This window comes from Macrotis lagotis, chromosome X, assembly GCF_037893015.1.
Source record: "Macrotis lagotis isolate mMagLag1 chromosome X, bilby.v1.9.chrom.fasta, whole genome shotgun sequence".
NCBI lineage: Eukaryota > Metazoa > Chordata > Mammalia > Peramelemorphia > Peramelidae > Macrotis > Macrotis lagotis.
Window position 1 is genome coordinate 312,719,371 of NC_133666.1, and position 144,179 is coordinate 312,863,549.

Here is a 144,179-nt window from a genome sequence, read left to right on the forward strand (position 1 = left end):
CTGTCCCCTCTGTAGCTTCCTTGGGGCTGGAACCAGTCAGTTGGAATCTTAGCAAGTTATTTTATATTTTACATGGTCTTGTGGCACCTAGAGTCTCTGAGACCCTTTGATTACACAGAAGGAGTGTCCAGGTACACCCTTACTAGGTCAGTTTTTCTGGAACACTTTCAAAAGGGCTCATAAAGGCAAGAGCCAAACCCTTTCAGTAGAAATTAAATCACAGCATTTTATTTTTATCAGATACCCACTATCATTTCCCCCCCTCCCTTCACTGCCATGAAAATTGAGAAACTGGGAATCCAATTACAAAGGCAAGATAAAAAGGAATGATAGTAAAACATTTTAATTGGATGGAAGAGACACTGAATTGTGCTCACCCTCTCTCTGCTTCAAACACTCCACCCGTCACAGCTACACAGACAGAGGTCACTGGAAATGGGAATGTTAAGGTGATGGAGATAGAAAGGGAGAAAGAGGAAGGGAATGCCATCTTGTTATTTCAATCAATAAGGCAGTCCAATGTCCCTGCCTCCCCACACTCTACCCTACTGTGGAATTGACTTTCAAGCCTCAGGAGTAGCTGAGCTGGCATTTAGGATGGAGCCACAACCAAAATCACCCATCTCCTTTGTGGGATATCTTTAATGTATGAATTTCAGAGCTGCAGGTGTTTGGGTTATGGGACTATTTTTTTAGACTTACTCTGAAGGAGGAAGCATGACAGGGTAAAGGAAAGGCTGACCTGGAAGTCAGTTTTTGTTATTTGTATTCTAGTTATAATTTTAGCTATGGGACTTTGAAAAAGTCACTCCATTCTTTTTCTTCTGAGTCCCAGTTTTTTTTCTATCTGTAAAATGGGGGAGGGAATGGCTTAATGATCTTTAAGGTGCATTACAATCAATGCATTGCTCTGGGAAATAGCCTTCAAGAGCTTTCCAATGCAGTTAGTTATTTATGAAGCAAAGCAGAAGAATAAGAGAAACTCTGATTTTGATTTTGGTTTCTGAAACTGCCTGGGTCAGAGGATTATCTGGGAGAACCTGGGTGGCAAATATTATTGTCAGGAGTCTGGAATCAGCAGGTCAGAAAAGACATGACACCTTAGGTAAAAGGTTCTAAGATGACCAATGATGATGACTAAAATTTAGAAAATAAGCTCTAGTCTAGGGAAGGGTTAATAGAAATGTTATCATTAATGAAGTCAAGAAGGCTTAGGGCAAACTAAAAATTCTTCAGAAATAGACAAGGGGTTTAGCAAGTCATTTGCTGTGCAACTAAGTACAAAGCAAAAGAAGGACAAAAGAAGTCATTAAACCCTGTTGGCCTCAGTTTCCTATCGAAAATATAAGCTGTGCTGGAGAAGAAAATGGTAAACCACTCCAGTATCTTTGCCAAGAAAACCTCAAATTGGGTCATGATGAGTCAGGCACAACTGAATAACAACAAATGACTAAGAATAATAATTGATCAAGGTAGAAAGAGAGTAGCATTAGATTTGGGGAGACCTTGAATGCCAGAAAAAGGAGTTTGAAAATTAATTCAGGAGAGAAAGAGGGAGTTATTGAGTTATTGATGATATTTTTAATAGACATGAACAGATTTATGAATAAGAAAGTTTAGTTTGAAGGATGAATTGGAGAGGGGAGAAGAGAGAGGGTAGAGGCAGGATGATTTGGTTGGGATATAGTTGAAAGAAATAATCAAGGTAGGTCTTAATGAAAGTGTAGACCAGGGGTAGGGAACCTTTTTTCTGCCAAGGACTATTTTGACATATAAGTAACATCATTTGTGGTCCATACAAAAGTATCAATTTAAAAATTAGCCTGAAATATTTGGTCAAACATTTAATTAATTCACCCCTAAAAATCTCCTAGATTATTGAATTTCTGAGACCCACTTAAATTATCATACCCTCTTCCAGTCTCTGGCCTAGACTGTTGTGATTTCAATAGGATTATAGGAGGGGATTCAATATGAGAGATATAAATGAGGTAGAAATGACAGGACTTGGTAACTGAATAGATATAAGAGGAGAGAAGAGAGGGAAGAGACTTCTAACATCACCAACACCATCACCAACACCTCATTTAATTCTTTACCTTGGTTGTGGATATAGAGGAGTAAGGGACCTTCAACAACATTTACTCCTAATGTTTAATTTTGCAGAAAAGTAACTGAGGCCCAGATAGATTAAATGATTTACCCATGGTCACACAGGTAAGTAATAGATCCAAGATTCCAATTCCAATTCTCTGATTCCAAATTCTTTATTCTTTTCACTATAAAACATTGCAGCCTATATCTCTTCCTGAGGTTAAAGCCCCCAATAAATGATGTAACTAAGTTAAAATCCTTTTTTCAAGGTAGAATCTTGTCCTGCATTAGATTAAGAACTAAGCAAAGAATGCTAATTAGCCCCATGGGAATGGGAGAGGAGCTGAATTATGGAAATCCTAGCTTTGCTAAACTGACTCAAAATCTGTTACTATCTCTCATCACTTTGGTCATCTGCTTCTCACCAGTCTAGAGATTAGTAGTTGTCAGTGTGGTTAAAACTTACAAAGCATTTTAAGATTCACAGAGTGTTTCACAGACGTTATCTTACTTGGTATCCTCTGCAGAATGAAGAGGCAGGTGCTAATATTCTATGTTTGTAGATGAGGACATTTGGACTTAGAGATCAGAGGAATAGACAGCTAGTGTGACGTGGAATTCAAACTCAAGTTCTTCCTTTTTCCAAGTCCATCATTCTATCCAAGATAGTTCAGTGGTGCAGTGGACAGAATACTGGCCTTGGAATTGGGAGGACAGGAGTTTGAATCCAGCCTCAGATGCTTGACACTTATTAGTTGTGTGACCTTAGGTAAGTTACTAATTCTGATTGCCACACATTCAGGGAAATCTCCAGTCATCCTGATTCATATCTGGTCACTAGACCCAGATAGATGGCTCTGAAGGAAATAATGAGGCTGGTGGCTTAGTACAGCACCCCCTCACTCAAATCTAGTTCATATGTTTGTCATGGTATTACCTCCCTGATGTTGTGGTCTTTTTCAAGAACAAAGGACAAACATCCTCATCCTCATCAGGTAGTACAGTTTCAGTTCTGGAGTCAGGAAGACCTGATTCCAATCCATACTAGCTGTATGACCCTGGCCAAATCACTTCATTCTGTCTGTCTCAGTTATTATCTATAACATGGGGTTAATAGTAACACCAATCTTCCAGGGTTGTTGTAGGGATCAAATAAAATAATGATTCTAAAACAGTCAGTATGGGACCTGGTTCATGACATTACATAAATATTTATTATTATAATTATGATGATGATGTTGATGATGTTCTGCTACCCCTTAGACTTTCAGATCTTAAGAAGTATTCTAGTTCGTACCTTCATTTTAATAGTGAAGCAGACTGAGGCCAAAGTTCTCATTTGATTATGACAGATGAATATGATGAACATCATCATCATAATCATCATCCTCACTAGGACCCTACTTGAATTGCATTACAATATTAATTAGAACCACTGATTTTTCACAACACTTCCCATTTCATTTGATTAACAACTCACAATTACATAACACTCTCAATTTCAAAGAATTGATTCTTCACAATGACTTTGTGAACATGGAATTATAAGTATTATTATTATGTCCATTTTATAGATGATAAAGCCCAAGTTGAGAATATGACCCATGGTCACACAACTAGTAAACGTCTAAACCAGGATTCAATCTCTTTTGAGTCCAAGTTCATTTCTCTTTCACTGAGCTACATTTCTTCATGAGGCTTTATGGATTAAGAGAATTGATAGAAGGAGAGACAAAAGGTCTGTAAAAGGTGAGTAAATTGTCCAAATTCCCTCAAACAATTAGTGGGAGATAGAGATTGGAACACAGGTCATCTAACTGTACCTCCACATTTCTGGATACTTCTCTAAAAAGAATACTATGTATCTGCACTGGAGAATACCATATTTATCCAGAGAAAGAACTGTGGAGTTAAAACAAAGACCAAAGACTACTACCTTCATTTTTTTAAAAGTTGTCTTATGTACTACATAATTTTGTATCTCTAATATTTTATTTTTTCCTCAAGGATTTGTTTTATTCTCTCAAAAACATTTCATTTTGATCAATATAAAGATTACCAAACTGCCTTCTGTTGGGGGGGGTGGGAGAGGAAAGGGAGAGTTGGGGGAAATTGTAAAATTCAAAACTTTACCAAAAAAAATGATAGGGAGAAACTACTATAATTAGAAAACAAATAAAATATTTTTAAAATAGGATACCATGAGCTGCTGTCTTAATCTACATCCACTCTCCATCATTTCTCAAGAAACTCACTATTATACTCATAGTCTTTCCATCTCTTCTAATCCCTTCCTTCAGATTTGGTAACTCCAATATACCCTTATAGTTCAAGCTTCCTTCCACTTCCATACTAAATGATGCTATAGGAGGTCCAACAACTCTGCTAAGTGAGTTCACTGCAAAGATCAACAATCCAATCTCAACTACAACTCATTACTACATAGAAAGTATTTTATTATTTACTGATTATCGTATCCTCCACAGTAAATGTTTGAAATCCTTCTTCCTTCAATTCCCTATACTCAAAAGTATAAGTTAGCTACATCTCTCTCAGGAAATGATCTCAAATGCTACTTCAGTGAAAAGCATGTGGAAACTATCCTTTGAAAAACTCCCTATCAAGAGAATGTAAGTTTTCTTAGGCCACCTTCAAAGATTGTATTACTTTTGTCTGTGTATTCCCAGGACCTAGTACACTGTCCAGCTCTTGGGAGGAGCTTAATACATACCTATTTGGTTAACACTTGGTTGACCAAAACTGTTTCAGACATGCTATTTTCCTATGCCCTGAGTTTTGGTCATATTATCTTTCCCTGAGATGGTCTACATAGACCTTTCCCATTTTTGTCCTTCCATCAAAATCAGGATCAAATCCCATATCCTCTGAGAAACTTTCCATTAATTAATAAGAATTTATTAAACACCTTCTCTGTGCCAATCACTGGGCTAAATGTGAGAGTACAAAGACAAAAATGAAACCAATTCTGCCTTAAGGAACTTATGATCTCATCAGAGGATATAACACGTACAGATACAAAATAGGTGCCAGTTATTTTGGGGGGGAAGGCATCAGCAACTGAGATCTGAAAGGATTTTACATACAAGGAAGCACCTGAGGTAGAATTTGAAGGAAATTAGTGATTCTAAGAGGCTGAGGAGAGGAGGGAGTATATTCCAGGGAAGTATAGTTTACCAGTACTACAATCGCCACTGCTACTGCTATTAGTGTTACTGCCACTGCCACTACTACTACTATTGACTAAATAACAATAACAACCAGGACACCAATATCAATCCTTTAAATAGTGTTTTAAGGTTTGTAAAGTACTTTGCAAAGATCTCATTTATTCTAATAACAATTGTGGAAAGCTATAAGTATTTTTATATTTTTTATATTTTTACTGAGGTTGAGAAAGGTTAAGTGATTTGCTCAATCAGGTAATCATTAGAGACTGGATTTGAACTCAAGTTTTTGAACCTCCAGGTCCAGAACTCTGTTCACTGGGTCACCTAACTACTGGGAAAGGCAAAGTAACCAGAAGCATAGAGCAACTCTGTGGATAGAAAGATGACCAGTTTGGCTGAATTGAAGTGTACGTGGAGGGGAATAATAAAAAGTACAAAGGCATTTTGGGATCAGGTTTTACAAGATTTTTTAAAATAGTCCAATGACCTCTCCCTTCTCTTAGCTATTGAAATATTTTCCTCACAGTCAAGCATTCTTCATCATGTCTTTTTCTAATCATATCTGATTACCACCTTCCATCTTGTAGGCCCCTTTTTCTTTCTTAAAGGGAAGAAAAATGACTTAGACATTCTGCAGGATGTTGCTTGTTTAGGAAGTGACCTAACTTCTCCATATCCTGCTTAAGCTTCCCCAACTCAGCTATTATTTTTGACTCTGCCTCTCTCCTGCTTCTTGAACTTCCCTACTTGTTTATTCAAAGCTCACATCTAGCTCCACCACACTTGATATTACCATTCTTCCAGAACCTTAAATTTGATGTATTTCTATGACTTTTGGGTTTTGACTTTGAATAAAAGATTCATTATATTAGAGTTTAAAAAGGGCTACCTAGTCTAATCCTTTCATTCTATGGATGAGGAAGCTGAAGTTTAAAGAAGGGAAGGTTCTGATACAGGCTAACACAGCTAGAAAACTGTCCTGACTAAGATCAGGAGTTTTTCCTAGATTCCTTCATGTCCCAGTTTAAATTTAACCTTCTAAAAGAAGCCTTTTCTGATTCCCTCTTAGAATAGTTTCCTTCTATTAATTATCTCCAATTTGTACTTTATATATTTAGTTTATAATAGTTATTTACATATTGTCTCTCCCATTAGACAAGATAACAGAGATTTTTTTTTTCTGCCTTCTTTTGTATGCCAGGGCATAGCACCTAATCTAGCCCACATGAAGTGCTTAATAAGTATTTGGTGACTGACTGCTGCTACCCTAGCTTCATATTAGGGTTTCTGATTCTTCTCTAATTCATCTCAGATTCCCATTTCTGATACTGTTTGCTCCTATCTTTTGAAAATAACTATCAGATTTCTAATATAGCCAACTTATCATCACTTTTTCTATCTCTTTTCTCCCTCCCCATCCCCCACCCCAAACAATTCTTAAGGGCAGGTTATTCTGATTGGTCATTGGCCTTCCTGCTGTCTTAGGGAATTATGAGACAATTTTCCATTCACGTCATGGCTGTTTGTCTTGAAAGAATAAGCTACATCCAGGAAGGAAAAACAAAACAAAATGTGTACTCCTTTTCTTGGGAATCCCTCTATAGTGCCTAGCCCAAATATAAGCATATAATAGATATTGAGGAAATTATTTATTGACTAAATACATGAATAGGAAGCAAACAGTATCCTACACTTAATTTCCAAGTTACCACTGGTAATGGTTCACACTAGAAAGTAGCTTGGTTAGCTAATATGGAACCAATTGACAGAGCCTAAAATTTCAGCTAATGGAATATGTATTTTGATGGCATATGCAATGGGGAACCATTATAGCTCCTCAATACTACAATTCCTTATGAAATCTAGAGCTGATGTAAGAATCCCAAAACATCTGTCTAGGACAGGAAGCCAACTTGAATCCTCTAGATGTTACTTAGAAACCTAGAAATCAGGTTCAGGGACTTGTGAGAGCACTTGTATTGCTGTGGGAAAGATGGGGTAATAGAGGAAAGGAGGCAAGATTCACAGAGAAAACAGAGGATTTTTTTAATGGAAGCCTGGGGAATACCTTCTGAGAGGAGTTGATTTAGAAGTTCTAAGCATTACACTCTTAAGTATTAGGATCATACAATCTTAGCAGTGAAAGGGAATTCAAAGGCCATTTTGTCCACGCTCCCTCCTGGCTCAGAATTATTAGTGATGGTATGGCAATGCTACTTAGGATGTCACCGCTTCTAGTGGAATATCCTGTTTTGCAAGGGTCATCGTATCACCTTCTCTAAGGCAGTCACACTCCTTGCCCTAAAGACATTTTCTTAGCACAAATACACTTCTTCTTTTCATTTCTTTTCCCTTAAATTACTATTTTTCTTAGACATAAAACAATACAAGCATACAATCAGGTGGAACCTTTCTGCTGTGCTCCTTCTCTAACTATACTTATCTAATTAATTGGTTTATTTTCAAAGCCAGGACTGGCAGGCACTTGTTTCTTTAGGGTCCTGCTATTCCTGCCAAAATCAGCCATGTTAAAAGCCCATTTTATGGCCAGGATTACTACTACCTCCCTGGTTCTGAACAGCTTGGTGAGAAGGAGGCCAAGTCACAGATTAGACCATTTTCTCCTCATTATCACCTCATTATGTTTGAAAATGACCTTTGGAGCTAACCATTCCTCCTACCTGCTCTGGTGGTGACATCACCACATAAACCTGTGAGTATCATCAGTACCAGAGCCAAAATCCATATTCCCTTTGTAAATTTTCTGATCACTGACTAATTGATTCATTCCACTGAATCAAAGAGTTAACTTCAGGCTTTAAGTATAAACTCCAAAGGTAAGCTAGAGCTTTCCAGACAACTAAGTGTTAAACTTTTTGACCATCATTTAAAAATAATTATTATTCATCTTAAATATCGGGGATGAAGCTCTTTCTAAAATGGAGCATACACTGTCTCTTTTGATTTAACCTTTATCTCAATGACCCAAGCTTATCATTATAAACATCTTTTATACTCTGTAATAATGTAATTTTGCCTGAAGGGATTACAAATTCTGAGTTCTAGTCATAGAAACAGCCTCACAGTGCTATTATTTTGCTGTTCTTATGCCTGCTTTTTATAGTTTGTTTCTCTATTTCTTTCTGTCAACTGGCATTGATCACTTCCCCATGACTCTCTCTCTTTAAGAAGCTATAGTCTTGAAAAATTAATGATATTGAAAAAATAAAATTTAGATAGCCACTTCTGGATTTTGCCTCACAAAAGCCATCTGAAGTAAGTAGGTAACAAAAACTTCAGAACGGTGTGTAAAGAATGGATAGACTGAATGAGGGCTCTTCTATGAGTAGAATGCATGAGGAATGTATGTGGACCATACAACATATAAAATATTTCAGCTGCTCAGAGACCTTTATGCCTGGGTCTCAGTTGTGTTCCAAAGAGGAGAGGTTTTAAAAAACAGGTTTTAGATAAGAACTATGTCATATAATCAACAAGTCAACTACTTATTAATATAATTCTTGGCTTTTCAGCTTCAGAAAGGTATAAAAACATGGGAAAGGGGTCATAATCAGGACACAAAGATAATTAAATCCCTGAAAATGAAGATCAGGATACTGAGGTTGAGGTAAATCATATTAATAAGTCCTTCTAATCCCTTGAGTCCATATGATTTGTGTATAAGTGAAACCAGGTTAAAATATACATGAGATGTAGTCTTTCTGGGAAAAACAGAGTGAGTTTCTAAGAGACAGAGATGTGAGAGAGAGAGAGAGAGAGAGCGAGAGAGGGAGCGAGAGAAAGAGAGAGAGAGAGAGAGAGACTCAGAGACACAGAAAGAGACACAGAGAGATATACACACAGCTAGAAAGAGATAGAAGACAGGGAGATAGAAAGAGCACATTTTGCCTATGAAAGGAAGAAAAGAAAATTCTAGCTGTCCTGGTTTTACAATGGAATGGATATTTATGGGTTGCTTCTACATATTCAGAAAGGTGTATAGACCTATTAATATTAGATGTAAATGTATATATATATGTATATGTTTGTAAAATGTAACCAATTTATTCTAACACTATCTTGTTGGCATGTTTTCCTTGTCCTTCACTAATTGATTCTCAATGTCACTGTTCAGCATCAGTGAGAGTGATGTAAATTACTTTAAAACACTATATTCTAGGTGCAAGAGTGTGTGATAAATGTTTAACAACCATCTCTCAGGGTTGGAAGCTTTTATATTTAAGACACCTTTTAAGTTTAAATTGCATTATTAACACTTTCTTAAGTCTAGACAATTACAAAACAATAAATCAAGCCTTTAATTGTAGTCAGTGCCAATTTCCTAGGTGTAAATGCTCATGTCTGAGAGACCTCAGTTTGTTCTTCTTTAAAGTGAGAGAATTAGACTAGATGATCTCTAAGGTCCCTTTCAGGGCTAAAAATCTATGATTCCAAAGATTCAAGACATTGCTTCCTATGATGCATAATTAGTGAAACTAATGAATTTGGAAAGGAGAAGGCTCAAGTTGAGGAGAGGCAAAATAATGTAACAGTCTAATTCAGTAATGAGAGAAAAGAATAAGGGTTATGTGTTGGGGGGGAGACTAGATATGTCTAAAAGGGCATTGTAGGGATGTAGGTCAAACTATCAAGATTTCACAGAACCATAGGTGACAGATTTAGAATTAGAAGAGACTTTCTATATCAACTAGGCCACTCCCCTCATTTTACAGTAGAGGGTACTGAAGCACAATTATCCAGGGTCACACTACATTCAGTTAATGCATAATGGATGACTAAGAGTGATTGGAGTCTCAGAGAATATCTTTAAGCCTAGGATGGGTTAGGGATGGGGAGGGATTATTGGAATTGCTTTGTATTAATCTATGTATTTATTCTATTATTCCATAATATAATCATTGTAGGTTCTTATTCTAAGACTTCCTTCACAGCAATTGTTGCTTCTCCCACTGGAAGACACTCCTATTCATCTACCAAGATCCTGTCCTTCAAGGACTGTCTCAAATTCTACTTCTTCCATAAAGCCTTTACTGACCACCTCATCCAAACCTGGCTTCTCTGAACAATTACTGTATAGCTAGTTGGTGCCTTAAATCCAGGCTCTGAGACTGAAGTCAGGAATACTTGGGTTCAAATCTGGCCTCTGACACATACTAGCTGTGTGACTCTGAATGAATCATTTGATCTCCATCTGTCTCAGTTTCTTCAACTGTAAAATGAACATAATAATAGCACTTATCTCCCAAAGTTGTCAGGAGGATTGGATGAAAAATCCTTATAAAGGATTAGCATGGCCAAGCATATAGCAGTATATAATAAATATTTTCTTTTTTCCTTCCTTGAACCCTCCTTCTTTCCTTCTTTCCTTCTTTCCTTCCTTTCTTTCTGCTTCCCTCCCTCCCTCCTTCCTTCCTTCCTTCCTTCCTTCCTTCCTTCCTTCCTTCCTTCCTTCCTTCCTTCCTTCCTTCTTTCCTTCCTTCCTTCCTTCCTTCCTTCCTTCCTTCCTTCCTTCCTTCCTTCCTTCCTTCCTTCCTTCCTTCCTTCCCTCGTTCCTTCATTCTTAAAAAGCAGTAGGCATAGTGGAAAAATCTTTGGTCCTGGAGAATGCCTGTGTTCCTTCAAGATTCAACTCAAAAGTTACCTTTCTCAGTTGGGTAGTGTCTTCCCCTCAAAAGATACTTTCCATCTACTCAATCTTGTATGTCCAAAAATAGATATGTATATATATGTATATAGCTATATCTACCAAGATAGAGATATCCATATAAGATATAGTGATATATGTGAATAAATATATAGATATTAATAAATTAATTAATATAGATAAATTAAATAAGATAATAAATATAGATATAGATGTTAATATTAATACATAGATTTCTAAGTCAATATATGGTAGGTCGTATATTGACTTAGAAATTTATATTAACATTAACATTAATATATTCTATTCTATGTATATTTACTTTGTAAAATATTTCCCATTTGAATTTTAATCTGATTCTGGTTTGCATTCTGAGTGTGGCTGGCTATCCTTTGATCTACTCCAACTGTTTCATTTTACCAATGGGGAAACTGAGGTTCAGAGAGGTCAAGCTACTTATCCATAGTCTTACAAACAATTAGTCACAGAGGCTAGATTGTCACTCTAGACCCTGTGCTCCTTACATCACAGTCTTCTATATGTCATGATAGAAAATCATGGTTCGGAAATTTTAAATAACTCTAAGAGAGGTAGGCACAAATAATTCATTTCCTACTATATTTTGCTTCCACACACTTATCCTTTTCTTCCCCTTTTCAGGAAGGATCTATGAACTGTATCTGTACAAAGGGAGCGATGAAATTCAGAAACAAGGTACACTTGAAGTCAACAACTATCTGGACATATGGGTTAGATCAGATCTGATATGTGAGAAGAGACAAGTTGGCATCTGGCATGGTATGATTTCAGGAGAACCAAAAGGTTTCTATTCTCTTCTGCTTTACTCAAAGATGAGGAAAATTGCTCCATCATGGGTATTCATCAACAATATTAGTAATATGTTTATCCAGTATGACAAAGGATGCTTTTATCATCCATTACACTTTATTTACACTCCCTATAATCAGCACTTCATACAAAGTGGATGGATATATGGAAGGCTCAATGGATTAATGAATGAAATGTAATTTAACTACATGAACAATTCTTCAGAATAATTTTTAATATGAAAAAGAAGCAGAAACCAAGAAGACAAAAAACACCTATTTGTTCATGTGAGAAGGCATCTTAAAACAATCAAAATGATGCAAAACTGGGAGTTGGAGAGTAATCAGCAGGTGGAATTGGAAAAAGATACAATAGAGATAATCTTCTTTCTGGCTCTGTGGTTTTGCTAAGAGATGTCAAAGGAAGAATCCTGTCATTTCCTTAAATGTTATAGAATATAGATAACTATACTAACACTATATCACTGGTGAAGGAAATGGCAAAGCATCTCCATATCTTTGCCAGGAAAGCCCCATGGTCAATTTTAAAATGCTAAATGATTTTAGCCTCTCAAGTTGGAAGGTGTCCAACACATTAATGGAGGACAGAAGGACCTGGCATGCCATGATCCATGAAATCACAAAGAGTTGGACATGAGTGAACAAGAATATACTAATAGTGCTAAAATAGAATTCAACTAGGAGAATGGAATTCCAGGAAAAAAGAGCTAGACGATGTCAATTCTTCTTCACTTCAATACCAGTTTATAAATAATATAGCAATTACTTCTTTGATTCTGGATTCTGATAGATGAAATCTTATAAACAAATATCATAGATGTCTTTTAGTCTCCAGGTCTATTCTACCATGTGGAATAGTAATGATGTTTGTCCTTTGTTCTTGAAGAAGACCATGACATCAGGGAAGCGATGCCATCATATGTATGTAAATTGGATTTGAGTGAAGGGGTGTTGTGATAAATCACCAATCTCACTTCTTCCTCTAGAGACAGCTGGGTCCAAGGGCCAAATATTGATCAGGAAGACTGGAGGCCCTGGATGTGAGGCAAACAAGGTTAAGAGATTTGCCCAAGGTCTCACAGGGAGTGTCGAATGTCTGAGGCTAGATTTGAACTCGGGTGCTTTATTTATTATTTATTCATCACCTAACATGATTACAAATATCTTATATGATATGCTATGCTATATATATATATTATATATATTATATGATATGATATGCTGCTAAAATATTTATAAACATTTTACAAGTTATTTCACTTGCATAATCTCATTGGATTTGCCTGTGAAGTCATCCCCTGAAATTCTTCTCCAATCATGACATCAATCAATCATGATGTGATGAAGGTAAAGCAGAATTTATCTCCATTTTAAACATGAAGAAACAGGCTCCCAAAGGTGAAGGTTACACAACTAGTGAGTAGCTGATGTGGGACTACTCATTCACTGTTCTTTCCATCCCACTACATAGTCTCTCTATTATGAATCAAGATCCTTTCTGGCCCTTCTTCTATCTAACTATTTCAATCTCTCAACTCCCTACCATTGTACTGATCCTTTGAGAAGGCAAATAATTTCTTTTGCCTGTCAGTGGCTATGATTCCCAGAAGATATTTATGCACTGGGGAGTATAATTTGGCTGAGGAAGCAGATAAACCTGAAACCACAAACCACCCTAAATGCTCCATTATTAACAAAGAGAAAAAAAGCTGAATTGAGTTGAAGAAAAAGTCTTGCTGAATGATGAATGACCCAGTCCTGTATAGCTCAGGACGTTTCAGCCCATTCATTGCAGCTGCATTTATGAACTCCCCTGAAGAGGAGTTTTCAAATTGTAAGCCGAGCAGAGCTTTTACACTCAGAGTTTGAATTGGCTGAATTTGACCTGAAAGTTGGCCTGCCTCCTGAAATCACAGGTGGGGAATCTAATTTGCATATCTCCACTTTATATCACTTCTCCCCAAATCCAAACTATTAGCATTCAAAATAGGCTATGTTTAAGACATGGATTATGGTTTATAGGAGTGGAGGTGGGGGGTGGGGGTGGTGGGGGAGTTAGGACTTGGGATTTCACTGGTATAGAGAAATATCAAGGAGTAATCTCTTTACAATTATATAGACTTATAACTATTCCGAAAAGTAGAATCTTAAAGAATTCTCTGGGGCAGGGAGGGTAAGTGACTTGCTTCTGAGATCACAGACTCATTAAATGTCAGAGGAGGGAATTAAACGCTGATCTTGTTGACTTCCTCTCTTCTCCCCACTGGGAACCCAACCCCCACCAGACCCTCTCTCTATTCATGATGCGAATTATGAACTATGAAGTCTTCAAAAACTACAAATAAAAAATCCCAAGTGCTAAATTAATAAGAAATCTAAATGACTGATAGATTTTGGTGGGCTGAGAGTCAAGGAGTCTAGGTTCCAGTTTTAACTCTTCCCTTTAATAGTCAGAGGATGAGTGGATTTTTTGAGCTGGAAGAGACCTTAGAGATGAAAGTATTTAACTTTTTCTGGATTCAGTGTCTTCATCTGTAAAATGGTAACAACTGGGGCAACTAGGTGGCCCAGTGGCTAGAGCACTGGTCCTGAGCACTGGTCCTGGAGTCAGAAGTATCTGAGTTCAAATCCAGCCTTAGACACTTAATTACCTAGCTGTGTGGCCTTGGGCAAGCCACTTAACCCCATTGCCTTGCAACCCCCCCCCAACCCTAAAAAAATGGTAACAACAATGCCATACCCTTACATGCCTAACAGGATCAATCCATAGGAATCAATAATAGTATCCCTTCTATCTCATTCATGTATCCATTTATTCATTCAACATTTTTTCATAACCTGATCAAATTGCTATACTAATAAGTAGTAGAAAAGAGGAGAATAAATATGGCTTCTCTAATGGAGCATATGATCTGGTGAGGGTTGTTGTGAGGATAAAATAAAATAGAAAATGTGAACTCATTTCAAAGCTTTAATGCATTATATAAATGTAAACTATTACAATCACCCTTTAAGTTGATATAGTATTCTATTATCTAATCCTTGACCTTCTAACCTGGGTTCTCATTTCATCATCAGATTCATTAGTAAGTATAGATTCACTGAATGCCTCTTTGGACATTCATAGAATAAGTCAGGGCTGTTCAAAATACAGCAGGCACCACATGCCTGCAGTGCAATTTTATGCAGCCCACCTGTGAGTTTTAATTTTCACCAAAGAAAAATATAATGATTTACATGGAATACATATTAGATTTTTAATTCCACCACTACTAAATAATCACATTGATGTTTATTTTCTTTGACTTTTTTAAACAGAATTATGGACAGAATATAGTGTATGGAATTTTCAGTTGATCTGTGGGATGTGTTCTGTCTGTGCAATGCAGACTAGTCAACCTTTATGCTGTTGTGTTGTCTTTTTGTGTTTGCTTTTGCACTTCATCCCTTCGTGTGTCATACTGATGATGCACATTCCCCCCCCCCACTTTCTAAGAAGTTTAAAGTACCATGACTAATTTTTTGGCACAGGCTAAACTTAACTAAGGTAAGATTATAAATTAATTAACATATTAGTGTACTGTATTTTTTATTCTGGGTATGGCCTTGAGATAATTACTTTATTTTAATGCAGCCTGAAGATATCCAAAGGCTGGACAATCCAGGAGTAAGTCAACTGACTGTTCTCTTCTCATAGAACCATAGAATATGCATCTTAAAAGAACATGGAGATGATCTCATCTAATCTTCTCGTTTTCCAGGAAACAAAATTCCTAAACATAAAGGGACATTCACTTTCACATAGGGAAAGAGTGGCAGAACTGTGATTTAAGACCAGGTCATTGGATTCTAAATTCAGGACCCTTACTATATAATTATATAAGGTCAAGCTTATAAACCCTTATACTCATATTTAGTATCACAGCTGTTGCGACAGTTGGAGAATGGGAAAGTATAACAATGGGAATAGGGTGCCACTTTCAACTAATCACTTGTAAAATCATTTACAATTTCTACCTGAGAGGATGGTAGGTGAGGTAGGGCTTATATATGCATGTATATTTATATGTATTTCTAAGTATGTAGTACATATGCACATACATCTGTACACATATTATATGTATGTATATATACATTATATATATATATATATATACTCATATGTTTATGTTAATGTGTGTATGTTCTCCCCTTGACTAACAGATTCTGAGCCCCATGGTCTCTGGTTGAATGCTACCTTAGATCAATTGAAATAGTCATTCAAACCAGAAATTTATTAAAAGACTTGCCAAATATATAACTTCATGATATCGTTCCAGGGATTCCCAGAGTCACAGAAGCTGACTGTCAGAGGTTATCTCTGAGGGTTTCCAGGAAAATGAATGCCAGTATAGAAATTCCTAGTTGCCACCCAGCAGGTTAAAGATACTACTTTGTTCTATATAATAGTTATCTTTTTTAGTGCAACTAGTTAATCAGCAATACTTGTTATTAGTAACAAAAAGTCCTGTTAGTAACAAAAAGTGCCATTAGTAATAAAAATTGATTCATGTTAATCTCTCTCATTCCTTTGGTATATCATTCTCAGTTCATCTAGTTTCATCCATACTTGTGCCCTCCTGAAGGTATAAGTGGGAGGTATAAATAAAGGGGCTATAGTAGTACCCAGGAAGAAAGGAAAGGAGACAAGATAAGTGCTAACATAGAGGTAAAGAGACAGCCATGGCATTTGCAGAATTCTCTGAAGTTATATTCTATGAGGAATTTTTTTTGTTGTTTTTTTAGGTTTTTGCAAGGCAAATGGGGTTAAGTGGCTTGCCCAAGGCCACACAGCTAGATAATTATTAAGTGTCTGAGACTGGATTTGAACCCAGGTATTCCTGACTCCAAGGCCAGTGCTTTATCCACTACACCACCTAGCTGCCACACCACCTAGCAGCCTATGAGGAAGTTTTGAAAAAAATTAACTAGGAGTGAAATAATTTAATCCTAAACAATTGATGAGACAAAGAACAAAATATGGAGAAAGAATAGAGAGTAAGAAATTCTAGCTAAAGAATAAAGACTGAAAGGAAGAACTAAAAGAGAAAGTTAATTAATCAAATTTACTGAATTATTATTATTCTTAACTATATGCTAGATATAGTAATCCTGGAGCAATATGAGGCACATTTTCAAATCCCAAACAGAGTTTAGAGTCTATTTCTAAGATAATGAGGTCAAGGTCATTGGTTTTGTTCACCATGTAAAACAAGGACTTTTAAAGTAAGAAAGTTCTCTCATGAAGGTCACATTAACCTGAAAGACAACAATAGAAGGGTATGAAACCAATGTTTATGTTATAATGTTTTATATAAGTTTACATATGCATTAGAGAAGGATTCTAAATTTCATTGAATCATTCATTCATTCAAGAGTATTTATTGAACACATTTAATGCAAGACATTGTTGATAGTCTTTGGAGAAATAGTTCTTGCCTTCAGGGAGTTTATAATCCAATAGAACATATAACATACATCAACTTATTCTGCCAGGTATCACTAATTGCTTCTGAATAAAACAAAAATGATGTTAACCAAAACACTATTAACAGGGATATTGAGAATCATAAACAGTGATGTCAAACTCAAGAACCAGACATTAAGCTGTACATCAGGATTTCTGTTGGAATCATATTGATATGTATGTATAGAAAGGAGGAAAAGTACATTTCTTTTTTCAAAGGATATGGGAAGGCTTTAGTGAAGTGATTGCCTTGGAATTGGACCTCATAGGATGAGGAGATTTTACACAATCAGAATTTTACACAATCAGAAACAGAGAGAGTAGGGAGCAGGAATAGAATGAACTAAAATTGTTAGATGGAAATGTGTAATGTATGTTTGGGAAAGGGAAGAATAGTTTAGCTCAGTTAAAGCATAAGGGAGGTAAATTTGAAAAAGTAGAATAGGGCCAGATTATGCTAAGGTAAAGGATTTGGACTTTCTTTGGTAAGTAACAGGGGAGATACTGTTAAGTTTCTGAGAACTGTAGCAAAATTATAAAAAAGTTGATAATCAATTAAAGCTCAATCATTTCAATTAATAAGACTATCCCATTTCAGGGAAAGGAAGGGACTGGAGAGGGAAGAAACTGAATATAAACTATTTTGAGGACTACTATAGTAATTTAGAAAAGGGTGAAAGAGGGGGATAGTAAAGGAAGTATGAATGGGAAGTATGGCTTATATGAAATGCATTTTGAAAATATAGTAATATAAGAGAATTGAAAATGAAGAGAGAAAAAGCTTTGGCAAATAAGAGAATGGAAATATGTTAACAAAAACAGGGATGACCAACGGTGATTAGGGATTAAGGGGTGAAGGGAGAAGATTGGTTCCATTTTGGATACATTGAGGTCAAGCTGTTGGCTGAACAAGCAGGTGGAAACAATCAGTGGTTAGTTACAAATGTGGAAGTTTGGAAAAGAATTTGCAACAGAGATTGGAATTAGGAGCCATTTACCCAAAGATGAGAGTTGAATAAATGAGATTGCTAAAGGAGAGAGCTTAGAGAGAAAACAGAAGAGAAACAGGGGAGACAGTTAAGGAAGCAAAAACAACATTAAAAGAGCTGAACAAGACGGGAGGGGGAAGAATAAGAATCAGTCTTATTCAATATCAAGGAAACTAAGGAAAGAATGAATGAATGAATTTGAAAGGTTTTGTTTCCCTACCAAATGAGACTGAAAAAAAATACATCCTCCTTTGCACATTTAACTGTTGGGTGAACTTTGCTGACCTTCAAGAGAACAATTTTAATTTAGTCCTAAGAAGCCAGGGTCAGAATACAAAGAGTTAAAGAGGATTTTTTGGTTTAATATTCTCCAATTCAACCAACTCATGATTTATACCAGGTAGGCAGGAACACTTCAATATACACTCAACATAACTGAACATATCAATAGCAAAACCAAAAGAAACCACATGATTATCTACTATCTCAATAGATGCTAAAAAAGCCTTTGATAAAACACAATATCAGGGGCAGCTAGGTGGCGCAGTGGATAAAGCACCAGCCCTGGAGTCAGGAGTACCTGAGTTCAGATCTGGTCTCAGACACTTAATAATTACCTAGCTGTGTGGCCTTGGGCAAGCCATTTAACCCCATTTGCCTTGCAAAAACAAAAAAAAAACTGTTAAGATAAAACACAATATCCATTAAAAGCACTAGAAAGTTTAGAAATAAATGAAGTTTTCCTTAAAAATAATAAGTAGTCCCTAAGACCACCAACAAATATTATATGTATGGGGATAAACTTGGAGCATTTCCAATAAGATCAGGGATGCAACAAGGATGCTCTTTATCACCGTTATTATTCAATATAGTTTTAGCAAAAACTAGCTCTAGCAATAAGAGAAGAAAAAAGAAATTGAAGGAATCAGAATTGACAATGAGGAAGCAATGCTTTCATTCTTTGCCAATGATACAACCCAAGTAAATCATCTTTAAAAACTTCTTAAAACAATTAACATATTCAGCAAAGTAACAGGATTTAAAAATAAACCCACATAAATCATCAGCATTTATATATATATGAACAACAAAGCCTGAGAGCAAGAGATAGAAAGAGAAATTCCATTCAAAGTAATTGTAGACAACATTGAATACTTGGGAATCTACCTCCCAAGACAAACCCAGAAATTGTATGAACTCAGTTATAAAGCACTTCTCACCCAAATAAAATCAGTTCAAAATAATTGGAAAAATGTCAATTGCTCATGGTTAGGTCAAGCTAATATAATAAAAATGGCAATTCTACCCAAATTAAATTACTCATTTAGTGCCATACCAATCAAACTACCAAATCATTATTTTATTGAGCTAGAAAAAATTGTAACAAAATTCATCTGGAGCAACAAAAGGTCAAAAATAGCAAGGGAGCTGATGGAAAAAAATGTAAAGGAAGGTGGCCTAGCTCTACTAGATCTAAAACCATACCATAAAGTGGCAGTCATCAAAATTGCCTGGTACTAATTGAGAAATAGATTAATGGATCAGTGAATTAGGACAGGTTCAAAAGAAACAGTGGTAAATGACTACAGTAATCTACTGTTTGACAAACACAAAGGCATTAGTTTCTGGGATAAGAACTCACTATTTGACAAAAAATTGTTGAGAAAACTGGAAAATAGTAGAGCAAAAACTAGGCATAGATCCACATCTCACACCCTATACCAAAATAAGGTCAAAATGGGTGCAGAATTTAGACATAAAGAATGACACTATAAATAAATTAATAGACCAAGAAATTATCTATCTGATCTATGGAAAGGGGACACATTTATGACCAACCAAGTATTAGAGTACATTATAAACTGATTTTGACTATATTAAATTAAAAAAGCTTTTGCACTGATAAATCAATACTGCCAAAATTAGAAGGAAAATGGAAACCTGGAAAATAATCTTCACAACTGGGAGTTCTGATAAAGGTCACATTTCTAAAATATATAGAGATCTGCATCAAATTTATAAGGTTTCAAGTCATTCCCCAAATGATAAATGGTAAAAAGGATATGAATAGATAGTTTTCAAATGAAGAAATTAAAGCTGCATATAATTATATGAAAAATGCTCCAAATTATTATATATATGAAAAATACTCCAAATTATTATTGATTAGATAAATGCAAATTAAATCAACTCCAAGATATCACCTCACATTATCATATTGTCTAAGATGAGAAAAAGGGAAAATGATCAATGTTGGAGAGGTTTGTGAGAGGATTGGGACATTAATGCATTGCTGGTGGAGTTGTGAAGTGATTCAACCATTCTGGAGAGCAATATGGAATTATGCCCAAAGATCAATAAAACTGTTCATACCCTTTGCCTCAGCAATTCCAATTCTAGGCCTATATCCAAAAAAAATCATAAAAAAATGGGAAAAGTTCCACATGTTCCAAATTATTCATAGCAGCTCTTTCTGTAGTTGCAAAGAATTGGAAATTGAGGGGATGTCCATCAACTGGGAATTGGTTGAACAAGTTATGGTACATGAATATGGCATATGGCTGAATGTTAGAAACAAAAAACTTTCATAACATGTATTTGGAAAAGTAAAACATTAATAAAAACAAAAGAATCTCCCCCTTCTCAAATTTTCCTAAAAATGTTGTCCTCTACTCTCCTTTGCTTTTTTCACATTCCCACTTATAGTATACTTATTTAAATACATGGATAATATCTCATAATTAGCCTGGGTACCCTGAGGACAGGAACTGGTATTGATTTTTGTATTTACAGATTTTAGCATAATGCCTTACACACAGGACAAAAACAAGATCTATAATTTTTTAAGTAAGTTTTTTTTTTAAGTCTGGTTGAGAAACTTATACTACCAGTGTACCTTCTCTAAAACTTGTAGTACTAGTGGGTTTCCTAGAGCACCGAGAGGTGAATTGATTTGCCCAGGGTCACATAGCCAGTATGTGCTCTTGTCAGGACTTGAACTTAGGTCTTCATGATTCAAGGCTGGTTCTCTATTCATAATAGCACATTGCCCTATACATAACACAATGTCTTTCTTATACATAGTAGTTAAGTGTATGCTGAATTGAATTGTCTTCTAAATCTTTCAGCAGTAGATCATATTTCATCGATTGCTTTTTTCTAATTCTCTTTTTACTTACTTTTTAACAACAATCATCAACAAACATATCAATATGCAATAAGAATTAAAATGAGGCTTATATAAGATAATGTAATATAATATATGTGTTTGTACATATATATAATATCTCAATTGTTTTACTTTATAATCTTGATATATGTATATATATATATATATATATATATATATAATATATGAGGTATCAAAAAGCCTTAGTGAGGTTTAACATTTACTTATGCTATACATGTAGATATGTTAATATATTATGTTTATATTTTTTGATGTGTTTATAGCATATGTATATATGTATGTTTTTTCATTAGACTTACAACATATATAGAAGGTCTCAAAAAGGCTTGGTATGATTTAATCTGTCTATTTAAGGATGTTATATATGTAAAGATGCTATATATGTATGTGGAAGGATATACCATTATATAAAGGATATATATATATGTAAGGATGCTAACATATTAAATATATATTAAGTATATAATGGCTACAAATAAATATGTTAATATTATGTATTTATACAAATGTACATAAATACACACATGTCTTTTTTGTCTTCCTGAAATTGAAGGAATTGTATGATATGACCTTTGAAGTCCCTTCCAGCTCTTGATGACCTTAAGACTAGACGGTCTCTAGGAGACTAAGTGACATCTACAATCTCTTCTAATTCTAGTAAGATTCTTTAATTTTAACTCCAAGAAATGGTTTAGATTAGATGATCTCCAAGGTCCCTTCTGATTTACTTAACCCAATGCTTCTATGAAAATATCAATGTGTTCAGTTCACTTCTATTTAGCTCAGTTAAAATTCAATGAAGCATTATCTACTGAGCATGAAGTACTGTGAGATATATCAAGAAGAAGGCATGTCCCTTCTTGTAATCTCATTGAGATAAAATGCAGGTGCATTAAAGTATCAGCTAGAGATATAAACCAGCTTATGAAGCATGGAGTGTACAGGACAGTGGAATGAAGAGACATGGATTTACCTCTAATCTTTGGAAAGTCACTTAATTCTCTTGAAACTGAATGGAGACCCCAGCATGAAGTACTGGAACTTGGAATGATGAACTTGGAATTAGGAATGCTAGGGTCAAATCTCAACTAGGACAATTACTAGTAGAATAAACATGTACAAACCTATTAAGATCTCTAATCCTCAGTTGCCTCATCTTGATAACTGGACTAAAGAGACTTAACTTATCTAACTTCATAAAGTTGTGAGGAAATTACATTGCAAATTGAAAAGCACTATAAAAATGTGAAAAGATTCTGTATTCCTATTTGTAGATAAGGACCAAGATCTGGAAGAAACCTCAGAGACCATTTAGGTCAAACTCTTCATTTTTATAAATGAAGAAAAGGAGGCCTCAGAAGGTTAAGTGACTCAAGGTCTCAAGTGGCAGAGCCAAGATTTGGAATCATAACCTTTTACTCCAGATTCAACAGCTCTTTTCAGTGAACAGTTCAGACAGGAAATACTATTAAAATATAGAAAAGGGAAAGATCATTGGGGTTTGGGGTCATCAGAAAGAGTTTTCCTTTCCCAAAAGGCTCTGCCTGGTAGATTTTCCCCAAAGAAATTCACCGCATCTGTTGGTGGACCTGCCATAGCCGGAGCAGTTCAAGTCCTTTTCTAAATAGGAGGCTCATGGGGGCATTGGTTTTTCTCTTTTGGAAGCAAGTAAAAACCTGAATGCTGGAGACTAAATGGGGATCTGTCACCCAGGAGAGAGAGGGACTGCTGAGATTCAGCCAGCACCAGCATACAAAATATAACTACATATTCACACACAAATGCACCCATAATAGTTCTATATCTCAACTTCTTTGAAGAGCCTTGCACACCGTCTCACAAGAAATGTATAATTTTATGGCCTATTTCTCAATCATAATTGGCTCCAGAATACACCAGAAACTGCCCAGTACCTTGCCAAAGGAAATAATGCAGTGGCCAATGACACATCTCCTCAGACCTTCACAAGGAGCCATAACCATAACACTATAAACAAATATATCATCAAAATATTTCTTTTCCCTTTCCCCCCTCTTGTCTTTTTTTTTGAATGCTCCATTAAAGTGCAGAAGATTTCACAGCTTTCTCCAGCTCTGGAAAAATCGTTATTCCCTTCTGCTGGTCGACTTTGGAAACATTTGGAACAAATTATCTCTACATTTGGAATCTGAATAAAGGAATGTGAGCCTTGCTGGAGAAATGTGAAATCCAGGGCGGGATTCACAAAATGGCTCAAGGTTTGCTTTTGCACACACACACTTTTCAGAGTGTGTTGTTTTGGTTTGGAATGTATTCTGAGAAAAATAACAGGACTAGCGATGTGAGGCTCATTATTGCTTTGCTTTCCCTTAGCATCCCACACCCATGCTCTTCTCAGCCAACTTCCTTCCACCTTTAGTTTTCACTCCATATTTTTTTCACAAGGTGAAATCCAAAGGTTAGGACAGAAAGAGACAAGGGAGATCTCTAGGGCTTAAGTTTGGGGAAGGGAGAAGAAAGGAAAAAGATGAGATAAGAAAACTGTAATCTTCTCCCTGATGATGATCCTTCATGGTCAGTTTTGAAATGTAGGTATTAAAATTGTTGCATTGGGGCTAAAGGTCCCTATGTGTAGTAGACCTGGAGCAGGTTTCAGGGAGAGCCACAGGATACATGCATGAGTAGTATTCACTATTTTGCCTCTTGGTGGTTCCTTTAGCTTTTGTGGGAATAAGGAGAGTCAGAAAGGGCTGTGTTTCTCATATTAACTAGTATTAGTATCCCCTCCTCTCCAGAATAACAAAATCCAACTCAGTCAAATAACATAAGACTGCAAGCCTTTTCCATTCGTGAAATGTTGCATGATTTTCTATGTGCTCTAATCACTTGCTGTTAATATGTAAGTGACTTGGAAAGAAGAGGACTTTTCTTCCCCTTGAAGGTGCTAGGATGTATGTATAGTAAGTCTGAAGAGCCAATCAAAAAATTCTCATGTTGTGTGCTGTCATTTTGATGAGAACTATCTCACAACAACTCATATTCACATGTTTATACTTTATCTTCTCAAATAGATGAAAGCCTCTTAAAGGTTGGGAATATGGATAATTCATATTTGTGCCAAAAGCACATTGTCTTGTACAAGTTTGAAACATAGAAGACTGGTGCTAGAGAAATATTTATGCATTAATGTATTGATACAGAAACTCCCAGAACATCAAATAAGGCCCAATGGAGCTGCTGGCTCACTTGAAATATAGAAATGAATACTAGATCAAAGAGAGGAAAAGAAGCATTGGGCAGATTAAATACTTTACTGAGAAAAACAACAACAAAGACAACAACATAGAGCTTGCATTCAAATTCAGGGGTTTAGGAGATAGAGGTAGAGAATCAATAGCAGATCATCATTGCCCAAGGGAGACCCATGAGACCACCTGGTGCCTTAAAAGGAAATGTGGTACAAAAGGGACACTGATGTTAGAGGAACTATAACTCTTGGAATTATGGGACCTCAGAGAAAAGGAAATGTATTTGATTTACCTCTTTGTCTTCAGGAAAGGCTAAACTATTCATTGCATTTAGTCTTTTCATTCACCACTCTTCCATTTCCCATATCAATCTTGCATTTTGTTCCTCAGCAATATCTTCACTAGAGTTTATGACCAAACAAGAGATAGGGAGGATCATGGGAAGTAAAATGGATAATTTAATTACATAATAAAAGGTTTTATACAAACAAAATGAATACAACCAAAAGTAGAAGAAAAATAGGAAATTGGGGGAGGGTATTACAGCAAATTCCTTTGATAAAAGTCTCATTTTTTAAAAATCTAGAGAATGAACTAAATTTATAAAAATAAGCTATTCATCCCCCCCAATGCATAAATGGTGAAAGGATATGAACAAGTTAGAATTCAAATCTAACAATAGTCAGATAAAAAAATAGCTCTAAACCATTATTGATTAGATGAATAAAAAAACAATTTGTGATACCATGTCACATCTATTAGATTAACAAACATAACAGAAAAGGAAAATGACAAATGTTGGAAGGATGTAGAAAAAATGGAGCACAAATGCACAGTTGTTGAAATTGTGAACAAGTATAACCACTCTGGAGAACAATTTAGAATTTTATCCAAAGGACTATAAAAATATGCATACTCTATCAAATAGTGATCAGGTCAATATATACCAGAGATTTAAGAAAAAAAGGGAAAAGGCCTTATTTGTACCAGAATATTTATATTAACTTTTTTTTGGCAAGGGATTGAAAATCTAAGTAATGTCCATTAATGGTGGAATGGATGAGCAAGTTATGGTATATGATTGTTATGGATTGTGCTATAAGAAATATTGAGGGGTGGCTAGGTGGCGTAGTGGGGGTGGCTAGGTGGCACAGCGGATAGAGCACCGGCCCTGGAGTCAGGAGTCCCTGAATTCAAATCTGACCTCAGACACATAATAATTACTTAGCTGTGTGGCCTTGGGCAAGCCCCTTAACCCCATTTGCCTTGCAAAAAAAAAAAAAGAAATATTGAGCAGATCATTTTGGAAAAACTTGGGAAAACATGTGAACTCATGTAAAGTAGAACCAGAAGAACATCATATACAGTACCTATGGTAAGGATGATTAGCTGGAAAAACTTACTCTTACCAAGACAATTCCAAAGGACCCATGATGAAAAATGCTATCCATTTCAAGAGTGAGAAATAATAAACTCTGAATATAAATTGAATCATACTTTTTAAAAAAAAATTAAAAATTTTAATTTAAATTTTGAGTTCCAAATTCTACCCCTCCCCCACTCCTTCCTCTCCCTACTCCCTGAGTTAGTAAGCAATTAGATATAGGTTATTCATGTGCAATTATATTAAAACAATCCTGTATTAGTTATTTTGTAAAAGAAGATGAATTCTATAAAGGAAAGTAAAAATAGCCTGCTTCAGCCTGTATTTAATCAATATCAGTTCCTTCTCTGAAGGAAGATAGTATGCTTCATTATTAGTCCTTTGGGATAGTATTGGATCATTGTATTGCTAGGATTAGCTAAATTATTCTCAGCTCTTCACTGAACAACATTGCTATTACTACGTACAACATTCTCCTGGTTCTGTTCACTTCACTATTAATCAGTAAATGTAAGTCTTTCTAGGTTTTTTTTAAATCATCCTGCTTGTCAAATCTTACAGCACAATAATATTCCATTACAATCAAATACCACAGGTTGTTTGGCCATTTCCAATGGGTATTCCTTTGGTTTCTAATTTTTAGCCACCACCAACGAACTTCTATAAATATTTTTGTACACGTGGGTTCTCTTGCTTTTGTATTATCTGTTTGGGATACAAACCTAGCAATAATATTGCCAGATCAAAAGGGCACACACAGTTTGACAACCTGTTTGGCATAGTTCCTAATTACACTCCAAAATAGTTGGATCAGTTCACAATCCACCAACATTGTATTAGTATCTCAGCTTTCCCACATCCCCTCCAACATCTAACATTTTTCTTTTCTGTCATATCAGCCATTCTGATAGGTATGAATTGGTACCTCAGAGTGGTTTTAATTTGCATTTTCTGATCAAAAGTAATTTAGAGCATTTTTTTCACATGAATATAGATAGCTTTGATCTCTTCAGCTGAAAATTGCCTGTTCATATCCCTTGACCATTTACCAAATGGTAACTGACTTTATTTTCCTAAATTTGACTTCAGTATTCTATATTTGAGAAATTAGACCTTTATTAGAGATACTTGTTGCAAAAAATTTTTCCCAATTTTCTTTCTTTATAATTTTGATTGTATTATTTTTGTCTGTGTCAAAACTTTTTAATTTTTCACTATCAAAATTATCAGTCTTATATTTTGTATCACTTACTTTATCTTCTTTTGTCCTTAATTTTTCCCTTATCCACTAATGTGACATATAAATTATTCCATGCTCTCTTAATTTGTTTTTGGTGTCATCCTTTATGTGTAAATCTTGTACCCATTTTGACCTTATCTTGGAATATGTTGTGAGATAATGGTCTATACAAAGTTTCTGCCAGTTTTGCAGTTTTCCCAGCAGTTTTTGTTTTTTTTTTTACAAATAATGACCCCAAACTTAACTCTTTGGCTCTTTTTTTTTTTATTTTTATTTTTTGCAAGGCAATGGGGTTAAAGTGGCTTGTCCAAGGCCACACAGCTAGGTAATTATTAAGTGTCTGAGGCCGGATTTGAACTCAGGTACTCCGGACTCCAGGGCTGATGCTCTATCCACTGCACCACCTAGCTGCCCCTGGCTTTATCTTAAAATAGATTCCTATGGTTTTTTGCTATGATGCAACTTGTACCTAATCTATTTTACTTCTTTGTTTTTTAATCAGTACTAAATTGTTTTGATTAATTACTGCATTATAATGCAATATGAGATCTTAGCATTTTTTATTGATTTCCTAGATATTCTTGAGGTTTTATTTTTCCAGAAGAATTTTGTTATTATTTTTCTAGTTCTATAAATTAATTTTTGATAACTTGATTGGTATGGTGCTTAATTGGGGAGAATTGTAATTTTTATTATTTTGGCTTAGCCCACCTATGAGCCTAGCCATATTTTTCCAATTGTTTAGATGTGACTTTATTTGAGTAAAAAGTGTTCGATGGTTGTGTTCATGTAATTTCTGGGTTTGTCTTGGTAAGTAGACTCTGAAATAGTTAATATTGTATAAAATTATTGTTTTAATCTCTTGCTGCTGGACTTTGTAGTAGTATATAGAAATGCTAATGATTTATGTTGATCAATTTTATATCTTGCTACCTTGATAAGGTTGATAATAATTTTAAATGCTTTTTTTTTTGCAAGGCAGTGGGGTTAAAGTGGCTTGCCCAAGGCCACACAGCTAGGTAATTATTAAGTGTCTGAAGCTGTATTTGAACTCAGGTACTCATGACTCCAGGGCCGGTGCTCTATTCACTGCATCACCTAGCTGCCCCTCAAATACTTTTTAAGATTTCCTAAGTATATCCAAAAAGAAAGATAATTTTGTTTCCTCTGTGCTTATTCTAATTACTTTAATTTCTTTTTCTTTTCTTATTGCTTTAATCAACATTTTAGGAATGATAATAAATAATAGAGATGAAATTGGGCATCCTTTGAAGCATATTTTAAAAGCTATTTCATTTTCCTGTCTTTTTCAACTACTTTCTTTTGCAACATGGCCAATGTAGAAATATGCTTTGCATGACTTCACATGTTTAATCACTATCAAATTACCCCTACCTTTTTAAGGAGGAAGAATGGTTAGGAGGGAAGAAGAGAGATAATTTGGAACTCAAATTTATTTTTTTTAAATATTAAAAACATTTTACACACAATTGGGAAATATTTAACAAAATAAATAAGTGTTTTTTAAAAATGTCTTTATTCCTATTATATATCTATGATCTGTCTGCATACAGTAGGCTCTCCCTAGTTAGCAGATGGAGGAGGTAAGAAAGAGAAGGTGGATAGCAGAATCAATGTTTTTGAAAACCAGGAGAACTGTCTTTGAAAGAGAATTTGTACTTCTTGAAGAAGGTGAATGCAACAAAATAACAGTTATTTTAGGACTGAGAGTTGGAAGGATTTTTAGAGATTATCTAGTTCACCCTTCCTACTGCAGATGAGTAAATAGAGGTTTAGGGAGCTGAAGGGAGTTCCCCAAGATCACACAGAGACTAAGAAGCAGGACCAGCACTCAACTTAGTTCCTCCTAATTCATTGTTATTAAACTACTCTCCCATAGAGTTGATTTTGGCCTCTTTTCAATTCATTCAATTTTCTAGTGTAATTTTCTCCTGATCTGTCTTAGCAGCTAGGGTCATTTAAAATAAATATCTCAAACATTTCAAAATCACAGATCTGATTTCTTACCCTGGACCCTCATTGATTAGGCTCCAACCTACATTTACAGTCTATTTCCAACTTTTCCTCTTAAACTAGACTTTAGTACCCAAATACACTCTTGGTTTGTCTGCTTTGGCTTATAGTTCAATCCCCTCACCAGCCCCACCTACCCTGTTCCTAACCATCTTTTAAGGCACAAGTCAAATGTTTACTCCTCAATGAACCTTCCCTATTCCTGAAACCATTTCAGCTAGTTGGAGAACTCAGCAAATGTTAGCCTTAATATCCTACTCTACTCTCTTGTGGCTCTTTTCTTTCCCAGTTAGCATGAAAAGGTATAAATTTGAGTCAACAATTGATGGATCCTTGTTAACTTACTACCATTGATTATGATCTCAAAGGTAAAATAGGGCATGAAGAGGCAAACAATGTATGTCTAAATAACTTCAAACACATATTCTTTTTTTCACATATTCTTTTTAACTAAAAGTTCATTTCAAAATATTTCTGCCATGCTGTCAACTAACAATTCTATTTTTTCTATTTGTATCCCCAATGCTTAGCACAGAGTAGATGATTAATAAATTCTTTTTGATTGATTAGTGAGCTGGTACAAATAAATCTCAGGAGTCTGCTTCAAGCCTAAACTGTGCTGATACCTGGTGCAATGAACTTTTGAAGTTTAGTTCACTTTTACAATTTGTTTAGGTATCCTCCTGCCTTCTTATTTGCTTTGGACTATGATAACAAAAAAAAAGCTTCTAGGAATTGTGTATAAAACTAAGAGTAAGCAATTTCTGACTAAGAGCTTCAAAAGTTCTCCTGTGCTTAATTATACAATCTTCAGTGCATCAATGTTGTGATATCTATTTGAACTGCTTACAGACTTTGCCTTCATATTAGATTCTATCTATAATCCAAGTTAAACATACTAGAAGTTTTTATAATCACCATCTATGTTACCAAAATAAGATAGGCCCCAAACAATGATAATTGTCCAGGTGAGGTTCTGAAAGTACTTGGAAATATTTTGGTTTTTTATATTTTATTAGTCAGAGTATAGACAAAAGTCAAATTTGGTTTGTGCAAATGTGTGGCTTAATATTGACATATTGTAATAGTCTATTTTTAACTTCTTCCCCAAAAGAACTCTTTAGGGTCTTGTGCAGATGTAAGATATAGCTAAACTTGCCCTTCAGGTACTCACACCCCCAATATTTCCTAAAGTGCTCCAAAGAGACTCTAGAACATTCTCCTAAAGAAGAAAGGAACATTTCATTACTCTGGGTCTGGAAACTGCCTTTGATGAAATGTCTTTTAGGAATCAAAGTCACCAGTCATGACTGTTCTTTTTCCAGGAAGGTATAATTGTACACTTGCAAGTGATTGAACACATTGACCTTGTCTACCCCAGGCATCCATATCCAGCTTAGCTCTGTGGCTACATAAGAGGTAGCCAGAGAGGTGAGGTCACAGGTTTAAGATATCTAAAGCTTGAAGGGAGTTTGGCATCATTTCAAGGACTTTAATTTTACAATGGAAGAAAATGAAGCTAAGGAAAGTAAGGGTATCTGCCAATATTTATACAAGTAATAAGTGAAAGAATCATAATTTGAACCCAGGTCTTTTGAGTCCAAATCCAGTGGTCTGTTACCATATCTGATTATCTATTAGATATAGCCAAAGCAATTCCATTCCATTCCATTCAGTAAATTTTCATCAAGGTCATACTATGCAAAATTAACTAGTGGTCAGGGGATCAATAGATCAGATTTAGAGCTAGAAGACCTTTCTTAGAGGACATCTTGTTCAACAGCTTCATTTGCTTGATAAGGAAATAGAGGATATGTGACTAATTTAGGTCACATAGGTAGCAAATGACAGAATTTAGGTTTGCACTACAAAGATGAAAAATCATATAGTCCCCATTTCAAGCTATTGATAGCACATTGGGAGGTATAGATTAGAGACAAATATAAATTAAATATAATACAGCATAGAATGTGAAAGGTAAAAAAGTGCTTTGAGAAATTAAGGGAAGAATTTAGGGAATTAGGGAAATTTTGAGATGATAGGGGAAGAGGAAAAGGATAGAAAACCAAGTCGAGTTTCATGGAAGAACTGATATCTAGTTCAGTATTGAAAATGAATTCAAATAGATGTTGATGAGATGGGGAGATTTATTCATATCACAAGTAATGATATAGTTATGAAAAATAGTAAGATGAAGGTTATCTTAATTCATAGGAATATCAAATACATCAAGTGGTTTGGTTTGAAAAAAAAAATTGTACAGATAGAGTCAGGTTCTGAAAGACCTTCAATGCCAGAATCAATAATTTAGATTTTATGCAGTGGACAACATGAAGTCATTGAAGGTTTCATAGAATTATATAATTAATTATATTTGTTGGTCTATGGAGTTGCTATTCGTGTAAGCAGAAAAGAAGTTTGATTTTTTTTAAAAGTGGTTTGAAGGGCACAAGGTTACAAAAGAAAACTGCTGTGTTCAGACAATTATCAAAATTGTGAGCTTTGGAGACACATTATCTCATAATTTTCCTGAGCAAATTCCAGGGAGGAATAAAAACATTTCAAATGAAAAGAATCCATACTTGGAAGCAACTGCAACAATCCTCAAGGAGAACAGTTCAGAAAAACTTAGGGAAGGAATCCAGTGATTTAGGCTCTTGACTCAGTTCTGCTGATGACTAGTTGGACTCTGGACTGACCTCTCAGGATCACAGATTTGGAGCTGGAGGGGACCCTTAAGATCCTTTTGTCCAGTACTACCATCTTATCCCCTATCACCACTTTCCCTATGTCTGTGGAGGGCAACCCCATCCTTCCAGACCTTCAGGCTCAAAACTTAGGAGTCAACCTGGATTCCTCACTATCTCTCAATCTCCCCACTGCTCCATCTTTTCTGAGCTGCTACTAAGGTCTGTCAACTCACCTTTGTAGCATCTCTTGAATATACCCCATTTTCTCCTCTGACACTCTAGTACAGGTCCACAATACCTCATACCTAGAATATTGCAATAGCTAGACAGGTCTGCCTGCCTCAAATTTCTCCTCATACTAATCCATTCCCTATTCAGGTACTAAAATAATTTTTCTACAGCACAACTCCCCCCGCCCAAATAATTCTCATGGCTTCCTATTACCTTCAAAACAAATGTAAAATCCTGTTTCACACTCAAAACTCTTCATAATGTACCCCTCCCCCTTCTACCCCATCACCTTTCAAGTTTTCCTACACTTTACTCTCCAACACATACTCTCTGATACCATGACATTGGTCAATTGACTGTTCCATCTCTCAACTCTGAGCATTTTCCCTGTCTATACTCCTGCCTGGAATGTCTCTCTCTCTTTTTTTCTAACTACTGACCTCCCTGGCTTTCTTAAAGTCCCAAATAAAAATCTAACTTCTCTAGGAAACCTTCTTAGATCCTGGACATAAAGTGCTTGGTATATGTTTATTTGTATATGTCTTCACTTCCCCATTAGAATATAAATGTCTTGAGGACAGAGACTTTTTTGCCTCTTTCTGTATCTCTATCACTTAGCACAGTGACTAATACTTAGTAGGAACTTAATAAGTGTTGATTGATATGGATTGCAAGATTGGAAGCAGAGCAGAGGTGATCAAGTCAAGTTTTATGTGTCTAAGACAATGTTCTTCTGCACCACAGAAAGAGGCAGGTAGAACATCAAAGAAGATATTACAATAATCCAGGAAAAAGGTCAAAAGTAGACCTAGGATTTGAATTCAGGCATTATAACTAATGATGATACAGATAATAATATCTCTATTTATAGAACACTTAAATATCTCCTAAGGTACTTTACATGTTATCTCATTAGGTCCACATACAATTCCTGTGAGGTAGTCTTTATCATTTTCCCTGTTTTACAGATAGGAAAATTGAGGCAGTCAGTAATTAAGTGACTTGCCCAGGGACTCCCAGCTAGTTAATGTCAGAGGCAGAATATGAGCTCAAATGTCCTCGAATCCTGGTCTAACACTATATCACTACAATACTTGTTCTCTCTTTACAGAAAAATTTTTGTGATCTCATAAGAGTAAAAGTGCTTTGAGGAACAAAAGCCTCATTTCAAATGTACAGGACTATTTATTTTATATATATCACATCTTTCTATTGTCCCAATGATTTGTTTAAATAATAAATCATCATCATCATCATCATCATCATCAATGTCAAATTAGGAAAAATTGAGAAAATTTATTCCCTCCCTTCTTTGCAGAGATGAAAGACTGTGGATATGGAAAATTTATATAATGTCAGGAAGCATCCTTGACTGTTTTTTTACTCCCTTTTTCTTCCGAAATCTTGTTTATAAGTAAAGGCTTTGGATAAGAAGGATATATATATATATATATATATATATATATATATATATTCAGAAATTAATTATCTAGTAAAAAAGACAATAATTATTTTAAAAAACTTGATACTTCCCTGGGCCTCAATTTTCTTATTTATAAAATAAGTGGTTTAGACTAAACGATCTCTAAATTTTTTTTCTAGCTCTGAATCTATGATCCTCACATCTCTTGGTTGAGAAAGGCTTTAATTATCCATGTACCAAATAGAATCCTCAATCCTGCTTGGCATTGCTGTTTAAGTTTCTATGGGAATAGGAAGCTTCCCAACCTTATGGCCTGGGTGTATGTGTCCTCAGTTTTCTGATGCTGAAAGACAAAAAGAGACCAATTGTGGAAAATGATCAATTTAGCAGCAGAGATGAGTTGTCAAACTACTGTCTATATCTAAAATCTATATGTCTCCCCTACTCAGAAGCTATTCACCCTGAAAGTTGTTGACCTCTAGAAGTGAAATTTAGCCAATGTAGTCTAGGAGATTTTCCCAAAAGTCTATATTGTTTAGCCCCACCCCCATCCTCCTTTGAATGCCTAGACTATAGCTTGCCAGAGAGTTTTTGGATGGTACAAAGAAAGGAAATCTTTACCTAGAAACCTTCATTTCCATTGAACTAATGAGAGTGCTGTCACCTAAATTTCCATTGTTTTAAGAGTAAGTGGCTTCTGACAGTTTTCTTTCAAGCTTGACTGATGAAAAGAAAACATCTTCCAGCCTCATCTGGCTAACTTGCTGAGAGCTAATAAAGCCTGAGCAGCACCCAGCTTTTCTAAACTCCTAGAACCTTAAGTCTAGAAATGCAGAAAGGAGGAGTGGACAAAGTACTGTTGCCTCCAACAATCCCCTTGGGCCTTCCCAAAGATGCCAAAACAATTTAGTAAATAGATATCAGGTTACCAAGTTGAAATACATCCCAAAAATTGTAATAGAAAATGTCTCCATCTAAAAGTCATACTTTATTTTTCACAACTCAACATTGGTAGGACCCAAGGGTGGAGGAAGAGTTGGAAGATAAAATATTAAAACATCATTTTGTTTTGTTCTGCAGTCTTATTTCCCTAATTGTTTTCTTCTCTCACTCCAAGCAGGAAATTTTATTTGCTGCTCCTTGTTCCAAGGCTTAGCTGGGGCTTCTGGGGATAGGGTAACAGCACAAATTAAAAAACAAAAAACACCACCCTCACAAACACACACATATACACATAGGCACAAAAACACACCTAGTGAGCATCCCACAGAGGCAGGAATAGTGTGAAATTATAGCAGGAGCCCAGACTTCAGTTCAGAACCTTCTAACTTTTCCAGCTGCTTTGCTTTCATTTGCTCCCAGAGCCCTGAGGGAGGAATTACTAAGAAGGAATGAATACAGAGAAGAAATCTTGCTCACTGCTCAAGTCAGTTGTGTGTGTGTGTGTGTGTGTGTGTGTGTGTGTGTGTGTGTGTGTGTAAAGTCAGTGAAGATTTGAAAGAGGAAGATGACTAAGGCTATCCTTTTGGGTTGTCTACCGGATATTGCAAAGAGGGGTACTGGGTGGGACCTGAAATCTCCACTTTTAGAGATTCATTTCTTTGGGATCTAGAGGGTTTTTATTCTTCAAGATTCTATTATTAAAATGCAAATAGCCTCAGGAGGAGTAACACCTTAAGGTTTTTATTAGCTAACACCTTAGGGAGGATTTTGATAGACAGTTGAGAACAAGACCCAGAAGGCAAGAAAGGAAAAGCGGATGGGGAAGAGAAGGAAAGGATATTCAGGGTTAGGGAACTGGAAAGGGGCATAAAAAGAAGAGGTGGGGAGGTGCCAAATTTCTAAGACTTCACACTTTGTTGGGTTCTGCCTGCAGGTTATTCAAAAATCCTCAAAATTAATTCTCTCGAATTCCTAGAAAACCACTGGTGAAATTGTCAGAAATAATAACAGCTCTAGTCAGAGCCTACTGCTGCCACATGTATCACTTAGCCCCGATGATAATGTCCTGGGTCCCCATCTTGTATTTAACAAGTAACAAAGAGCCCTCTGAGCAGAACTTATCCACCCCAGCAGCCTCCTATCTCAACACCTTCTAGAGGCCTTCAAAAATAATAGAATTTGCCCTAGAAGAAATGAAACTAACGCTGTCAATCCCTTATCTTTTTTTCCTGACAGCTTGAAGATAATTCACAATACAAAGTACCTGCTTTGTATTGGTTGAAAATAGCTACGTGTGTTCTACCAGACTATTAACCAATAGGTAAGCAAATGGAAAGGAGAGGAGAGAAGAGCAGTCTTTAGATGATTAGACACATAGTAATTTGGGGATGGTTTGGGGTGGGGAACACTGATGGGGACAGTGATATTTCTTCTAGTTTAAAGTTCTGGGAATTTCTCCAAAAAGGTTCAAATATAGAAAATATCTTAATCAGAACAATCTGATTCTAATTCTATTTCATGAGAGTGTTTCCTCCAGAAATTTTCATATATTAAAGAAATAATACATGAGCCTCTATAGTAACAATAGCAGCTACAAAAAGGAATACTAACAATGAAAAGCACCTTGATTCAATGTCTAGACAACCAACTTCCTCTGAGTCAGGACTACCTAGATCCACCTGTTTCTGAAAAAAAGCTGCTTAAGTGACCCTGGGCAACTCACTTGGGTGCTATACTATAAATTAGTTGTAGAGTAGAAAGAAAAACTTTAAATGGGAAAACAGGTTCTGATCTCTGTCTGTAAAAAGAGTGTCCTTATTAGGAAAAACTACACTAAAGAAATCACTGGTCCAAAGCCACCTGTCAAATTTCTAGATCTCATGGGTATATTACTGAAATATTTAGAAGTTCATCACAAGCATTATCTTGTGTGATCCTTCCAGAAATCCAGTGGGGTATTATCCCTATTTTGCAGAAAAGGACACTGATACTCTGGAAATTTGCTTGTGGCTTGCCCAGGGTCACGTAAGGTAGTATCTGAGTCGACTAAGATTCAGGTCATACTGATTCCAAGTCTATAATTCCCCAACTTCAAACTCTGGCTGGAAATGGGATTTCCAAGTCTCAAAAGGAAAAGTAGTCATTGAATAGTAGGGCTAGGTTACACTGAAGCAGCTATGTTTTCTAACAGCTGCCCATAACCTTGGTTTCAGAATATTTTCTTTCCCATCCTCATTTCTTTCCACCCCCCTATCAGGGAACTGCACTAATCAATCAAGGTATTCAGTATTTATCAATGTGCTTCATAAGATTCTTAGTGTGAGGAAACCAAGAAAGAGATAATTCAAGCTAACTACAGTTATAGGAATAAAATATTCTCTGTTAATTTATACCTCAGGCTATTCGGTAGCTAGGAAGTACAGTAGAAAGAGCGCTGGGCTTGAAATCAGGAGGACTTATATTCCTGAGTTCAAATTTGGCCTCTGAAACTTTACTAGGTAAGTAACCCTTGGGAAGTCACTTAACCCTATTTGCCTCAGTTTCCTCATCAGTAAAATGAGGTGAAGAAGGAAATGCCAAACCATTCTAGTACCCTTGCCCAAGAACACCTCAAATGGGGTCATGAAAAATTGGATATGCCTGAAATGACTGAACAATAATTCCAGAACCAGGCTTGGAAAAAAGCCCTTATTATTTCCCTTTCTGAAATCAGTCAAACTTTTAAAGATGGATTTGATCATCAAGAACACTTATGAGTTGGAACATCCCACAAAGGTTAAGTTAACCCAATTTAAAGAGCAGCTGCAGAGATCTTTCCAAAAATCTAACCATCTTCCTGCTGGCCTGATACTCTGGGAGTCTCCCCAAATGTTCTTCTGCTACTTCTCCAGTGGTTCTAAAAATAGCAAAATGACTGATACAGTTGCTGTTTGCAAAAAAGTGTTCACTTTGCATTGAGCCTGCCTGCCAGCCTGCCTGCCTCAATTACTATTGCTCTGCAGTCACTCGGCATCCCCTCTATTTCTTGCTGCATCAGCTTTTTATAATAGTCCTGGTGCTGGAGGATAATTCTGGGACTGCTGTTTATAGGAACTTGTGCTCTCGCTCTCTCATTCTCTCTCTCTCTCTCTCTCTCTCTCTCTCTCTCTCTCTCTCTCTCTCTCTCTCTCTCTCTCTCTCACTATTAGGGAGTTCATACTCAGAAATAGCCCAGAGGGGAATTCTATGTGAACCTAAGAAGTATATATCCTGGAAATGAATAACATTACCTTTCATTGAGGCTTTTTACATTTCTGTAAAGAACTGGGACAACTGGGTGAGAAAGAAAAAAAGTAAGATGATAAATAGCTCAGTTCTCTTGCAACCTGAAGTATTCCTTTGCTCAAAATTATAGACTATTCAAGTTGGAAAGAATTTAGAGATAATCAAGTCCAATCTGCTTATTTTACAATTTTAGATAAAAACTGAGGTCACAGAAAGGAGAACTGTTGATGACGATAATGAAGATAATGTTTTCCTTTGTGTTTTTTTTTCCCTGAAGAAGACCATGACATGAGACGAGAACCCAGGTGTCCTCATTTTCAGAGTAATGCTTTTCACTTATTTTGTCTCACCTTCACCTTAAAACTCAGGATCTCTCCTTGCATCGCTTTAAACAATAGCAATATCATTGACTTTCTCTGTGACCTTGAGCAATTTCCCTTCCTCTATAGACCCTGATCCTTCCTTTGAGATGAATTAGAATAATCCTCAACTACCTATCCCTGATCTCACCTGTATAATAGAGGGAAGGTGAAATAATCCTTAGGAAGGTGCTTTCAGGATTTTAGAAGAAAAGAGTTAAGGTCAAGATACATGTGCAATTATCAAAAACACCCTTCATTTGTAAAATGAGGGGATTGAACAAGACAGCTTCTGATGACTATTTCTATCTATGAGTCTATAACTGAGGAATTAGTGGGATTTAAATAGAGATTCCCAAATTTCCTAGCCTTCTCATGCTATATGCATTGACCTCTGTGACATTCTAGTAAAAAACATAGATCTCATCTTGAAAAAATGTCTTTAAATAGTGAAAGGAAAGGCCAAATTTCAGTTAAAGGTTAGTGGAAAACAAATTATATGCATTTTTCCCCCATCCAAATTTACTTGAAATCCATCCACAGACCTAGGTAAAGAACCTCTGATCTAAAAGGATTAAAGAACCAATTTATGCACAGGCAAAGGAGCAATTGCCTAAGGCTGTGATTTGAAATGTGGTTCTTTTCTTCCCTCCCTGCTCATTCCTTTTCAACTGTGGGTATGCTGGAAATACCTGAGACAGTTAGGTGGCACAGTGGATATGTGCCAGATAATGACAATCAGGGAGACTTGAGTTGTAATCCTGCCTCAGTCATTTTTTTATCTGTGTGTGTGTGAGACCTTAGGAAAGTCATTTAACCTCTTTGACTCAGTTTTCCCATCTAGAATAAAGGCACCTACCTTACAAGATTGTTATGAGGATTAAATGATTTAATATATAAAATGTGACATATTATTTCTCACATTCTCACTTTATAGATTGAAATTTTAGCATTGGAAATTTATGCTAGAAATGTAAATTACTTGTGAATAGTGATTATTATACTTGCTATATATACATCCATAGCACCAACATAATGTTGTGTACACAACAGATGCTTACTAAATATTTGATGATTATTGACTGTCCTTTCTTTCCTTGCTCCTTTTTTTGTGGAAGAGAGAAAGAGAAAGGAGGGGAGTGGATAGAACATCAATGCTGGAGTTAGGAAGACCTGAGTTCCAATGTGACCCTAGACACTTAACTAGCTGTGTGACCCTGGGCAAGTCATTTAATTCCAATTGTCTCGCCAAAAAAGGTCTCTTTTCATCCTTTTTAAAAAAAATATAAATCTTGAATGGGGAAGCAAGTTGATTAATGCATAATCCAATACTTTCTTTTATGCCTTGTTAAAAACAGACAAGCTAAAGGCAAGTTATATAGAGATAGAGATAGAGATAGAGATAGATGATATATACTTTTGTTCCCTTCCTACATAGGTATTTGCATTTTTATAAGACTCCTGAAGAAACTAACTTTGTAGCCAAAGGATTAACTCAATGTAAGTTAAATTTTAGTTCATAAAGTATGGAGGGAAAATCATTGTTGGGCAAAGGGCTATTTTCTACTCATTTGTATGCTATGTTAAGGTTTAGGATCATAGAATCACAGAATTAAATGTGGAAGGGATCTTATAGGCCATACAATTCAACATTTTGATTTTTAAAGATAAGGCAACTGAAACCAAAAGCAATTATGCAATTTGCTCAAGGTCTCACTGGTGACCAGTGGCAGAGCAACGATTCAAATTGACATCTGTGGATGCCAAATCCAGTGTTCTTCCCATGATGCCATTCATTTTCTGATTGAGGTTTTTAATGGATTGACATTTTATATCTTCCTTATTTGGCTAAAAAAAAGTAGACTCAGAAGTGGATAGGGTCTTGACAGGGGTCATCTTTTCCTTCCCTTTATTTTCATATAGCCTTTCATGAACCACCAACTAAAAGCCTAAATATCATAGTGGTGCTCTCTGGAAAAATGAGGGGGTGCATCCTAGAGTACCTGAGTAGAATACAGGAAACACTAAATATGGTGAATTGTTTTCAGCTGACCATTTCAGAGGGGTTCTCCCCTAGTTTTACCAACCATCAACATCACTGCTTGTATGTCTGCTCTGAGCTCCTTGTTATAACAAAATGTCCTTTTCCTACAGCTACTTCTCAGTCCTGGAAATCTGCCAGCATCTCCTTTCAAATCTTTTTTACAACTGGCATTTCAATCAAGTTATTTATTCACCTAATCAAAAAGTAAATAATGTATACAATTTTGAGCCTTCAAAGATCCCATCTCCTGTGGGGACAGGAGAGAAGGAGAAGGATATAAATGAGCCCACAGATTTACTGATGGGGAGAATCTCTGATGGCCCAGCAGTCTGCTGTTCATTAAATTAACAACAACAAAAACCCTCATGAGTCATGCAGGAATGTTGTCTCTTGGAAACAAACACCATTTTTAAAAGGTCAAATGGCATGGACAAGGCAAGACATATGGCCCAAATGGCTAAGGTGCTGTCACAGCCTTACATAATGTCATAAGGAAAACAGAAGGTTCTGAGGCATAAGGAGAGCCATCTGCTGCTCTGAGGGTGACTGGAGAGGTCGGAGACCAGCATCTCCAGGATCAAGTCCACAGGAGCCTTATGCTATGTGTACAAAGTATCCCATACTCAACAAAGATGTATTCACACATGTGTACAGTAGTTTGTGTTGTAGTTTTCTTTCAAGTCTTGATCTATCGGGGAAGACAAAGAGGCTTTTTCAGCTTCCTGTTTTTCCTACACTACCCCTCCAATTTGATTTGCCTTTTTTTTTGTCTAGGGCTCCTTGTTCTGGATTTATGCCTCCACTCAAAAAGACCCTTATTAAAACCTTCTTTCTAGTTAGCAAGTAGCAGAATAGCCAATAGTAGTGACTGATAGTGATTTCATATACTTATCTCTATCAGGGATATTTGCATTTTAATAAGTGACTTTGCTTTTGTAACCATATTCTAGAGTATCTCTGTGTAGACTTTTAGCAATTATTGTCCAAGGGAAAATATAGGTTCCTCTTATTTGGAAAAGAAGGATTGAGAGTTCTGAGTGGCAGGATAATTCTTCCTGCTCACCTGGTACTCCATCCAAACACCCAGAGCCCACAGCCTGTTTATATTTTAAACAAAGAAGATTATTTGTGGAAATTCAAGATTTAGCAAAGGACTAGTGGATACAAGGTTATTTCACCAAGTGAAGGGATAAGATACCTACTTTCTGCCTTTGGGATTATGAGAAGGATTATGAGATGAATGGATTAATGAATGAATGAATAAATCATTTATTAAGCACTAAGTGCTGTGCTAAGCAGTGAGGATACAAATAGAAAAATCAGTCCTCACTTTGATTCTAATGAGAGAGACAACAGAAATGGAAGGTTTTGGCTTCAAGTCAGATGGAAAAGTTCCATGGTCCTTAGGGTGCAACAGCAAAGCAGATGGTAATGTCTTTCCTTTGATGTCATTTCTACCAGCAAAATCATATCAGCTTCTGATGTTGAACCGATGACAGTTCCAAGGACCTTGATGGCAAGAATTTTATTTTTCTGGGTCATCAAAAGATGTATGTTTAGCATTTGCAGGAGTAATTGCCAGGCTGCATCTCTATAGGAGTTGTTTTCTAGGATGATGGCTCTGAACTCTGGGCTGAAAGCAATGCTATTCCCAAGGTTCTTAGGTTCAGGATCCTCAGTTGGTTCCATCAGGGTCTGAGGGAAGAGAGTAATCCTAATGGTTTTGGGGGTGTGACTGGTCTGGAATGTGCTACCTCCAGTCTCTCTTACAGGTTGCCTTGCTGCTTCAGGTAGGTTGGTTCACCAATTCTGTGAGCAAAAGTCAGGTGACTGCCACTGAGCTAGCTGGACCCTTCCCCACAAGAATCAGCATTCTTGATGTTGGCCATGCACCAGTTTGGGATTTTGGACAGTGCTGCCAATCCCAGTCTTCTGTACAGTCTGCCATCACCAGTTGCTGGTGTTGCTGAGGTAGGCTTCTTCCCCACTATGATTTTTCCCCTCAATGATATTATAATTGGACAGGACCCTCAGATCTCTTTTCTTCTCCAGTTATTAGAGTTCTCTTTTCTCCCCAATGTCTCCTGAAGTCATGACCTCTCACCAATAGGACAACTTTCCCCAAAGCATAAGGCCAAGAGCAATGAACAAAATTCATCATACCATAAGCATGCCTGTGGGTGGGGGAGCTCTTCTTGGAATAGTCAGGGCCTTCCTAGAATCCCTTCAATCTCCACATTCATTCACCTGCCTGCTCTATCTAGCCATAAGGCCCATCCCTGAGGGAACTTGTCTCATCTTTCCTGTGAGGGTCAGGGCAGCAAAATTTTAAAACAGAAGACAGATGGTAGTGGATTTATCCTAAATTCCTTTCCTCTCTATGAAGTACTAATTAAAACCTCCTTTCCCATTGCAGAATGTCAAAGTTTGTCAACACAAGCAATTTTTTTCAACTAATGGACCCAAGAGGCAAGGTAGGTAAGAAAAAACTGGATTAGGAATCTGAAGACTTGAGTACAATATGAGTTCTACTACTGATAGACTTGTGACCTTGAGAAAATTTCTTAACAACTTTAGGTTTGTCAGAATCTTTTATATATTATTTCATATATCATTTACACATTATTATTACATGAATTATTTCATTTTGTAGTTATTATTATCTCCACCTTAGACAGGAAAAAATAGTGATTCTGAGAGAGTTATCTTGCCCAGACCATCTAGTTAATGAGTCTTTTGGGGGAATTTGAACCCAGCTTTTCTTGATTCCAAGGCCAGTGTTCTTGCCACTATACCATGATGCTTCAATAGCATTTGATTCTCAAAATCCCATGTGAGGTAGTTACTATAGATATTATTTTATTTCCCCTGTGTTACAGGTAAAGAAATTGAAGTTGAGAAAGGTTAAGTGATTTGCTCAGGGTCATACTGCTAATTGAATCAGAGGTGGAGTCAGACACCTCTAACTCCAAGTCAGCCCTCTATCACCTTGTGCTATACTGTGGAATGGATGGCAGCATCATGATCCTAATTCATGCTCAACAAATATTTGAAGAATGATTTAGTGAATGAAATAGGCACTATATTTACCAGAGCCTGTATGCCCTTTAATCTCCATAAATCCGAATCAAAGCCAAATATTAGTCTTGCCAAAATAAAAGTGATCTCTCCCTACTAAGATTTCTTAGGGTAATCTACCTAGATACCCTTACTTTTATGCTTATCTTACTCTTCCTTGGATCAGAGTTATTTGGTAATATGCCTCCACTTTGTTCCCATTAGAGTTTAAATTCTTTGAAAGCTGGGCCACCCAGGTGGTAAGACTCAACTGTAATCCCAGCTTTGGACAAGGTTGAAGCAGGTGGATTGTTGAAGTGGTAGTTCTGTTTTCCAAGGAATTGTGAAATGAGACCCAGGTCTGAGTTAGACCAGTTTTTAGTCTAGTGGCCTCTGAAAGTAAGTGCTAAGGAGGGACAAGACTTGCAAGTGAGATTGGAAACTGAGAAAGTCAAAGCCCACCTACCAATCAGAAGGAGATCAGAATGGAGATAACCTCCTCATTTCCAATGTGGGTGCGATAGGAAGTCCTAGCCCCAGGAAAACAATAAACACTACAGGTCCAGTGCCATCTGATTCTAAACATAGAGCCACACAATTATAGACTCCCTGAGTTAGATATGACTTTAGACATTCTGTAGTTCAACTTTTTTCATTTTATAGATGAGAAAAACAAGGATCCCAGAGTTAAAGGGACTTGTCCAATATCACTCACCTGTCAAATTAAGCAAAGTGTTGTTGTTCAGTTCATGTATAACTTTTCATGTCTTCATTTGGGGTTTTCTTGGCAGAGATACTGGAGTGACTTACCATTTCTTTCTCCAGCTAACTTTACAAATGGGGAAACTGAGGCATTCAAGGTTAAGTGACTTGCCCAGGGTCAGATAGATTGTAAGTATCTGAGACAAGATTTGAATTCTGGAGAATAATTCTTTTTGACTTTAGACCTGGCACTCTATTCACAGTGTCATCCAAGCAGAGCCTGGATTAAAAATTCAGATCTAAGACTTAAATCTGATACCCTTTCCTGTCTATCACTTTTGTCTCATTCCCTATGTCTTGTTTATTGTCATCTCCCATACTCGGGCCTTCTTCTAGTTTCTGGTTTTATGTATCTCAGATTTAGTATCTGTTATTATTCCCTCTACTAATATGACTCCATAATTATATCTAGAAAGTTGAATTTTTCTTGTGATTTTTTTCAAGAAAAAAGCAAGGGATTAGGTGGGAATGGGAAGAATTGGAGGTATGGAGTGTTTCTTCTAAGAGAACTTCATTCTTATCACTTTTCTCAAGGAAGCAAATATCCAAGCACGAAAATCATAACAATATTGTAAAAACAGATTTAGAATTGGAATACCCCACAATGTGGGATGGACTTGAAGTGATGTGGAACTGAATTTCAATAGGATAGCATCAAATAAGATAGTAATTTCTATTTATGCAACCAAATATCTAGTCATTATGAAAACTTTATGAACAATGAATTTACATATTGCGCTTTTATAAAGGGTGAAAGGTATTTTCTTCCTCTTGCTCCATGACCCATAGACTATTGAATCTATAGGGGACTATACATTGTAAGCAGGGTGAAGCAGTATAGCCCAGTCAGGCGAGCTTTTTCACTCCAATAATTATAAAACCTTATTTCAGGAGACAAAACGAACATAAATAGTACAGGTTTTAGAGTTTAAAGGAACCCAGAAATCATTCAGTGAATTCTAACAGTTGTTTTGGCAGATGAGGAAACTAAGAGGTTAATCATAGAGGTCCAACAACTTGTTCAAGGAGACACATCAAACTTGTTCCCAAGAACTTAGGTCTCTTGACTCCCAGTCCAATGCACTTCTCACTATTCCTCAAGGTGAGTTTTAGTCATAGCTCTGTCTATAACTGGTGGTATGATCTTGGACTAGTCTCCTCATCACTGCAGCTCAATATATATGCTCAGTTGTTCTTCAGTCATGTTTGACTCTTCATGATCCCATTGGAACTTTCTTGATAATGATAGTAGAGTAATTCGCCATTTCCTTCTCCAGCTCTTTTGATAGATAAGGAAACTTAAATAGACAACGTTAAGTGACTTGCCCATAGTTACAGCTAGTAATAGTCTAAGGACAGATTTGAAGTCCAGAAGATGAGTGTTCCTGACTGCAGGCTTCATGCTTTATCCACTGCACCACCTAGTTGCTCTAAGGCTCAATATATGCAATTATATGATGAAAATGAGGGACTAAATGATTTCAAAAGTGATCAAATATGTGGGGATTTTTTTGTTCCCCATAAAAATTGAATTTTCTGTTCCAAACTCTCTAGCAACAATTCCCAATAACAAAATAATGTGGTTTTGTTGTTGGCAGTGATTTTATTAGAGGAAGGCAAAATAAAGAATAGCTGCGAGAGTTGGCTAATTTTTTTCTTCTTCTATCAAGGAGCAATTAATTATCTCCCTTCCTTGTTTCCCTACTCCCTGCCCCCACTTCTATTCTCTAGATGTAACATTAACCAAGCTTATCTTTCTTTTCTTTGTTCTCCTCTATTTAGAGCTACCTCATTGAACTTAACTATTCTCACAGCTGCAAATATTACTTCTTTATGAATCAATACTGCAACTGGATATCCAGCCCTGATTTCTCCATCATCTCATTTAGACAAGCCTCTAATCCTAGGTCTCCAGACAACAACCAGATGTTTTCCACTGGACATCTCACAGTTGCTTCTAACTCCATATATCCAAAATTAAATTCACTGTTTCCTCCCTAAACTGGCTCTCCTCCATGACATCTCTGCTTGTGTCAATGGTACCAACATTGTCCCAGAGACACAGGCTCAAAGCCAGGAAGAAGAAATTTTTACTGCTTCCTTTCCCATTTTCCTCTTCCTTACAGTTACCACACAGTCTGAATTTTCTGGAACTCCACAGGTGTTAAATAATATTCTGTTGCACTGTCTCCTAAAAACTGTTAGATGTTTGCATAAATTCCAATATTTCATCACACAATGAATGAAGTCAAGATGTATTGATTAAAACATGTAACAAAGAATTGAAAATCACAAAAGTATGTAGAATCAAAGACTGAATAAATATCACAATTACTCACCATATCTCATATATCTTGGCCCATATCCTGTCAATGAATTTTTATGTAGTGGGCATGCATGTGGCATGGGTTTGTGCACTGTGGGTAGAATGGCACAGTATAGTAGTTTCAGTGATTGATCATAATATTTATATTTAGAAAGTCTGACAATAAAGAGTTTAATTGTGAAGGAGGATAGAAGCAGATGAGGAGATCAGGGAAGGTTTAATTTGAACAAGTGATGCTTAAGTTGAATCTTGAAGGAAGAGGGACTCTTGAGATGGAGGGGAAGAAGGACATTATTTCAGGCATTGGAGATAGCCAGTGCAATGGGACAGAGATGGGAGATGGATTGCCATCTGTGAGGAATAAAGAGGCCAGTTTGCCTGGAGCACAGAATGGAGAAGCATATCCATGAAGCTGGAAAGATAAATTAGGGCCAGATTGTGTGGGGATTTAAAAGCTAAACACAGGCATTTATATTTTATCTTAGGAACAAGAGGAAGCCACTGGTGTTGATCAAGTGGAGAAGCTATTTGGTCAGGTCTGCAATCAAGGAAAATTGTTTTGGCAGCAGTGTAAAAGGGACAGCAACAGTGAGAAACTTGAGGCAGAGAGACAAACAAGCACGTGACTACAGTAAGCTGAAAAATGATGAAGATCTGAACCAAGGTGCCAACAGTTCAAGTACCGAAGAAGGGGTCAACCACAAGAGATGTTATGCGGCTAGAGAAGGCAAGATTTAAGAACTTATTAGGTATGTAAGATAATAGCTGGAATAATAAAAATAGCTAGCAAATGTTTGCAGTTCCAAGTTGTACAAATAATATTTCATTTTATCCTCCCAAACACCATGGATGACCATTATTAATAATCCTCACTTTGCAGATGAGGATACTGAGGCAGAAGTCAAGTGACCTGCCTGGGCTCACACAGGTAAAAAAGTGTCTAAGGACAGATTTGAACCATGTCTTTTTCCCTCCAAGTACAGTATTTTATTTACTGCACCACCAAGATAAGGGGAAAATGAAGAGTTGAGGTTATAAATTCAGATGGTGATGCTTTTAGGAGAAATAGGAAAATTTGGAGGAAGGAAGAGTTTTGGAGAAAAGATAATGAGTTCCATTTTACACAATTGAATTGATATGTCTCCAGGATATCCATTTTGAAATGTTCACTAGTCAATTAGTGATTTGGGACTCAAACTCAAGGCAGAGCCTGGGAGTTGGATTACTGTTGTTCTTCAATTGGTCATTTGTGTCCAGCTCTTTGTACCCTTTGGATTACCTGTCCATGGGTAATCACTGGAGTGATTTGTCATTTCCTTTTCCAGTTTTATGCAGGCCAGACATTAAGGGACTTGCTGTGGGTCACTTGTTGAGGAAGTAACTGAGATAAAATTTGAGCTCTTTTCTTTCTTTCTGATTCCAGGCCTAATTGCTTCTGAAAAGACACACATATGGAAAAGTGTATGTATGTGTGTATATGTGTGTGTGTGTGTGTGTGTAATCTCCATAGAGACAGATCCCATGGGAACTATGGGAGCTGCTGAGGTTACCAAGAGAGAAAGCACAGAAAAGAAAAAAGAGGGTCTAGGTAGAACCTTGGAAATACCCACATTTAGTGGGTATGATATGGATAATAAGTAAACAAAGGCAAAAGAGAAGGGGAGGTGTCAGACAGGTAGAAGACCCAGGAGAGAGTAATAACATAAAAACCAAGAGTAGAAAGGTTTTCCAGGATGAAAAGATGATCAGTAGTGTCAAATGCAGGAGAGAGACTGAAAAGGTTAAAGACTGAAAAACAAATCAGCTGAGGTTAGAAAACAAAAATTCACATTGAATTTGCTGCAACTTTCAGGTCAATAGATCATGTTTATAAGCAATCAGCCAATCATCAAATATTGGTTAAGCACCTACTATGTGATGGAAACTGCAAACACAAAGACAAAAATAAAACTAGTATTTTTTCTTCAGAAGTTTACATTCTAGAAGAGTAAAAAATATGATGCTTTTAAGTAGATAAAAATAGGTATACAAGTAAATGCAAGGTAATTTTAGCATAGAGGAGACCTCTAGATTCTGGAAGTGAAAGACATGTGTGTATTAGGAAAGTACTGAGGGTAGAAATTCTGAGAAGGCAGAAGTGAGGAGCCTTTTACAAGCAAAGGGAGTCAGTTTAAAAAATACACAGAAGCAGAAGTTAGAGATATAATTTTGCATGTGGGGAATAGGAAGATGAGTTGGAATAGACCTCAAAATGTAAAGGAAATGATGGCTAGAACCAGATAGTGAAGGACTTAAAATATTAAGCGGAAGAGTTTTGTGTTTGATCTTTGAGAGGTAAGAGTGATCATTGGGGCTTCTTAAGGAGGAGAGTAATATGGTCTAGGCTTGTTTTTTTCAGTAGCAGTGCAGAGGATAAATTGGATAAAAAGGGATTGAAGTAGAAATGGCATCCTGACAGTTATTGCAAAGTGCACCAGCCTTGAAGTCAGAAGGTCTTGAGTTCAAATGTGACCTCAGACACTTAACTATGTGATTGTGGACAAATCATTTAACCCCAATTGCCTAAAAAAAGAAAGAAAAAAGAAAACAAAGAAAAGTGATATGATATGCATGATGCTATTATAACCATGTGAAGACAAAAAATGTCTATCTTTGTGGAACTTTGTGTGTTTGAATTAAAGTTTGCCATATTCTTTATGTTTCCCACACTTCTCTTTTGTGATTCTTGCAATGGTCTTGGGCATCGGGCAGAATGTGAATCCCTTGAGGACAAGACAATTATGTTGGAATACCAGAACCTGAAACAGTGCATGACAGGTGCTTCATAGATACTTGATGATCAATTGACTTGATACTTTATTTGGTCTTTGAACAGTCAGGCATTTATCCATGAAAACTTGAGTTGATCAATGATGGATCTATGAGAAATAGGAAGTAAAGATTCCAGATGCAAATCAAAGGAACTGGGGGCACAGAGAAGGGGACCAGATTCCTCAGCAGGTTTTGGAAAATATAAAATAGAAGTTATGGTGTAGTGAATAAAAAACTGGCTTTAGAGTCAAGAAGGCCTAGGTTCAAATCTCTCTGACAGAGTGTTTTGTGTTGCTGTTCAGTCATTTCAGTTGTATACAACTCTTATGACCCCATTTGGGTTTTTCTTGGTAAAGATACTGGAATGATTTTGTATTTTCTTTTTTTAGTTCTTTTTACCAGTGAGAAAACAGACAAACAAGATGAAATGATTTGTCCAGAGTCGCATAGCAGTAAGTGTCTGCATCTGGATTTGAACTCAGGTCTTGCTGATTCAGGGCTGGTATTCTATTTACTTTATCACCTAGTTGCCCAAGTAAATCATAACTTCTTGGTGTCCCTTGCAATTCTCTCAAAGAATGAGTAGAACTGTTTATGTTGGTGAAGAAAGTTTTCCCACCCCAAGAATTATAAATTTGGAGGCAATTAACAGGAAGTAGGGGAATAGCTATGGGAAGGGAATGGATAAAAATTTGTTCCACCTATTCATAATGTCAACTTGAATGCCCGGTCCATACCAAACAGCAATGTAAAACTATTTCAAAGGAATTCAATCTAATTTTCTAGCTTGGCTCAATGTGCCCCTTGGGAGTAGTGTTCTATATGAGGGCCACTGGATTCATCAAATCCAAGGTCTTAGCAACACAGGAGTGATGCACACATGTTGTCAAGTAAGGTCTGTTTTGAAAGGAAAGATCTAGCAACCCACACCCAAGGGAAAGTTGGAAAGGTATTGGAGGTATTTCCTTTTACTACTTTTATCACCACACTGCAGAATCCTTCAGAAGTTAGTCTCATTGACTTCCACGCTCACAGGCCAGGGGCTGAAATCAAAACTGCAGGGCCTGCGTGGATCCTTGGCTGGAGGACTGAAGGTACAATTGCTTGAGGAAAGCAAGAAGATTCCTCTCTGGCTAAGTAGACTATAAGATGTGACATTAACACATATTGTTTATTTTGTGCTCTCAGCCTTGCCTACACAATAGAACAAATTAAATTCTGCACCAACCAGACTGAGCAATTAGCCCACAGTAGAGATCAGAAGGATTTCAGCTGATTGCTGTGGCAATACATCCAAACTATTTATGTATGGCATAAACTTACAGAATATGTTTTTGTAGCAATATTTTTTGTTAGAAACATATATGTGTGGATGTATGTGTACATATACACAATTCACACATTGGATTTATCTTTATATCTCTCTATATATTTCTCTTTGTATATATATATATATATATTTATTCTCTCTATGTATGCACACATACATATATATATATATATATATATATATATATATATATATATATAATGTGTGTGTACTCTCTTTTGAAAAGAATAGCAGCTTTCTCTACATAATATTTGTTTTTAGTTTTGTTTTGTTTTTTTGCAAGGCAGTGGGGTTAAGTGACTTGCCCAAGGCCACACAGCTAGGTAATTATTAAGTGTCTGAGGCCAAATTTGAACTCAGGTACTCCTGACTCCAGGGTGGGTGCTCTATCCATTGTGCCACCTAGCCACCCCTCTACATAGAAATGTTAACTGAATCAATAACTTCTATCTCCCTCCCTACCAAACAAATTGACATATCTTACAATTAGCATCATTCTGATGGAAATTAGAGCTTTGACTTAGACATCTCCTGTAAGAAATGTTCAGTATGTCATTTGCTAGCACCTATTATGGGCAAAATCTGGACATCCTAGAATCCTTGTTCCAATAACCATACAACTATGTACTCAAGCACCTTAGCATAGACAGTTTTGGATGAATGGTTGAGAAGTCAGAGTTTCAATTCTAGCTTTGACACTAATGCTCAGGAACTTTGGGCAAGTATTTCAGTTGTTTTTTCTGAAAATTTCAGGGGCTAGATCCAAGAAGATCCAGTTCCCTTCAATTCCAATATCATATAATGTCATCTATTTTATTAATGACCTTTAAATCTGGAACTCTCCTGCAAGGTGGGTCTATCATGCCTGTTTCAGGCTTTTTACATGTGCACACATCCCTTTATGACCATTTATTTTGCCCCATCCTGATTTATCCCTATTTACTTCAAACCTGATCTAATGTAGTTGGTCTCCTTGCCTAAGGTCCTTTCCTTCTTTCAACTTCCTAAATGCATCTTCCTAAAAATAGTTTTTTTCCACCTTTGAATATAATAGATATAGAATTTGAAGGAACATCAAAAGTTAATCCCCTCATTTTATAGAAGAGGAAACTGAAGTCTAGGGGTATTAAGTGACTTGTCCAATCTCACACAGCTCTTAATTGTCATAAGCAGGATGTAAGCCCATGTACTCTGACTCTAGAGGCAGGGTTATTTTCACTTGCCCCATTGTTTCTCCTGCTCTAGGACATAGAATTTACACACACATGATCATAAATTATCACTATCACAAAAATATGAAATCCTAACTTGTTAATTTATCAATTCAGAACTTTCACAATCTGGCTCCATCCTGATTTTCCAGAATTTTCCTTCACCGGTTTTTTAGGTATATCTTTCATTGGACTTGTAACAAATTAACAACTCAAAAATCCTTTTTTATTCCTACATTCTATAATTTCCTGACAACTGGATACTAGACACACTGGGAGAAGAGATGTGATAGAAAAAAAGCAAAAAACAAAAAAACAAAACATTTGTTCTCCTAAGTCTATGGGCATAATTGTTGGTTGTTAGTTTTAATACTCCAGCATTCAATGAACAACCATTTATTGATCACCTAGTATTTGCCCAACACTGCTCTAGGTGCTGAAAATACAAAACTGAAATGCCCTCAGTGATGTCATAAACAAGAGAAAACTACATATATTTTGTACATGACACACCACATGCACACATATGCGTATGTATAAATACATATAGATGCATGTGCTGTACATATATGCATATGTAATAATACATATAATATTGGGGAGGTATAGTGAAATACAGTAATTTTTCATGTCTGGGCTATATATATCAACTAAACTTTCTCTTTATATTCTAATTAATAATAATGATAAAAATCTAACATTTATATCATTACATATATTAAATTATATGATTCTCACAGTAATTCTATGAAGTAGGCACTATTATTGCCTCAGTTTTTCATATGGTTAAGCAGTTAAGTGACTTGTCCAGGGTCTCCAGATAGTAATTGTCTGAGACTGGATTTTTAATCACATCTTTCTGATTCTCCAAATTCATGAGTTCACTCACTATGACACACTATCTATGAGTCTTAAGTTTCCTGAGAATAAGGAATGCCTGGTTTTGTAGGACACCTTTGTGACATGATGTCTAGTTATACAAATTCAAGAATTTCATGCATCAGCTACTATAAATTTCATATCATATCATTTGAAAGGAAATAAATTCATTCAGGGAAAAATAACACATTAGTTATTAAAAAACCAGAAATAGTCCTATTTCCCAATCCTATTAATGAGCTTCATTATATTTCCTTTGAATCTTTTATAGTGCTTAGTGACTATAAATAATAGATACCCATAAATGTCAACAAACTGACTGACAGCAAGGGGTTCCAAATTCTAGTTTCTGCAAGGTGACCCTATCAATGTATTATTGTACAACAATGGGGAAGTCAATTAACTGCTCTGTGCTTCAATTTCTCCATGTGTACAATAGCAGTAATAATATCTAGCTATCACTGAGATGCCACAATGATTAATGAGAAAATGGAAATAACAAACAGAGAAGTTCAAAACAAGAAAGAGGAAATGTTGTGCAGGGGAAAAGAATAGAGACAGTCTTGACTCTATCACTGACTTTGATGATTGCTGCAAGTCATCCTAGACTTCAGTTTATTTATCTGTAAAATGGGAATAATGACCTCTGCTCCACTGGCTTCCTAGGGTTGTTATAAAGATCAAATCAGATAATATGTGAGAGTTCATCTAAAGATTTTAGATGATTTATAGGGGATTTGTGGATTCTAAGTCACAAGATTGAAGTAGAATTCATACTCAACTTTTATTCATATATATATATATATATATATATATATATATATATATGTTATATGCATACACACATATATTCACCCTTCTGGCCCATCTTCTTCTTAGCATCTTAGCATCTTCCTTGACATGTCCATGAATCTACTATGTATTACATATGCTCCACTCAACTCAATCATTCTTGTTCATGGGTGTTCATTATTTATCCTAGTTCTCTTATTATTTTATCACAGTAGAAAGAAAACTAGATTCAGGCTCACAGGACTCTTTGATCAGACAAAAATCCTGACTCTGCCATGTACTCCTTATATGACCTTGATACAATTATCTAACCTGACCATCAGTTTTTTTTCATTCACAAAATGGGAAGCTTGAACAGAATGATAGCTTATCTCCCTTCCAGGCCAAATACATCATCCTAAAATAGCTTTATAAAAATCACTGTTACTGATACAAAAAAGTTTGAGGTACTTGTGGGACTGAGAGGCCAGGGAACAATGTGTGTGTGTGTGTGTGTGTGTGTGTGTGTGTGTGTGTGTGTGTGTGTGTGTGTGTGTGATTTTTTTTAAAGATTTTATTTATTTTGAGTTTTACAATTTTTCTCCCTGATCTTACTTCCCCCGCCCACAGAAGGTAATTTTTCAGTCTTTACATTGTTTCCATGGTATACATTGATATAAACTGAATGTGATGAGAGAGAAATCATATCCTTAAGGAAGAAACATAAAGTATAAGAGATAGATCAGACAATAAGATGTCAGTTTTTTTTTTTCTAAATTAAAGATAATAGTCCATGGTTGTTGTTCAAACTCTACAATTCTTTCTCTGGATATAGATGGCATTCTCCATTGCAAACAGATCCAAATTGTCCCTGATTGTTGCACTGATGGAATGTGCCAATCCATCAAGGTTGATCATCACCCCCCATGTTGCTGTTAGCGTGTATAATGCTTTTCTGGTTCTGCTCATCTCACTCAGCATCAGTTCATGTAAATCCCTCCAGGCTTCCCTGAATTCCCATCCCTTCTGGTTTCTAATAGAACAATTAGTGTTTCATGATACCACAGTTTGCTAAGCTATTCCCCAATTGAAGGACATTTACTTGATTTCCAATTCTTTGGGTGTCTATATGATTTAAGGAATAAGGAAATAAAAGAGGGATATGATGCTTAGTGGAGGTAAGAGACCTTATTTTTTTTTTGGATGAGTTGGAGAAGGTGCTATAAAGAGGAGAGAAAAAGTAGTCTTGGGAACATTGAGCACATATAGAGAAGGAATAAGGGATACAGCAGCACATGTGGTATCTTGGGCTCAGGTCTCCTCCCCTTGTGTGTGTGTGTGTGTGTGTGTGTGTGTTCATGGTAGGGAGAGAAGCAGCCATTGAACCAGTGTTGGGTTTGTGTGGATTCCAAGTTCACACAGAATAAATGATGTGGCTGACATATCATAGGGTAAAGAATTAGAAAGAATAATAAAGATTACCTGGTCCAATGTTTCCCAATCTATAGACCTCATATCTTTTTTGTACTATCTGTATATCAAATATTGTCATTTTAAGCTGTGACTTCAATTCAACAAATTTTTATTAAGAATCTATTCTTTTCTTATTATGGGGTTAGGATTTGGGAGTAGGATATATACATACAAACACACAAGTATATATACATATGTATATACAGCATATTCCCACAAGTGTGTGCATGTGTGTGAACACACATATGTTTGTGTGTGTACACACATGTGAGTGCATGTAACATTGTTGTTCCATTGCTTCAGTTGTTTTCCCCCACTTGGGAATTTCTTGACTTAGATACCAGAGCAGTTTGCCATTTCCTTCTGCAGTTCATTTATAGATGAAGAACTGAGGCAAAAACAGTGTTAAGTGACTTGTCCAGGGCTCATAGACAATAAGTGTCTGAGGTCAGATTTGAATTAAGGAATATGAGTTCTGATTCTGAACCCAGTGCTCTATCCAATCTGTCACCTAACTGCATGCATACAAATGTACATGCACGTATGTGATGATGTTTGTCCTTCATTGTCAAAGAAAACCATGACACCAGGAAGATGATGCTATGACAAGCACGTGATTTGGATTTGAGTGAGGGGTTGCTGTGCTGCATCACCAGCCTCACTTTCTCCTCCAAAGCCATCTGTGTCCAAGGGCCACTTATGAATCAGGATGACTGGAGATGGCCCTAGATGGGAGGCAATCAGGGTTAAGTGACTTGTCCAAGGTCACACAGCTAGCAAGTGGCAAGTAACTGAGGCTGAATTAGAACTCCCAGCCTCCTGACTCCAAGGTCAGTGCTCTATCCACTGCATCACCTGGTAGTATGTATATATGCATGAGTTTATATTTGTATATATATTTGTATATATATATATATATAGTAGATCACTCTTAAGGAATTTTCATTATTCTCAGGCAATGAACACCAATTAATCAATCAATATGTTTTTATTATGTTCCTACTGTCTAGCATTACAATGAAACAATTCTTACTTTTTAGGAAGTTTGTATTCTAAAGCAGAAGAAAAGAAATACATACAAACATGCTGCAAAAATATGTTGATAGATACTAATATATAGTCATTAATAATAAAATAGTTATATAAAAACAATAATGAAGTAGTTAAATCTTCCATACTTTGGGTGGGAAGACTGATAGACTGACTTCATGAAGATTGTACTTAAGCTATGTCTTACAGGAAAAGATGTATTCTATGAACCCAAAAGAAGGTAGCTACTGCAAAGGCATGGAGATGGGAGATGGAGTACCATGTGTGAATAATAGAGAAAAAGTCACCGTGGCTGGAATGAAGAGTGCAGAAAGAAGAATATCCGATAAGGGAAGAAATATAGATTGAGGCCAGGTTGAGAAGGGCTTTAAAAGCTAAACAGAGGAATTTATATTTTATCCTAGAGGCAATAGGAAGCCACTGGAGTTGATTGAGTAGAGGTATCACATGGTCAGATCAGTACTTAAGGAAAATTACTTTGGCAGCAATGTGGAGGATTGACTAGAGTGTTGAGAGACTTGAGGCTGGGAGACCAATTAGGAGGCTATTGCAATAATCTGAGTGAGGAGGTGATGAGGGTCTGAACTAAGATGGTAGTTCAGGGTGATTGGAAAGAAGGGCCCAGAAACATAATTGGAGTTCAAGGAAAATTTTGTCAAGTTTGAAGAAACAAGAAAGGTTCTAATTCCCAAGTTGAACAAACCTTCATGAAAAACAGGATATTGAGAGGCAGAAGTGAGGAGGGCATGGGAACAGCTTGTAAAATGTATGGGTTTTGAGGATGGAGTATGGAATTCAGGGAAAGGCTAGTAGTCCATTTTAACTTGAATAGAGAGTTTGTGAAAGAGAATAGTTTAAAATAAGAATAGAAAATAATCCAGATGGTGAAGAGTCACAAATGACAAGCAATAAATTTTTATTTCCCATTAGAGACAATGGGAAAAACCACCGGGTATAATCTCAAGCATCTCCAGTCCTTATCCATATCTGGTCACTGGACCAGATGATTCTGAAAGAGAAAGTGAAGCTAGTGACTTAGCTCAGCAACACCCCCTCACTCAAATCCAGTTCATGTGCATGTCATGTCATCACCTCATTAATGTTTCCATTGCAAAGGACAAACAAAAACAGCATTATGGATAGTAATAGCACTTCTATCATATGAGGATATGCAAAAATGTTAGATATTCAAAGGGGATGCTCATTAAAAAAAGTTGTTAACCAACCTTCTTAAATTAACCAACCTTATCTAGTTCAAGACTTTCATTGCTTTTATGTAAGGAAATTGAGACCCAGAAAAGCAGAAATGACTTAAAGAGGAATTTATTACCATAGTCAATAGAAAAAAGCCAGGTCTGTTGATTGCTAGTCAAGGGCTCTTTTACACTGAATGTCATTGACTCATTTAAGACTATTGAATCATAGGACATACCTGAATAGAACTTTGAGTTATCCAGATCAACTGGTATGACTCCTTCATTTTTACAAGACTCAATAAGTTGATATGGTAGAATCCTGTAGTGATATAATAGAAAGAACTTGGAGGGAGAGCATCTCAGTGCAACACCTGTCTTTGTTATTACCTATGTGACTTGGGTAAATCACTTAATCATTTTAGGCTTCAGTTCTAATCTAAACTGAGATATTAAACTAGATGTCTGCTGAGGTCCCTTCTGGAGCTACATCTATGACCTTATGGATTTCTCCTCTTTGATGATGATATTTGTTTTTTTTTTTTTCTTGAAGAGGAACACAACATCAGGGAGGTGATGCTGTGATAAGCACATGAACTGGATTTGAGTGAGGGGTGACTATGCAAAGTCACCAATCTCACTTTCTCCTCCAGAGCCACCTGGGTCCAGTGTGCAGATATGAATCAGGATGACTGGAGATGGCCCTTGATGTGGGGCATTCAGGGTTAAGTGACTTGCCCAGGGACAAACAGCTAATAAGAATCTGAGACTGGATTCGAACTCTTCATTCTCCTGACTCCAGGACCAGTGATCTTTCAAAACTCTGGATCACTTAGCTGCCCCCCCTTCTATTCAGTTTAATATATCTTAGTCTCCTGATATATACAAGCCATTTGGCTAAGCCTTGTTAACTTGATTAAGTTGACCTTCCCTCTCCTTTGCCCAAATCAGAGCCAGTCTACTACTATTTATCTGAATTCTATCAGCTGCTTTTGCTCCTAGGTCCTTTTACAAAGAAAGGCTCTTAATGCAGGTTATGTCACTGGGCACTCTTAGCCTTGATATTGCAGAAAGGATTTTATTCACTCTCTATTTAGACAAAATGAAAGACATCAGAGTCTATTCAAAGAAACAAAGCATCCAGAGTATTAGTGTTGTGTGCCAGATTTTAAGAGAAAAATTAATATTGGAACAAGTGTGAACAAGTTGTGGATGGTTCTGGATGGCCATGTCCCATGAGCAATGGCCAAGAGAATGAAAGATCCTTGAAGACAGGGTCTGGTCTGGTTTTGGCCTCTGTGTCCCCAGCACTCAACACAGTGGCACATATTAGGCACTTAATCAATGCTTATTGATTTATTGATACTGATTGATTGATGGAACTCAGCATATTTAACTCAGAGAAGAAGAACAAAGGAGAAGCCAAATGTTTGCCATATGTGAGGATTACACTTACTCTGTGAAACACCATAGGGCATAATAATGAACAAAGGGTATAAATTATATACAGAGAAAGATTTTGATTCAGCATAAGGAAGAACTTCTGAAGAGTTGGCACACAGTATGTTTATGCCCTTAAATGCTTGTAAAAATGGAAGCATACTCTTTTTACTTTATTTTTCTTGAGATTTTTTTTTGGGGGGGGCTATGTTTCCTATACCATGACCATTATGGCGATGCTTCATATGACTTCACATAACATATCAACATGTTTTGTTTTTTAATTGGAGGAGGGGTGAGGAAAGGAGAGAATTTGGAACTTAAAGTTTTAAAGATGAATGTTAGAAATTGCTTTATGCATGTTAATAGTGAAAATAAAATAGTAAAATTTTAAAAATGTCTAAAAAATAAATAAATGATGTAAAATGATTGTTTTCCATCAGCAAAAAGAGCTACCTGCAAAGAAGTTACCCTTCTAGATGAGCACCTGTCAGAGCACCTGTGGAGGCACCTCTTGCTCTCTTTGGGAGGTTGAATTAGATGGCCTCTCAGATGTCTTGCAACTTGAAAAATTCTCTAATTCTATGAAATGCTAGCCTAATTATCAAGATACTGAAATTGTAAGCTATTCCAGTAATGTCAAAAATGGGTAAGAAACAACATATGGCTGTCATGGCATTTGAAGAGTTGTGTTTTTATGATGTTCAGAACAGGGGGAAAGACTATCCCAAGTACAAGTGATAAATATTAACTTTATTTAACTAATTATTTTCATAATGATATTATTATTTGACCATCTGGGTGAAATTATAATGCAAGGGAATGACTAGGAACCCCTAAAAGGATTAGAAGGAATCAAAACAAATAGGAGGAATGAAAAATGATATTCTATGGGGACATCAGATGTAGGAAGAATAAGTTTAACCTTCAGACAAAGGTGGAAATTAGGGAGCTGCTCAGCCCAGGAAGCTTGAAGTGACACATTAAAAATGTGTTCTTTGCCCAAAGTCAAATCAATGTTGTGTCCACTGATACAAAATCTATTAGAGGAGGCATAGCATAATGGATGGTTGGTTGCCTTATAGACAGGAAGACCTAGGTTTAAGTCCCACATATAACATATTCATTAGGTAGTGTTGTGGATAGAGCCCCAGGCTTGGAGTTAGAAAGATCTGAGTTCAAATTTGACCTCAGACACTTACTAACTGTACGATTCTAGTCAAATCACTTAACCCTGCTTGCCTCAGGTTCTTCAATTATGTCAAACCATTCTGGTATGACTACCAAGAAAACCCTAAATAGGGTCAAAAAGAGTCAGGCATGACTGAAATGACTGAACAGTAGCAACAACAAAATATCCGTTGGCTCTTAGATACAGGGGATTCTTTGAAGGATTAGTCTCTCCCTTCTTTCAAATATTTCTTCAACACCATCTCCTTCTGGGAACACTGTCTCCCTGACATAAATCCTTTTGCCATGACCTATGTTAATTTGCATCCAGCCTGGCTGTTAGTATAAAATCAAAGGATTTAGGGGAGGGAAAAGAAGAAAAGAAGCATTTATTAGGGCCATGTTAAGTATCTTGCTATAAACACTTTACAAATATTATTTCATTTGATCCTCATATCGATCCTATGAAGTAAGTGTTATTATTAACCCTTTCTTTTAAGTTGAGAAAACTGAGTCAAAGGTCAAGTGACTTGTCCAGGGTTACACACTTAGTAAGTGTTTGGGATCAGATTTTAATTCAGTTTTTCCTGACTCCAAACCCAGCTCTAGATGCAAAACTAGCTGGAGGGGGGTCATCTTATTTTGGTTGCTAAGTCATTTTTTCAGTCATTTCTGACTCTGTGACTCAATTGGGGTTTTCATGGCAAAGATACTGAACTGGTTTGCCTTTTCCAACTCATTTTACAGATGAGGCGACCGTGGCAAATAAGGTTAAGTATCTTGCCCATGGTCACATAGTTAATAGACATCATCAAATCCAAACTCTTTCTTTTATAAATGAGGAAACAGAAGCTTATAGCCAGGAAGTAATTTGGCTAAATAAGTACTTGTCAAACCAATAGCAAATTTGAACCCAGGTTTACTAATTTCTAAATCTATGTTCTTTCCATTACAATATGTTGTCTAATCAATATCCTTGAAATCATAACCTACACAAAACATCTTGTTCATGCTTTTCCTAGTAATGATAAGTTGTATAGCACTTTCCCCACAACAGCCTGCTAAGGAAGGTTATCAATTAGTTTCTCAATTTTATAGAGGATTGAGGCTCCCAGATAGGAAGGATGTTCTCAAAATCCTAGTAAATGAGTGAGATTTTAGTCCCTGGTCTCCTTATTCTCAATCAATAGATTTTTCCAATAGATCCTGCTCCTTTCTGGGCACTCTTTTTATCTCATCAGGGTCACAAAGGACAATGGAGAAAATCTGAGATAGCCCTGCCCCAGACAATACTTTTCAAAAAGCCATACTTTTCTTTTGCTTTCATTCTATGAGCAAGATTATATTTCCTAAGTGTGAATGAAACTTTTGTACATCATCTAGTGCATTCCCCATCTCCATCCAATATCACATAAAAATTATTTTAGGTGAACAATAATCTTCCCCGTTCACGAAAACCTCCCAAATGAAACACTACAGTGCTATAAGAAATGATAAGCAGTATGCTTTCAGAAAAACCTGGAAAGATGTGAACTGATTCAAAATAAAATAAGCAGAACCAGGAAAACATTGTATACAGTAAAAGCAATATTGTATGATGATCAACTGTGAATGACTTGGCTATTCTCAGCAAAACAATAATCCAAGAAAATTCTGGACTTATGATGAAAAATGCTATCCACCTCTAGAGAAAGAACTTATGGAGTCTCAATGCAGATTGAAGTTTTCTTTATTTTTCTTGGCTTGTTTAGCCTGTTTTTTTTAAACAAGATTAACATGGAAATATGTTTTGAGTGACTATACATATAAAATATATATCAAATTGCTTGCCTTCTCAATAAGGGGAGAGATGTTGGAACTCAAAATTTATTTATTTATTTATTTGTTTGTTTTGCAAGGCAATGGGGTTAAGTGGCTTGCCCAAGGCCACACAGATAGGCAATTATTAAGTGTCTGAGGTTGGATTTGAACTCAGGTACTCTTGATCCAGGGCCAGTGCTCTATTCACTGCACCACCTAGCCAACCCAGAACTTAAAAATTTTTTTAAACAAAAGTTAAAATCCTAAAAGACTTGTGTTGGAAAATGCTTCCACATTCAAGGAAAAAACTATGGAATCTGAATGCTGACCAAAGAATACTATTTCCAATTTTAAAAATTGGTTTTAAGCTTTTTTCTTTCTCATGTTTTTCCCCTTTTGTCCAGATTCTTCTTTCACAACATAATCAATACGGAACTATAATAAACATGACTGTACATATATAACCTATATCAGATTACTTGCTGTCCTGGGGAGGGGCGTAGGGAAGAAAAGAGTTAGAAAAAATCTTACAAAGAGTAAATATTGGGAACTATCTTAACATGTAATTGGAAAAAACAAAATAAAATATATAAAAAAGAAAATGCACAAAGAAAAAGCAAATGTTAAAATAATTTTATATGTAAGAGGGGAAAATAAAACATTAAATTAAAAAAAGGAAAATGAAAATTCTTCACAAAGAAGATAGTATAGATTCCTTTGAGGTGATTATTGTAGACAAATCTCTCATGTTATCTTGTGGAGAAGATGGATATGAGTTATATAATAAATGGCAAGCTGATTCTGCAGGATTGCATGAAAAAACCTAAAAGAAATTTTGACTTGATATCAATATAAAGAATTTCTAGTGGGGTAACCTAGGATTCTATTATTGTTTGCCCTTTTTCTTCCAATTCTGTCTTCTTTGAGTCTGCTGTTAGTCCTATAGAAAGAGAATTCCCAAGATAGGGCCCTTGTTCTGAAGGAACTTAGTTTCTAAAGTAGCCAGTGTCAATCTTGGCGGTTATATGAACAAATCACAGGTTGTAAATAGACCTAGGAGTGACCTATGAACCATTTCCAATCCCCATACCATTCATGGCTTTTATCACATAGTCCATTTCATTAAAATTTTCATAGCTGTCATTTGCCTTGCTAGACTAATGAGCTGTTGAAAGGCTAAGAGTATATCTTATTTATTTTCCTTTGTCCTCATAATATCAAACCACAATATGTTGAACACAATAAATAGTTGATAAATATCTAGTGAATAAATAGATAAAGGAATGAACAAATGAATTAGTGAGTATACTTTCTAGATATAGAAATTAAGGTCACTGTCAGACACTCTGAAAGCTTGTGAAGGTCAGAAAACTCATCAATCATGATACCAGAATGAAAGCTGAGACCTTCAGTTTCCAGTCTATTAAACTATTAGCACAGTTATGGATAAATTACCCTAGACAAGTTTAGAACTCTCACCCATGTAGTCCTAGAGACTGGTCCAGGGAGAACAAAATGGAAATGAAATCACATACCCTTTCATCCTCTGGAAGAAATATTTTTTTGTTGTTCAGCTATTTAAGTTGTCTCTGACTCTTCATGACTCCATTTGAGTTTTTCTTGGCAAAGATACTTGGCAAAGTTACTGGGCAAAGATACTATTTCCTTTTCTAGCTCATTCTATAGATGAGAAAATTGAATGAAACAGTGTTAAGTGATTTGCCCAGGGCCACACAGATAGGATGAGTGTAAGGTCAAATTTGAACTCAGTTCCTCCTGATTCTTGGACCAGCACTCTAACTGCACCTCTTAGCTTCTTGAGAGGCATAGAAATGGCTAAATAAACTAGTAAAATATATAGAATGTGAGAGGTGGAAAGGGTTTTAGAAACTACGGAATCCAACTATTTCACCTCAAAAACCTAGAGAAGTTAAAAAAACTTTTCTATTTTCATGCAATAAATTTAGTTTTATCAGGATGAGGCATTCAAAAATCTGAATGACCAGACCAGCAAGGGAGGTTGTGAAGGGAATTCTTCATGGATGAAAGATGGGACTAGATAACCCTATACAGTAGCCACCAACTCTGAGATTCGAGGCTCATGGAACTTTAGAATTGAAGGACCCTAAGGGTCCAAACCCCTCATTTTACAGATACAGAAACTAAATTCCTAAAAAGTAGAAAGACTTACTGAAGAGCATATCCAAATCTTGTTATTCTAAATCCAGTGCTCTTTCCACCACCTCCTCTGCCTTCTCATGTGGTATAGTGGAAAAGGCATGAGATCTGGGATTAGAAGAAAACTGGTTTGATTTTTGACTTTGAAACTTACTATGTGATTTTGAAGTCACTTCATCTCTCAAGAATTTATTTCCCTTTTCTGTATAAGAAGGTCAATCTTAATGACCTCTGAGGTTCCTTGAAACTCCAAATCTACCAATCCTGTCATCCTATGAGAAATCAATGAAAAATTTTTTAAAAACACGATGATTAAAGCCATATTACCCAAAAAAGAACCACAGATTCAGTCATCCTGAATATCAAATTCTGTCCTTGTGTATGTAGTGAATTGTAATATTTCTTTCTGGTCATGTTGGAGAAAATCTACAGTGCATATATTAATATTCCCAACAGTAACATTGGAATGAGGATTTACTATGATGAACTGGGGAAGGGGGTAACTAAACTAGCCCCATCCAATGTAGGGAATCAAATATTTATGAAAACATGGCTGCCTCCTTTGGTCAGTGAAAAGAGAGGATGGATAATGCTTGAATGCTCTTCTCCAAAAGGATCCTGATCGAATGTTATTGGATATTAAATATGCATTACCACTAGCATTAATTGAGGATTTAATATGCTCTCTAATTAAAAATTGGGGGAAAGAAGTTCATCATATTTAGAAACACTGTATTAAAATCCTTGGAAACTTAATAAAATTATAAATTGAAATATCTTCTGTGAAATTAATGAGGCAAAATATTATAGCCATGCAGAAGTCAGCCTTGCTTGGAATTCTGAAGGTCATTTGGAGTCATAAAAATGCAGTTTTCAGTTTTATGGGTTCTGAACAATAACAATGCTGAAAAGATATCTGGCAGCAAAAAAGTCATTTCTGCTCCATACTGCAATTAATTTGCTAAGAAAACTGAGCTGGTGATTTAAGTAGAAAGCTATCATTTGTGGTCCCAAATTTTGGGTAATATTTTAGCACAAGAGATAGAAACTATAAAAATTGAGGGAGAAGAGAAGAACTATATGAAGAATGGAGGATTGAAACAGGACTATCAGAGATAGAGAATGAGGTAAGACTATAATGATCAGAAAAAAATAAAATTCTAGAATACAAATATTTTTATGAATGAATATCTAGGAAAAAGCAATCATCATAAATAGCCAACATGGTAGTTCATGCCATATATGCTAACCTCATTTCCTTTTTTTGACAGGGAAATTAGATTGGTACATCAGAGGAAAGATGTTGATGAAGTTGAACAGAGCATTTGATAAAGTCTCTTGTGCTATCTTTATGGAAGAGATAAATATAAGCCAGATAAATTCTGTCTAGCTTGATTCTGAATGATGTCATGAAAGGGCCCCAAAATAATTATGGCTTGTTATCAGTATAGAGTAGTAATCTAATTATTCAAAGAGTGTGTTAAGCAACCTAGGAATCTATCACTGGTCCTGAACTGGCCCTTAATCAGTGAATTAGTTAATCAGATGGATGATTTTATCATCAAGTTTTTAAATGATGTAAAACTGAACATCATAGCTAAACACATTAAAAACCATCAGGATCTTAAAAAAACTTCATTGACTAAAATGATTATTTGAGTCCAATAAGATAAACCTTAGAAAAGATAAATTTGAAGTCCTTCATTTGAGTCCAAAAACTCATTTCCACACCTGAGTTGAAAAATTCTAAACTATGATAGGAGAAGATTAAGTTTTACAACAGTTCATATTGGGGGGGGAGGCATATTTAGTGGTCCTTAAGCTCCACCTCTCCACCCCCTAAAAAGTTAATTTGATCTATTCTCATAGATCATATAGTGTCAAGAACAAAGAAAATAACTTTGTGATTTTTCCTTAATCCCAGATATTACTATGTAACTCCCCAACTCAATCAACTCCAGACTTCTTATTAACTCTCCTATAAAATAGCTCTTCTTTGTTATACTTTAAAACCCTAAACAGCTTATCTGATGAGTTTACAACACCTTACCCCACCACCTTTCAAGTAGTTTATGTTGTACTCTGTGTATATCATGTTCATTTTATTCACACTTTTCTTATTTGACTAATGATAGTCTCCTAGGAAGGACTCTGCTCATTCTCTTCTCCAACCTACCTTTTCCATGAGACCTTTCAATTCTTTTTTTTTTTTAACTTTCTAAGGCAATGGGGTTAAGTGACTTGCCCAAGGACACATGGCTAGGTAATTATTAAGTGTCTGAAGCTGGATTTGAACTCAGGTACTCTTGACTCCAAGGCCAGTACTCTATCCCCTGCGCCACCTAGCCACCTAGCCACCCCCAAGACTTTTCAATTCTTACCTTTTCCATGAGACCTTCCTTGATGATTCCAGCTCTGATCTCTCATTCATCTGAATCCCTCTAGTAATAACTATCTGTTTTTTAATCCTATGTTAAATAAATATTCCATTTTTGGCTTACCATATAGCATGCAACAGGACATTTGTCATAAAAGCAAAATTATCATAAAGGTTCATTCCTGAAATACTTATTTCCTATTTTTCAAACTCCCTTTGCTTTATTCTGAAGCACACCTTTCCCATTTATTTTGTGATTTTTTTTATATTGTGATTTAGAATCAAAAAATTTGATAATGTTAGAACAAAAGCAACTAGAAGTTTTCTGTTTCAACATTATTACTTTATAAAAGAGGGCATTGAGGTTCAGGTAGTGACATTCCCATGGTCAGATGGCTAATTAATGTCACAACCAGGACTTAGATCTAGGTCTTCTGTTCTTAAATCCAGAACTCCTTTCACTGGGATTAATGTCTTCCCTAAATCATTGTGTTTTTTTTTCTCCAAAGGAGTTTTCATTTGCAGGGGAAAAAAAGGAATCAGAGAAAATAGAGAAACAACCCCTGTGGGTCATTCTTGCTAGTCTCCTTATTTATATCTCACAGGGTCTCTTCTCAAGTAGTGAATAGAAGTAAATATGCTTATCAAAACTCTATTGATATCTTATACGTGTGTAAGAAGGACATATAGGCAAATGTGGGCTGGACTCAGAAAAAAATATTCCCCTGTTTCCTCGAGATTTGGTCCCTGCCTTCCAGGGACAACATGAATCAAGATAGTAAAATGCAGGGGCGGCTAGGTGGTGCAGTGGATAAAGCACCAGCCCTGGAGTCAGGAGTACCTGGGTTCAAATCTGGTCTCAGACACTTAATAATTACCTGGCTGTGTGGCCTTGGGCAAGCCACTTAACCCCATTTGCCTTGCAGAAACCTAAAAAAAAAGATAGTAAAGTACAAATGGTAGTATATGAGAAATGACACATGAAAGATAGGGACTAGCAGCATTGGATCAATGGGGAGGGGAAGATAATCAAGGCATTATAGCTTTAGAGACTGAGCCATCCAGTTCAGTCCCCTCCCTCATTTTGCAGATGAAGACTGTGAAACTCCAAAAAGGTTAAATGACCTTTAGTCAAAGTCAAATTGCTAGTATATAAAGCAAGATTTGAGCTCAAGGTCTCTTGATCCCAAGATCAGGACTCTGCCCACTATGCCACCTAGCGTCTTCCTATAGGTCTGGTGTCTGAGGAATAATACAAAAATATTCCTGTCTTCATTAAAGAGAAACTGAAGAACAAAAAAAAATGTCAATGGTGCAGCATACCAACACCTATCACCAATACTATATATCTTAGAGGGAAGTATCTTCACCCTAAAAACTGATTATTGGGCTAATCAAAGGATCAGTAGCCCAGTTGGTCAATATTCTCTCTTCTCTTTAGATGATTTGCTGGAGCCTGATTAGATATCCTGAAAGATAAACAGATTACCTGGAGACTCCATCTTTAAAGAGATTTTTATGTATTTCAGTATATCTACCTTGAATACACTTTTTCACCTGATGCCCTTGGAAATGTGACTTTGCCATGATCATTTCTCTAATTTGAATCTGATGTTTAACCTGGTTTCAACTCCACAGAACAAGTCCATCTCTTCTCAACTCACCATCATGTTGCTAAATGAAGGTTTAATTAACACGCTCCTTCAGTTTCCTTTCTCCTCTGATCTCAAGACTAGAGGGTGGAGTACCAAACTCCTTCCAGTACCTTTATTTATAGGGGGCAGAAACTAGTCTCTCAGCTTACTCCACTTTTCATTTGTTTCTGTCTTATTTCAACTCCCAAGATCCCTCTGTGCTGAGTATTCCCTGGTGTTCCCTATCCTCACTTTCTTGCCTCCTTTTGCATGTCTTTCTCTTTAGATTGTAAGCTCCTTGAGGACAAAAATTTTCTTACTTTTTATTAATTGTATTCCAAATTCTTAGAGCAATGACTGGTGCATAGATAGATCATAAAAAAAAGATTGATTGCTTTGGATTGAATTGTCCTGGTGAAGAGTCTATGATGTATTAATTTTTTTGACCATTTCAATAGCCCCCAAATGGTAGCTCCTAAGATGGTGCTAGCACTATATAATGAATTCATTGGTAAAGTGCTTTGAGGCAGTGTTTTTGAAAGTAGAACACAAGAATTTCAGTAAGAAGAACTGGGTTCTCCTAATTCATTAGGAGTTTGTCTATTGAGAAAATCTCAATGAATAATTGACAATGATATCTCTTAGGTTTTTGAAATGCAGTCATAGTGACTAGACCTTCTTCCACTAATCTTCAGCTGGTTCTCTGGAAAGGGGCCAACAATAAGTTGGAAATTTCTTGAAGAGGCAACTTTTTGTTGATAACATGGTTGATCTCCTTTGTTTCAAATCTGACATACCCAAATAAAGGGCAGTACTTCCAAATGTCCTCAGAGCTAGTGCAGAATCAGAAAAAAGGTGTGTTACTGCTGCCAAACCTTAGAGGTAGCTCAGAGGAGCTGGGTATAGATACTCTAGCAAAAAGCATAAATTATATGTGACTTAACCAGATGATGAATGGCATAGAGATCTGACCTTGCTCTTCTTTCTTCAGTCTCTTACCTAGTGAAGGAATCTTATTCCATTTTTTTAAAAAATAAGAATTCATTTATCTATAAATTTACTGTTAAAAATTAGATGTTTTGAATAGTTTGGATATTGATATTCAGCTAGAAATTTTCCCAAAAAACCTTTTTCTTGCACATCCTCATTAAATATTTCTTACTCTCTATCAGGAAAAGTTGCTGGTTTATTTAGTAGGGCTCAGCTAGTGAAGAATTGATTATACTCCAAAATTTCCTCCCAAAGGAGTGGTTTTTAGCAATTAGTATTTTGTGGGACTTGAGAGAAGTCACTTGTCCCCTCTGGTCCATACCTTCCAGCTTCAGCTCTATTAAAAACAGAATCTTGTTCTCTAATATTTTTCTTCAATAGCATAAAGCACCCAAGTCATCAGTCTGTAACAAATCTGAGCTAAAATATTCAGTCTGGTCTGCAGTTAGCAAAATCGAAGCTGATAGGCCAAGCTGGTCCCTTGCTACACAGATGAGGGATGGTTTCCAGGAAACTGCATATTTCCAGTGTTTAGGTCATGTCATAAACAGTTTGGGATGCATTATAAATTGGTGGGAACTGTCTAACCTCTCCAAGACGTTAGCATTCCAGACTAACTTCTTGGTATGAGGCTTGAACTTTAATTTTTGGGTCTACTGGAAAAAAAAAATCAATAATCTCATACTGATACACAGACAAGTTTATTAAAGTAGCCATGGGCATCTCCACAGATTCAGCCTATCAAGCTGACTTGTTAAGTGGTTTGTGGAGGTGTTACTGTTGTGAAAATTATTTAGGCCTACCTTGTGAGCCTCGGGGCCCAACAGCACTGAGAGCACAAACAACTGGGGGAAAGGCCAGAGGTCACATTCTTATTGGCCAACCTTGGACTGCTAACTCTAAGATAAAAATATAAACTCCTCAGCCTAGCACTTAGACAATGATCCACCTTACCCCTCCAATGGAGCTCCCACCTGTCTTATTTCATATTATCCAGCTCCAGGCTTTCTCTGTTCCAGACAACCTGGCTAGGTGTTTACCATGGATGGCATTCATTTCCCACTCCTGTGTCTCTGCACAAATTGTCTATGTGTCTGGAAGGCACTCCCTCCTTCCCTCTGCTTTGTAGAATCTCTAATTTCTTCTAAAGTAAAACTCAGGTACCTTAACAAAAAAGTCCTTCCTTGATCCTCCAGATATTAGAATTCTCCCATTTCTTATATACTCTAAAACTTATTTATTTGCATACATGTTGTCTCCCTCTGGTAGAACAAAGCTCCTTGTGGACAGGGACTAGTTCATGTTTGACTTTGTTTCCCAAGTGTGACAGAGGCTCTTAAAAATGTTGATGGCACTGAAATGAATATTACAGTGAGATTAAAAATACCTCCAGGTTCTAGAGAGTTATAGCTCTACAGATGTAGACGGCAGGGGTCCAGAGTTTATCAACCAAACATATACTGATTGACAATCTACTCAGATCCCAGCTATGTCACAGCCATAATCTGAACAAAAAACAACTGTCATTGCACAAAAAGTGTATATGTGTGCATATGTCCATATGCGTATGTATGCTTTAAAGAAAAGCAAAGTAATGATCACTATCCACAAACATGAGAAAGTCAGTCAATAAGCATTAATAAAGTGCAGTTATTTATTAGCAACCAAGCATTATGAAGAGTGAAGAGGATACAAAAAGGGGCAAAAGACATTCTTTGTTCTCAAGGGGTTCACAATCTCATAGGGGAAGATAAATGAAAATATACAAACAAGCTATATATAGGATAAAAACAGGAAATGATTAGAAGAAGTTATTAGAATTGAGGAGTTGGGAAAGACTTCCTCTAGAAAGCAGGAATTTGACTGGAACTTGGAAGTCAGGGAAGCCAGGAGGTGGAGATGAGGAGAAAGTCAGAGAAAATGTGGAGATGAGACAAAGCGTATTTTGTTGCCAGTGTCACTGGACCAAATAATATTTAGTTGATTAAAGTTTATAGTCATACTTATACCTTCTAAAAGACCAGAAAGATAGGAGGGCTTTGAACACCAAGTAAAGGGATTGGTATTTGATTCTGGAAGCTAATGGGAGCCTCCAGGAGTTAACTGAGTAAGAAGGTGACATGGTCAGAATTATACTTTAGGAAAATCACTTTGGTGGCTGAATGGAAGATGGAAAGACTTGAGATAGGCTATTCATATATTCCAGGTTTCCATTGGGAGGAGAATGAACCCCTGTTTTTCATGCCCTCAGAGGAAGCAAATTTTTCTTCCATAACTACAACTGCTTGGAAGGAATATACTTAACCCTACTCAGAAATAAAACAGTCAATAAACAATTTTCTAAATTGGAGATGTGAGGAGGGCCATAGCATTGTCAGGACAAGGCATCTGTATGTCTCAAGGAAGATTTGAATATTGTTGTCCTCTGTGTTTCGGGTCACCTGAGGGACTCTAGTCAAAAATATTTATGTTCCACAGAGGGTCAAATTTGCTGTCATTAAAAATATGAACCATTTTATAAAGAAGTATTTTTACGTCCCGCATTGCTGTCTAAGGTGGCTATCTAGCTTGCTAAGATACCTCTAGTCCAAGTTTTTGAATTTTGTTTTTAGGAATCCTGTAGATCTTCTAGTTACCCTCAGGTCTCAGCTCAAGTGCTATCTCCTCAAAGAAGCCTTTATTGACACCTTGGGTTATTAATTCTTGCTATTCTATAATTAATTAGTATTTATTTAAATTTACTTCTCTGTGAAAATTTTATCCTTTCTTTCCCCTTGATCCCCATGTATAATGTACACTTTTGCGAGAGAGACTTCATTTTTCTCTTTGGATTTCCAACACCTGGACTAGTTATAATTTATAGAGAAGATACTTAATAAATGCTTTCTAAATTGAATTGGGTTTTTGACTAAATCATAATGCCTGCCAGTGTTGTCATTATCACTATGAGAGGTAACATAGAAATGCATGAGACCAAGAACAATTCCTTATATATCTCTCTGTGGTCAGCAAGGGATTGACTGTCAATGTTTAAAGAATCACTGGACAGAAGAGGGTAAGGTGGTTAAGGTCAAAGCTTCAGCTTAGCCATTTACATTGTATGCAAGCCCCAAAAAGTCACTTCATCTTTCTGGACCATAGTTTACTCATCTATAAAATGGGAATGATTAGTTCTGTGAATACTCATTTGGCTGCTGTCAGAAATAAAATGCTACAAATGAAAGTTCTTTGAAAAGTAGAGGGTGCTATACAATAAGAATCAAAATTAAGTTATTGTCGCTATTAATAGCAAGAGTGAATTGGGGGGGCGGCTAGGTGGTGTAGTAGATAAAGCACCGGCCCTGGAGTCAGGAGTACCTGGGTTCAAATCCGGTCTCAGACACTTAATAATTACCTAGCCGCGTGACCTCAGGCAAGCCACTTAACCCCATTGCCTTGCAAAAAAAAAAAAGAGTGAATTGAATAGGTTTCTTTCAACATTTCACCTAGTATGCATTAGTAGATTTAAATGAGGGAAAGGGTAGGGGTATGATGAGAAAGCATGAGAACAATTGATGTCTCTGAGAAATATGAAGGACCTGAACTAATAGAGGATGGAAGATAACTATGATTTTGATTTTTCCAATTTCCCAGTTTTGTCTCAGACTGGATCTGTAAAGGAATCCCAAACAGGGGAATGTTGAGTTGTTTCTATAACTGCATCATCAAGGCTATGACCATAGAGTAAGACCATGAGGGTAAGAGCAGTTAAGGCAGTTCAGAAGGACTTATCTGGGTAGATCCTGGGCTGTTACAGCCAAAACTAATGTTTGAACAGCCAATAATAGAAGGGTTATGACAATCAATAACCTTGCCCAAATAGATTCATTATATAGAAACCAGCAGGAGATGGCTATTGAGTCAGGTCCAACCATCGCTTATTAAGTGATGATAGCAATGTGGACAAACATAATAGCAATATGTTTATTAATAACCACAGCAGTTTTTACATAAGTATTTTGCACCTTATAAAATATTGTCTTAAGAGCAACCCTATAAAATAGATGGTGAAAATATTATCCCCTTTTTATAGATAGGAAAACTGAGGCAGAGAAACATTAAATGATATACTTCCCAGTGGTCACACAGATGGTAATAATTCAAATTAAAACTTAACTTCATGTTTTTCGAACTCCATAGCTAGCACTATTTCCTTAATGACATTCTGACTGGGGCAATAGGTTCACATCTACTTCTCCTCCATTCTCCCCTGATTCCAGGACTAGTTTCATTATTTTGCTTTCTCTTCTGCCCAGTGTACTTGTCTGACTGGACAAGTCAGATTGTGCAGCTACCAAAGTGTGTTCTGAGGAAGGGGTATAGTAGTATGTTTCTAATTGAACCCCCCCACACTTTTAAAGTATTTTCCTCCAGAAGGTTGAACAGTTTCATGTTGGTGGTCACCTGCTTCCCAGGAAACCCTATGGTAGCACCCTATCCAGGCACGCCCTTCTATGTCCTAGTCTTCCTTCCTCTAGTCAAAATTTGCCCATCTAATGTCCTACCTAGGCCTTCAAAGTGCCGCTTTTGGAATTGCAGTCTGACAAAAATCAATCAAGTTTAATAATAATAGTTATAGATAAATGCATAAACATCTTTGAGTGATATATTCATTTCTCCATTAGATTTTGAGCTACTTGAAGATAAAGACCATTTTTGTCTTTTTTTTTCTATACCCTCCTGGGGCTTAGGCACAGTGACTTGCACAAAGTAAGAACTTTTATAAAAATACTTGTTGATTTATTTTAAACACAAGTCTTTAATTCACTAACCTAAAAATTGATAATGGTAGGTAACTTAGACATCAAGGCAGAGCCACCAGAAGAGAGAACTGTGTGCTATAGGATCCTATCTTGAGTCACATTTCATGATTCTCTCACTGAGAGAAGAGAGGGCTACCTGCTCTTCTCTCACATAGGGCAATTCTGCCATTTTCATTTGCAGTAAATGTTTCCTTCCAGATTGCTTTTCTTGCTCAATCCAAAAGTTACCTGAGCCTATTCTAAGAGTCAGGACATCAGGGTGCCAGCCCCAGCTTGACAATTAACATACATTGTAATTAACCCTTGTCCAAGTCATTTTACTTCTGGGTAGTCAGTTTTCTCATCTATAAAAATAAGGATAATCATACTTAGTGTTTGTTTTTCTGGTTTGCCATTTACTTCAACAGCTCATTTTACAGAGGAGGAAAAAGAGGCAAGCAGGGAAATTAAGTAACTTGCCAGGATCATACAGCTAGTAAATGTTTGAGGTTGGATATGAACTCAAGTCCTCCTGATGCCAGGATCAGCACTCTATCCACTGAGTCACCTAGTTGCCCTTTTAGCCTTAGTCTATTGTATCTGAGAAAGAATATTTGTCTTATCTCATAAATAACTCTCAGTCTTCAGTTTACATCCTACCTAGGCAGCATGGCATATTGCAAGAATTAGAATCAATGATTTGAGTTCAAGTTTCAGACCTAATTCTACCTGAGACCTTTGGTAAATCACAATTTCTTTGGGGCTTTTAATTCCCTAAGCTAAAAGGAATAAATACCCACCATTTATTCCTTTTTGTTCTCTCAAAACTGTCCTGTACCTTCTGTCTGAATATATTCTACCCTCCTTGCTTTTAGTATCTCCACCATTTGGAAAGTCTTTCGCTCCTCTATCCAAATCCTATCCTGGAAGGTCCAGATGAAATCCCTAGAAAATCACTTCCCAACAACTCTAGCCCTTAGTAATTTTTCTCTCCCTTTCCTTAATTCCTATCACCTTTGTGAACCAGATCAAATAATAAACCACTTTTCTTTTATATCTGTTCTATCTTCAAACTAGAGAGGAGTTCTTTGATATCCCGGGTCATGTTCTGTTCTTTGAATCCCTCGTTTTTGTTTAACATTGTACTGGGAACATATTAGATACTCATTAATGACTGTTGGATCAGTGAGTGAATAACAGAATGAATGAGTTATAAAATAATCATGTTATGATGTATTTTAAAACCAAACTATTTTTTGATCATCTGCTATTTTGGATTATCTGCAACATTGTTTCCATCTGTTAATGTGACTAATAAGTCAAGATTAATAAACTCACTTCTGTTTGATTGGTCCACTGATCAAATGATAGTTACTGAGTGCTGGAAAAGGGTTAGATCTGTACTGTGAAGGTGCTTTGAGGTCAATTTCAATTCAGATTTCAATTCAATTCAGATTTCAATTCAATTCATCAAGCAATTATATGCTGAAGGGGAAGATAGGTGACAAAATGTATAGAGTACTGGGCCTGAAGTCAGGAAGATTCATCTTCATAAGTTCAAATGTGGTCTCAGACACTCACTAACTGTGTAACCCTTGAGCAGGTCATTTAACCCCATCTGCCTCAGTTTCCTCATCTGCAAAATGAGCTAGAGAAAGAAAAGGCTTTGCAAAGAAAAACCCAAAGGGGTCATGAAGAGTCAGACATAGGCACTAGAGATACAAAATGAGAAATTACACAGTGTCTGCCCTCAAAGAGTTTAATCTTATTGGAGGAATGCAATATGCACATAAATAATTATAGCACAAAGTCAAATCTAGTGAAAAGAACAAAGGACAGATCTATATATGGTACTATAGGAAAATCTGTGGAAGGAAAGTTCCTTTTCCTCTGGAGATAACTTTAGAGAGGCAATGGTACCTAGCTGGATCTTGTAGGAAGAGTCAGATTTCAAGTGTCAAAGTTGAGGGGAGGGTGCATTATGAGAGGAACAGTAAGGGGCTAGAATGAAACATAGGGAACCAACTAGTGCTGTCATTTAGCTAAAATGAGTCTGTGAAATGGAAGAATGTGAAATAAGTCTGGAAAGGAAAATTGGATCCAGACTGTAGGGTTTTAAATGATAGGCTAAGAAGTTTATGTATTATATAAGTAATAGGAATTCATTGAGAGTTTCTTAACAGAGGAGTGACCTGATCAGAGTAGAAGGATAAGGTATAGTTTCTGCTTCCTGGGGTCAGGGGGTAGAGTATACAATCTTCTTGGAGAGAAACCTACAAGTATGGAAAAAAAAAAATTAACTAACAGCATAAGTCAGAAGAGGACCAGATTCAGAGTCTGAGGGTCAAGTTCTAATCCTAGATCTATCACCTCTTTGACCTTTAGCAAATTAACTTTTCTGGGACTCAGTTTCCACATCTGTCAAATGAAAGGTTAAAGAGAAAGAGTGACTATTTTAACCCATAATCTCTGATACTATGATCTTAAGCATCAAGTGCCCATGAAAATTCGGAGAACAGGCACACAGCAGACAAGAATAGAGAGGGCAGATTTCATGGAAGTTGATCCTTTTGAAAAGGATCAATTTACCTACCTGCTAGACCTGCCCAAATCAGATTCTAACTGATCTTGGCTGTGAAAGTGATCTATAAGACTTCTCTGCTTTACTGCTAGCCACCATACTTAGGGCCAAGGTATGAATGCAGTCATTTAGGAAGTAAATAAGACAATTAAAAACTGGGAAAACACCCTCCTCAAACCAAGCACTTTAGTTGTCATAAATTAGGGCTCATCTGAATTCAGTCTTGAAAATTAACTCTCAAATCAGGAGCTGGAGATAAGAGAAGAAACTAAGTGTTCATATGATTCCTACTATGTGTGAGGCACTGTAATGTGTATTTTACAAATAATATCTTACTTTGGGAAAACTTACATGTTTGGTTTTTTTAAAAAATCTTGGCTCCTGCAAATAAAGGTCTTTTGCATTGTTGTTGACTTGTCTGGGTTTCACTGGAACCACACACATTCCTTATATGGAATAAAGCAAACACAAAAATTCATTCCCTAAATACAGCAGCCAAATTAGAAAGCAAAGAGTCCCAGATACAATAATGGCCTTTCACAGGGATCCTTAGAAACTTAAATAAGCTGCTTTGGTTGAGAGAGGCAGAGGTAGAATTATAGAGACAAGACAAAGGGAGAAAGAGACAGAAAGGGAGAGAATGTCAGCCAGCAAGATACCCAGAAATGGAAAGAGACTTGGGGAGAAAAATTAAAGAAAGAAAAAATGAAGAGACAAAGGGCCAAGAAGAGAGAAGCAGAGAGTGGCAGAGACAGTGAGAGAAACAGTAATAGAGAAAAAACACAGAGACCAAAAGCAAGGCAAGAGAGGGACACAGAGAGAGACAGAGAGAAATAGGAAGAAAGAAATGGTGACAGCCACAGATACATAGAGAGAAAGATTCTTATTTAAGGGGGGTGGCTTGATTTCATCAACCATAACCCATTCTCACTTCAGTGTGCCCCACTGGTTTCTGTATTAGGAGCTGAGTTATCTGTTGGTATACATTGTCTATTCAGAGCACTAGCTGAATGGGAATGGTGTATCTCTTTTCCAGAATCCCTAATGTGAGCCCAAGAATCTAATTTGCAAAACAAAACTACCTTTCAGCCAGTAGACTTGCAATAGGCTTTATCAGTTATCTTGCATTTCTCAGAACTAACAAAGGCTCTTAAAGAACTCAGTCAAGTAACTTAGCCCCCAGATTTGGGTTGCTGAAAAGATCTCATGGAAACTTAGTGTGAACAATTTTTTAAAGGAAGGGAGAGAGAAAGTTTTCATTGTCCCTTAAAAGAAAATGTAATGAAATCATGTGTTTGGGGATTACAAGATCTCCCACTACAGTCAGGGAAACTTGAAGAAGAGTATAGTTTTGTACCCAAGGGTAATAGAGTAAGTATAAACAGCAAGTGAGACTCTCTATACTGAATCCCATTGGGACAGGTCAGAAAATTTCTCCCCCTCAAAGCATATAAAGAGGAGTTTGGTTTTGTTTGCATTAGGCATTTTTAAAAGTCTCTGTTTTCATAACTCATATGACATGTTATTAATACTAACATGTTATTAAACATTTTTCAAGCTTTGACATATACTAGTCTCTATACAAAACCAGTTGGACATCTTTGAGTAAGTTCACAGTCCAAATATGACAAAGATAACAACAGAGATACTGGGTGTGAAGAAGACAGAATGGAGTCCCAAAAGGAAAAAAAAAAAAGTTCACTTTAAAATCACAGTATTAGCATGCACTATTTCCAGAACCAAACTATATTGGCTAGTGTCTACATTATTGGTTTAGCAAAAAAGCTCTCAATTAAGAAGGGAGAAACCTAAGTTTTAGATATATGACCTTGGGCAACTGACATCAGTTTCTCTTGAAAAAAAAAATTGCATCTATCCTGCCTAGCTCACAAAGGGAAAATTACCAGGACCAGATATGTTCATAAAAAATGCTTCTGAAAAAAAAAGTTAAATGGGGGTATTTCTGTTTCAGGTATCATAATTGATTCAAAGGCTTCTGTAATAAACAATTCATCATTCTGGGCAATGGAATAATTGCTGACATTCTTCAAGTGTTTTATCTATGTAATGTCATTTCATCTTCACAACAACCTTGTAAGGGAGCCTTGTTTCCCATTCCACAATAAGGACAACAGATGATACAATAAGGCAGCTTGGCCAGGAGAGTAATTCATTTGGAGTCAGAAGACCTGGGTTTGAATTTTGACTTTGCCACTTAGGGTGTGGAAGACTTTCAGTAAATCCCTTATCTTTGGATCTCAGTTACCTCATCTGTAAAATGAATAGCTGAACTAGCCATTTCTAAGGTCATTTCCAGTGCTAAATCTTATGACATTACAACTTGTCAAACTCAGCAAGTGGCTGAGTTTTTTCAGTCTACTGTCCTGTCTACAACCATGACTGTGGTTTGGTTAAGTAAATTAATCCTTGAGGCTTTTGAAATGGGTATAGAGAACTTAAAAAAAAAGTAAAAATTCATCCTGCCTGGTGAGTGATGATTCATACAGTTTATTTTCTAAATCATAATCTCATCTGCTTAGGGTCATTCTTTACTCTGTTCAGTGGTCTGGCAAATGGTACAGATGGTATATAGAAAGCCCCTGTGGGATATACTACCCTTGGAGTAGCCAAGTTCTGCTAACCTAGACCAGTAGAAAACTCCAAGAATCATTTGGTGGAATCTTTTGGATAAACCAATTAGCAAAAGTCACCATAAAGAGCAAGTGGGGCATTGATATGCTGACTTCATTAAGTCATTGTAAGTATGGTTCTGTCTCAATGTTTCCTGTCAAACTATAGAGTCCAGATACTTGGATTTTTGGTTGAAGCCCTGCCACCCCTCAATTGTGTGACATTTGATAAATTTCTTAGCCTTTTTGGGTCTAGTTTTCCTCAGACAAAATGAAGGAATCTTATTGATCCTTATTGTTTCCAAAACAATGTTTACCCATATTATTTGAACTTCATAGTGACCTTATACGAAAAGTTAGGCAGATATTGTTATATTCATCATTTGAAAGATGAAGTAAACTGAAGAGAGAGGAAGAGAGGGAAAGGGAATAAACATTTATAGAGCAACAATTACATAGCTTCAAATCTAGATATTCTCCAATTTCTAACTCTTATGATCTCACCCTTAACCCTATTTCTCCCAAAAGGGTTAATTCTCCATTGGCTAAGGAAAAGTGAAAAAGTCCATAATGGGAAGCAGTTATAGTCTGACCTCTTCACATGGCTGACACCATGGGGACCTATGAAAGACAAAACTTTCTATTGCAACTGGACTCAACTCATCTATGAAGCAACTGCTAAATACCAGATCCTGTGCTGAGGTTTAGGGACATAAAGACAAAAACAAAACAGTCTCCCCATCAAGGAACTAAACTTCTATTGAGAGAAAACAATTTAATAAATACACCAAATTAAGTACCTATAAATATAATGTAAATATAATTTTTTTTTGGTGGAGGGAGGAGGCAGGGAAGACATTGACACTGGAGAAATCAGAAAATGCATCTAGGAGATTGAGTAAGAGGTTTCAAGATTCAGAGATGAGGAGGGAAGGTACTTTAGACACAGAGGTCAGCCTGTACTAAAGCCAAGAGTGGAAGATGGAATTCCATATATGGGATATAGCAAATAGGTGAGTTTAATTGTAATTCAAGGAAAGAGGAAAAGTCACATATAATCAACAAATAAAAATAGGTGGAGAACTAGAACATGGATGACTTAAATGACAATTAGAATTTTACTTTATCTTAAAGGCAATAGGAAGCCCTTGAAACTTCTTAAGCAGAAAGGCGACAGTCAGATGTATCCTGAGGAAATATCAACTGGACAACTGTATGAAGTATGGATGAGAAAAGGAAGAAAAAATGCAGGGGAGCCAATTAAGATACTACTGAAATAGTCTAGGGGAAAGGTGATCAGGGCCTGAACTAATTGTAATGAGTGAAGAGAAAGGGATGGATTTGAGTCATGTTGTAGAGTTAGAATCAATAAGACTGGGCAACTAATTGGATATGGGTGCTCAATGGGAAAGAAAATAAAGCAGAACTCCTACATTTGGGACATGGTTGACTGAACAAATGCAATAAAACAGTGAGTAGGAGGAGGGTACAAAATGAAGGGTTGCGGGGAGAGAGAGGCACAGAAGTTAGTTTTCATTTAGTTGCCTTCATTTCTAAAGTATCTGGTAAATTGTATTCATCAAATCTAAGCCCAGATTTGAGACTTGGTCTCTGCTTATCTCAATTACAAGGATAAGTCATAATTAATACATAAAGTGGTTTTTAAAAAACCCTGAATTGTCCCCACATAAAAAAGTCTTATAGCTTTAGGATGCATTTTTAGGAGATTTTTGCACCATTGAGAAACAAGATTTTTCTGAAGTGGCAATTATTAGCAGACTAATAGACCATCTAAATGTCATTTGTGGTGTCTCGTATTGATCTTTTCTGTCTAGTATCCTCCTTTTTCTTTCCTTTGCTAATAAAGCAAGTTACTATTCATCTTCCTAGAGTCTTTTCTTTCCCTATCACTACTTTTGTTTTTATTATTTTCTTCAGTCTGAGAGAGTGTGACTTTAAATCAAAATAAGAGGCAGAATAACAGAGGGGCATGCATCTGGCATCCTTATTCAGTATCAAAATATCTTACAAGCCCTCAGAAAGAACCTATCAAAGAGGTATAAAGGAAACAATAAACATGAAAAGAACAATAGGATATTTTGAAAGGGGGGGGAAGATTTCAGGCAGTACAGAATGACACTTTTATGGTATCGATCCTGGGAAAACTACATTCAGAAAATAAGTTGTCTTATATTCCACCCTAAAATGGGGGACTGGGAACTGCCAGTCTCTTGGACCAGAGGGCTCCTAAAACATAGCTATGAGTATACCTCCTCCTGTGAGCAGACCTGGGGAGATTATAAAATTCCCTTGATATTAAAACAAGTCTCCTGTCTGGTTTAAGTGCAAAACTTTAGAAAGAACTTAGCTAGAGTCAAAAGGGAAGGAGGAAGACAACTGCCTAATCTGTCACATTGACTAATTTTACCCTGTTGATCACTAGGGTGATAGATGTCAAAGCCAGGTCACCTGCCCATCTAGTAAAGCCTCTTCAAGTTTCAGACTTCATTCATTCATTTCTTTAATAACATTCATTCAATAAATATTTATCTGGTACCTCCTATGATTCATTGTGCTTTACGCTAGGTAATGATATTTGTTCTTCGTTTTTGAAAAATATCATAATATCACGGAGGCAATGCCATGATATGCACATGAATTAGATTTAAGTGAGGGGGTGCTGTGCTAAGGCGCCAACCTTACTTTTTCCTCCAGAATCATTTGAATCCATTTGGCCAGATGTGAATCAGGATGACTGGAGATAGAACTGGATACAAGGCAATTAGGTTTATGTAGCTTGTCCAAGGTCCCACAGCTAGTGTTTGAGGTTGGATTTGAACCCTGGGCCTCCTAACTTCAGGGTCACTACTCTACCCACTGTGGCATCTCTGCTAGGCAAGTGACAGGGAGATACAAAGAATTTCCAATATCATAAGTAGAAATAAGACTGACACAGAGATAAACACAATAAAAATCAGAATCTGGCTAAGTAAACGGAAGAATTATCTGAATAATAAACCTGATAAAGCAAAAAATTACCTTTAAGAACATCTCCTACTAGTAAGAGGTGATGATGCTAAATTATGTTATTGTTCAACCATGTTCAATTGTTCATGTTGCTATACAGACCAGAGCATTTTGTCCTCCATGAATATGTTGAACATCTTCTGACTTAAGGGATTCATCTTCTGGTATTATATATTTTAATGTTTTAATACAGGATTTTCTCAGGAAAGACACTGAAGTGTTTTGCTGTTTCCTTCTCCAGTGGATCACATTTTGTTAGAATTCTACACCATGACTTACCAATCTTGAGTAAACCTAAATGGCATAACTCATAGTTCCATTGAGCTATGCAAGCCTGATAAGGCAGTGATTCAGGACACTTAATTATTTAGGGAAGTACTTTGTCATAACAATTAGATTACAAATTCTATGAGGGCAAGAGTCATGTATTCTACTTTCCTTGTTTTTTTTCACATCAACAGAAGGAGCATATAGTGTGTGCTCAATATATCTTATTGAATTGGGTAAATGAGATCATGTGTATGAGACTGCTTTGCAAACTATGATATAAATGTCCATTAATGCTACTATGAATATTATTAATTTAATGGAATGAGTGGATGAATGAGGTTATAAGGAGGCTTAAATTCTATTCCTCAAACTAATTTGGATTGCATCGACAATCTCTGATCAAATCTAAGCAATAAAAAGTGCAGCCCTTCTTGGCTAATGTAGAAATTAGTTTGGTATGTTTATATATAATGCAATTTTTAGATGTAAATTTTAATTTAATATATACTTATTATTTTTTAAAATTATTTTCCCTGCCTTCTCTATTAATGATGGAGAACAACAGGGAGGGAAAGAATTTGGAACTAAAAATAAAACAAAATACATTATTAAAATGCACTATTAAAAAAATATAAATCTGATGCTTTCCCCCATTCAAAGAACCTAGACAAATAGATTGCCTAGTCAACCCATCTGAGCATGACAAAAATTGCTGATTCTCAAACTTCCTCTTCCTTTTCTCCAAGTGTGGGCATTCCCCAAGGTCATGTTTTATGTCTCATTTTCTCATTTTCTTCCCTTTCTGTGTGCTCACCCTTGCCAAATTCCTCCTCTCCAAGGATTAAATAATCTATGGAACTGATTACTAATTCTTTTTCTTCATTCCCAAATTCTCTGGAGTCCAAAACTATGTGTCTAACCTACATGTACATATCATGTACAAAATTGAACTCATTTCTCCAAAACCTTTCCCTCCTTCAAACTTCCCCAATTCTATTTTACCAGTCACTCTCACTTGAAACCTCAGATTCTTCCTAAATCTTCTCCCTCTCTCATCCTTTACAACTAATAAGCTGCCAAGTCCTGTAGGTACTTTTGAAATATGTCTTGCATTACCATTCCTGCTGCCAGAACACTAGTTCATGACTTTTGTCACCTCTCTCCTGGACAACTGTCATACAGTCTCCTGAATGCTTTTCCTATCTTTCCCAGCTGCTATGAAAAAAAACCACTCAGAGGACTTGGATTTGTAATCCTAACATTGCTCCTGTTGTGTCATTTAAACTTTCTGGACCATAGTTTCCTCATTCAAATGAAGGGATATGAAGATCCCCTTATAAAATGAGGTTATTATTTAAGATTGCATCTGAGGATCCTTCTGGCTTCATATTTTATGATTTCTTTCATCTCTAAATCTCTGGTCCAACCTTTCTTGTAACCAACTGTCAAAGTGAATCTCCCAAATCTCAGAATAAATTATGTGAGATCATATCTATAGAATTTATTTCTTTATATTCTGTTTGTTTCTGGACGCCACATTTTGGAAAAGCCTTTGACAGATTGGAGAACAACTGGAGATATAGATAAGGATGGTCAGGATGAAGGGAGAATTGAACAAAACTACACATAAAAGAGGAACATTTGAAGGAAATTAGGATGTTTAGCCTAGAAAATAGAAGATAGAACTAAAAAGCATCAGGTGGAAATCATGGATACTTGATATTAAAAAGAAAACCAGACAAATGCCTGTCTGACAGTTAGAGTTATCCCCAAATAGGAATGGGCTACCTCAGGAGGCCATCCTCATCCTCTTGACATTCTTGACCCTCTCCTTTTGAATATTCTTGGATTTCTAGATTTTGGGTACACTGTTTTTACTTGATTCTCCTACTTGACCACTCCTCAGTCACCTTTGTTGCATATTTTGTCCCTTAATTGTCATGTGTATCTCTTAAGTTGTGAGTAGGGACCCTCTTCTTTTCTCTTTTTACATTCTGTTTCAATAGAACTTAATTATCTCCCAACTATTCAGTTATTATCTTTTCTACAAATAGCTCCCAAATGTACATACACCCAGATTTTATCATTACCCTGACCTCCAATTCATCCATCTCTCAGTCGTCTCCCCTTACCGCCCCCCCTCCCAGGGCATCAACCTGCACTGGTCACAATCTTCCTTTCCCAACCCTGAACTCTTGGTGAATACTATTCTTTTCTCTAAAGTCCCTTACTTACCAATCACTAATCTTTCTATTCCATGCCCCAGACTCAGAGATCCCCAACATCAGCTTTTGCTAGTATTTATATGCTCTGACCAAAATTGGAGATCATTATTAAAAGTTGTTTAATTCACTATGTCACCTAATCCCAACTGAGTCCTTCCTGCAAAAAGATAATCCTTTCATACCTCTCTACTAATGCATCATGGCAGCTTTTTAAAAGTTTTTCTTCCCTCCTTATACCTCCTATAACTCCCATCCCACCTCTCAAATGAAGTTTGCCTTGTATTTCACTGAAGAACTGAGACCATTCACTGAAAAGTCCTTCACCCTTTCTCCTTATCTCCCCTCAATCAAATGTCTTCCCCCTATATCTTCCCTTTCACCCCAGCACATAAGAAGAGATGACCCTTCTTGCTGAAGCAAAACCTTCTATATGGACAACTCATCCTATTCCATTTCATCTTCCTTAGCAGATTACCCTTTCTGTTATCCCCATTTTCTCACTGATCTTCAATCTCTCCATTTCTATGACTAGTTTGCAACTGCCTTTAAACATGTCTAGGTCTCCCTAATCCTCAAAAAGTCTTATTTCATATATTCATTTCTTATAACAATAGGCTTATATATCTTCTCCCTTTCATGGCTAAACTCTTTGAGAAAACCACCAACAATAAGAACCTCCACTTCCTTTCCTCTCATGCTCTTTTTAACTCTCTGTAGTCTGGCTTCCAATTTCATCATTTTTCTCCAGTCACCAATACACTCTTAACTTTCAAGTTCAGTGCATTTTTTTCCCCACAACCTTCATCCTTCTTCACTTTTCTGCAGTCTCTAATTCTTATAACTACTCTCTTCTCTTTGAGACTCTCTTCTTCCTATCATTCTCTCTTGGCTCCATATTTTATGATTCCTTTCATCTCATCATTTATCACTCTCTCTTGGTGTCCCCCCCCCTACACACACACACACACTTTAGATCATTCTTTCGCCACCTTTTATTTCCCTAGATTTTCATCTAAGTTGTACCTACTAAAAGTAGCTATCCCATTGGACTCTCCCCTGGGCTTCCTTCTCTTCTCCCTCTATATTATTTCCATGGTGATCTCATTATTTCTCATGTATTCAATTATCACCTCAATTCTGATGATTCTCTCTATATATCTTGCATTAACTTCCCTCCTGACCTATAGCCTCACATTCCTAGCTGCCTATTAGGCATCATGAACTAGATATCTTGTGGATATTTTAAATTCAACACATATAAAATTGGATTCTCCCCCCCCCCCAAAACCTTCCCCTCATCCCAACTAACCCATTTCTAGAGTTTAATTGAGCAGAAGGACATGATTGGATCTGTGATCCCTACCATCATGTTCCCAGTCACCCAGGCTCAAAACCAATGTTATCTTTGATTCTTCATTCTCAAGTCCTGTAGATTTCATTTTTACAACATCTCTTATGGATGACCTTCTCTCTTCTGTAACAATGCTACCACCCTGGTACAGGTAGTTATCATGTCATACTTAGACTATGTGATAGCCTGGTGGTTGCTCTTTCTGCCACCATCTTCCAGATGTCATATTCCATTCAAGTTCATCCTTTATTCAGCTATCAAGGTGCTCTTCCTAACCATGTCACATCCATCTCAATTTGATAAATACTGATAGTTCTCTATTACCTATAGGATCAAATATAAAATCCTTTTCTTAGCATTTAAAGTCCTTTGTAGCCTGGCCACTCCCTAATTTCTAGGCTTCTTATTCCTCACCCCTCTCCATGTGCTCCACAATCAAGTAATATTGACTTTTGGGATATTCTTCACACAAGACTGGCCATTTTCAATGACTAGCCCCAGTACCTGGAATCCTAACTCTCCTGACTTCCTTTGCTTCCTCTAGACTTTGAAAAACAGTTCCATTGTATGTGATTCTTTACTAGTCCTTAATGCTACTGCCTCCCTTCTGAGGTTATCTCCAATTTATTCTACCTATATTTTCTTTGTACGTAATTGTATGTATGTATGTGTATCCCAACCAATAGTCTCCTCAATTCATAATAGTGTGAATTCCTTGGAGGCAGGGATTACTTTTTTCTTTTATTTGGATCTCAGTGCTTAGCAAAGTGAGTAGCACATGATGCTCAATGCTTAATAAATATTTGTTTATTTGACATAATTGAATTCCTACTCCTGAGCTCACAGTGCCACAAGGATAACTGCTTACCAGTCATTTCTAACCATATATCCACTTTAAATCTCTGTCTCAACATCACTACTTTCACTCTAACCTACACCTCTTCCAAACTTCCCTTTTTCTATCACTTCTGACCTTGTGGCACATCAGGCTTGGAGCATCAGAGTAATCAACAAATCCTCACTTTTCTTCACTCCAGTATCCAAGTTGCCAAATTTTGTCAGTTTTTTTCTCTTCAACATTGCTTGCATCAATTCATTTGTTCTATTCACACACACAGTGACCTTAGGTCAGGGTCTCATACTTCCTACCTAAACTATTACCCATATATTCCTGATGGTCCCCTCACTTCAGTCTTTCTGCTCTCTAATCAATTCTCTTAAAAAACTAAAGTCTTATTCCTAAGGCACCAATCTGACCACATTACTTCCCTGCTCAGTGTACTCCAGTGATTATCAATTGCCTCTAGGATCAGATATACTTCTCTTTTTGACATTTAGAGCCCTCCACAATCAAGCCCCAGACTACCTTTCCAGGCTTATTATACATTAGCCCCTTCATTCCCTCACAATACATACCTCCCAAAATGACTTTTATGTTTCCTCACACGTCATCTAATTTTTTACTCCCAATAACTTTGCTTAAACTTTCATAAATGGAATGTAGTAGCTGCAAATTCATCCTTTGAAATCCTCATATCCCCTCAAACCTTACCTCAAATTTCACCTTTTTCATGAGGCCTTTCTCTTCCCAGATGCTAGCATCTTTCATCTCCCCTTCCCACAAAATGGAGTATATTTTTTGCATATACTTATATGTTTGCATACTGACTCCCCCAATAGAAGATCCTTGGATGTTTTATTTCTGCAATTCTATCTCCTGTGCTTAAACTAGTCAATGTCCAGGACAGGGTAGGCACTTAATAAAGTGCTGTTGATTGATTTTGAAATTCAAACCACTAGATGGTTCATTGTTAGGAATGTTGTAAAGGAAATCTTCATTCAGTTATGACTTGAATTAGATGAATTTGGAAATTTTTCTTAACTTGGAGATTATATAATCCCATATCACATCCCTATTCAAAAATCTTCTGAGACTCTCTATTACCTATAATAACCTTACTGTATAGCCATATGTTGAATATAATCTTTTCCTTCTCCAAACTCAAAGAGCTCATTGTTGTTGACACTTTTACATTCTATCTTATATTTTAATCATTTGTATTCATCCCATTTCCTCTCCTCAGTACTAAATTTCATGAGAAAAAGGTGTACTTCTCATTCATCTTTGTATCCTATAGTGTCTAACACAGTGCTTGATAAATAGTGCTAAAAATGTCAAATGAAAGGATGGGGAAAAAATCATCTTTTAGAACATAGTTAGATCTTTTTGGTATGACTAAGAAACTACTTCAGGATATTGCACAGACTCAGGGTCATCATGATGACCATAAGATGTTACCGAACAGTGTTATATGGAGATAGAGAAAGTGTGGATTATCAGACTGGGTATGCCCTGACTTTATGACATACCCTGGAAGTTGCTTTCTTTATTCTCTAATGTAGATATGATTCATAAGACCCTTTCAACAATTACTCCTCTTAGCAATCATAAATGATACCTTCATTTATTTATTTCTCTCACAATTCTCTCAAAACAGAACACCTCATTTAACTAATTCCAGGATGTTCAAGTTCTTAATTTCATGATTTCAAGTGCTTAGAGCAAAGCAGGATGAAGATGATACATGACTATAAAAGAAAGTGACCGAAGTTATATAATAAATGTATTTGATTAATAGCATTCAAATAATACAGACCCATTCAAAAGAATCAGTCTGAAAGTCTATCTCTTAATTCAAATAATTCTGTGCTACTACTGGAAAAACTAAGCAAACAAAGCTAATTTGTACAATTGTTCTACCAGAATAAGCTTTGGAGCCATATCCCTTTGAATACTTTCAATGGTAGCAAGTCTTCCATCATCAGGAATGATTTGGTAACAGTCAAGAATCATTTGCAACTAGGTCTGGTGTATAAGGCAAGTCATTAAGTCAGCCAATGTTACTAGGGGTCAAAACAGCCTGATTATATAATGATTAGGACTGATCCTTTTGTATACTTTATAACTTAGCTGAAAAGGCAGTTGCCAAAGAAGAGTTTCATTTTGTTTTGAGCAATGGTAATTCCTTTGTAATACGCACAGAATTTCCCTAGGTGTCTACTTGGAAGATAACAATACTTTCATAGAAATGCAAGTTTTGTTCAGTGCTTAAAACTGTGATTTTCTAGTAATACCTCATAATTGTGAGTGCAATTACTGAATTGTCTCAAAGGAAATGCCTAGCTGAAAGTTCACTTTCAAAGGACACTTTGAAATCAAATTATCCCCAAAGATGTAAGAAAGTTTTGTTCAGTGTTAGTACCCTTTGTAATTATCTATGGACTGTTCAAGTATGGTGCCAAAATAGAAGTGAACATAGCCTGTCCCATGTCCCTCAAGATTTCAGAATACATTTGGTGGGAGTTGTCAATTAGCCACAGGACTTATTTTGGGGTAAGAGTCCTTCTAAGGAAAGATATGACTGAATCAGGGGACAGAGATTCATTTAGGTTGAGTATGATGACACCCACAACTCACTCTTTTCTTACACCATAATGAGATCATGTGTGAAAGCCTAAATTATGTAAATGAAAAGGCTCCACTAATACTGCTGAAATATTCCTGGAGTGTTACACTTGACAACCTCAAAGCACATTTCACGCGGCTAATGACTTCATCACCAGCACGACTGCCACGAGTCAAGCAGTTTCCATGGCAACGCCCTAGTACAGCTGTTTACCCATATAAAGTATTGCACCTACTTAGTTACATATACAGACAGATCACTAGATTCCTAGGTACTGAAATTGAAATAATTCAATTTTCAATGTCTCTCTTTATGAAGTGATTCTGCCAGCTATAGGTATTAGCATATCAATGTGACTTTGACAGGGGTTGCTGCAAAAGACATATTTTGCAGGCACTTCATGTCAATTAGAGCCCTAACTGTTTCATGGAATAATCATTCCTGCCAGATTAAGGTCGGGCTGCAAGGTAATTTAATTGGTGCCATTATATGTAGGGGGAAAGAAAAAAAAATCCTGTTCTAATAGAGTGCATAGACTGTCGCTGCCAGGGGAGGGGAGGAGTGCCTCACAAAGCAAATGACTGAAAGGAATTGCCTTCTTAGCCATTTACAAAGGATTTATACACACACGCCCCATTATGGAAGATTCTATGAACACCCTTTCCAGAACTACCTAGGAGGAAAACTTTGATGAAGAGGACACTGGTCAGTTCACTGCTTTCATCAAAGGTTTTTTTCCCCCCCAGAATAGCCTGTAGCCCATTCATTGATTTGTTTCAGGTGCTGATTTCAAAAAGGTTATAGAAACACCTGTGATTAGGGTCATTTGTCCTCTCATTGAGTGAGACAATTCCCAGGAGGCCAAGTTCTGGTAGGGAGTAGTAAAGAGAAGAATGGACTGCTGCTATTCTCTCCCATCACTTGTAGTTTTGCCTGCCATACCTTTATCCCAATGCTTCCCAAATAATGCTTAATTGGTTTCATGGTGGTGGGATCCACCCCATGTTTAACCACCCAGAAGTAGAAATATGGTCCTTTTCTGAAACAATCACTTAAGTGCCACTTGTATATGAGGTTCTAGGGAAGTTTTGGTAAGATGATCACTCTCCTTATGGAGATTACAATCTAATATGGGGATAAAATGTAAATAAAACAACTTGAGCTCATAATAGAACATGATAAGTATATTAAAGAATTATCAAAACAAATTGATAGAATACCTGAATGGGGGAGCTATTGTTACATAATGGGGGCATCAGGGAAGGTTCCATGCTTCACAAAGAATATGCACTGGAGTTGAAGATTGGGTAAAAATTCAGGAGAGAGAAAGAGGTAGGAGGATAGATAGAGATAGACAGACAGATAGATGGAGACAAATAGAGAAAGACAGAGAAAGACAAAGAGAGAGGGGGGAAGAGAGAGAGACAGGGAAAAAGACAGACAGTGAGACAGTCAGACAGACAACAGTGAGAGAGAAAGAGAGATGGACAACAGTGAGACAGAGAGACAGATGAATGACAGTGAGAGAGAGAGACAAACAGACAGAGAGACAGACAGTGAGACAGTGAGAGAGCACTACATAGGCTTAAAGAACATCAAAGCAAAGGCTCAATTTGTGGGAACTCACAGAATGTTAAAGGGACAGAGAACAACTCAGTTTGGTTGGAATATACAATAAATGGGGGAGAATCTCATGGGAAGAAGAAAGAAGTAGTAGTAGTAGTAATAGTAGTAGTATCATGTGAAGGACATTGAATGATATCCAGAAAAGTCATTTGGTGCAGCAAGTCATCAGGAACCACTTCAGATTTTCATGCAAGGTAGTAACAGACTGAGATTTGAAGGTAAGGGTTATTCTAGCAATGTTGTAAAGGGTGGATTAGAGATGGGAAAAAGTAAAAACATGAAGCTAGTTTAAGCAGCTACTGCAGTCAACCAAGGGGAATAGAAAGGAGAGAACAGATGCAAGAGACATTTCAAAAAAGAGTCTGCAGAAAAGTCATTGATTACCAGGGAGGAGATGTAAAGGAAAGGGACAGAAGAGCCTGGAGGTATCATTCAAAAGTTATTATCATGGGAGAGGAAAAAAAGGTGATACAGAGAGAAATAATGAAGTTAGAAGAATCAGCAGGCTTAGGATTAAAAAAAAAGATGAGGTCAGTTTGAGATATATTAGTTTTTAATTCTGTTTGTACCTTTCCCTCCCCAGTTTATATCCAAATCTTCCTATGTGTGGGCAAGACTGTCCTTCTTTAGACTTACCTAAGTTGCTAGGTAATAGTCCATTTGAATCCTCAGGGAATGCTCTGGAGAAATTTAGTTGGACTGTTTTCAGTAAATGGGCTTCAAAAGAGTATGATGATGATTGAAGGGAGGGGAGGGGGTAGGGAAAAGAGGAGCTCTCCAGGTTTGAGAGCTCAGCAGCCTGTCAAAGCTATTACCAAGAACCCACTGATTTTTGTCCATTTTCAGTAAGAGAGGAAGGTCTCACCCTCAGGTTCAGTATTTCTCTCTTTAAACGTAAACAACTCATATATCAGCAGACAGAGCAATCTTCCTGGGTTCTTTAGGTCTTGACTCTGACTTTGACAGCAACCATTTAAATGATGTTAAGGGAGGTGGAGAGAGATGGAATCTCTACCTGGTTCAGCTCATTGCCATCTCTTAAAGGGGAAGGTTGCTTTCTGTTGTAAGCATCCCAAACTCCATTGTGTAGAGCCAGGACTATCTACTTTTGATTCACTTCTATGAGCTCACTTTAAGCTATTTTGGGGGTTAGGGGTAGCAAAGAAGAATGTAGGCCAGATTAATAGAACATTTGTAGTAGGAAGACAGGGGTTTCAGTCAACACTAGAATCCCTGTGTAATAGGATCAGTCAACCCATGCATAAATAATATTTTTGTTTATACATATATTTACAATGCTAAACTCGTTTAGCCAGGACTTCAACATGAAAATGTACTCTTAGTACATTAAAAACTTATAAAGAGCGCTCCCAAAATCTTAGTTCAATTTTAAACTTTAATAACTTAAGTACTTCATTTCATTCATATCAACAAACAACATGCAGCTGTCACTCTTTTACTAATCATTAACAGAGCAAAAAAAATCTATAAGTTCTATAAATCGTTAGAGCTGCAGAGATATTAGAAATCTAGCATAATATACTTATTTTATAGACAAGGGAACTGATCCCCAGGAAAATGAAGTGACTTATCCTAGGTTCCACACCATTTACTGGCAAAGTCAGAACTAAAACCTCAACTAGCAGCCTCTTAATCTTACTAACACATGTTTTTGCTCCTCATTAAATTTGTCCATTTTGGGGGCTCCTACAAAATAGAAGTAAAATGCTAGGCACTATGTAGGATGCAAGAATGAAGAGGACAAGCAAGATCTTGGAAATTACTATATATTAAGACAAGTTATCATTCAATTTAATGCAAGAGACATTACTTAAATGCTCATTCTATACAAGGTACATGTCTTGGATAACATAGAAGAGGTGCCAACAAAGAAGAGTTTCTGGCTGGGAGAAATAATAGACAGCTTCACTAAGAGAATGGGATTTGGGCCATGACTTTGAAGACAGGTAGGAAGTTGATTGGTGGAGATGTTGGGAAAGCATTAGAAGGAATGACAAGAGCAAAACCATGAAATTGAGAAGAGACTGGAGCAGTCATTATGTTAAGGGAATTGATGAAAGAATAGGGTTTACTGTAGATCAGACAAGATTATGGGAGTATGCCCCTCCCAGGGTAAACTTATCACTTCTAATCTCACCACCTTGCTAGCAAATGCAAGTCTTGATTGATACTACTTCTCTCTGTCGCTTCTCACCTCTGATTAGAGAGGTGGAGAGCAGAGTACCAAAATTCTTTCATAATCCTCCTCTATAGAGGGCAGAAACTGAACTTTAGCTTGCTTCAACTTCTATCTGCTTCCCTTACTGGTTCTAACTCCAACAAACAAGGTGCCCATGATATCTTCCTCCCAACCCCTTCAAAGTCCCTCAATTTCCTGTCTCTTTTATATAAAGTGCTTTTATTAAGGTATTTAATAAATCTTTATGGATTGGATTGGTTTATTAAAACACTTACCATGGCCAGGCATTATACCAAGCCCTAAGCAAGACAGTCCCTGCCCTCAAAAAGTTTATATTCATAATGGAGAGGCAACACATAGAGGGGAGATATTTTATTCAGCTAAGGAGGATGCCCAGGATGTTACCATTTTTTTCTTTTCCTATCATGCACCAATGTGTGTGTGTGTGTGTGTGTGTGTGTGTGTGTGTGTATATATACACCAGCCCCCTCCACACTTCATCTTCCTTTTATATGTTGTCCTTCCCTTTTAGATATTAGTTCCTTGAGACTGGTTTTCTGATTAAATTTTGTATTTCCAGTGCTTAGTACAGTTTCTGGCATATTCTAAGTGAGTAATAAGTGCTTATTGACTTAACTATAGACATCAAGCAGTTTCCCATCATTTGCTATGTTCCACTGCTTGCCTCCAAACTGAAGAGTCTCTCCAAAATTAATTAAATGTACTATCCCATGATGTACATTATTCCCTTTGAATGAGATCCAGGCCCTGGAGGAGAGGAAGGCTGAGGAAGAGGTTAATCTCTCATTCCTTGGGACAGCTCCAGCTGTTCCAGATGCTTCCAGGCCACAAACAAAATAAGATAAAAAGGTACCAGTTTGATTAACACAGTGATGATCACAGCAATATGTATGGCACATTATATTTTTCATATTCTTTTAAAGTCATCTCATTCACTGAGCCTCATACTTTTTATATTTCTCCAGAGGATATTTCTGTCTTCTGTTTACAGGTTATGGAGCAAAGGCATCAGTTCCAGAATTGAAACTTAGTCCACCCGGTTCCATACTCAAAGACTTGTAGTACTACTCTCCATGGTAGTCACTCCTGTCCCTTTAAAATTCTTCCCAAAGCACCAACCCAAGAGGACTTAATCATCAATCTGTAATGAATACTCTCAAAGAAAGGCAGTTGATCTTACATAACCATAGGGCCACTGTCTGATTTTTGTAAGAACCATAATCTTTAAACTTAGAAGACAAGTAACATGATAAAGTACTTGTTTTAGATTCTAAGGATCAAATCTGTGTGGCCTTAGGCAAGCCACAGACCTCTGGACCTCAGATTCCTCATCTATATAATGAGGACCACGTGGACTCTGAAGTCCCTTTTTGTTCTAGATGTATAATAGGGTAAATATTCCCATTCAGGACAGGAAGCCTCTGTATAAGATCCCCTAGCAGATGGTCCATACCTCAACTCAAACATTTCCAGTGATGGAAAGTTCAGTACTACTATAGGCAGATCATTTCACTGTGGCAGCTCTAACTGTTAGAAAGTCTTCCTAATAAACTTCCTTCTGTATTCCTTTCAACTGTTAGTAACATTTCTAATATGACATAGAACTTATCCTTCTACAGAACAACCTTCCTTTCTTTTTTTTTTTGGTTAGGTTTTTGCAAGGCAAATGTTAAGTGGCTTGCCTAAGGCCACACAACTAGGTAATTATTAAGTGTCTGAGACCAGATTTAAACCCAGGTACTCCTGACTCCAGGGCCGGAGCTTTATGCACTGTGCCACCTAGCCGCCCCCCAACAACCTTCCTTTCTAATGCCAATGATTATGCCTCTGTTTCTGAACCTTAGGCATCCCTAATTCCTTCAAACATAGGACATCATAGTCTTGGACTTCTCACCATACTGATCTATTTCTTTCTGACTTAGGCTCATGAATATCACTGGGCTAGGTGGTCAAAGTTACCATAGTCATTGATCTATCTTTTGACTGACTACGGAAATCATGTGATCACCACCCTTCCCTCTATGCCATTCAGAACAAGGTAATCTGCCCAATCACAGCAAGAACTGGTAAAATCATGAATAAATTTGCTTAGATGATGACTAGATGGAAAGTGAAATAAAAAGTCTTGTTTACTATCATAATATGAAATAGAGAAAGCAAATTGAATCTACTACAAAGACCTCAGCCACTATTGTAACCAAAGATCTGGACCCTTATAACATAAGACTTAGAATTGTAAGGACCTTAGAGATCACTGAATCCATTGCCTTTGTTTTATAGATAAGGTGACTGAGTCTGGTGGTGAAGAGTGGTTAAGAGATCTGCTGAAATACACAGAGGGAATAAGAAGTCAAAAGTAGTATTTAACCCCCCTTCCCCAAATCTCCAGTTTCCTCTTTACTGTCTTGAGTAAGAGGACATTGAAATAAAACAAGGGATTCTATTTCCAGTTTAGTTTATGATGTGTTGGATAATAATGATGGATATTTAACATACTTTAAAGTATGCAAAATGTTTTACATGCATAATATCTTTGAAGCCTCACAAATGCTCTTTTAGTATTGCAAGAATTATTATCACCATTTTACCCATGGGGAATAGGCTCAGAGAAATCAAGTGACTTTTCTTTGATCACAAAGCTAATAAGGGTCAGATTCAAAGGCAAGTCTTCCTGACTCCAGAATGGGCATACTAGTCATTTAGTCAAACTGCCTCTTAACTCAATCTAAGATTCTGTGTTCAGTTTCCATGGAATGTGGTGAAATTCTACTGTTTCATGACCAAGAGACTAGATGACAACCTCTAAATACATATCACAAGTCCCTTTGATCTCAAGGAAGTAGGCAAAATTTACCCCCCCCCCCATGATCGCTTTAAACATACTTTTATATTTTTGGAGCATTCTCATATTCATTATCTCATGTTATAACAATAACCTTAGGAAATATCTTTCTGGCTCTAAATAACTCTCTTTTATTAAATTATCCCCATTTTACAGGTAAGCAAGTTAGCCTACATAACATTTAGGCAGTTTGCTCAAAAGGAAAAAAAAGAAAAAAATATACCATAAGTCAGATCTGGGACTCTAGCCCAGTTCTTCTACCTCTCTCCCCCCAGCCTAGTATGCCATCAATAACACTATACTGTTTCCCTCCAGAGAATGAAAACAATTCAGAGCTTGTGCATCCCAGGTGGTGGGTCAGTCTTGAAGGATGACAGATGGAACACTGTTGTTACTTGACCTGCATTGCCTGAATTTGACACTAGGGATGCTATTCTCTGTTTAGAGAAAAACTTCCTGATTTGGCCCATTTTCTTATCTCTGGGGAAATGCATGCTGCGGAGACAGACGTGCACCATGGAGTACAGGCTAGAGCTGAGCCTCCAGATTGTCTCTATCAACCCATCTCAATGGTACAATACGTTTGCTCCTTGTGGGGCTGCAGGTATTAATTCTTTGCCAATTTATATGTGCCTATCATTTCCATTACTGAAGCTTTGATGAACATGGCTCTTTTAGCACATCACAAAACCATGGACCAATTAGTCCATTTTTTTACCCAGTCACTGAAGGCAGCCATTCAATAGTAATCACTGTGTAGGACAATAATTTCTCCCAAAATATTTATCTGGTTGCAGATCTTCCTAATTAATAAAGTTAATTTACTCTTTGGAAGGAGATACAGCCATTCTTCATACGTCAATCAAATGGATGGCGTGTCCTTCATTCCAAACAACTCAAATGCCTACAAAAGAAGGTCAGCATCCTGATCATTATAAATGTTTAACTCTTTACCTCTTTGTGTCTGACTTCACAGGATGATTCAGTGGATAAAATACTGCACTTGGAATCAGGAAAACTTGAGTTCAAATTTGTCTTCAGATACATAAAAGTCATTTTATCCTGGGCAAGTCTGTTCATTTCTGTTTGCCTCAGTTTCATACCTTACTTATTTTAAGAGTGAAATAATACCTGTAAATTATATAGCACAGTGACTGGTACATAGGAAATATTTAATTTGTGCTTATTTTTTTTCCTTTCTTGTTTTAAATGCAGTACCTAACTCCCATTGACTTTTTTTTTAGGTTTTTGCAAGGCAAATGGGGTTAAGTGGCTTGCCCAAGGCCACTTAGCAAGGTAATTATTAAGTGTTTGAGACTGGATTTGAACCCAGGTGCTCCTGACTCCAGGGCTGGTGCTTTATCCACTGCGCCACCTAGCCGCCCCACCCATTGACTTTCAATAGAAAAAATAATAATAGTGAACATTTGCCTAGAGTCTTTTTAGCAAATCTTTTCTTTTTAAGTGAACTACACTCATGATTTCATTGGTGTAGAGAATTCCTGGTAGGTAAACTCTCTCTCCCAATTCAGTTTCCACAACTGCTTCACTATGTAAAGTCCTAGAGAGTTGCCTGAGGCACTAAAAGATAAAGTGATTAGCTCCTAGTGAGAGAACCAGTGTATGTTGAGGGATATCTACTTACTGCATTATGTTGTTTTACTTTATATGTCTTTTCTTCTGTTAATTCAATTCAGCAGCCTCTTCTTTATTGGGTCTTCCTATCTCAATCAGCTTGGAAGTGCTGTGGTCACTCATATCCCAGTCCCAAAACTGATTGATTCAGGAACTTTGACCTGCTTTGTTTGTGGCCTGGGAGTCAGTTTGCTTTTCCTTGGACAGTGTAGTGTCATTCCTTTCCAGGGAGCCCACTATAGTCAATCAAGACTAAGTGAAGACCCCAATTGTTAACAAGCATTTTTTAAAATTTCAATTTTGTGCTAGATACTGTAGACACAAAAACATAAATTAAAATAGTCTCTGACCTTAAAGAATTTATACTACTAAAGAAAATTGCTATTAAAGAATTAGGAAAGCCCTCATAACAGATGACACTTAGTTGAATCTTGAAAAAAATCCAGGAATTCCATCCATTTGATCCTCAAAGCAAGCTAATAGACAAAGAAACTAGGGTCTGGAGACATGAAATGACTTGCCTAGAGTCACATTCCTAAGAAGTCATGGAGCCTGAACATGATCCTAGACCACTTACTTCAAATTCAATGTCCTTCCTCCAATCCAAACAACGTTGATGAAGTTCCCATTTACTGATAAGTATGTCAGTGTAATTGTTGGGAACTGTGATGCATTTTGCCTTATCAGTGATGACCAATGGAATGTTTAATAAATCAACATAAATCTATCCACTGCTTATTTTCTTTTTATGTGTGTTCCTAATTATAATAGAAGAGTATAGTATAGATAAAATACATGATAGTATTTGTGAAGGTGACATGGCCCTTTTATTATTCTACTGTATCTTCTAGCACTGAGATATATATTATAAGCCATAATCCAAGAATGTACACACCTTCTTATTTTATCAATTGAATAAAAAGTAGAGCATCATCAAAAAAGCAGGTCACATTAACAATTATCTCAACTTTTGCCTGGTAGGAGAATAGGAGGGCAGGAAGGAAGGAATGTTAGTGGTGAGGCTTTGTTGTTATTATTACTGTTGCTGTTCAGTTGTTCCAATTGTGTCTGATTCATCACAACCCCATTGGAATTTTCTTAGCAAAAATACTAGCAAAAAGTACGTAGCAAAAAAATACTTAGCAAATTCTAGCAAAAATACATTTCTTTCTCAGTTCATTTTTTTATAGATGAAGAAACTGAGGCAAACAGGGTTAAATGACTTGCCCAAAGTCATATAACTAGTGTCTGAAGTCAGATTTCCTGGCTCCAGGCCCTATACTCTAACCCTGTGTCACCAAACTGCTTTTAAAGTAAAACTTAACCAATGAATAAAGTAACTTTTACTAATTTAGTAATCAATGTAAATATTTCTACCTAGCAAATGTTCAACAAGCTTTTCATGAAGTGGTTTCTATTTTCTAGGCACTGTGCTAAGTGTAGAGGATACAAAACCAAGACTGAAACAGTGCCTGCCTTCAGTGAATTTAGTCTATTGGGGAGACAAAATGTAGCTATCTAGGTGTATACAGAATAAATACAAGTTAGTTTGGGGGGAGAGAAAATCAAAAAAAGGCCTTCATTAATAGGTAGAGCTTAGTCTGAGTTTTAAAGGAAACTAGGGAGTTTTAATGGTGGGGAAAAGGATCACATGCATTCTAGACAGTCTAGTACATTAAGCATGGAAGGAGATGAAACATTTCTTGCATGTAATGGCAAGAAGGCCAACATGACTGGACTGTAGAGTGAATAAGAGGAAGAAGTGTATAACTAGCCTAGAAACATAGGTTGAGACCTGATTGCAAAGGATTTTAGATGTCAACAGAAGAATGGGTATTTGATGTTCAAGATATCAAGGAACCATTGGAATTCATTGAATAGGGGAGTGTGACATAGGTCTGAGCTGATTGTACTGAGATGAGATGATTTTGAGAGGGAAAGTAGGGGAGACTCAAGTTAGGAAAATCAATTAGGAAACTATTATCACATTCCAGATCAGCAACAATGAGGGCCTGAAATAGGATAGTGCCCAGGTAAATAGAAGGTAATGGATGGAAGTCATAGTCTCTATTTAGCCAATATCTGCCTGCCCCTTTATCATAGCCATTCCGTTTAGAGCATAAATTTAGACAATGAGGTGAGTTTCACTATTTAAGTACAAGAATCAGGTTTCCCAAACACAGCAATTCCCTATATTTTCAGAGACATGATGTTCTGTCATTGATTGATTTCCCCCTCCTACCTTTTAAAAGCATTGTATGTCATAAATGCTAATTAACTATGCAACTTTGGTCAAGTGATTTCCTTTCTATGGGACTTCATTTTTTCATCTGTAAAAGGAAGCAACTTGACTAGGCCCTCTCAAGAATTTTTCTAGGTTTTATGAATACTAGTTCCACATTCTAAAAAATCTAAGAAAAGAATGACAGAATTATGGAGTAGAAAGATGAATTTAGGGAGGGAGGAGCAAAGCCACCAAAAGGATAAAATGACCGGGAAAACTGAAGACAAACTTGATAATTTTGCCTTGGGCTAACCCTACATAGCTGTGGCTCCCAAAGGAGATCTAATGATGACAAGGACAGAAACAGGAAAACATGTGGAGCTGTGAAAGAAGGGATTATTTTAACTAAGAAAGAAGTGATAATCAACATTAACTGACTACTCTCAACTAGAATCTCAACATTTTTCATACAATTTGGAAGAATAATTTGGGAGATTTTTTCCTCCAAAACAGAAATGAATTTTGAAGGCAGAGTGGCCTCTGTATATCTATTGTAGCCCAAGGGAGTTGTCCAGCCAAAATTTTTTAAATTTCTACTGAGATTATATGTTTCTGGTTGATCCATGGAAATCATGGCATCCTCCATCATTCTGCATAGTGAAGTAGCCCACTATAGACGTGAATGCACTATGATGCCTTACTATAAATGGTAGCTTAGTCTAGACAGTCTAGTACATTAAGCATGGAAGGAGATGAAATATTTCTTGCATGTAATGGCAAGAAGGCCAACATGACTGGATTGTAGACTGAATAAGAGGAAGAAGTGTATAACTAGCCTAGAAATATAGGTTGAGACCTGATTGTAAAGGATTATTTGCTTAGACCTAATCACTTAGAGAACTCACTCATAAAGCTTTCTATGATAGTTCTCCATTGCCAAAGAAAATCAAATGTGATCTCTTACAAAACAAAACTATGCCAAGAGGTATGGTAGGCAAAAAACAACTAGGGTTGAATATGGAGAGATTTGGTATTAGATTCAAATTCATCTCTAATTAGTTGTGTATAATATATTGACCCCATAACTGTACTGTTGAAATTCATGTGAAACTGAAGGGATTATTCATTCATTCATTCATTCATTCATTCATTAATTCATTCCTCTATCTATCGAATAAGCATTTATTAAACATCTGCTATGGATGAAGCATTATGCTTGGAACCAAAAGGCATCCAAAGACAACAGTTTGGAATATAGTCTTTCCAAGGTCAATATATTGAGCATTTTCGCTATATTCTTTTCCAGCTCAAAAACATGTCCCCCAACCAAAGGTCTTCTTAACATCACCCACAATTAGTGACTATTCAGACTTTATTAAAAGACTTCTAGTTATTGGGAATGCCCTATTTTGTGGTATAGCTCATTCTTTTGAACACCTTTAATTGATCAGAATTAAATCAAACCTAAATCTGCTTCTCTGCAATTTCCACCTCTTGTTCCTACTTCTGAACAATGACACCAAGTTGATCAACTCTAATGTCCTTCTTCCCAATAGTTCTTCAAATTCTTGAATATGACTATATGGACCCCTATGTCTTCTACTCTTTTATAGTCCATGACTTTCTCATTTATCCAACATAACCTTGTACTCCAAAAGATGCCCTTATGAGTCTAATCTTTTCACTTCCTTCACCTACTACAACCAGACTTCCTTACCTCTGACTATACTTTAAGAAGCAGATCATACATCATCTTTTGCATGAAAAGTTTTCTGATGCTCCTATCTGCTAGTGTGCTCCTTCCCAAACAATTCAACTATGCTGTATATATTTTCTTTTATTAATGTTGTTATATGTTATTAATGTGTTATTTGGCTGTGCATACGACTATTGTTTTCTTTCCATTAGACTGTAAGTTCCTGGAGAATGGAGACTGATTCTTTGTACTTTTATGCCTAAAGCTAAGCACAGTGCATGTCACATAGTAGACCCTTAATACTTGATTAATTGATTGATCCTATCCTCATTTTCGATTGCAAGGATTTGCTCCTCTTCTCTCCCTTTTTTATTTAATATTTATTCTCATTTTGTACAAATAATGTTTTTTATACATTAATAAAATATTCTTGTTTAAGCATAAATGAAATACCCCCACCCCCCATAAATATAGACTCACTTGAGTGATAAAATAAAGGGGAGAGAAAAAATTAAAATACAAAAAAAATAATAGTAATAATTGTAGGTATGGCCAGGTGGTGCAATGGATGGAGCACCAGCCCTGGAGCCATGAGCACCCGAGCCCACATCTGGCCCCATACACCCAACAATCACCCAGCCATGTGACATGCAAGCCACCCGAACCCCACTGCCCTGCAAAAACCAAAAGAAAAAAAGAAAAAAAAAGACCCAAAATAAAATAAAATAGTGATAATAGTAGGCGTGGCTGGGTGGCAGACAGAGCACTGCCCCGTGAGCCAGGAGCACCTGGGTCCAAATCCGGCCTCAGACACCCAAAGATCACCTGCTATGCGGCCCCAGGCAGGCCACCCAGCACCATTTGCCCTGCTCCCCCCAAAATAATAATAATAAAAAATATGCTTCAGTCTTTGTTCCAACACCAACAACTCTGTCATGGGTGGATCACATTCTTTATGGTAAGTCCATCGCAAAAGTTACTTCCATATTTTTCCAAATTGCCATTGCTTATCGCAACTCCCTCCTTTTGTATTTCTCCACTAACATGTACTATATTTTCTCTCTCCTTTCACTCTGACTCTGCTGCACGGTAGCTGAGTGGTGCAGCAGACAGATCCCTGGCTCTGGGGCCAAGAGGCCCTGAGCCCCCATACCACCCCTTAGGCCCAGCATCCACCTGGCCCTATGGTCCCGGACAGGCCATCCAATCCCAGCCCCTTGCAAGAAGTAAAAAAGAAAATGTGTTATATCTGACCACTCTCCCCCCATGGTCCATCCTCTCCTCCACCACTCACATCACCCCCCTTCCCCCGTCCCCCCCTTCTTACTCCAGATGCCTATACCCCATTGAGTATATATGCTGTTTCCTCTCCTAGCCACCTCTGATGAGAGCGAAGATTCCCTCATTCCCCCTTGTCTTCCCCCCTTCCATAGCATTGCAATAGCTCATTGTAATAAAGAAACATCTTATTATATGAAATATCTTGGCCTATTCCCACTCTCCTTTTTCTTTCTCCCATTACATTTCCCTTTTTTTTTCTATTGACTCCATATTTTATCTTCAAATTCAGCTTTCTCCTGTGCTTCAACTATAAAAGCTCCTTCTACCTGCTCTATTAACTGAGAAGATTCATATGAGTATTATCAGTGTCATTTTTCTATATAGGAATACAAGCAGTTCATCATCATTAAGTCCCTCTTATTTTCCCCCTCTCCTCCAATCTCCATGCTTCACCTGAGTCCTGTATCTGAAGATCAAACCTTCTGTTCAGCTCTGGCCATTCCAACAGGAACATTTGAAATTCCCCTGGTTCACTGAAAGTCCATCTTTTTTCCCCTGGAAGAAGACATTCATTTTTGCTGGGTAGTTGATTCTTGGCTGCATTCTAAGCTCTTTTGCCTTCTAGTATATTATATTCTAAGCCCTACAAGCTTCCAATGTAGTTGCTGCTAAGTCCTGTGTGATCCTGACTGCAGCTCCACAATATTTGAACCGTGTCCTTCTGGCTGCTTGTAATATTTTCTCTTTGACCTGTGAGTTCTGGAATTTGGCTATAATATTCCTAGGGGTTGGTTTTTTGGGAATCTCTTTCTCAGGGGTGGATTCTCTCCATTTCTATTTTGCCCTCTGCTTCTAGGATATCAGGGCAATTTTCCTGTAGCAATTCTTTGAAAATGATGTCAAGGCTCTTTTCCTGATCATGACTTTCAGTTATTCCAATAATTTTTAAATTATCTTTCCTAAGTCTGTTTTCCATGTCAGTTGTTTTTTCAATGAGATGTTTCACATTTTCTTCTAATTTTTCACTTTTTTGGTTTTGAAGTATTGAGTCCTGGTTTCTTGAAAATTTATCAATCTCCCTGAGTTCTATTCTTTGTCTGAAGGATTTGTTTTCCTCAGAGAGCTTTCTTATCTCTTTTTCCATCTGGCCAATTTTGCTTTTTAAAGCATTCTTCTCCTCAATAACTTTTTGAACTGTTTTATCCATTTGACCTAAGCTGGTTTTTAGCATGCTATTTTCTTCAGTATTTTTTTTGGATTTCGTTGACTAGGCTGCTGACTTCATTTTCATGTTTTTCCTGCATCTCTCTCATTTCTTTTCCCAATTTTTCTTCTAACTCCCTTATTTGATTTTCAAAGTCTTTTTTGAGCTCTGTCATAGCCTGAGCCCAATTTCTGTTTTTCTTGGAGTCTTTAGATGCAGGATCTTGTGCTTCCTCATCTTCAGACTAGGTATTTTGATCCTTCTTGGGCTCATATGCAAAATATTTCTCAATGGTATTCCTCTTGTTTCTCTGCTTGCTCATTTTCCCAGCCTGAGCCTGGTTTTGGGGTGCTTCCTGAGCTTTTGGGACACTTCCACAAGGGTCTCAGTGTGTGAGGCTCTGTCCTCCCTCCTGATCTGTGAATGACTATATACGCCCCTCTCTGCCAAGGGGCTGAGGTTGAGGGGGCCCTGTTGTTCTATTGGGGGGCCTAGACTGCTATCAGGATCTGAATGTGGTCAGAGCCCCAGATTCCTGTTCTAGGGACAGAGGACAGAGCTCGGCAGTCTCTCTCTCTTCACTCCCTTCCCTGGGTTTAATGGGCTCATGCCCTGGGGGCTCCTGCTTACTGGCTCCATCTGCTTCTGTTTCCTGGAACTCAGATTCACTGGACACGCTGCTCTCTGTGTGCGCCCTGAGGGCTGGACCTCTGGCAGAGTTCCCCACCCCATTCCCCCAATTTGTGCCTGGTGCTCCCCCGGGGTGTAGCTCAGGAAACTCCCCTGCTGTTGGGAGCCACAGCTTCCAGTGCCCTGGGGCTGCCTCCGGGAGGCTGAAGTTCTTTCGCTCTGGCGGGCCACCCCTCTGGCAGGCTGCCCCTCCAACCCCAGGGAGCAGAGCCTTTCTGCTCTTTTCCAGGTTCTCTTGAGTAGGAGAACTGCCTCATTGGGTCCCTCTGTGGGTTCTGTCTCTCGAAAATTTGGTTAGAGTCCTTAGCTTATAAGTTTTATGAGAGAGAGCCTAAGACAAGATCCATTCTTGTTGCCATCTTGGCTCCGCCCCTCCCCTCTTCTTTCCCTTACTTAGAACATATTATTCATTTCATTTATTAAATCATTCCCATCCTTCAAGACTCAACCCTTATCTCTTTCATGAAGACTTCCCTGAACATCCTAGCTTCCACTGATTTCCTTTTTACACTATCCTATAGTACTTATATTCTAAATAATAAAATATAATACTTAATGATTTGCTGCCTTGTCTTATTTTTGTTCTGTTCCATGATTGCCAGTCTGATAAGATTTCAAGCTTCTCAGAGGGCACAGTCCTTGACTTCTTTTTGAGGTGATTAGGTGGTGCAATATGTAGAGCACTGTGCCGACAGTCAGGAAGAACTGAGGTGATCCTGTGCAAGTCATTTAATCCCTGTTTGCCTCAGTTTCCTCATCTGTTAAATGAGAATAATAATAACACTTGTACTTACCAGGATTGTTATGAGGATCAAATGAGATAATAATTTTAAAGGGCTTAGCATAGTGCCTGGGACACAGTAGGCATTCCCTAAATATTTTTTTTCTATAAAAGTCATTGCAATGACTTCCTATAAATGCTTATTCCTTCCTTCCTTTTACTTGTATCTCCCCCTAGGGCTAAAGACAGACTTAAGAACAGTAAAAAAAATTAAATTAAATTGAAAGAAGTAAAGAAACATGCCAGAAACCCATTAAAAACAGATTTTAGGGCTCATGGAGAGGCATCATTTATTGCATGCCAAACTATTTCACACCTCACAGGAAGTAGCATCAAAATCATATGCTATTCTATTGAGTCTCTGATGTATTGGTTCTTGCTCATGAATATGTGAGGGGTAGAGTGGGCTAGGAGGATGTTTAAGAGGAAAAGGGAGCCACAGAGAAGTCTGTAATATATCCAGTTTTATTCATAAGTAGGAGATTGACAGGAAAAGTTCTGAAATACCTCTCCTCTGACCCTTTTGAGGATTGGAGCAAAATCTCCCTTATGACTTCATTCTATCCTACCTTTCCAGGCTTATTACACATCACTCACCACCTTCATGCACTCTATATTTCAGCCAAATTGGCTTTCTTACTATTTCTCACATAGTATTCCTTTTCCCATCTCCACGCCTCCAGAGTCACCAATCCCACCACCTTCATGCCCAGAATTCACTTTGGCCTCCCTTCTGACTTTTAGAATCCATGATTTCCTTCAAAGCTCAGCTCAAATGCACCTTTTTGAAAGGCCTTTCCTGGTCTCTTCTCTGCTTCTAATGTCTCACCAGAAAAGTTACTTAGTTTCATTTTATAAGCATATTATGCTGAAGCAATCATGTTAAAAGAATGTAAGCTCCCTTGGGGAAGGAACTATTTTTTATCTATTATCATCTCTCTCTAAATAATTTCTTGATTCATTTATTTGTAAGAAAATAACAAGTGACTCAGGATTCCCTATTTTATACCAATTTCCCCAGAATGTGAAAAAACTGAATTCAATCAGAGGGAACAAGAAGGGAAGAAGGGGGAGAAACAGACAAGGAAGGAAGGAAGGGAGTGAGGAAGGAAAGGAGAGAGGAAAGACAAATTAGGACATGCTGAGCCCTCCAAGTGTTTTATTCTTTTAGCCTGAATTAGTTTATTTGTACAGCCGATTTAATAAGATTTTACTCCTTAAGGGATATATGAGATTATGACTTTGCTTAACTAAGTTTTTTCAACTTTTAATGTTCAACTGAAGGTAGCATGGGCTTATGATTTTATAACATTCATAGCCACATTACATTTGTTTCTTATTGTTAAGCTTAAATCCCCTAGCTTATAGCCACAAATGCTTACTCAAATTGATTTGGCACAAGTAGTAGAGATTGGGATGATGCAATGGAAGATAGAACTATATAGAAATGTGTGCTATTGCTTTATGAGGATGGCGATTGTACAAAGCTAACCATTAGTCAATCTGAGTGACTGTCATACCTTAACTTTCCTCAGTTTTGGAATAGTTTGTTCAACCAGTGTATGCAGTGTGTGAATGTGTATGTAAGCATGCAGGAATGTTTATAAACACATTCTATACATATATGATAAACTGGGAAGGATCAATAGAGAAAAGATACATGCATATATATCCTTATATATGTGTAGCTATATATGTACATGTGAACATATATGTGCATGCATATATCTATATATTTCTTGTTCATATATGGTTGTTTACATGTCATTTCCTCCCATTAAACTATGAGCTCTTTAAGCAATGGGACTATTTTTGTGTGCTCAGCACTTAGCACAGTAAAAAGTATTACTTAATAAACATCAAATGACTAACAATAGACTTCCCTGAACTTCAAAAGTATTGATAACACACAAAAAAGTTGAGAGACTTTGCCTTTGACTTGAGAGCCTAACTCTTCTCTTCTATATTTCTGACCTCATTTCCTTCATTGTGTTTATTTCCCACTTCCTGATCTCTGGGAGCCATACTAAAGATGCTTAAAGTATGTTAGAAAATTTGAATCTGTAGGGATAAAGGGGAGAAATATTATTTTAACTGGCAATTTGGATAAATTGATAATAATTATCCAAATCATAGAAGGTTAGAGTGTGAAGGAACTTAAAACTTATCAAGATCAAACTTTCATTCTATAGATGATATAAGGGACACTCATAGAGCAGGGACTTGCCCAAGATCACAGGATTATCCTATAGGACTGTTGCCTCCAAGTCTAACGCCCCCAATTTTTGTTAGGTATATTTTACAAATGTCATGCCACTTTAAAAATAAACTAGGATCATGAATTTACAGTGTCTTTAGTTTTGACTTAAAATTATCATAAGCATATTCAGAGATATGAAAGCATTTTTAAAAAAGAAATGATGGAAATTCATCATTTCTTTTCAATTTGTGGGGAAATAAAATGTACCTTGGAGGCGAAAATATATCCTCATTTTTATTCTTTTGAAATGTCCTCCTTGATCTTCATATCTCTCAGTCTAATTCATAATAGCAAAAAGAACCTGAGTCCATTTCCCCAATACTCAGGCTAATTTGAGACCTACAGACAAAGAGTGAAAAAAACAGTCCTTAGTTATACTTTAATTAAAGTTGAGATGTGGAATAGTTGTTCCTTTATAAAAAAAAAACCTCCTTTGCTCTATCTAATCTTACAAGGTTGTGCTGAAAGGAATGCTTTGTAAATCTTGATGTGATACAGAAATGCATACAGTTATTGTTATTGTTGTCATCACTATCATATTTAATAATCACACTCATCATTTTCAATGGAGCTCAGTTAGAAATGGTCTTGGGACAAGTCACTATCCAACTATTAGACTCTTATTTTTAATTTTTGCAGACTATTGCATTGGTATCTAGCAATTGGTAAAATAGCTGGGGGTTTTAAAAAATAATTGAATAAAAGTATCAGCATATATAACCTCACCCTCTGTGGTCTCATTGAAAGTAGCTTGAGGACAAAGTCCAACAGAAGACAGAACAACAGAGGTGACATGCAGTCCATTCTTTCCCCACAAGATTTTGACCTTTTCTGCTGGGTTTCTATATTTAGTTGTTCTTTTTTTTTTTTAAATTTCACATAGCTTGGAGAATATAAACATTTTGCATAAGAAAATCTATTGAAACTCTGTTTTTAAATTTTAATGGATTAATGTTAAGTCCAGGTAATTGTGAACAGCAATTTTGTCTGTAATAAGAATCCAGTTCCCAGGAAAGTTTGTTCAGTCTTCAAGGATATTCTGAGGTCTACATTTGAGGTCCAAGGATTTATCTTGTTAGTTTGTGAAAGATAGTGAGTGTCTGATGTGTATTTCTAGCCACCAAGTCAAGTCTTGCTAGGTATTTGGCAGATGCTATGTCTTTGCAGCCAACAGTGAAATTTTGTATAGCTTTTACCATTTCCTTGAATAGTCTGCATTGATCAAGAAGTCTGAGCTCCTTAAGGATAATCTTTCTATAATTTCTGGTAGCAATGATCTGATCCTGAATAACCATAATAAACCTCTCTGTTTCCATAAGCAAATTTTCCTCTTTACCATCATCAGCACCAGTGGTTTTTCTACTGCTAGACAATATTCTATCTAATAATAAAATGTTCTCCATTTAAGCTCTCAAATAATAATTCCAATCATGACTTTAAAATGAAGCTATAGACAAGTTAAGCACAATTAATTCAGTATTTTTTTCCTTGGATCTATAACTTCTAGCCAAACTTCATATCCAGCTCCAGGCCTAGAAAGAAATGTGAATTTCCTTATTCCTAAATCTTCAGTAGTCACTTAAACCACATGGCACCTTCTGTGCCATGAATCTATCATATCTGGTCAGTGGTCACAACAAAGTAGGGCTGGCCAGAAGGGAAGAGAACTAGCACAGTTTCATAGAAGTTGACTGACAGTTAGCAGACTGGCCTATGGAAGAACCAAGGCAGGCAAGTTCAAGGAACACAGGGAAGAATAATTCTATTTAGGAAGGTAAGATCCACAATTGAAGAAATCAAGGGGCCACAGCTAGTGTGGCATCAGTGACTAGGGTTGAACTTCTAGCATGTATAGAGGCTGTTTACTTTCTATTCCATCACACAATCCCTGCTGGGGATGAATGGCCCTGGGCCCATAGATGTGGATCATAATTCGAAATTCAGAGGACAGCAGATGAATCTTTTCCCAAATGAGGTAGATTATCTCAAATCACACCTATTCCTTCCTTCCTTCCTTCCTTCCTTCCTTCCTTCCTTTGTCCCCCTTTCCTTCCTCCCCCTTCCTTCCTCCCTCCCTTCCAATTAAGTGACCTGTCCAGAGTCACATAGTTAGTATCAGGGGTTAGATTTGAACTCGGGTCCTCCTGATTTCAAGGTCAGTACTCTATCATTGTGCCACCTAGCTGCTTCAATACATCCTTTTTCTAAGGAAAACTATAGAATGTGATTGGTGTTTTGTTTTTCCATAAACTCACCCCAAATCCCTCCTACCATGCAAAAGAAAGGGAGAGATGTCACTAAGAATTCTCAACATATTTCAAATGACACATATTCACAAGATGATATTTTGACTAGAAAAAGGACTGAGTGAAACAAAAAATGCTGAAGACAAGCCATATTTTTTTTTGTTTTGTTGTTCAAATCACTCATCTCTCCATCCAGAAATGATTTCAATCCGATTATGTCTTGTATAACATACAACCCAAAGGAAGGAAAATTGCAAGCTACATCTGGCACTGGTGGCATGCAGGAGGCCTAGAACTTGAAAGGGACACATACACACATATGTGATGCTGGGAACATGCCTAATAGGATGGCTGAATCAGAGGTACAGTGAGCAGACTCCTGGCAGAGCCGGGACACAGTTAACCCCAGAAATGACTTGGAATTTAAATAGCAAGTGTACAGACGCGATAGGCAAAATAAACCTGGGAGAGGGTTGGCAATGCAGATGGGATATGAGCCTCTCTGTGCAGGGAAAAGGGCTGTCACTATTTTGACAGACACAGAATGACTGTTTAGACTGATGTTCGGGGAAAAGCTGGGGAGGTGATGGCTGTGGGGGAGCTTTCGACCTCAACGACAGTTTGACAGGGCTGAGCCAGAATTGTGGAGAGGGGAGGAGAAAGGGAGGGAGAGGAGACAAGTCAAGAGAGGAGAATAAAGGAGAGAAGAGGAGAAGGGAAAAGAAGGATGATATCATTTTAAAAATGAAAGAGATAAGACCTAGATGCTGGCTCCAGGGGTTGTGAGAAAGGATGGATTTTTTTTATTCACAATCGCTTTGGGGATTATTAAGGAGGAAGAACTGAGGGCCAAAATCCAAGCCACTGGAGGATAAATATGACTTGCTCAGGTTTTATTTCTCTTCATAGTATGAGAAATCAGACTTGTTGAAAAGGAAGAACCAATGACAAATGTGGTTCCAGCTCCACAGAGACTAAGTTTCCCAGATTACCCGAGCTCCGGGAAAGTCATCTGGGAGTAAAACTAAAGCCAAGACAGGCAGCTAATAAAATGTCAGCAATGACCTGGAAGATGAGAAAGTCCAGGACAGCAATGACCACATTAACACAAAGCCACCAGTCCTGGAGTCAGGAGGACCTGAGTTCAAATATGGCTTCAGATGCTTGATACTTGCTACTTGTGTGACCATGGACAAGTCACTTAACCCTGATTGCCTTTCATCCAGGGCCTTCTCCAGTCATCTTGACTCATATCTGGCCACTGATTCAAATGGCTCTGGAGGAGAATGTGAAGCAGGTGACTTAGCATGGCATCCCCTCATTCAAATCCAAGACATATCACCTCCCTGATGTTATGATCTTCTTTCAGAAAGGACAAACATCATCATCATCATCAACAAAAAGCCTTCCACCATCTGGCAGTCATGTAGTTTCTTACCTCTGGCACCACAATTTGCTGGTCCAAGACCCCCCCCCCCCCACACACACACACCTCACTTCTGGAGCACTTCGAGAACCTGCTTGTGGGTCAAGAGCCTGAGAAGTTGATGCTATTATTATCCTTATTTTACAACTGAGGAAACTGAGCTAAATGAAACTTAAGATACTTTCCAGCCTCAAGCCTGTCCCCATTCTAGTCCATCCTAAACTCAGAAAATCAAAGTGATCAGATTGGGCTATGTATTACTCCTACCTCAAAATTCAATAAATTCCAGTGGCCCCCTATCATAAATTTTAACACCGTTCACAATCTGACCTATTCCTACCTTTCTAGTTTTCATATACTTGACCACTTCCACACACTCCACAAGGCCATGACACTGGTCTCCTTGCTGTTCCACAAACTCACCACTCCATCTCCTAATTGGGTATTTTACTACTATCTGCTTTCTCATCTCTACTTTCTAGTTTCTCTGGCTTCCACATATCTTATTGCTTTGAATGTTACCTCCCCAATTAGACTGGGAACTTCTTGAGGGCCCAGACCAGTTTTTTTACCTTTCTTTGTATTCCCAGAGAAGGGAAAGGAATAAACATTTATCAGGTTTCTACTCCACTGTTCCTTTAACAAATATCTCATTTGAGCTTCACAGAAATCCTGGGAAGTTGATGCTATTATTAGCCTCATTTTACAATTGAGGAAACTGGGGTAAGCAGGGGTAAAGAGACTTGTCCAGAGTCACATATAATGCTTACATTTGAACTCAGGTCTTCCTGATTCCTGACCCTTTACCATATCCATTGCACTATCAGTTTTCTCAAACATTTAGCACAGTGACTACCTCTCCAACTTTATCTCCCATTTTCTTCGGGCACAAATCTGCTTCCCAGATTGATCTTTTCACTGCGACTACCTCTCCATTCACCCTTCTCCCTCATCTCCCATTCCTGAATTCTTTATATATTTCTTCCTCGGGGACCCTGGTCCCCATTTCAGATCACTGAGCAAATTCATTCTTCTCTCCTCCTTTGACTCTTTAAGACTCATCTGACTATTTAGATCGATATAACTCAAATAACTGCTTCTTAATGAAGCCTTCTCAGAGCACCCTAGTCCTTGCTGATCTTTTTTTTCCTCCAATGAGCTCCTCCTCTAGGATTTCCTGCCTATCCTGATAATGTAATATATAGCATACAATTTTTTTTATTGCTAACTATATTTGTAAGTCTTGTTTCTTCACTCTCTGGTAAAATACTTGAGGTCAGGGTCTACATTTTATATTTCTTTCTATGCCCTCCAGCAGAAAGTGGTCAAAGAATGTTTGTTAATTAAGAACAAGAATAAAGAGACCTTGTCTATATTGACAAGAAAAGGGATTCTTCTTTTTTTTTCTTTTGCTGTTAGGGCTCATCTGTTCACAATGTGAACACAAGTGCAAAGGTTAACAGTGTATGCTATAATCAGTGAAATCCCACAGAGTGAGAAATTGTATTCAAGCTCATTGTTTGCCTTATCAATACAGAAAGAAAGATTACAGTACAAGCTTAAAATGTTAGAGCTAGAATAGGCACCATCCATCTATTCATTCATATATTATCAGTGGTTTGTTTAGTCACTGAAAACCCACTTGTTGAACCTCTATTACATGTGCTATTGTGCTATTGGCTGCTGGTGATACAAGGATAGTTCCTGCCCTTAAGGAGATTACAACTTAGAATGTGAGCTAAAACATGTACTCAAATAATAGCAATAATGAAATACAATTTGATAATCACACTAAAGAAGAACAACCTGCTTAGATGGGGTTGAGGAGGAAAATATTATTTTTGATTTGAGGGATAGATCAGAAGGAGGTAGCATTTTAACTGGGTCTTTGGGGGTACAGTGCATAGAGCACCCGGCCTGGAGTCAGGAATACTTAAGATACTTATTAGCTCTGTGACCCTGAGCAAGTCACTTAACCCTGTTTTCCACAGTTTACTTATATGTAAAATGAATTGTAGAAGGAAATGGGAAATCACTCTACTATCTTTGTCAAGAAAACTTCCTCAATGGGGTCATATAGAATCAGAAATGTAGAATCAGAAGAGAACAGCAAAAACAACAACTAACAATAGCTTAGGAGGTAGCCAGCAGTTTGGTAGATAGAGTACTGGGAATGGAGTCAAGAATACTGAATTCAAATCCAGCCTCACACACTAATTGGCTCTGTGACCTAGGCCAACTAATTTAACCTCTGCTAGTCTTAATCTGCTGGCCATAGAAATGGCAAACTACTTCAATATCCTTTCCAAGAAAATTCTATGGACAGCATCGGCGTGCAATGGTCCACAAGGTCACAAAGAGCTAGACACAACTAAACAGCAACAAAAGAGAGGAAGAATTTCAAAATATGGGTATTGTGTATGTGAGAAAAGGAGAAGGAATTATAAGGGTATATAGATCAGTGGGGGGTCATTTTACACAAGCAAAAGAAATATGACCTGGCTATGAAGCCTTTAGCAATATAGGTTTTTGCAAGGTAATGGGGTTAAGTGGCTTGCCCAAGGACACACAACTAGGTATATTAAGTGTCTGAGGTCGGATTTGAACTCAGGTACTCCTGACTCCAGGATGGTGCTCTATTCACTGCACCACCTAGTTGCCCCAAGCAATATAGTTTTGTAGAACTGAAGCTTTTAAGTTGGGGCTTATTAATCCCTAAAGAGTTTGTAGATAAATTTCTGGGGACCCATGAATTTGGAACTTTTACTATTTTGATAACTGTAATATAGTTAATTTTCTTTATAAGTCTATGTATTTTAATTTATGCATTTAAAAACATTATTCTGAGAAGGGGTCCATGACAACAAAAAAGCTTGCATAAAGCATAATAAACAAAAATGTGATCACCCAGAGGATGGCATAGTTTGGGAGATAGAAGGAATTTTAGTGATCATTTATGAGGTCAACCAAATATCCTAAAACCGAGGTGTCAAATGGCATATGGCCCACAATGCTCCTGAGTGTACCTGCCCAGATTCAAATGCAATCAAGAAATATTTAACAAATAATTTAAAATACAATAAAACAGATAATTTTATACTTTAAAACTGAGTCAGCATATGCCCTATTGGGATCCGTAATAAGACCTATTTTTTATTTTGGTTGATTATCACTATCCTCAAGGAATCTATTTTTTTAATTGTTAATGGGTTTTTTTTAAATTGCCATAGGGTTTCTGAAATTGTTTCTTATGAGATCCGGGGAGTTTAAATTCAGATTTGAATACAGAAGCTTAATGTGAAACCATAGTGTCAAAGTGAATCAATTTAGGTAACAAGCACACACACACAAACATACAGACAGACACAGACACACACACACACACAAACACACACACACACACACACACACACACACACAGAGAAGGACAAAGAATGATAGCTTCCAGAAAAGCTTTCTCTAATAGTGTTTTTCTTACTTGGTTACTAAGGTTTACACAGTGAATAATATTTCTCCAGCTGGGAAGATAAGTCTGTATTAATTTCATGAAAACATGTAAAAAGTGAATGTATATCTAGTGAAGTTAAGTGAATTTTTTGCTAAAGGAATCATGGAGGTACAGTGGGAAGGGTACTGGGCTAGGAATCAGAAAGACCCAAGTTCAGCTCTAGCTTTAGATACTCACTGGGGGTTTGGGCAAGGAATCCTTTCTGTAATATATCTGACTAATGGTCATCCAGTTCCTGCTTGAAATTTTTCATTAAGAAAGAACCCAACACCTTTCAAATTAGCTCAGTTCAGGTAGCTCTTATTGTTAGAAAGTTTGTCCTAGCATCAAACCTAGATTTCTTTGAAACTTTCATCATTGTTCATGGTTTTTTCCTCTAGCATCAAACAGACCAAGTCTACTCTCCCTTCCCCATGACAGAATTTCAAATACATGAATATAATTATCCAGTCACCTCTGAATATTCTCAATAAACATTCCCAGCTTCTCTGGCCATCCTCATATAATTTGGATTTCAAGATCCTTAAGTCTCTAGATTGTTCTTTTTGAGATGTTCTCTTACCCATCAGTGTGCATGAGCACATAAACCCAGACTGAATGTCATACATCATATGTAATCTGACAAGGTCAGAAAACAATTGAACAATCACCCCCTTACTCCTGGATATTATGTCACTCAGTAAGCCACAAGATCACCTAAGACTTTTGGCTGATGCATCATGCTGTTGACTTATTGAAACTGGCTAAAACCCTGGAAACCTTTGTGGACAATCTAATATCTCTCTGTGCCTCTTCCATACAATAGTTTTAATATTAATTATTTTTTAAAAAAATCATAGTATTTTATTTTTTCCAATTCTGGGTAAAGAGAATTTTTAGTATTCATTTAAAAAAATTTTCGAATTCCAAATTTTTCTCCCTCCTTTCCACTCTGCCCTCCCTAAAATGATAAGCAATTTGATTTGTATTATATATGTGCAATCAGGTAAAGCATATTTCTATATTAATCATAGTTGTGAAAGAAGAAAGAGATTAAAAGAAAAAACATTCAAAAAGTAAAAATAGTATCCTTTGATATGCATTCAGAGTTCATCAGTTTCTTCCCTGGATGTGGATAGGATTTTCCATCAAGATTCCTTTGTAATTGTCTTGGATCATTTTACTGCTGAGAAGAATTAAACTATTCAAATTTGTTATTGTTTATCATAAATGTGAGATTTTACATTTATATCAATTGCATTTTAAATAATCATATTCACTCCAGTGTTCTAAGCCTGGTCCAATTTAACCCTATCATGTTGTAGATGCAACCATTGAGGCCCAAAGGAGGAACTGATTCATATTCACAATAGCAAAAAAGAAATTAGTAGTTGTTTGATGGAGTTTTTAAAATGTGTACAGATAGCTTAAGTTGTAAAATGTCATGATTACACATGAGCTCATGAAAAATGACTAAAGATGAGTGTGTGTGTTTGTGTGTGTGTGTGTATGTGTGTGTGTGTGAGAGAGAGAGAGAGAGAGAGAGAGAGAGAGAGAGAGAGAGAGAGAGAGAGAGAGAGAGAGAATGGTCTAGAAAGAGTGTTAAACTCAAAGGGCAGCTAGGTTGCATAGTGGATAGAGCATGGGCCCTGGAGTCAGGAGGATCTGAGTTAAATTCCGGCCTCAGACACTTAATAATTACCTAGCTGCGTGGTCTTGGGCAAGCCACTTAACCCCATTGCCTTGCAAAAACCTAAAAAAAAGTGTTAAACTCATAATCAGAAGACTGAGAATTTGACTCTTATCCTTGCTACTTCTGTGAATTTGGACGTTACCTTGGAACTTAACTTTTTCATCTGTGAGAGAATGACTTGGACTAAATATTATCTAAGGTTCATTACAACTCTATATTACATGATTCTATTACAATAGAATGACACCTATCAAGACCAAATATTACAATCTGGAAAAGGTCTCCCTGGATCATATTAGCAGTCATTCTGTATTTCCCTCTTTGGAAAAGGGTCAAAGATTTTTTACTAAATAGAAATGGAAAACCAAAGAATAGTTTGAAGACTCTTTAACAGTACTAGGCAAAAAATGACAACACATTTTATTAAGACAAACAGCTAGAAAATAAAGTAGTTAAAATGTCCATAACCTTTGACTCACAGTTTTTTAACAACTAGGCTTCTCTCAAAGAGAGCATTGCTAAGGGGAAAGCCCCTACACACACACACACACACACACACACACACACACACACACATTCTAGTCTTTACATACATGTATATATTTATATATGTGTATTTTATATATATTAGAATACATATAACAACATTTTTTTGTACCAGTAAAAACTTAGAAACAAATAATGCCCATTTATTATGGATTAGTCAAACAATTGTGCTATGTGAATGCAATGAAATGATATTATGCTGTAAAAATTGCAAATACAGTGAAACTTGGGAAGATTTACATTACATTAACTAAATAGACCCAAGGAAGCATTATATAGAATAATACAATAAAATGTAAATGAAACAACCACAATCAAAAGTCAATTATGGAAATCTATAAAGAATAAGAATTATCCCAAAGAAGAAAAATGAGAAAACACTTCCACTATTTTACAAAGGAAGGAGATCCAGAAGTATGGAACTTTGCATATTTTTTAGACTTTTTCAATGCATTTATCATTATTTCTCATTTTAAAATCTTTTTTCTCTTTTTTCTTTAAAATATTATTTGTTAGGTAGAATGATTCTCTGGAAAGGAGAGAGAGAAGAATATTGGAAGAAATTCTGTTGACATAAAAACTAATATAAATCAATATTATGTTTAAAGAAACAAATAGATAAATGCTAGTAGCAGCAGTAGCAGTCCATTATATTGTTCTTTGTCATAAAAAAATCTGTAACGATTCTAGATATGGTCAAAGCAGATAACCAAAATGGGAAGAAAAGGAATCATTAAGTTTTCATGTTATAGTTCCTCTATAATTCTAAAGTTTAAGACATGGAAGAGGAAGCATCACAAAGAGGAAGACTACTTAAGAAAAGATTCAAAGTATGTTTGTAACTCAATGTTAACTAAATGACTAATAATAGTCATTTAGTTTATGTTGGTAAGGAGTGCTTGAGTATTCTGGGTTTTTTTTAAATTTTGTTTCAGATATTTTCCTTTAATGAATTAGTGTTAATCAAGATTCATAAAGTTGTTTCTAGCAGTTATGTTTTTATTTTAAAAATCAATAATTAACAATTACATGAGCCATTTGTACTTAAAATATTCTCATTGGGTTTATACTACCAAAATATTACCATCACTATCTATTGATGACAAATAGAATTGCAGGCACATAGAATATAAAAAAGAAATAATTACTGTGTAGGGCATTGTATTGCCAATTTAATAATTCATTCAAAAACATTTATTAAATGTGTATTATGAGTTCAAATCTGACATCAGACACTTAGTAACTATGTGATCCTGGGCAAGTCATTGACCCTTTCTACCTCAATTTCTTTATCTGTCAAATGAGCAAACCACTCTACTACCTTTGCTGGGAAAACTCCAAATGGGGTCATGAAGAGTTAGACATGGCTGAAAAATGATTTAACAACAATATACATGTATGTATATAATGAGATACAAGATAGACTGTGATGATGATAAAGTTAAGAAGCAGTCAAAGTAGTACAAGAAAATTACAAGATGAAGGAACCATTTTCAGCTGAGGGGGCCTGGAGGAGATATAAGGGAGACTATGGTTACTGATTTGGATCTTGAAGTAAAAGAAAGATGGTTGAAATCAACAGGTAGAAATGTGGAAAGACAGAATGTAAGACAAGACTGGGAAATAATTAGTTGTCTAGTTCGAATAGTTTGTTTCAATAAAATGTGAAGAAATTAGCTTACAACAGGAAGTTGATTCCTACAGGCTATGTGAAAGATAATAAATATTTGTTGAAAGGGGAGTCACTGAAAGGTTTTGAACTGTGGAATGATATGGTCAGACCTGTATTTTATAAAGATTATTTTGGCAGCTGTGTAGAAAGAAGCTGACTTGTTTGTTTTAAGCACAAGAAAACTGAAGGGAAATTAGAAAATGTAATAAGAAGGATAATCCTTGTTTATATACAGTTTCTTCACGTACAGTTTTCTTATTACTCAACAATGAAATCACTTGCAAGAAGGGAACAAAATATTCTATCTACTTGAAAAGAATATTCTTGTTTCAAATGAAGTACTTGGAAAGCATATTATCCTGAAAGGTAAGAAAGCCAAATTTTGGTTAAGAATAGAGTTTGACAAAGGAGAATTAGTTAATGGAATTCTTTGGTTTCTTCTCTGGAGAGTTTCTTCAAATGAGTGCCTAAAACATAAAGTACAGAGGAATTGTACTTGGAAGGACTGGATGAGTCCCCCCTCCCAATTCACATTCAAAAAGAGGGACTCAAAGGATATTGAAGTAAATTGAGAGAAAAGTAAAATCATGTTGAAGGGAATAGAATAGATTAGTCAATTTAGCAAGAAATTTGTACAGAACTCCCAGAACACAAAATACTTCTGGTTATAAATTAGAATGTGTGTGGGGGGGATTCATAAACCTTAGGAAAAACATGTTTTCTATAGCAATAAAAAAATACCAATCTGGAATAACTGAAGTATTGAGAACATTGATTCCTGACATGCTTTGACCCCTTTGTTGAGTGAATTATTTGCAACTGGAAGTAATCAAAGCATATGAAAAGTTCATCCAAAAGAACCCAAAGTTCTAGCAAAAATGTGGGAAATCATAAGAGGCCAGGACTAGAGAATATTTCTATTCTATTCCAAAATGGTCAGATAAACTGAAAACTCAATGAAGGAAGGGAAGAAGTAAAATAGGGAAGGTGTATGGGAAAGAAGGGATTAATGAAGTTGTGTGATAAGATCTGAAAGCATGCAGCATTGAGACATAAAGGAGAAAATACCCTTCCCTCATAGAATGTAAGCTCCCTAAAGAGAAGTACTATTTCAGTTTTGTCTCTGTTAACCAAGCTCAGTGCCTAACAAAATTTGTGGCATATACTAAGTCCCCACAAAATGTTTGTTGATTGATGGTTTGGAGCTCACAGCTATCTTCTAGTTGTTAGAAGGAAGGAAATTAGAACCACAGGTCTTCTGTTTCTCAGGGTTGCATTCAACCACACTTACCTATCATTTCTTCTATTTCTCTGATAATTCAGAAAACCCCTCAGAATTTTGAGACAACCCTTCTCCTCTTACATATTAACATTTATTGACCCTGAAGTAATTCTTTCTGTGAGCAGTTCTGGAGGGTAAGTATGTATGTTTTTCATCTGTGTCTACCTAGAACCTTGGTACAATTGAGTCAGTAGATACACTGATTCTCTTTGGACATGTGGAAATAATGTTTAATAAGAAAAAGTTCCAATTGTGAGAATGCCATAGAACGACTTGGCTGTGCTTGTAGAGAGTATTTACTTGTGTCCAAAGGAGAAGAAAAGTACTTTTGTACCAAAGCAAAGTCAATGCCAACAAACTAACTTCAGCCAATCTACTGCTGGTCTTTCTCCCTGATTTTCTCCCCAAACCTTGTTCTGCACTGCTTTTCTGCAAGACCAGACATTTTGAGGGAATTGGGCCATTTCACAAATTGATATAGTTAGTGGAGCTGAGGGCTAGGCAGCTAGAGTCAGGATCCTCTTGTGGTACTGGAAGTCAGAGATGTCACTGCCTGGCTTGAAATGACATCTTTAAAGCTACTTTCCAACTCCTGCTTCCTTTTGCATAATAGCATGAGCTATAGCCCATGTGTCAGTCTGAATTTTTGTCCAAACTGAATTTCTTGGCTTTTCTAGGATACAGACACGGGTTTATCTATTAGCCTGTACAATCACTTCCCCAGGGAAGAGGGAGAAACAACCATTACTTGAGATGTTTAAACGAGACTGTTCGGATCGCTATCTAGCTTTGCCTGCTGAGGAAGGTGCTTCCCTTGGGGAAGCACTTCCTGACCTAACAAGCACCTCTCCTTCTCTTGCCTCTATGACTTTGTTTGACTGGTGAGATATTACTGTTGAATCTAACAGAGGCAGGGCTTGGAAGTGAGACAAGCTGTCAGAGTAGAAAGGAGGAGCTGGATGGGGAATCAGTTCATTTATATTTATAAAACAAAGGGAAGGAAGAAATTTGCCTTCAATGTAATTCATTAGTAAATGTCCCTGCTTGAAGCTGAGCTTTGCAAATATATGTCTCACACATCTGTTCTCCCTAACTCTCCCAAGCACTTTTATCTCCATTAACTCCTTTAATTCCTTGACAGGGGACACTTAAGACAGGGGAGGAAGGGAGGAAGGGAAGAGGAAAGGGAGGGAGGAAGGGAAGAAGGGAAGAAAGAGGCCTGAGGAAGGGAAGGAGGTAGGAAAGGAGAAAGGACAGTAAGTAGGGAGGGAAGAAAGAAGAGAGGAGAGGAAAGGTGTATGGGGAGGAAAGGTGGAAGGAAATGAGAAAGGAAAGAAAGAAAGAAGTAAAGAAGAAAAGAATCAAGGGGGGGGAAGGAGATGAGGGAAGAAGGGTGCAGTGGAGGTAGAGGGAAGAAAAGGGGCATGGGGCGGGGAGGAAGGGATTTATTTCTTCCAAAACAGACTAGAAGGTAGACCAGATATCAATGACAGACCGTATGTGTGGGATTCTGGTAGTAGTCATGAAAAGTAATAGTAGTATAGTTGAAGTAGTAGTAGTAATAGTAATAATATTATTAGTAATAGAATTAGTAGTAATAACAGCAGAAACCATAGCAATAGTAATGATTATAGTAGCAGCAGCACTAATAATGGTGGGAGTAGTAGTAGCAGTAGCAATGGTAGCCGAATTTTTTATTATTTATTTTTTAATTGATATTTTATTTTTCCACATACATGTTATGAAAGTTTTTTAACATCCATATAAATGTCCCTGCTTGAAGCTGAGCTTTGCATGTGCATATTTTTAAGTTACATAATTTCTTTCCACCCTCAGCACCCTCAGCAGTGAAAAGTTAGGTGAATATTATACATAAATCTTTGTGTTAAACATATTTACAGATTAGTAATTTTAACAATGAGGAATTAGGATTAAGGGAAAGAAATACATAAGAGAAATTTTTTAAAAAGTGAATATAGTGTTCATCAGATTCTGAAGGTGTTTTTTTTGGGGGGGTTGATTTGGGTTGGTTTTTCTTCCTCTGGATGGGGATGGTTGGTCTAATATGGTTGACCTAGCTCTCTGAACTGCTGAGAGGAGATGCATCCATCAAGCCTGATCAACTCACAATTGTGTTCTTAATGTATAGAATGTTCTCTTGGTTCTGCTCACTTCACTCAGCATCAGCAGGCTTCTCTAGAGTCCAACCATTTATGGGTTCTTATAGAACAATAGCATTCCATAACATTTATAAACCATAACTTGTTCAACTAATCAACTGATGGGTATCCCCTCAATTTCCAAATTTTTGCCTCTACAAAAAGAGCTGCTATGAATATTTTGAAATGTGAGACTTTTTGCATTTTTTTATGATTTCTTCTGAATATAGGCCTAGTATTTGAATTGCTAGGTCAAAGACTGTGACCAGTTTTATTGCTCTTTGGGCATAGTTAGGGGTAGCAGTGTTGATAATAGTGATAGTAGTAGTAGTAGTAGTAGTAGTAGTAGTAGTAGTAGCAGTAGCAGCAGCAGCAGCAGCAGCAGCAGCAGCAGCAGTAAGTAGTAGTAAGATAAAAAAGAAAAACACCAAACTTAGAATCATTGACCCTGAGTTTGAATCCCAGCTCTGATATTTATTCCCTTGGATGACTCTGGTCAAGGCATTTAAAGTCTTTAGACCTCAGTTTCCTTCTCTGTAAAATGAGAGAAGCTGGGTTTGACAACCTATAAGGTTCCTATAAACTCATGACATAGGATCCTTTGTTATTCTTTTGGATCCTCCATGGTAGGAATTCAGATATTATCTATAGAACAGGGGAAGGGCAGAAAGATGTACAGACATATTACATATTAGCTAATCAGTCTACCTGCAGTTAATAAGGTCCCTAGAGGGAAATTAGAGGTAAAGCACAAAGTTTTCAAATTCTAGAATGCTCTAGGCAGATAGAAAGACTTTTCCTGAGCCACCAGTTCAGGTTCTATCTGAATACAAAGCTTTAAGAGTAAAGCATCTGTCCTTAGTATCTCTGCCTTTGCTCTTTTGATCACCTGACTGTGGTTAATCCTTATGAGTACAAAGTCACCCAGCCCAGAAAGCAAAATGAAACAGAGTAGAGATGACAATTGACTCAAGGTTGATTTCATCTCTAAAGCTCCCCCTTAGTGTTTGCTAGTACCTTACTTCTACATCTGAACCCTGCCATTTTAGTGAATAGAATCCAATCTATCCTTTCTTATTTTAGCAGATTCTCTCAAAGCTGAACTTTTATATTCACAGGATCAGATTTAGAGGCAGAAGGGATCTCTGAGTCAATCTTTTCTTATGTCCTCATTTTTCTAATAAGGAAACTGAGGCCCAAGGAGGCTATGTCTTGCTTAGGGTCATCATAGTGATGCCACAGCAGTAGGATTTGAAACAAGGATATCTGACTCTATAGCCTATTCCTAGGTCTATGATTCCCACCCAGTCTTCCTAAGGCCAACTGTTCCTCTGCAACCGGGCCCCTGGTCTCCCTGATTTATGATATTTTATATAACTCACCTGTTTAGGTGAACTCCCAAGTCAAGAACTCACCTATAGGTCAGTATCCTATATTATACTGTATTTCTGGGGATCTGCTTTCTAAGATAGAATTCCCTTCTTATCCTTCTAGCTCTTTAGGGGAACTAGAACAAATCAGGTAAGTTGTTTTGAGTTTAATGGCATTAGAACTCCTGACCATAGAGAACAGGGGACACATGGGATAGGTGTCCTGGAACATCCCATACAAATATTATCATTTGGTTCTAATTCTCAGGAAGAACATTTTTTTTGTTTGCATCATTTTCTCAGCAAACTCAATATAAAGTGCCCTGTGAAATCCATTGTACTGTTTATCTGTGTTGTATTTTAGTTGGTAAAATTATGTTTTAAGTTTTCATGTATTTATTATCCATATCTCTTCATAGATGTACCCACATCTAGACTTTTAACTGCTTAAGGACAGAGACTATATCTTATACATCTTTGCATATCCCATAGCAAAAAGCACAATACTTTAAAATAATATGAATAGGAATAGAGATATATATCATTTTATTTCAAGTGATTTATAAATTTTATATCAACTGATCCTCAAAAAACCATTATCCTACTTGACAGATGAAGAAACCAAGGAAGACAGAGGTTAAGTGACTTCCCCAGGATCACAGCATCTAAGGCAAAATTAGAGTTCAGGTCTTCCTGACTCAAAATACAGCACTCTATCCAATGAACCATCTAGCTGCTTCTCAATAGTTATTTAGTTAGTATATTATGAACTTTAAAATATTGAGTTGGTACCACTGACGAATATAGCATTTTAGTGGAGGTGGGGAAGTGGAGGTAGAGAGAAAGGAAAATGTAAGACACTGTCTTTGCCTACAGGCAGTTTATAATCTTGTTGGGGGATGCCAAACTAACATACAGAATAAAAATAGAAATAAAGTGTTATATTGATATTTATTGGATAATATGATTCAGACTATATGTATTATATCAGTTTAAGTACTAAACTAAAATAGACTTATCTTTATGGACATGGAATGGAAGTGTACATAACTGACTTGATCTTTCATCAGTACTGGCCTATTTCCTAAAATTTTTCTCCTCAAATTCTGTTTATTCTACTTTTGAATGTCTTAAGTGATCCAGTTTTCATTAGCCTTGGAAAACCCTCCTAGAACTTAACAGTTCTCTATCTTAGAAAGTTTTCTCCAGAATTCATTCTCATTTCTCTACCTCAAAACTCCTCTAACCCTTAAAACAATTTAATTTCTCAGGTCATTCATTTCTCTTTGCAACTTAGCATGAGTCTCCCAAGTATGGATTTTATGAAGCATTTCATGCCTTTCTTTACCAGTTTCAGTCACTTTATTAGAATCACTTTTTGTTCTCCATACTTTTAATGCGTCTTCAGAACATAACCATCAATTGGGAATGGCCCTAGTTTGGTCTGATGTGTTGCAGTAGAAATCATTTTTGTGTATGCATGAAAATAGATGGCCACTGGAGTCTTTGTTTCTCTAAATTTTGGTATTCTCTGTTAAGTTTATAATAAGAGCAACAACTTATAGTTACTTAGAACTTTGCATAGAACTTTTTTCAACACAACCATATGTGGCAAATAGGATCAGTATTATTACCTCCATTTGAAAGATAAGTAAATTATGGGTCAGAAATATGAAATGGACTGCCAATGTCACATAAATGCTCAGAGACAGGGTTAGAACACCAACACTGAGTTTCTGATTTTGGAGTCTTTCTAAGATACTATTTCAAGTTCTCAGTTATGAATGCTTAGGAAAGGCATTTTAAAATTTATTATTATTTATTATAAGGACTTCAAAGTCCTAGTGCATCCAACTTTGCAATCAATGTGGGGGGGACAGTCTACTTTAAATGCAATGAGATGATTCTCCTGAAGGAGAAAGCAGGTAAATCTCATCTTTCTATCATGCCTAGGACAGGAAAAAAATAGGGAAAGGCCAAAAATACAGTGAACCATAGCAAAAGCTATAAAACAGAAAAAGAAAGAGGAGGGAGAACGAATGGAGGTGGGGAGAGAAATTTAGAGAAAGAAATTAAGTGATAGAGACAGTGATAGAAAGAGAAAAGATAGGTATGATCTCTCCCTTACTCTATTCTTCCTCTCAAAACTAAAATCCCTAGTTTCTCTGATTTTCCTATGGTATGGTTTCTAACTCTATTAATTATCTGATGAATACACTCCAAATCATTAATTTTCTTCCTAAAAATTGAGGAACCCAAAACCAAAAAAAAAATATACTTTAATTGGTCTGCCCAGAGCAAGCTATAGAGGAACAACCATTGTTCTCATTTTGACTCCCACATGCAGACAAAGATGTTATTACTTTTCTTGGATGCCATTTAATTCTCTTGCCTCAAATTGGATTTGCAGTTTAGAGAAGCTGCATGCTAAGTACAACGAGAAGACCAATGTTTTGGAGTAAGAGTTCAGATCCCTTGCTGCCACTTACTAACAGTGTGATTTTGAAGAAATTAGGTACATGACTTCTCTGAGTCTCAATTTCCACTACAGAGCTTCCTCTTTTTAATAAAAATCTATTAATGTTCAGTGGATCTGATCAATCTAACCATTTTGAACCTACCTAAGCCTATTTCCATCATTATCTTGTTTTTTGTTTAAATCATATCACCGTTTTCACCCATTCTTGTATTCAGTGTGAGATATTTTTATATGTTTAATTTCTGTCAGACTTCTTTTCAGTTTTCCCAGAAGTTTTTGTGAGTAATGTGTTCTTTCCCCCCAAAGCTTGGATCTTTGGATTTACCAAACACTAGTTTACTATGGTCACTCACTTCTGCATATTGTATCTTCTTAATATGGCATGTTTCAACAGGATTGTTTCTAGATTTTTCAATTGTAATGGGGCAACTGGCTACAGAGCCTTAGGAAAATACCTGAAAGGTAAAAGAAGGACCTGGGCACAGCTTCAAGTTGAGGCTTACTGGTTTACCAATTAGTTAATTACCATCTTAGAAAGAAAAGAATGTGGGGAAGCTAGGTGGTGCAGTGGATAGAGCACTGGCCCTGAAGTCAGGAGTGCCTGAGTTCAAATCTGGTCTCAGACACTTAATAATTACCTAGCTGTGTGGCCTTGGGCAAGCCACTTAACACCATTTGCCTTGCAAAACCCTAAAAAAAAGAATGCTCTGTACGATGAGATGCAGATCAAGTACATATTCATTTTAGAGAACTGGGCAAAAGGGGGATGGAGCATATATAAATCTATCTATTCTAATGATGGAGATTGAGGGAAGAGAGAAAGAAACAAACAGGGAAAGCATAATAAGAAGGGAGGGGTGCTCTCCAAACATATTTAGTATTCTTTCTGCTGATCCCTTTCCTAAAATCTAGAGTCAGTCAAATTTAAACCTCTTTAGAGCTTTGTTACTTTCAAAGCCACTTTTTCATGACAACCCTTGTCATGAAGCATACTCCTTTTACTAATGAAGAAACTGAGCTTGGAGAGTTTAATGGACTTGGTCAACAGAAAAGACTTGGTAATGGTTCATTAGAGTTTTCTGATTCTCAGGCTCTTACTCTATCATACTGTTCCCACCTTCAACCTCCACCTCTACTCCCTTCACATGTCCAGATAACCTTTCCATTAAGGTCTAATTCAAGTCTCATCTTCTCCATGAATCCTTCAGTTACCACCCCTGGTCCACAGTATTCTCTTCTTCCTCTGAATTCTTTACACATGTATTGACTATGTCACTGATTTTGGTCATTAATTGATAGAGCTGCCTTGTGACAACTCCTTTATGACTGTTTTGTGGTGCTGTTTGACCCATCTATAGTCACTTAACTTTTCACCTAAGTCATCTCCCTAACTAAATACATATCTTCACACATCTCTGTGTTCCCTGCTGTTTATTATAACACAAAATGAGTGTTATAGGAGGCCCTCAATAAATATTTGTTGATTGACTGAATGATTGATTGATTGATAGAGCCCTGAAGACAAACTTCACCCACTTCACAATATTGCCTCAGGCCTTCTCTTTCATCTGTGCTTATTAACCAAACTTGAAAAATGAAATCTATTCCAACCTTGATCAGCCCTAGATTGATGTTGTTCAGTCATTTTGCAGTCATATCAGATTCTTTGTGATTCTATTTGAGGTTTTCTTGGCAGAGATACTGGAGTGGTTCACCCTTTCCTTCTCCAGCTCAATTTATAGATGAGGAACTGAGGCAACTAGGGCTAAGTGACTTGCCCAGGGTCACACAACTAGGAAGTGTCTGAGGTAGATTTAATCTAGATTGGTTTTTTTGGTAAAGTGTATTGTATTGGAGTCTACTGACCTGCTAATGACTAAGATGGGAAAAGAATCATCAGAGCTTTGCCCCATACCCTGTTTCAGTCCCCCCATCCCGCCAACTCAACTAAGGACTTAGTCTGAGAAGACAGACTCAGGAACAGCAAGCCATGCACTGAAGATTTGAATGTATCCTGTCCTTTATCACTGCCCCCCACTTTTTAAATATTCTGAGAAGAAAAAAATTTCCCTGCCATCCCATTTCCACAGATTACCTCTATTTATTCTTTTGTTCCCAATTCCAAGAATACATCTTCAGAGTCAACTGGAGCTTCAGTGCATGGCAATTACTAAAGAAATAAAATATTACCCCCGTCTTCAAGCATTCCAGCCTCATTCTTCCTGGCTTTTCTATTTTCAATATCTAAAGTGCGGCGTTCCTTCAGTGCCCTTGAAGATGCACTTGTTTCCTTACTGAATGCATTATTCCATAGAAAAAAATATCATCTTTCAATTTATGAATCACGCTTATCTTTACTCTTCACCTTTACTTCTCTTTGTGTTTCTCTCTCTTACACACTTCTAAATTATTTCTGGCCAAACAAGCAGCAGCTAAGTTGGAACCCTGGGTCTGCTACTATCTTTATTATCAGGTTCTTATATGCTATTTGTATGAAATGAAGTCCCATAGATTTGGGGCCAACTGCAAACTCCTTTCACTTCTGTCGACAGCAGCTATTGTACCCTGGAGAATTATCAAAATACATCCTCCCCTCTTGAGTTGTCATCTCTGTCCAACACATTCTTTCTTTCAATTTTGCCTATTTGACTGAAGAAAGGAAGCATCTGGGAATCTGGGGTTACTTTTTTTTTGGCTCTGTGTTTCTGACCCAACACTTGCCAAGCCACCTTGGACCCTTTTGAACTCTCTTCAGTAAGTAGAAACTGAGTACCATGGAAAGAATACTGGCTCTGAAATAAGAGGAGCTACACTCAAATTCAACTTTTGAAAATTACTGTGTGACATTCACCAAGTCACTTAAGCATCCCAGGTCTGCATTTCCTTATATTAAGATGTTGGGGTTCAACCAAATGATTTGCCATCACTAAATACAGGGGAAAGTTGACTATGATGGATCCCAAATGACTATTTTCTTGCCAGTTGCCCTTAAAAAGACAACCCAGGGAGATTACTGTATCTTATTCCAGTTTGTCTGGAGAGTAAGATTATAGGAGTCAAAAGGACACCTTGAAAACAGTAGTCCTTTGCATATTTGTTCAGCTTCCTGATTAAATTCTGAGAGATACCTCTCCTTTTAATAATAAAAATTTGATAAATATCAACAAAATGCAAATATTTTTCTATATAAATTACAATGCAAAGAGGAGGCTCCATATGAAGCTGTGAATCATCTCTTCGAGCAGCTTGCTTTAGTTTTGACTTTTTTCAAATTTAACATTGTATTTCAACACTGTCCTATTTGTTATAGTCCCTTCTGAACCTACTTCTGCACTATTTTAATTTGATGTTACTCTCTCCCTTTTTCCTTGTATTATCATCATCATGCCCCAAGAACTGCCTCATTTCTTATAAGACTTCAATCATTCAAGGATGGATGATTTGTTGCTTTGGGTCCATCCCTTTTGACCAACCCAAAGTATAGATATGATAGATAATCTCTCTCAAAATTGCTGTGGTTGAAAAATGCATCATTCTGTACTTAGTCTAATAATGAATTCCTTGAGACTTAAGTTAGACTGGTCCTGAAAAAACAGACATAGTCCTTGGAAATCAAACTTCCAGTTTAGTAAAAATCTATCAGAGCTTGTTTTGCATGGAGAGATAATACTATAAGAACCAGAGTCATCTCTCTATATATCGGAAAGGTACAAGATTTTTGATTAACAATAAATAAGCAAAGTTTCCTTGGTGTGTAAGGTCACAAAAATCAACCAACAAATATTTGTGCAATACCAATTCAGCAGTCAACCATTTGAGTTTATAGATGATTGATTATGTTTCCCTTCTTCTGTTCTTTTGTCTACTCCTTTGCAAGAGAAGGAAGAAAGGGAAAGTTCACATAGAATACCATAAAGCAGACAGAGAGTCAAAAAGAAAAAGGGTCCAAAAAAAGTCCAAAAAGGACCAAGCAAAGAGAACTGGACAAAAGAACAATGATAAAGGAAAGCAATTTTGAGGAGAATGGCAGGTATAGACACAGATTGTCTCCAGAAAATCAGTAAGAGTTCTTAAACCTTGAGCTGGAAGCTACTAGGAGCAAAGTGAACTGAAAGTAGCATGATAGCAAAAAGCAGGTGAAGTAGATGGCAGATGGAAATCTGAATATCTGCCATAGAACCAATAATTGCAATTCATTCATTCTTTTTGAAATTGCTTTAAATTTTCTTCGTTTGTAATATGAGCTTCTGGGACTTAAGACCAAACCATTCTTGATGGTTTGGGTTAAATGGCCATGAAATTTAATTCCTATTTCTTTGAAAAAGGGATACTTCTCCTTTCCATACTCACTACTATTCTGAATAAGTATATTAGACTTAAAGGACAATTAGAAGGTCTCAGTATATTTGCAAGAGAAGAGACTAGTGCCCCAATGGAGAGCTAAAATTAATCTGATAATGATTTTTCTAAAGAGAGAGTCTGGATAGGGGCATAATCTTTGATATTATCTTGATGTCCCCAAGGCTGACTGAATCTGGTTATTTCTTTCCTTAGTGATACAAAGGTTATATTTATTTTCACATTGAAAGTTCATATATATATATATATATATTGCTTTATCATTTAAAGAGTATTTTTAGATATTATATCATTGTTATATCATTTAATTCTCACGATAATCCTGTGAAAGAGATTTTGGAATTATCTTATTCTTCAATTTACTACTGAGGAAACTGATGCTTGGAGAATTTAACTGATTTTCCCAAGATCATATATATCATATACATATAAAATAACACGGTTTAGAAAGTAACAGAGCTAGCTTGAATTTTGGTTCAAGTTTCCTGATTCCTGATAGTTTCTCTTTCTACTATACCACATGCCTTATAGGTTCAGCCCTGTAAGGGCTGCAGGAATACATAAGAAATGGAAAATAAAATACGTGTCTTCAAGGAGATTGCACTCTAGTTGAAGAGACAAAACATGCTAAATAATTCACAATTTAATATGTAAAGCAAATAGAGATAACAGAAGAGAGTGCTTATGAACACTAATTTGCACAGCACATGTATAGGTTAACATGTTTTAAGACTGAATCTGTAGTGCTTCAATAATCATAAAGGTATCAATAATAATATTACCTAGGTACTATTACTCTATGGTTTTATTAATCTTTAGTTTGAAGTGACTTGAATTAGGAAAAAATAAGATATTTCTTATCTTTTTAGCCACAATAAAGATACTGCTAAGTGACAGCTTAGTGGACTTATGTTGATATATCTCTTCAATTGTTGTGTCATAGTAGAAGGAAAATGTACTAAGATGAAAGAAAAAAAATCTAAAGAGAGGCACACAGAATACTCAGTGAAGGGCAACTGACAGTAGTCATATGAGGTTATTGTACTTGTAATCTTATAGTGTCAAGTTAAAATATTTGCATTTCTATTCAAAAGATCATAGAAATAGACCTAAAGGAAGCTCTTCAGCACATTGTATCCTCTATGGAAAAATCTATATAATAAAAATCACACAGATTGAAGAGGCATCTTTGGGCTAGAATTAGCTCTACAAGAGGGAATCTCCATATCAGTGGCAGCACTATTTCACTGAAAGATTGAGGAACCATAGAACCATAAACATTTCACAGACCTCTAAGTTCACTCTACAACATTCCTGACTCATGATTACTGAAGTTCTTCCTGAGCAGTTCCAATACAGAAAACTGTCATGAAGTAATATATATTAATTGAATTAATTGAAAGGGGGGGAGGTAGAAGAGAGAGAGAGACATAGACAAAGAAATGGGAAGATGTTGGAGGTGTAGAAATAAAGAAATAAATGGAGAGCTAGAATGGTAGAGATATGTTTAACTATATAGATTTAACTGTGGAATATGACAGAGGAAAGAGATTTCACAATTTTCTTTAACAGAACATACATACATGTGTATATGTACATATATATAGACATATAAATGTCCTTTAATATACAAAAAGAAATGACAGTGGCAAATTTTTAAAAAGAGAGTGGTGGTATGGTTATATGCTTATTAGGAACTTAAGTGTTCTCATTATGAATAAGAAGAGATTTTCCTGGTAGTTAAAATGAGATGCTTATCCCTTAGGGTATTTTGCTGATGGGAAGCAGTATAGGTTAAAGTGTTATACTACTGACGTATTGACATATTAATGAAAACTGCTTAATACTGCCAGATTTTAAGGGGTTATTACTACTTTTATAGGGAAGGTAATAGTGATGCACAACAACAGCTCTTGAATGATGCAGACTCAAGCCAAGGTATCTTATGACCACAAAACACCAAGACAACTAACTAAAAAGAGAGAAATGTCATTAAATAACTATTAGATGTGTTGTTATTTTGTCTACATTGGACCAAACAGATGGACTCACCTGTTTCATTAGGCCAGTTATTGGGATCATCTAGAAGAAAATGAGAATTGTCATGCTTGGTCTATACTGCTGACAAGTACCTAGCTCTTGATTATCTCTCCACAAATCCCTCTTCCATTATCCTCTAGAACTTTACTATTTTCAGCAGTGATCCCTTTTACACTTCGATGAGATCATTCTTATTGTCATCTCATTACTTTTTTATTGAAGATAAAAAGACAAGTCAGAAGCATTTAGAAAACAAAACAAACAAAAAACCAAACCAAAAAAGAGCCCCAAGAAAAAATAATTAAAAGATGATAGTAAGTTGATGAAATCATTTATGATGGATGACAAATGAACTGTTAGCATGCATGAAGACTGGCTAAAAATGTTACAAAAATGATGCCCAGTGATCTTTTAGTGCCTTGAGCCTGATATGTAAGTATTCATGTAGATGACCCCTCCATACTTATATCACATAATTTCTCTCCCTCATCAACTTCAATGATGTTTTTCTCCATCCATTTCAGTCATATACCAGTACTTGAGAGCTCCTTATTTGAAAGGACTACATACATCACCTCAAAAGGTCCAAAACTTCGAAATTATTTCCTCTGATCACAACTTAATTTCACAATTTTCTCTTTTCTTGCCCCAACTATCTATCTTCCCTTATCTCCCTACACAGTTTCCATCATCACAAACACAAACTTACAGCTTCCTGCTTTACTGAGTATCATATTGAGTCAATTACCCAATGACAGCAGATCCCTAAACTCCCCTTCTTCATTTCTATCTGTCAGCAGAATCCTTTACTCTTTTTGCTTTTTTTCCCTCTGTTTCAGATGAAGATGTGTCCCTACTGATTGAGACAGAAGCTCTTGAGTAGACTAGCTAGGGAGTACAGTGTACTGAGCACTGGGTCTAAAGTCAAGAAGACCTGAGTACAAAGTTGACTTCAGACACTAGCTGTATAATCCTGAGCAAGGCACTTAACCTTTTTGTGTCTCAATTTTCTCACTTGTAAAATGGAGATTCCAAAGATTATTCTGATAACACTAAGAAGGGTGAATTTTAAGAAGAAAAAAACTGGAAACAAAGAGCCTTAATAAGGAAGTTTTTTACAAAAGTCTAAGCAACAGGAAATGAAGGGTTAAAAGAGAGTAATAGGAATAGGAATAGGAATAGAACAAAGAGCTTGTTTCTGAGAGATTTGAGATTACTTCTTCATTTTAGCTGAGGGAGTGAAATGGTCCAGTAAACAAGGCAGCGGAATTGCTATGAGGAAAACCTGAATTCAAATTTGACCTTAGATCTTTACTAGCTATGTGATCCTGCAGCAGACACTTTGTCTCTACCTCAGTTTCCTCTGGTATAAAACTGTGCAGCTACTTTTGAGAGTTGATGTGAGGATCAAATGATCAAATATTTGTAAGCAGAGTATCTGGCATATAATGTTTTCTACCCACCCTCTCAAGTCTAGAAACATTCTTACATTTCTTGACTTTCTACAGATTCTTCATATATTAAGATTCAAGAAAGAGACCTGTTTATTCTTCAAGAGCAGTTTTGCTCCAGGTTTGTACAGTGGGGGTTGTGTTTCTAATCTCCTTCTTGATTATGGACAGTATTTGTTTAGTGGTTTGTTTTTGTTATGGATTTTTATTTTTTTGGGTGTGGTGGTGGTGGTGTGGCATGCATGCATGTGTTTGTGTGTGTGTGTGTGTGTGTGTGTGTGTGTGGTGTACTAGTTTTGCTGGTATTGTTGTTTTTTTTTTTTAGCAACATAGGAGTTTTGATACTTAGTTTCATTAAAGTCTTCAAGGGATGGATACAGTGATGCCCAGATCTCCTTTTTAGGTCACTTTACTGGAACTTCTTTGAATCCCTAATTCCCTTTAAGGCTTCAGTGCCATTGAAGGTTACTTCAGATGCCTCTTTCTCCAGAATACCTTTCTTAAGCCCCATATTGTGGGTGTTCCCCCAAATTACCTTGTTTTTATTATACTTTGCAATTTTACATCTTGTAGAATGTAAGCTCATTGATGCTAAGAATTATTTTTTCCCTTTGTAATTCTATCACAATACCTAATAAGTTCTTGATAAGTGATTATCAATTTGATTCTAATCAAATTGAATTTAACTCAGAACTCAAGAAAGTGTGACATCACAAGAACTTGAACTTTGAATAGAGAAACCTCAGTTTGGATCCCAACTCTGAGAGTAACTTGCTTTATGACTGTCACAAATCATTTAACTTTTCAGTCTCTGTCTTCTCATCTGTAAAAAATGATTAGTAGTACTGAATCTTCCTACATCATTGCATGGGGCAGTTAGGTGGCACCATAGTGCCTAGCCTAGAGAAAGGAAGATTCATCTTCCTGAGTTCAAATCTGAACTAGGACACTTACTAGCTGGGTGACCCTGCACATGTCACTTTACCCTGTTTACCTCAGTTTCCTGATCTGTAAAATCAGGTGGAAAAGGAAATGGAAAACCACTGCAATCTCTTTTCCAGGAAAACCTCATATAGCATTAAGAAGATTCAGGTACAACATGACAACCTCATAAGGCAGTTATGAACAAAACATTTTGTTTGCCTTAATGTTCTTTATATAAACCAATCCCTGTACTGGACTGTGAGGAATTTGTTGACTACACAAAGAAGCAAAGGATATTAGAACTTTAGTCCAACCCTTTCATGTTATAGATGAAGACACTGAGGTCCAGGGGGATTAAGTAAAGATTAAGTGACAAGGTCACACAAATCATTAGAGGCAGTACAGGGACTACATTTCAAATATCCTGGATTCTAGTCGAGCTCTTCTCCAACTAAACCATAGTACATTAATCTCCCTATTTCTCAGTTGTACTAGATCAGGCCATGCTCCAAATGTTAGGGAGAAGTGGTTGAGAAACATTCTACCTCTTACAGTAGCTCTTTCTGATTTATAAGTCTCCTTCTTGCCACTAGATAGATAATAAGCATATCCTGACTGAATATTAAAACCTAGCAAATTATTTAGGGAAAATGGACACTAAACTAGATGTCACCTGTATAAAATACTGTGGCCAGGAGAGGGTGTTAGACCACAGTATATTTTGCCCCAGGTCAAGTACTCTGTTAAAGGTTTCTCTAGTATTAATTAGGTCATCTTAGAACATCCCTAAGAGAGGGACTTTATATGAGATATTTTGATCATGTAATATCCAAGGTAACCTGTGAATGTCTGGACACAAAATGTCTGAAAAATAAGAGAGGAATTACTCAAAATCTCGATCATTCTAGAACAGAAGGTCTCTGATCCAACTTATCAGTTTCAGTCTTCCCCAAGAGAATGAGCCAAAAGATGGACATATATGATGAGTTAGAAAGGAACACAAATATATTGAGTGCTATCTGACTCAGTGGGTACCTTATTGGGTAACCTTGATATCTCTGAGGCAGCAGGAAAGAACTATATACTTTGGACTAGAAACACTGAAAAGGGACGATACAGAAGAAATAGTGTGGTGCATTGGAAGGAATATTAGCTCAGAAATCAAAGAGTCTGGATTCAAACCCTGCCCAAGGAACTACCTATGTATTATTGGGTAAATCACTTGAACCTTTTGTGCTTCATTTTCTTCATCTGTAAAATGGGGGGGGTTGTATTAAGGGCTTCTTTCAGCTTTAAATCAATGAATTTAAGAAGGGCATCTAGAAAAGATGCTAGAAGGATGGCAATACAGAAATAGTTTATTTATTCCTCACATGGGCTCTGTCCTCATTACCCCTTTCCTATGTTGCTGTTGCTCCCCTTATCCAACTTGATCCTTAGATTCTAATTTTATCATTCAGGATAGGAGATCCAAGTTTTTCAACATACACTTGATTATTGCTAATCACTAATTAGATGAGATAAAAACCATTGTTCTAACTTTCTGAATAGCTGGGTTTTCCTTAGTAAAATAAAAGAAAATACCCTGAGAAGAGGTTTAAATTGTTCTGGGTCCCTTAGTTAAAGGGAGAACCTGGCCCCACAGTCAGACCTAAGTTTTGCCACTCAAATCTTGCAGACTTATCCAGTAGTTTGAGGCAAAATGGTAAATGAAACCTTGGTCAAGGCACCAACAAATGGAGTCAACTGGAAGAACATGGTCTATAAACAGATCAAGAAACCTAACCCTCTGGGTTGTCCTGCCCTCTCAGAGGCCCCTCTGTCTAGTTGTGGCCAGCCAACTGGAGGAAAGCAAGACTGCCCACGGAGCTTCACCAGGTATTCTGTCTGTAGGGGATGGTGGGGGCGTATGCATGCGTGCTTCCCTTTTAAAATAGATGGCTTTTTTTTTTTAAATCCTGGTTAAAACCACAAGCATTTGAAAGGCTCCCAGAGGAATGAAAGCTCAGACCTGTGGAATGTCAGTTGTGGAAAGTAAATGACCACCACGTGACCGAGTAAATGCCACTGAGGAAAATAGACATGTGATGCTGAACAGATATGCTGTTTACTCTAACATTTTGGGATGACAGGCAATCACTTTCCAAACCAGCGACTAGAGGACTAGCTCTCAGAAGGCTTAAATCAAGAGTCTTTTAAAGTGAATTGACAATCGGGCAGGGATCCACTGGCAAATTAAAGATCCCCTGTTGAATTCTGGACAATGGAGCCTCATACACACATGCATATAAACCTTCTCTGCTTTCTTGGCCCCAAGAAGGAGGTTGGGGTGGCTGTTAAGTGCTGTGTTGCTCAATCCTGTTTGCAGCTGTGTGCAGTGAAACCTCCTCATTTCAAAAGAAAGATTGAATCCGAACTCTGGTTGATGTTTAGGGAGTCATCTGAGCCTTGAAGGCAGGATGACAGCAAGGCAGCAGAGGAAAGTGAGAGAGAGAGCAAGAGATAGAGTAAGGGGGGGACAGGGCAGGGGGAAGAGAAGAGCCAAACCACAGGCACAGAGAGAGCCAGCTATAGACAAACACAGGGACCCAGTAACAGAGAGGTAGAGGACAAAAGGAGAGGAGAGGCAGTGACAGGAGAAAGGAGAACTGCAACACAGGAAAGAACAAGGGGCAAAGAAAGACAAAAGACATGGGGATACGATTCTCTTTTTCTGTTCTCTATATGGAAATTATGCAAATGATTTTTAATTTATTGTTTGTTGGGTTTAGAATAGGAATAAATACAGAGAAAGGGGGATGAAAAGAGAAGAGAAAAAAATTAGGAAAAGGTCAGAAGTCAGATTAAAAAAGAGAAAAAGAATAAAAAAGGCCTAGCTGTCTGGAAGCTCCACTGTTCCCCTGAGCTAGCATTACTAATGTCTCTGCTAGCATGGCACTCAGCAGCTGGAATTAATCTAAGGGAATCAGGGCGGCTGCCTGCCCCCAGGGAAGGCAGCGGGAAGCCCTGCCCTCTGGCTTGGCAGCCCTTGGTCAGGGGCCTTACCGCCCCACCATCTTCCCTTCGAGCCAAAGAGCCAGCCAGAGAGAGAAGGGAACGCATCACCATTTCATTCCTATCTTCTTGCCAGACTGAGCCCAAAGCAGGTTGCTGAGCTGTGATTGTTTTCCTTTGGCCAGACGGGGCTCCAGTTTCTCTCCCAGCTTCAGAGCTCCTGTTATTGAATTAGGAGGATCTATTGAGGAGCAGGCCCCTCCCCATACTAAGGAAGCAGAGGCCAGTTCTTTCCCAGCCCGTGAGGAAGGCCAGATTTGCCCTCAAGCCTCTCAAAAGCTGGTCAGATGTTTGGGGATTCAGGGAAAAAGAACATTTGAAGTAGGTGGGTGTGTCCTGAGCAGCTTTTGATGCCCCAGACCCCCTTCCAGCAGCCTTTGACAATTCCTTCAGTGTCTCCTTAGCCCCCTCCTGTCTCCTTTCCCTTCCTGGAAAACAGGGAAGCATTTGATAAACTAATTCATAGAATTTATAATCCCAAAGAGTTTTCCACTTTATATATTCAAATGATCAATCAGTAAACATTTATCAGTCATTCACTAATCTACTCAGTACTATGCTAAGTGTGGAGGATTCTTTTCAAGAAAGCAGAAAACATTTCTTGGCTTCAGAGTGCTTAAATTCTAATTAGGGAGACAGAGCTAATGGATCATAGATTTAGAGTTGAAACCACCTTTGAGGTCATCTAGCCAATGGGCTCATTTTATAGGTGAGGAAACTGTGGTCCAGGAAGCCTGTTTTATTATCCTCATTTTTCATATGAGGAAATTGTGGCTCAGTGAGGTTAACTGACCTATTCAAGATCATACAGCTATTAATGAGTAGATCTTCAGACTGTAAATCTTGATGCTTTCCACAAGGCACAGTGCAAAGAGATTTAATGGAAAGGAAGAGTAGATTTGGAGACCATATGCCTAAATATCTAGGTGGCACAGTGGGTAGAGCTAGGGTAGAGTCAGGAGTTCAAATCTGGCCTCAGACACTTGACACTTACTAATTGTTTGACCTTGGACAAGCCACTTAACTCTGATTTCCTCACATCCAGGGCCATCTCATCATCTTGATTAATATCTGGACCTGGATGACTGGAGAGTTGACTTGGAACAGCATCCTCTAATTCAAACTCAATTCACATACTTGTCCAGGCATCATCTCCCTGATGTCATGCATGGTCTTCTTCAAGAATGAAAGACATAATAATTGCCTAGCTATGTGACCTTGGGCAAGTCACTTAACCCCATTTTTAAAAATAAAATTTAAAAAAAATGAATGAAGGACAAACATCACCTGAAGTGAATTTTGGTTTCAACCCTAATTTGCTGTGTGACATTAATTCAATCCCTTTACCTCTCTGGGATTTTGTTTTCTTTTTGAACTACATGAAGGGATCTTAGGGGTTGTATAAGCTAATATTCCCATTATCTTCCAATGAGGGTTAGTGACAAAATTGGGGATTTGAATTAAGGTCTTTCAACTACAAGCACCACACTCACTCTCCTGAGAGGATTATATGATCTTAAAGATTCCTACCAGAATTGCATGATATTCTGATAGAATTTCAAGTACCCTGAAAGATCATCATCTTCACTATCAGGGTGGAGAGATTCCCTCAAAACTATTCAGTTGCTAGAGTTCCCCACCACCACCACCACCATAGTGTATAGTCTTTGTATCCTCTTACTCCAAATAGAATTTGGGCTCCAAAAGGGACTGCTTTATATCCTCAGCATCTAACCTAGCAGCTGACACATAGTGGTTATTTAATAAAAGCTTTGTTGTATAAATGAATGAGAATATGTAGTCTAGGTGACTGCCTAATACACTCCAATGGCAGGCTGCCTCTCTACAGATGTTTCCTTTTTCCATACCCCTTCATGTGGTTTGACAGTGGTACTCCACAGAGTGACTCAGGCTGTGGGCTGATGCTGTCTACCTGTGGAGGTCCTAGAGCAGACAATCTCATCACTTATTAGCTGCCGACATGAAAAATAAATAAATAGCATGCAGCCTTTCAAAGACAGCACTAAGAACAGCAAAGCCAGGTCTGATGGAAAACAGACAGGAGTTTATGTGAGGCTCTTTGTAGACAGCTGACCTGTCCTGATTACAAGGGTTTACATTAGTGTTTGACAGCCCCACACTTCACAGACAGCTTTTCTTCAGGCATTTCGATGGTACAGGCAGCAAAAGGTCACTACTAGGACTGTCTTCTCAACAAATCTCATGAACTCATGGATATCCACTTAAAATCACAGACCTTAGGCACTAAAGGAGACCTTAGGAATGATGTAGCCTAAAGTTCTTTTTTTAACCACATGATGTAATGTTCTATAGTAAAACATCAACTACTTGAGCCAGGGATGCTTCTTTTCATCTGAAAATGCCTATGGTACTTAACATCTCTGTGCATCATTTTCCTCGTCTATAAAATGAATGAAATAATATTTACCCCATCTACCTCACACAATCTAAGTGATGTGTTTATGGTGTTTCCGAACCACAAAATGCTAGGTAAAAGTGAGTCATCATCTCTGTTGAGGAAAGTCAGTGCCATAGAAGATAGAATGCAGAAGATTCATCTTCCTGAGTTCATAACCTACCTCAGACACTTACTGCAGGACAGTTAGGGGTAAAGTAGATCGAGTGCCTGGCCTAAAGTAAGAAAGACTCATCTTCCAGACTTAAAGTCTGACCTCAGATACTTACTAGTTATATATTCTTGGGCAAGTCACTTAATCCTGTTTGCCTCAGTCTCCTCATCTGTAAAATGAGTTGGAGGAGGAAATGGCAAGTCGGTCCAGTATCTCTTCCAAGAAAAGTCCAAATGAAGTCATGAAGAATCAGACATAACAAAAACTGCTCCATATCAACAACTACAGCAAAACATCATTGTTGTAAGAGTTGAAGAATCTGAGGAGGGAAATGATTTGTCCAAATCACACACAATTAGTGGCAAGGCCAGGATACCTAGGGACCTGATGACCTACTGAATTTTCAGAACTGAGCTTTCCATTCATCCTTGAATGGATTGTGGTTTGGTGTAAAGATCACTAGGCTACTAGTAAGGAGTCTTGCTTCCTGCATCCTATTTCCCCTTCAGGTACACGGCCATGAGCAATGTCATTTCATCTCCAGCTTCATTTTCCTTACTGTAAAATGAAGGGATGAATTAGCTTGATTTTTAATGTCCCTTCTACCTCTTAAATTTTATGGCTCCTTCTACCCCCCCTACCCTCATGCTATTGAGGTAACAATATTTCATTTCTTTCCCAGCTTTCTTTTTGACCCTTAAAACATAAATGGGTTAAGAAGTGATCAAGGTGACAGACACTCAATACAAATGCATTGCTTTAATTACACAAATGTATTTATTTCCCATGCAAAATAAATCGACTTGTTCTTAAAAGGCAAGACTGAGATAAAAGTTTGGTCCCATTCCAGGGTCAAAGCGACCTGCACTTATCTGCAAATGATAATTTCATGCTCATTTCATCCTTAATTACCCAATGAACACCTGATGATAGAAAATCGAACACATTCCCCAAATCTGAGAGTACCTAGGTTCTCTGCCTTTATATGATGACTTTTGTGCAATCTTTCCCAGTTATGATGATTGTCAATCTTGGATTATCCACAGATATAAAATAACTCAGTATTTTGTAAAAAAATGAATTTCTCCTTTTTTAAAACTTTGCAGACCTTTCCCACACTTGGGGATCTATCTGTCCCTTAGACTCTTAGCTAATTGAAAGAAGCAGTCCCTTCACTATCATTCAATTCTTGGACCTATTCTTTCATCTTCTCTCTTTTCATGCCCCCCCCTTTGCTAGTTTCCCTTTGGCTGAAGGACTAGTTTACTATTTCATATTTTCTTATTTATCTAAAGTTCTCAGGGAGAGGAGTACAAAAATGAGTTTAGGGACTGAAGATTCAATTCTCTTTTCTTCCATTATTTTTCATTGCAGCTACCACATATTAACAATACAACCTTGAGGAAGGAAACAAGGATTTATAAAGCATCTACTATTACAATTATTTTTTCATTTGTTTTTCAAAAAAAATCCTATAGGGTAGATATACATCTGAGGAAATTGAGATAAGCAAAAGTTTAGTAACTTATTTAGGGTTACAAAACTTGTAAATATCTAGGACTTGATTTCCATTCAGGTTTCCCTGACTCCAAGAACAATTCTCTGTCTACTGGGCTACTAGCCTCCTCTAATTGAGAAAATTATTTCATTCCCTAAGCCTAAGTTTCTCTATTTAAAAAAAATGAAATGGTTGCAATTAATCCCTTCCATCTCTGAAGCTATGATGCTACTATGATGGCATAGACCCCATGAACATTACCTGCTTCCACTTATTTTAGTCCTTTGGCAGTAAGATTTAAATAGTCACTAGCTCATCTTTCATACTCTTGAGTTTTTTCTAGATATAAGGCAATTATTTGAGTTTCATCATTTATAAAATGAGAGGGCTGGATTCATTGACCTATAAGTTCTCTTTTTGCTCAGCTGAGAAATCTTCATCCAATGTTTATCCAGTAGATTGGTATAGACAATACTAGAGATCACACATTTTCTCTATCCTCAGTCATAAATATACCTCACATAGCTAAGCAGGTCACCCTCTCAAGGTGAGAATAGAAGTCTTTAAGCCTTCACTTGTTCCCAAGTCTTAGAAAGACCACAATGATCTAATAACTGGTAATTGAAGGGGAAATTAGGTAGCATGGTATCATAGAAACAGAGTTGACCTTGGAGTCAGAAGTGAATTGGGTTCAAATCCTCTATTTTGTAACTGTGTGACTTTGAGCAAATCACTTAATGCCTCTGAGTCTCAGTTTCTTCATCTCCAGAATGGAGATAACTGGGTTGGTATGCGGATCAAGTGAAATAGCATACAGTATATAAAGTACATTGCAATCTTAAAGTATTCTCTATATGTCAAGGAACATTGGCAATTATTCATGGGCCTTACTGTTTGGTAACTGTTCAAGAAGTCTTTAAGTGCTAAGGGGAACACCCAAATCTATATCTATATCTATATCTATATCTATATCTATATCTATATCTATATCTATATCTATATCTATATCATCTCCACATACATATCGATATCGATATCGATATCGATATCGATATCTACATATATCATCTATCTAATCTATATATGCATATACATATATATGTATATATACACATTGTGTATTGTACAGTTGAGCCTATGCTGGCCACCAAAATATAGCTGGGACCCCTTATTTTTGATTCCCACATGGACTTCTGCCCTGAGACTAGTTATTAGAGGTACCTAAAGCAGGCAGACCATCCCACAAACCTATACAGTGGACAATTTAAAAGGGATCCCTAGAGGGAAACTAGAGACCTAGCATCTGGTTGTGGTTGTGTGATCTTAGGCAAGCCATTTTAATTCTCAGAGGTCCCACTTTTTTCATCTGTCAAATAAGAGTCCCTCAGAGGTCCTACCTAACACTCTTTGACTCTTCTCTGTCTGCCTTCCCCACCCCATGCCACCTCTACCCTAAGGCTTGGATGGAAATAGATTTCATGCCTTCCTCAGATTTCTCTCCACACATTTCTCTCCCCGGGCTCTTTTATGCATATAATAAAACTCTATGATTCTATGATAAGATGCCTCAAGGGCAGGGCCATGTCCAATCCTGTACTCCACATGGGGCTTTGCGCACTCCTGGCATGCAATATTCATTGCTGTTAACAATAAAAAAAAAAGATGAAGAGATTTCCTAATGCAGAAATAGCTGTTATCGGTAGTTGAATCTTTCAAGCCAAGTTGTTGCTTTAAACAAAGGACACCAAACATATCCATTTCCTCTCACCACATTTTAAAATTATCTTCAACTTAATACAGTCCCCTTGTAGAAACTCCAGGCTCAGATAGCAGACTTTGGGCTTAATTATCACTGTTATCTGGAGACCATGATTTGGTATAATATTCTAATCACTTGACATCTTTTAAATTAGGATGTCATCAGAATTCATACTTCGGGGGGGGCAGATTCAACAATTGCAGGGAATAGAGTTCTGGGTTTTTTTTCTGTGCAAATCCTCATTTCAACTATTAGCAGGATTTGACCTTCATAATCAAAATTGCTAGACCGGAACAAAGCATATTCCCAACATAGTTTTATGCCAGGTAAACTCATATTCACACACTGCAAAGGCAGTCAGAGATTGCTAGAACTGGAAGGAACTTTAGAGATTGTTTGATGCAACTCGTTCATTTCTCCAGATATAAAAACTAAGACTTAGGGGGAAAAATGACTTTCCCGAGGTAGTAAGATAAACCTGGCACTTTGGAACCCAGGTTTCCCCTACTTCATGTCAGGTATTGGGGACTGGAAATAGGAATTTTTAACCTGGAAAAGAAAAGAGTGTGATTTTTCATTTC